At 41.0% G+C, this 144,179-nt stretch overlaps 2 protein-coding genes and 1 long non-coding RNA gene across 9 annotated transcripts; 2 read left to right on the top strand and 1 right to left on the bottom strand.

The window, feature by feature from the left end:
• The first annotated feature begins 17,260 nt into the window (after positions 1-17,260).
• TMEM215 (transmembrane protein 215) lies at positions 17,261-18,537 on the top strand. Its single transcript, XM_040541468.1, has one exon. It carries the CDS (start codon positions 17,395-17,397, stop codon positions 18,115-18,117), a length of 723 nt encoding a protein of 240 aa, XP_040397402.1. The 5' UTR covers positions 17,261-17,394; the 3' UTR covers positions 18,118-18,537.
• Positions 18,538-25,836: 7,299 nt separating this feature from the next.
• LOC121062074 (atrial natriuretic peptide receptor 1-like) lies at positions 25,837-83,832 on the bottom strand. 6 transcript variants are annotated; one of them, XM_040541670.1, is made up of 26 exons: positions 82,883-83,832; positions 82,227-82,376; positions 75,362-75,481; positions 66,242-66,417; positions 63,823-63,919; positions 60,007-60,139; positions 57,402-57,525; positions 54,511-54,615; positions 53,784-53,886; positions 52,260-52,405; positions 49,605-49,677; positions 47,073-47,220; positions 45,269-45,355; positions 44,858-45,001; positions 43,826-43,947; positions 42,051-42,192; positions 38,565-38,613; positions 37,509-37,613; positions 36,446-36,565; positions 35,419-35,512; positions 34,617-34,704; positions 33,739-33,878; positions 32,502-32,654; positions 31,471-31,569; positions 29,359-29,450; positions 25,837-28,818 (listed from the first exon to the last, which is right to left on the bottom strand). In XM_040541670.1, exons 5-26 carry the CDS (start codon positions 63,914-63,916, stop codon positions 28,654-28,656), a joined length of 2,526 nt encoding a protein of 841 aa, XP_040397604.1. In that variant the 5' UTR covers positions 63,917-63,919; positions 66,242-66,417; positions 75,362-75,481; positions 82,227-82,376; positions 82,883-83,832; the 3' UTR covers positions 25,837-28,653. The 6 variants fall into 6 exon arrangements, with proteins under 6 accessions (XP_040397604.1, XP_040397603.1, XP_040397606.1 ...); XM_040541669.1 differs by having other exon boundaries at positions 75,362-75,499; XM_040541672.1 differs by having other exon boundaries at positions 75,378-75,506.
• Positions 81,858-85,602, top strand: LOC121062075. 2 transcript variants are annotated; one of them, XR_005815397.1, is made up of 3 exons: positions 81,858-82,787; positions 84,779-84,846; positions 85,454-85,602. It is a non-coding gene; the product is annotated as an uncharacterized LOC121062075 (long non-coding RNA). The 2 variants fall into 2 exon arrangements; XR_005815396.1 differs by lacking the exon at positions 81,858-82,787 and adding an exon at positions 84,429-84,556.
• The last annotated feature ends 58,577 nt before the right edge of the window (positions 85,603-144,179 follow it).

Below are 144,179 nucleotides of genomic sequence, written 5' to 3' on the forward strand. Positions count from 1 at the left end.
GCAAACTGAGTCAGACTTGGAAAGTAAAGGCTTAGCTTCCATACCTGCTCCTTTAAGCCAGACAAGAAATTAAAGAAAAAAAAAAAAAGGAATAAAGGAGTAAGAATAAGGAAAAATAATAAAATTAAATGTTTTTTAAAGTAGAATGATTCTCCAAATTTTAAAATTATTCTTCTCTAAGCACAACCACACACATTCTGCCTCCTGGACATGAAAGAACATGTTAGATCTAAACCAGCACCATGATGAAAAAGACAAGATGTGTATGGCATGTAGTCACTCTCAGGAAGGACTGAATGCTTGCAAAATCACATGCTGGCCTTGAGGAGTCCTCTGGGTAACAGCTGGAGGGGAAGTCACAGACAAATACCGTTCAGCATGATAGTATCTGCAGAATATAATCTCTGTTCATGGAGTGGTATTCCCTGGCACATGCTGCCCTCTGCAAGCCCTTCAGGCTCTCCAAGACCCACAGCCCTCGACCAGTAAGCTGGTCATCCTCTGGTCATGCCTCGCACTACCACAGGGATGCACAGGCACCGACTCTGCAGCCTGCTGCCTCAAACAGGCTTCTGCTCAGCACCTGCCCTTTGGCTGGCTGAGGGCAAAGCAGCAAGAGAAACTGGAAAGGTCAAGTGGAAATTGCTGAGCAGAAAGAGCCATGCAGCAGGCACCCAGTAAAGCAGGCAACGAGCTCTCAAGTCCTGGAAACCCTGGGTAGAAAGTGTCAGAAACAGAGGTTGTTAAGCAAAGTGAGAAACCGAGACTGTTATTTCCAAGCTGCTCCACCAGGCAATATTGCCTGTGCTTTGCTTTTCGTGGTGCCCTGCTGAAGACAGAAGGCAGTTTTGAAACTGCAGCACAGCAGGGGTTGTATAAAGGAGGTACAAGTTGCACTGAGAGCAGCATTTGTACACAAAAACAGGCAGGTGAGGAGGAAAAAGCAAGAGCAACCATACTGATAAGGGGAAAGCATTAAATCACATGCTTTTAAAGACAGGCGAGGACAGCAGTGAAAACCTCCCACGCCTGCTAATAGGTAGAACCAGGTGTGCAGAACTTCTCACCTTCCAAATACTCCATGAAAATTGTCCTTGCAGGTCCCTCAGCTTCTATCCAAGGAATGAAAGCAGTGATGACCCCATCCTCCTCAGAGCAGGACGCTAGCAGGACAGCCCTTGCAATGCCCTTTAGAGGGCATTTCCAAGCTCACAGGGCACCACTGTGCCATCCTGAGCAGCCTCTGCATGACTGCAATGTGCCCTGAGTGCAGAGGGGAAGAGGTTTGGGATAGGATCCACGCAGCAGGCGTGAACAGTGCCGAGACACCTCTGCTTTCCATGGTGGGATGGAGGCAGAAAAAGCATCCCAGCTCCTGGGCTGCAGAAACTGGAGTAAGATGCTGAAGCAAGAGCAGAGCCTTGCACTGAAGAGCTCACCTGGACATTTGCATGGAAATACCAAGGGTACAATGATTTTACTGGAAGCTATAGCCAGAGTCATCCTAAAATTCCCCAGCGTACACAGAGCTGGGGCCCATGTGCTTGCCCCCAGACGCCTGTGGACACCCCCAGCCAGTTCAGCTGGGCTCAAACACCTCCTCAGCACTCCTGTCAAAGGGTGCTTCACCATCTCCCCTAGAAAATGCCAGCACATGCAGCTCCTGCTCCCTACTGCAAGCCAGCACAGGTTTTAACCCCATCCCATGCACTGCAGGGACAGGCCTCACCTCTTTGTTTTTTTTCCTATTAAATAAATTACGCTTTATATGTCTAAGCAGCCAATATCAAACATTCTGATTGTGGGAGCCTGCATGCTCCACAGCAGAGGCAACTTCTGAGTCAGGCTGATGCTGCAGTGCATGAACTGCATCGATCACATATTTTCCAGTTATACAAGCAACTTGTATTGGAGAATATAATAAATGTTCAAATCTGTTTTTATGCCTTATGCCTGCTTCAGGATTTGGATGCCCAAGTTTAAAACAGCTGCAAAATATTAGTTTTTCAGTCACACCAGTGCAATCCACGCAGTCTGAGTTTTAGACATTTGGGAGGCTAAGAAGGCCTTCCAACATGAAAACTGGGAACTTTGAAAAGTTCCAAAGTGCAATTTTTTATTTAATTCCAAATTTTAATTTTAGAATTCCTGTAGTTTGGAAAGCTTGGTGTCCAGATGGATCCCTCAGAGTCAAACCTTTTCTATTTTCAGGCAAAATAGCTTCTTTTTGACATCACCAGCAATGCAGCTTACAAACAACTTTAAAGCCCTCTGGAAGTGCTGGACCTTCAGTGCCTGCAATGGGCATGTGGTTAGATTCATTGCCAGTGCAATGGCAAGTAATGATTATAAAGGTTTAAAGTCAGATTGCAAGACAAAACATAAAACAAACGCTGCCCCCCCCAAAATTTATATGATAAAGTGATACATAAAAGGATATCACTACCATTGAGCAGAAAAGCAACCACATGGAATAAATGCAATAAATATTTGCTTATCCAGCCATTAAATATGGAAAAAATAACCCAGATTGAGGGTGATGAAAAATAGAGCTTTTTTTTTTATATGATTCAATCTGTTATTGGAGTCTTGCTTAAACAAACCATGTGAGCAAGAGAAACTTGCAATGCGTTGGGATGGGCGCATGTGCGCACTCTTGTTGTACCACAGCAAATCCGTGGTGTCACGGGGCAGGTGGTCTCACTCCTCGCAGTGCTTATGAAAGCAGGCGAAAACTAGATGGGGATGTGGGGGAAAGGGAATTCAAAATACAGAGCAAAACCCTATAATCCACCTTATATATTCTGTCATTCTCATTTCCATATGCACAACTGAAAATGCAAGTTTCCCATACCTTCTTTAAACACTTCATGGTTACACATTTTCAGTGTGGTCCCAGTCTGGCCGGACACAGGCTGGAGCACAAGTGAGTGATGCCTGCAGCACCGGCCGTGCAAATCCTGCACAGGGAGCTGGGGGCCAGGCTTCCACAGCTCAGTCTGAGGCGGCTGTCATTCAGAGAGGGTAAAAATAGGAAGCGGCATGCTCTGAGGAAGGCATCAGCCTTCTGTAGTGCTGCAGGTTAGCCGTAGTCTGTCAAAGCCACGCGGATCTGGGTCATGCAGGCACAAAGGAGGAAGGAGAAGGGGGCAGGCAGAGGGAGGAAAGCAAGGAGACGGGGAGGAAAAGGAAAGGAAGTGGAGCAGGGGACCCGCATCTCCGCGGGACCGCTGTGAGCACGGACATAAGGAATTATTTCAGTAGCGGTGCCCTCTCGGGCATGCAGAACACCATGTGCAGTGCGAGCACATAGTGCCACTGTGCCCATCCCCGGGGACCCATGGCACCGTTGGGACCTTGTGCCGCCTCCTCCGCTCCTCCAGGAGCAGAGCGAGGAGGAACGAGGTACAAGGGCTTCGCCACAGAGGGCTGCGGGCCCTCAGATGTGCTCGCGACAGCTGCTCAGCCACGTAGGGCAGCTGCGTGCAGCCACCGTGTGTGTGCGTGTGTGTGTGTGTGCGCGCGCTAAGGATGCCTGAATTAATTGGACCTTGGGGGCAGAGTGTAATTATGTGAGCTGGAATTTGTCCAGCCTGAAACAGACAGCTTGTTCTTGGGAGAAAATTGCTGTGGCAACTTCCATAAGGAAATTCGCTGTCCACAGGCACCAAGAATGCTGGGTTGACATTTCCTATTATAAACTATCCAATGCTGCAAAGAAACAAGCTAAAGCCACTTTTCAAAGACATGAAAATTTCAGGGGGTTAATTTCATGTGGGCGGGTCTGACCAGAGAAAGATGCAAATCAATATATACACTGACTGACTTTAGCAGAGGGATGGAGCTGCTTATACTGACCAATAAATATGGTGCTTCCAGACAAGTTTATGTTTTTTAGTTTCGTTACAGCATGAGATAGTTATTTAAAATAAATAAGCATTAATTTTTCTTTCATTGCTTTGGCTACCCTGAAGGCAGCTGTCACATTGCAGATGCTCAGAAGTCTGTTGAGAAGTGACCTAGAGCTAATGTCAGACCATGGGCTTGTGAGCAGGCCCACATCTCAATCATGCTGCAAATTTCACAACAGACGTGGTTGGTTTCTTATGTAAATCAAGTCAGTTAAAGAAATACTAAGCTTGTTGGTGAAGTTAAGCCACTATCAGACTGAAAAGTCTAAGTCATTATTAGACTGTGAAAGATGAGAATTGTACATAAATGTAACTAGAACAAGGCAGTGAAGAGAAGCAAGCCCAGTCGATCCTGCTTTTGGGACTGCCCAGAGATATACACCCAAACTCAGTCCTGAGACCTTCTTTTCAGTAGCAGGGTCTTTGGGTCTCTTTACCCTGGACCCAATGCTGTGTGAGCGGTGCAGGAGTCACCAGCGCTGGGGTCTCACCAACAAACCCCATTGCAAAGCATAATGTAGGGCATGCCCTCACTGGGGGAGGCTCCGCTGTTAGGTACAGCAGGCCATCCTCCAGGACACGGCGTCCCACATCTCCGACGAATAAGACATTGTTATTATTAGAAAGCTACAACCTACCTCTGCAAGCTTCCACCGGGCCTTTCTGTGCCCAATCTGTGAAACTAAAACCCTGGTATTACTCACACTGGTCTTTTGTGAGATGCTTTTCACGACCACAGAGCAGGACCTGATAACTGCAAGTTGAATAAAAACAATGCGAAATTTGCAAATAAAATGCTACAAAAATTATTTGCTTATTCACGGACATCCACATTAAAAAAAATAAATAAATGAAGGGGGAGGGAGATACAATCTCTCAGGATATCTTGATCTCACAGGAGCACTCAGCTTGAACCACTGAGCTGCAGTTTTGTTTGGCTAGTGGGAGCTGGGTGTGCCATTCATCACTTCAGCTCTCGGATGTACATTTAAGAATTTGATCCAGTTAATGTGTGCTTAAGCTTTGATCCAGTAAACATCTCCCTGGGACATACGGATTGACAAAGCTGATGACACTGTCCCCAAATTGGCTCTGCGGTGACAGTGGGCAGCTGTTACACAACTCCACACCGAAAGCTGATCTCGTTTCATCAGCTGTCAGCCAGGGAATTGCCTGCCCTCCAAGCATTTCAGCAGAAAGAAACAGGGATTCCAGCCAAAGGAAATGAGAAGGTGATAGGCACAAAAAGAGAAATCGGCTCAAATTCCGGGGAGGGTGATGGATGGAGGCTGAACACAGGCACAGCCCTTCCCACCTCACAGCTTTTTTTTAAGGGGCTAAGTGCGTTCTTCCCAAAGCTCTCTGAACAAGAAGTGAAGTGTTCAGAGGTGTTTCAGGAATGCTAGGACAAACTCAGTGCTGGCATGAAGGGGGAAATGGCTACCACCAGCTAAACATGTGCTCTGCTGGCGCATTCGTACTGCTGAATTCAGTTCCTTTTCCCTAACTGCACTGGAGACATATTCCAGAGATATAAATATTGGGCAAGGAAATCACCTCCATGTCCCTTCCTGTAAAAAGTCTGCTAGGAAAAACTAAAAAGGAGCGGAAGTTCAAAGCAGGGTCCTGCAGCACCAGCGGCTGCACAGATTAGAAATGTACAGACTATCACAGAGGTAACCTTAGCCCAGCTCTGCCTGGTACGAGCCATCTTCCAGACGTAGGGCTAAATATATTACAATGAGAGAAAGGGCCACAGCACGCTCCTCTGACACAAGCAGCACCATGTGTGAGAGCAGGCATCATCCAAAGGGGAAGAATAACGCATGCCAGCCCCTGTCCTCTGCAAGCAGTGACCCTGCAACAAACCATGGGACAACACAGCAGCTGGTGGCCTCCCTGGGGCAGAAGGGGGAGGAATTCAGGATAGGGTTTTACAACAGGAGCCCATAACACAGATAGAGAAATATGGCCACAGTCTCCAGCACAAGCCCCACGGCTCCATGCTCTGTTTGCAGTGAGACTGGCAGGAGACAGCTCTCCCTGGGACAGTATCACCCGTGCAGCCAGTGCAATGCAGCTGCTGGGGACCTGGAGGTACCCAGAAGTCAGAGTTGCAGGTCTAGTGAGGGTCTGAAAACATCCAAATCTGCAAAGTTGGTCAGTCAATGCATCTGCTGCGGTGGAGCAAACCTCTGCAGAGAAATACATAGTGCAGTGGGTTGTGGTCACTCGGAGTTTAAACCCAGCTCACCCTTGAGGTCTTGCCTAGACTCATGCTCCCATAACGATTTTCTGATTTGAAAAACGAGCAGCTGAGGAGGTGGCAGCATCAAAGGCTAGATGGGTTGCTGGCACTGCGGCTTGCCCAGGCAACCTGTCTACTAATGTCCTGAGGCATGCAGGGCACGTCAGCCTGCATCCTGGGGGTACTGCAGGCAGTATCCTTAGAAATCACCCAAAATTCCTGGAAACCACCATTTAAAGTTGAAAATAAATAAATAAATAAATAAATAAATGGCAAATGGTTGAAAATCCCAACTCCCATGTGAGTGTCCCAGGAGACAAATCTGCATTCACCTGGGGCAGGAGGTCGCCAGGGAAGGGTTGGCGCAGCACAGAGAAGAGGCCAGAAGAGGACAATGGTGCAAATTGCACCGACGTAGCACTGACATAAAGCTTCTTCTTGGAAAAAATGCCTTGAAGACCCAGCTTAGTAGGCTCCCCAGAGGCGTTTGGCTGTGAGCACGGGGACAGCTCCTTGTCACCCGGCTTCTGCACAAGCATTTGCTGCAGCACCTCAGAAAGCGGCCGCATCCGGCCTGCGTGTCCTCTCATCTGCCCTGGCTTTGGCTGAGCGACCTGGTGCTCCCAGACACCTCCAGACCCAGGCAACTGGGCCTGAAGACTGCAGAGACATCCCAAAAGGATGAGTGAGGGCTGGGAAGAAGCTTTCACAATGCCCAGCCTGCAGCAGGGGGCAAGGCCTGCGGTGTGTTTGGCTTGGCGGAGCCTCTGGTGTGTGGCTCTGTTGCCATGAGACAGGGAAATACTCCTGTCAGGGAAACGTTCCCTCCAGGGAAATGTTCCCATCAGGGAAATATTCCAGGCAGGGAAATGTTCCGCTCAGGGAAATATTCCTGTCAGGGAAATGTTCCCGTCTCTGCCGGTGCACAACGGCTAGGAGGGAGCGAAGCAAAGAACACGCACAGTTAGGTGCTGAGAAATGCCAGTCAGCAATCCTGCCAATGTTTTCACTTCCCGTGAGTTAATCTGCATGAGAATTGAGTTGAGGAAGAAGAGGGTGAAAATGCTCCCTGTCATCAACAAACAAAGGTGATCTGGCCAACTCTGGGCAGGTGGCTCTGAGCAGAGGACTCACAGCGATGCATCCCTTGGTTGAGCAATTTCTCCAGCAAAACTGTTTGGTACGCACACCCACAGGGGTAGTACGAGGTTTGATTCCTCAGCCTCCATCATGATGCTGGAATGGGGCACTCCATCACCCCAGGTGATGCTGACGGACACTGTGCGTATAAGGTGGGCCAGCCATTAGTCCGTCCCCAAGAAGCGGCACTTACAAGGTCACCTTCAGCTTCCAAAGCCTCTGGACTTGTGCTAAGGTAATGTCTGAGAACAAGTGACACGACACACAAAATTAGAAGGAAGCAAGTGTTTTGCCTTGATAAAATTAGAGCACTCTTCAGCAAAATTGCCTGGGCTTTTGGTGGCTGGGAACTGGAAATGTCCGATCAGGTTCCTGCTATTTGTCCCATAATTTAATCTAATGTGTCGCCTGTGAAATAAACCATTAAAGAAGCCTTTGTTAGTTTGTACCAGAGTAACCGGTTATCTAAAATAGACACCACAGGGAGGTTCTTAATTAGTCTGTTGTCAGCTGGGACTGGAAATGCCCATGGCAGCACGAAGCTAATTAATTACTCATCCCGCCACACTGCAGCTTCCCATCAGGGCAGGAGGTACTGCTCAGCGCATGCTGGTGGCTGCTTCTCCTTTTTGGGGACCACAAGAGCAGCACATGAGGGTCGAGGACTGGCCTCCGCTCACTCTCTGCAGTGGACAGGGTGGTGGGGTTGGTGCCAAGCCCAGGACAAGCATGTCCTGCAGCTGGAGGCAGCCTGCAGAACAGAAAGCAGAAATAAGTCTCGGGAAGCAGGTATCCTGGAAACTCAAAGTACAAGGATGTACGCACCTGGGGTGAGGGTATCGCTGTGGCACCCATGGCATGGTGGTCAGGGCAGGGCAGCATGACGGACCCTCCTCTGGCAGCATGCTCACCCAAAGGTCCTGGGCACAGACCTCCAGCAGCTGTCCTGCTGCTGCTGAGCTCCTGGGGAGCACGGGTGCCCAGACAGAGGGGCTCAAGATGCCTCCAGAGCCCGCAGGGAAGAGAAAAGACCCTGTAATTAAGCTGCTGTTACAGTAGTTTCTCTGCCACCACGTAAGTGACAGACCAGAGCTTTGGCAGCAGCGAGTGACAGGATTTTGTGCTCGGGCATTTCGTAGCAGGCAGCATCCTGCGCGGTGGTCCCGTCAGCCCCTGCTCGGAGGCTCGGCGCACCCAACAGACACAGCCCTCGCTCCCGGGGCGGGCTGGAGACCTGCCTGTGCTCCGCTCCTCCTCTGCAACATATGTGGCTGTTTGCACAGCATCCTTCCCCGTATCTTGAGAGAGACGGGTCTGTTCTGCAGAAAGGGAGTGAATTAGCAGCGTATTTACACCCACGCTTGCAATCAGCAGCCATTTGATATCCTCTCATATTAGCATCCAAGGTTTCTACCAGCTCTGAGTGCTGCAATCACTCCAACCGCACCACAGTGTAAACTTTAACATTACCCCCTGTGCTGAATGCTCTGAAATAAAAAAAAAAAAATGTGGTAGATTACACTGAAAGGTGTGTAACAAAGTCCTCCCCCACTGCCATCCTTCTCCCTCTGTGATTACACATCTCCTCGTCTAGTAAAGATACCATGTATTTTATTTCTCAAGCATTTGCATGACTGCACTCCCAGTACCATGTACAAATAGCCTGCCTTTAAATCCTGCTCCCCGACACCAAGCAGTGCCATGGGGGGATCACTGCCACCATCATTTCTCCATCTGCAAGGTCTTGGTTAATGGGTACAGTGGGTGAAGCTTTAGGAAAAGGCAGTGTGTCCTTTGGGAGGAGATATTGAAGTCTGTGGAGCTGTCCCCGTAACCACACCATCAGTATGGCACTAAGGTCCCTCAGGAAGATGGTTGGGCACTGCTGAAGCAATGATGGCTCTTGTGGGCAGTGCCCATTCCAGTTAGTTTGGTCTTCAGACAAACCATGGCATGCAAATCCCACAGTAAGGTTCAGGCATATTCCTTTGGGTAACAGAACTTCTCCTGATGTTATTCCACTCCATCAGAGACCTCACAGCTCCTACCCTCTCCTACCACTTCGTTGCATTACCCACGGAGGAAGACGCTGCATCTAATGACCACTCCCTCCCCTCCTTCTCCCTAAAACTCCTTACAAACCCGAACAGCATTTGCTCTGCGGGCATTTTCCAGCAGGTGGCAGTGCAGGAGGGAAGCCCAGACATTGTCTCTCCCTGGCCTCGGTGTCCGGTGCCCCCTGACAGGGGAAGTGCAGAGCACAAGCCCCGTCAGCCCCAGAGGCCTGTGGTGGTGACAATGGTGATGGCAGCAGGGGGGTCACCACTGGAGGAAGGCCTGCTGAGACACTTGGCCAGAGGGACAGCGAGGGGTGGCCAGGCGAGGTGGCAGCTATCCCCTGGGGAGCTGGGAGCCACCGTGGTGGCAGATTGTCCCAGAGGAGCGGACGGGGGAGGTTTTGACGAGGATCAGACAGGCTGCCTGCTGGAAACACAGATCTCACGTTGTTCGGCGACACAGTTGCCCTGCTCCTTGTGTCGCATCCCGCTCCTCCCCACACACAGAGCTCCTGGTGCGCCAAGCTGAATTCACCCCCTTCAAAGAGATCTGCTTGCACCCCCAATCTCTGGGAAAGCATGCCTTGCCCTCCTCCTCCATCCGCTGCCCCTTCAGCGCTTACCCTCACGCTCACCCATTCCTCTGCCATCACAGAATCAGAGGATGGCTGAGGCTGGGAGGCACCGCTGGAGGTCATCGTGTCCAGCACCCCTGCACAGGAGGACACCCAGAGCAGGCTGCCCAGAACTATGTCCAGGTGACTTCTGAGCATCTTTAAGCGGGGGGGGGGGGTGGGTGGAGACTCCACAACCCCACAACTCCACAACCCCTCTGGGCAACCCGTGCCAGTGCTTCACCACACTTCCTGATGTTCAGAGGAACCTCTGGTGTCCCGGTTTGTGCCCATTGCCTCTTGTCCTGGCACTGGGCATCACTGAAACAAGCCTATTTCCATCTTTTTTGCAGCCTCCCTTTGGAGGACACAGCACTGCCCCCTGGGGCACTCTGCTCATTACCAGCCTCCAACCAGACTTCACACCACTGACCACTGACCTCTGGGTCTGGATGTTCAGCCTCACTGCCTGCTCCTCCAGCCCATACTTCAACCACTTCTCTATGAAGAGGTTGGTGGGGACAGTGTCAAAGGCTTGATGGAGTCCAGGAAGACAATATCCACTGCCTTCTCCTCATCCATCAGGCTGGTTGTTTCATCATAGACACTTACAGAGCTGGCCAAGCATGACTTCCCCTCAGTGAGTCCATGCTGATCTCTCCTGGTGGCAGTGGTGCTTAGGGACATCGTTTAGTGGGTGACATTGGTGGTAGGGTAATGGTAGATGATCTTGGAGGTCTTTTCCAACCTTAGTGATTCTATGATTCTTCTTGTTTTCCTCGTGCCTGGAAATGTTTTCCAGGGTTACCTGGCAAAGATCCAGTGAGGCACAAAGTAGTCAGAGAGGACGCAACAGGACTGTTATGACAAAGATTTCAACTGTTCATACCTACAGTATGTGGTGATTAAAAAAAAATAAAATAAATGCATTGTTTAAATGAGCTATTGAATAGGCCATTGAGCATGCCCACCCTCTTTTTCATTGGCTTCAAGTTTAGTTGCCTTGGCAAGTTACAGACTTCCAGAGCCTGCAAATAACATGAAGTGCTAGTACTCTTTTGATTCAGCTCCCTTAGTTTGTTACCAATTTTCCCAAAAGAGACAGGAAGAGTACCAGCAAGCCTCCCAGGGAGCACTTGTAATTTCGAGTGCTCTAATATGTGGTCAGTTCTACATGATTATGCTCAAAACTGTTTTAAAGGTTTTTCTGAAAATCTGAAATCATTAGCTTCTTTTGTAGAGTTAGGTCAAAACAACCTGACATGAGCTATTTTCCCTCCCTCTCCACAGATGTGACTCCAATTAGAGACCCCTTTTAAGAAGCATAGCCTCAGTTTGCTGTGTTCTTTGGGATAAAACAAGACACCTATTATTCACCATTATTCATAACACGCAGTGCTTGTCAGTGACTCCGCTGAGATTATTGCATCTTTTGTCTGAGCAGTTTTAGACAGAAGGCATAAAGTGTGTTTAACCAGAAATATATTAAGGGGAAAAAGCACACCAGGCAGAGTGATACAGCTAAACATAATTCCCATTGAATTACATGGGCAGGGTTTTTTGCTCCTATGGAGAAAATTTACTGTCTGGTGCTGTGACTCATACAACAGCCCATACCTCTTCCAGAGCAACCCTGGTGAAGTTCCTGAGGTCACCTCAAGACTGATGCATGACTCATTATCAAGATTTCTGAGCCCTGCTCCTGGCGTGCTGGCTTGGTAGCAAAGCACGAGCCCTTCAGGCATCTGCTACTTCCTTTTTGCCACTTGTTTCTTGAGAGAACCAGCTGAGCCCTACCACATCTGACTAACGGCCAACTGGCCAGCAAGCAGCAATCAAGCACAAATGATTGCCTGCAAACACCATGACTTGGGGGTATTACTGAACAGCCACAGTCTAAAAATCATTCCTCAGGTGAACTGCTTGTAATTGAGGACATGAGGAGACAGAGAACCACCTGTGGCTTTGAAGGAGGGCAGAAGGGATGGGAGAGCTGTGAGGTCCTGCTAGACAGACCCCCACAGTGACATAAATAAGAGTATTTTGGTATGTGGCACCAGGTTACCCACAAACTCTTTCAAACGAAGAAAAACAAAATGATAAAAAAAAAGCTGTAAGTTGAAGAGCGTAAGGATTTTAGCACACTTTTGCACAGCACAGAGAAATTAGCGAGTACTTCCTTCTGCCAACATGGTTGAGAAAAGATAACGTTAAAGAGCACTTGGAGATGGACTTGGCGTTCATCATCCACCTCCAGCACTGGCTTGATGTAGATAACAGGCTGGAAGGACTTGGTGAAGCAGCTCTCGAGCGGGTTTGAAGAGCCAGTGACCTCAGCAGAATGACACCAGCATGCTCAAGCTAATGGAGAGGCTCAAGTGTGTGCACAACGGCATCAGTGTAAGAGCTTGAAACTTGAGCATCCCTGCCCACACAGAACTTGTCAGCAAAGCAAATCCTGTGTTTCATATCCAAATTACCGCTAGGACGTACATGATCCCACACTCAGAAGTGGTATCAAGTTGTATCAAGTTTTAGCATCACCACCGAGGTTAGAAGGTGGCGGGTCTCATTTTACCTGCGGTGTTACCAAGGGCTCCTGAACTCTCATTATGGGATGGTCTGGACATTATAGATAGGCCAGCTGTCAGCTGTAATGTGTTAACTTGAAACTACATCTCCCAGGTCTGTTTCCCTTTAGAATGCTAAAAAATATACACTACACACACTTTTCTCGTCAGATGGTTTTTGGTTTCACACAAGGTTCCCAACAGAAGTGGACAATCAGGTCTGCAACAGAGAAGGTTCAGAGCAGGCTCAAGAAAGGAGTGCCAAGAAAATTTGTGTGTGTCACTCAGCCAGTAGCCTTTTAATGGCATCCTTCCTGGTCCATTCTGTTCTGACTTGTACCAAAAAACCTGCATAAATACTGACACGATGTAGCATACCTAACTTGTTTGTCTAGATAGCTGTTTTGATTGTTCCATGGAAATTAAGAAATAATCTGCCATTGATCCAAAACATAAATTCAGGCTGAAACAGTAACCATCCAGAGTGGGCTATTCTTCGTATTTTTTCATCAATGCAACTAGCCAGCAAAGCAGGTTTGAGGATTTCTGCATTCCTGAGGAGGCAAGTGCTGAAAGCACCGGAGATAAAAAAAGAAGTTGGGGTCACCCCTGCCTGAGGGGTCCGACCCTTTGGAAAAATGAGTTACTCCTGTATAGATGCATGTGGCTCACAGCACTGCGTGGGATGAGAGCTGCTGAAGACTCTCAGACGTTTAACATGTTAAAGCTCCTAGTTTCCCAACATATGCTCAACTTCATTTTATTCATTTGGGATTATTGCAATTTACGTGTTTTACATGTGATGGGTCTGGTTGATGAAAAAGGGGGTTGTGCACTTCTGGGTACCCGCTACATTTAATGGCTGAAGCAACAGTAGTTAGAGCACTTCAAACTAGCTCTTGATTTTAAACCCTCACTTCCAGTTTGCAGCTAGCTGAGGCAGGTGACACTGCTGTAGTAGCTTTTAACTTGGGTAATGCTCGGATATTTTACTAACACTGGCTGTTTCTCTGAACTGCGAACAGTGAGAGAATGATGCACACTACCTGATTAGCAGCTACACCACCGTGTTATGTGGCACAGGAAAAGGATTTTGTATCTAAATGAGCATATGAGGAAATGCATGTCGAACAAGCTGAAATTACTGTCCCAGTCTGGGATGTAACATCTCACCATTTAATACCTCTGTTTACCTGTGATGTGCAAATGTGGTTACCCACGTCCAGCCTTTGAATCCTGCCGCCCTGGTAGGGAATGTGTGGTCACCAAACCCCCAGATTTCTCCAAAACTCTCTTCCAGAGAGATTAACCTAATTTGAGTCATCCTAAAAAAATGCTGGAAAATCACAGAGCAAAGAAAGAACACTGGTGTCCCTGAAGTCTGCTTCAGGTTTGCTTTGAATGAACAAAGTTTGTGGTAATAGCACTAAGAGATGGTTAATCACCACTTTGTCTATTCAATTAATCTGAAATAACACTTCGAATTTTCAGTCACGGTGTTAGTTAATCCAAAACTTTTGTGCAAGAAACCAGAAGGGATATGTGTTACACCCCACAGGAGTCAGATTTTTTTTTCTCTAGCTGTGACCAGGAAAGAAAATTCAACTGTTTTCATCGCTGCTCCCCTGTGTAAGTGGATACTTGATGACCTCTTGATATCTGGCTTGGAGAGACAATTTTCACAATTGAAGCACATTTCCCTGGAACAGGGTGATTGGTTTCCCATCTCCATCTTTCCCCAGAAAGTGTAAAATCTCCGTGCTGTTAGTCTTGGGAACTGTTTGGGACAAATTGGAGGCGTTTAGTTCCACCTTTGTCCCGACAGCTCCTGTAAGCATTTTCCTGCCTGCTAACATCCTCCCGCTCCAGAGTAGATGTTCTCTCTTCCATCTCAGTAACCCTGTCGCTTACATTTGAAGAACCATTTTTATTCCTGTTAGATCTTCTGACATGTACTGCCGTTCTTACAGTGTATTTTCCCCTCCACTGATGCCACTAATGACATTTACATTTCTGTGTCATCTACTCAGGCGGTTTTCCTTTCCCTGATGGACCCTGATGAACACACTGGCAGCTAATTGCTATTCCCAAAGAGCATAGTATATTTTTTCCGCACATCACCAATTTTCCACCCAAAAAGAAGTCTGAGAACTATTCAGACATGCGAGGGGAGGGGAGGAAAGGTTGGAGTGCAGGGAGCAATGAGTTTCAAGGCGTTTGCTACCGGCGTAACCCTGCGTGGCCTTCGCAGCTCTTCATCTCCGTGGGACAGACTGGCTGGAGGTTAATCTTTTCCCTTCATCCGGAGCTTAACACAGGGGCAGAAAAGGCATTATTCAATCTAACGTGAGGACATGAGAGCTGTGTATCCAAATAACAGCAGATGGAAACAAGCAGCAAATTCTCACTCCAGAAAATACGAGCCAAGAAGCCACAGCCGTTGCTCGCTCTGCGAAATCCTCCTCAGCGACAGGAGTCAACTTGTGCTGAAATCCGGCTGGGAGGCTTCAGGCTGAAGCCTTTTACATCAAGCACTTTTATGATGCTCTAGGAGACCACGTTACTCCTGTCCGAGCCCATCCAGGCACAGCACAGAGGCTGAACCATTTTTTTTTTTTTTTCCGGACGGCTTCCCAGAGAACTCGTTCAAAGGATGGAAGTTTGTTATGGATCATTATTATCAATTTTCATCTCAAACCCAGGCTGTTACCACCAATTCAAGCTCCCTTCCCCAGGAAGCCCACTTCCCGCTCCCTCACACTTGTGCTTCCTTCAAGTTAAGGCACCAAAGGCACCAGCACTTGACACCCTGCTTACCAGGGAAGAGGCCAGTGAGGCAGAAGCTGTGACCTTTGCAGAGAGGACATCCTCGGGCTTGCTGCCTGCGAGGCAATGTGGAAATCCACAGCGTGGGAGTGCTTTGTGCATGGTGTGCGGTGGGGAGGGTGCATGAAGATGAGGATCTGTGGTGGTGTTTTTAATGGGTTCTCTGAGCTTTGTGCATTCCTACTTTCAACAGTAAGCTGAGGAGAAGGAATCACGTTAATGGGGTAACTCGCAGAAGCCAGGGCTTTGCAGCTTGGTTCAGAATGCCCTCTTACTCCCTCGGAGGCTTTCTGGTAGCACTCCTTCCCATCTCCCAGTACCTCTGCTCCAGGTGAAAGCATTTACTCCTTTATATCACAATTAATCACAGAATCGTCTAGGTTGGAAGAGACCTCCAAGATCACCCAGTCCAACCTCTGACCTAACACTAACAAGTCCTCCACTAAACCGTATCACCAAGCTCTACATCTAAACGTCTTTTAAAGACCTCCAGGGATGGTGACTCAACCACTTCCCTGGGCAGCCCATTCCAATGCCTGACAACCCTTTCAGTAAAGAAGTTCTTCCTAATATCCAACCTAAACCGCCCCTGGCGCAACTTTAGCCCATTCCCCCTCATCCTGTCACCAGGCACGTGGGAGAACAGACCAACCCCCACCTCGCTACAGCCTCCTTTAAGGTACCTGTAGAGAGCGATAAGGTCACCCCTGAGCCTCCTCTTCTCCAGGCTGAACAAGCCCAGCTCCCTCAGCCGCTCCTCGTAAGACTTGTTCTCCAGACCCCTCACCAGCTTCGTTGCCCTTCTCTGGACTCTCTCGAGCACCTCCATGTCCTTCTTGTAGCAAGGGGCCCAAAACTGAACACAGTACTCGAGGTGCGGCCTCACCAGAGCCGAGTACAGGGGGACAATCACCTCCCTAGACCTGCTGGCCACGCTGCTTCTTATACAAGCCAGGATGCTGTTGGCCTTCTTGGCCACCTGAGCACACTGCTGGCTCATATTCGGCCGACTATCAACCAGTACTCCCAGGTCCTTCTCTGCCAGGCAGCTTTCCTTTTAAGTGTCGAACGAACCTGCCAGAAAATGCTGCCTCCCTCCTCTCCACATCCCCACATGTTTCGGGTCGTCTCCTGAATTCATTCACACGGCAGGGCTTGTTTTGGGCCCCCACCTCCCGTGTGCACCAAAACCCACAGACACCGAACACGGCCAGCAACATGGACGTACAGTGGGACTTCAGCACCACGGGACCCCCAAGGCGCACCCCAAAAGCCGGGCTGGGGTCCAGGAGGAGTGACAAAGGGGGTGGCCTTGGTCCTTGGGGTGGGAGCTCAGCATCTCCTAGGGCGCTGCCCTCTGCCTGCGCGTACCCCGGTGACATCTGGGGCAAATCCCAACCCCACAAAGCTGTGAATAGGGGGCCTTGGGGGGGGGGGGGGGGGAAGGGAGCTCAGACCCGTCTTTTGGTGCCCGTCGTGCGGGCGGGGCGGGGGGGGGTCTGAGGAGCCCCCCAGCTGCTGTGTCCACGGGGACACCCCCAACACACCTCAAACCAACCTTCCTAAAGCCCCCCGCGCCCCACTTCCCACCGACCCCGACCCCCGGAGGCAGCCCCCCGCGCCCGTGGGGGCGGTGCGCGTACTCACGGCGGGCGGGCGAGGAGGAGGAGGAGGAGGAGGAAGAAGAAAAAGGGCGGGCATCCCTCCCGGCGCCCACCCCTCGCCTTTTTGCAGGCTCCGAGCCCCCTCCCGCGGCTCGGGCTCGCACGGCCGAGCCCACCTGTGCCCGCCGTCACGCGTGGGAGGGCGCCGGGCTTCGGAGAGGGGGGGACGGGGGGGGCGCTCCCTCCTTAGCCCGGCGGCCGTCGCAGCGCGGCGCAGAGCGGCTCGGGGAGGCAGAAGGAGGAAGGCAGGAGGCAGGAGGAGGGAGGCAGGAGGCTCCCGGCCCCCGTGCCGCCGAGGAGAAGCCGTGCGAAAGCCGTCCCAGCCGTCGGGGATCCTCTGGGGTCCCCACGCACGGCAGCGAGGATGGCGAGGACCATGAGACCCGACGACATCAACCCCCGGACGGGGCTGGTGGTGGCTCTGGTCAGCGTCTTCCTGGTGTTCGGCTTCATGTTCACCGTGTCCGGTATCAAGGGGGAGACGCTGGGGGACATCCCGCTGCTGGCCATCGGGCCGGCCATCTGCCTGCCGGGCATCGCTGCCATCGCGCTCACCAGGAAGACCGACGGCTGCACCAAATGGCCCAAGAACAAGTGTCCGTGCTGCAAGCAAGGCAGGGACCGCGATGTCATGGAGCTGCTGAGGACGCCCTCGGACCTGGAGTCCGGCAAGGGGAGCTGCGACGAGCTGGCCAAGAAGGCGTACCACAAGGACCGCAGGGCACCACGCGGTGAGGACTCGGTGTCCATCTGCACCACCACCACCACCACCACCACGGCGGGAGAGTGCAAGAGCCTCATCAGGAAGGTGGACCAGGAGGAGATGCTGAGATACCTGGAGACCTGCTACCCGGAGATGCCAGGGAACGTGTTTGTGGGAGACGGCTCCACATACAGTGCCTTGGAGAAGAAGAGCTCTTCTCCCACCAGGAACAGCGATGCTTGCCCAGACGTTGAAGACAACATTTTTGTTGCTCCTAAGGACAGCATCATCGTCTGCTCCTACAAGGAGAACAGCCCTTATGACAGATACTGTTGTTACATAAACCCTACCGGAGTCGCCTCAGACCAGGAGACCATAGTGTGAACAATGCATACTTTATATATATGTACGTATTTATACAAAAACTACAGCTCCAACGTCTTGATAGGGGATAATATAGCTGACTGCACTGCATGGGACAATCCTGATACTATTACAATTTAACCCGGTATGTGACTGATACTCAAACCTTTTGTGCCTGAAATACTCTTTCTGTAAGTAAACAAGCATGTTTAAAGGTTAAAGAATTCAATTTTTCATTTTGGGGGGAAAAAAATAATCCTTTTTAATCTTACTTTCTCCCCTCCTCTCCCCTTTGTTTTCCTGCTGTCTGTCGTACACGAGCCCATAGACACGCTGGCAGGAGGTCAGCTGTGAGCAGGAGCTGAGTCAAAACTCTGGAGCTGTCTGCAGAAAACTCTGTGGTGCTCTGAGTGTGTCCTGGTAATAGTATCACCTTGCTTTGGGAGGGACTGAGGGGTGCCAGTGTGCCCTCAACAGCTGGCCGATGTTAGGGAGCCTGGAAGTGGTTTGTCTCTTCCTTCTCCTTCCTGGCAGGATTTTATTTTCCTCTGTTTCATGGTGTCGATGTGCTGACCCTGTGGGCTCTTCTGGAAGTCTTCTAGGAACTAGATGAGCTTGGGGGAGATTTCAAAGACTAAGCAATCATCAGTGGCATGAAAGGTACAGGTTTTATCTCCATTCCTTACCGGTATTGAGTTCACTGGGACGTGTATAACACATTTGGATTTTGAAGGCATACTTGACAAGGGGATTACAACATGATCATGACACAGTTCTTGCAGATGTCAGTGGACTCAGGATCTTAAAGAAATTATTCCAGTACTTCTTAGGGAATAGACTTGTATGGGTTTTGTTGAGAGCTGGATCTGACTCTTTGGAAAATGTCATTTTCATGTGCCTTTTTTAAAATGCCAGATGTTGCTCCGTGGCTCATAAATGGTTACAGTCCATGCAGGAGCTGAGGGAACAGAGGACCTGGCTGGCAGATGTTTTTGTTCACTACCTATGGATATACAGCATGAGACATATGAAGTGAATAATGAGGATTAATTCAAAATCTAAGCCTGCGGCTTATGTACAGCAATGCAAATCCTGCCTCTTCTACCCAGCAGAAAATTGCATGTTCCATGTAGTGTACAAAATTTTATCTGGCGGCTACGCAGATAATCGAGATACGACCTTGTGTGATATGTACGCTACACAGCTACTCTAAGGGTTAAGCTCTTAGGGTAATGGTTTCTAAAGCATGGAGTAATTTGCTAGCATCTCACAAAGTCTCAGTCCCTGTAACTAAACTCTCACACCTACTTCAAAAAGTTCCTCTGTGACGGCAGTCTTTATAACTGTTCTTACTTTAGCTACTTTCAATCGACCATAAGTTGCAGCAGACAAATACTTTGAAATATCAGTGTAGGAAAGAAGAAAGTCTTTCTCTTGTAGCTCGCAGAAATGTTGTATAGAAAGTGGCAAAGAACTTTCCACTGAAAGGAGCCACTCTTTGCAGCCTGTGGAACTGATTGGGAAGTGGAGGGCAACTTTACACGTCCCTTAGTTTATTTCTTTGGAAACTTGATTGTTGTTGCCAAATTCTTATAGGATGACAGCCTCTGAAGAGGTTTTCAAAATGGGGAAATAGAGTTTTTTATCAAAGGTTTCTTTCTGTCAGACCGAATGAGATGCTATGTTTGTGCTGTGGCCAAGCTTTGATGGGACATTTGGATGCTATTAGGAGAAATTAAAAAAATAATAATAATAAAAAATGTTATCTCATCTGAGCCAGGTAAAGCCTCTTAGTAGGTGGTTGCAGGGCAACTTTGCTGCTCTGGCATGTGTTAACAGTACTGTGGGAATGAAAAAAACACTCATACTCTGTGCAACCCACGTTTCGTCCACAGAGCAAAGGAATTTCACGAAAAGAGACCATCTACCAGAAGCGCCAAACTCCCATGTCCAGATAAAAGCTCTCTGTCATTGTCAGACAGGCTTTCTCCTGCAGTCTTAGTCACTGCAGGACCTTTTTCTGCAACGTGCAGAAGCAGCTCTTTGAAGGCACTGGGAAATCTTAATTTGTAACCTCTGAAGTCAACAGCTGAGCTGCTGCTCAGGTACATGATTAGGAATGGGGTCTTTAATCACTTTCTGTTCCCAGGGGACATAGGTGAGGGTCTTACCCAGCCCCTGGAGATCAGACCTGCTGAGGGGAAGTGTGCTGCCAGGTAGCTGAATGCTGCCTTTGCCAGGGCTGTGAGCAATCCTTTTGCATTGCATAATAGAGCAAAGCATCAGCCCGCTGGGAGCCTAGATTTGTACAGTTCTGCAAATATATATATAGGAAGAGGTCAAGTTTTTTTTTTTTTTTTTTTTTTCATTTTGTCTAGGATTAGATGTTCTCTGTCAAAAGTTATACGGGGTTTTGCAAGGCAAGACAGCAAACCCTAGTGACAAATGGAACAGTAAATACATAACTTGAGATGCAGCCGTGCAGATCCAAGGCATCTGCTTCATTCCTTTCCTACTCTAAAACCTAAAGAAAATTTTATTAAAGAAAAGTTTATTGGGAGCGAAATTTTCCCTCAGCATAGAAACAGGCATTTAAAAATGCACGTTTAAAGGATATTTATAGGCAATATCTTTCCTCCATTGAATTAACTGAGGTAAGACTTTATAACAAAATATAACTTTGAGCAATATTTCTAGGCTAATCCACCATAATACATTACAGGGCTTTTTTCCAAACACGTGAGAGTTTGAAGTTAAATAAATATAGTTGTACTGCCTCTGAAATCTCTATCTCTATGATTTTTTCCTTTCTTTTCTGCTAGCTAAGCAGAGAATTAAATGTCAATTGATGAATTTGGCCATTTAAAACCAAAGCTTTTTTTTTTTTTCTTTTTTTTTTTCCCCACAAAGTGAGCATTTTTCATACACTATAGTTTTGCCAGTAAAAATCCACTGCTTATTTGATCAGAGACAGCATGACAGCAGCCTCAGGGTTTTTATGCAGATAACATGTCCAGGCCTGACAATTATTGAGGATTTATTCTCATTCAGCTCATGTGCTCTCTTCTGATGGCTGCTAGAACTTGTATGGCCAGTGCTGATCCTGGAACAAGCAGCAATAATTATGTTGCTTTTCAGAGGCAGCTGCTTGTCCTGAATCTGAATTTGGCTCCAGGATACCACAGTTTTGGGTGTGATTCCAGCCATGACCTGGAGATGAGAGCTGCTTTCTCTCCTTGCTAACTTTATAATCTCTCTGGATTAAAATTCTCTCCTCAGTGCTATTCTCCAAACAAGGCACTTGTAGTGGAGCTCTGTTTGTGGTCCTGTTGAGGTCAATGGCTGCACACTGCTTGGTCCTACCATAGGGCATATGTTAGCATTTGAGGGAAGACAGTGATTTAGACACTCCTAAGATATATAAAAATGTTGTTTCTAGACTAGAATTTATCATAGTGCTACAGTGGAGTTTACCTTCTTTTAAGAAACCATTTGACAGATCAGTTGTATTCAGGAAAATTTTGTCCTGCTTTGTTTAAATATCCGTGGGCAGAAGTAGCATTTTTTTACAGCCATATGAGCTGATCATTCCAAAGCCTTTAACAGGAAACTGGGATTTTTAATCAGCATGTGGCTTGTCCCTCTTGAACAGTAAACAATGCTGGTCCTCTCCGACCAGAACCAAAAGAGTGGGAGGTAAGCATCCCTCAGGACCAGTGTTTCGTTTTTGATCTGAGTTGGGCAGAAATTGCTTTTCCACAGGCAGTTTTTCCTCTCCATCTGATGAAAACTCGCTGCAATCCCAGCTCCAGTGAGCATTTATCACATTGCAATTAGCAGAGTAACAGGCACTGCAACCCCCTCTCAGCAGATCTGATACATGACAAGACTGTTTGCAGGGAGAGCTCCTGCTCTTGACCAGAGTGGTAGAATCTCAGCCCGCAGCATCAGCCCAATGTAAGAGACATCCTACTAAATCCTAAATTCTTGCAGCACAGGCCTGGGATTTTGCATCTCGGTGTGTGAATGAATGCCTTTCATTCTAAAGGTGCTGTAGACATGGGTTAAGGAGGGGTGGCTGTCACTCCTCAAAATCACTTACAGCCTGATTTTCATGACCATTTAGGAACTGATCTATTTATTTGCAGAGCACAGCCTGCACTCAGACACTGGACTCCCAACATGTTGCCAGTAAAGACATCATGCTAGAGAATGCAGTTTGGACAAGGAGCAATTTTCTGAATCCTGTAAGGTTTCTATGTAAATACTGTTATCAATAGTATTAAAACGTGTAGGGGATTTTCCTAACATGTAGACTAGAGGAATTTTCTTGACACATTCTTGACACACAGCATGGGGCATCAGCTGCAAAGCAGCTCTGCTGAGCCTGTTTGTAATCTGCAGACAGTCCGAACGTGTGATGCCTGCTGGGACAACTAGGTATGTTTGCTACTTGTCTGGTGTTATAAGTGCTTTTATGTCTTGTGTTCTGAAACAACACAGAGACCAAATCTAGAGTTCACTTGTAATGCTTTCTGGCAAACTTTCATCAGTAAACATTGCCTCTAGTTTATCAGTCCTCTCAGTGGAGGGATATCAGACCCCGTATTTCTTTACCAGACAGGAAAGTCCAGCTATCGTTGCTTTTTAAACCATTTGCTACTTTCTGTTGAGAACAGTTGTGAGGACCTTCCATGACTATCCTATTGTTAGATGCCTGCAGAGAGGTTTATTCTTATTTCTTAGAAACAGTGCATCATGCGTAGGTGTATATATGTCAACCACTTGTTTGCAAGAGCAGGTAACAGAATGCATGGTGGTAAATTCATTTGAGATCTACACACGGGACCCCCTGTCTTTCAGACATCTCACATCAATTTTCTGCCTCAGCCCTATTGCTGCTATTCTGAAAGTTTGAAATTCATGTCCTTTACAAGAAGAGAATTTATATATATATATATATATATATATATATATATGTATATATATTGTGTCTCTTTAAGGCCATCTTTGTTCTACCAACAGGATACAGAGAGTTCAAATGTCCCAGGACCATGTTTTGTCATAGCCCCTTTGAAATCACGGCTCCATTACCAATAGCAAACTCAGATTTTCCACTCCTTTGCATTCAGTAATTCCCCAAATCCTTGGTAAAAGCCTTGAGTCCTTGGTCAGTCCTGCTAGATTCAGTACTATTACCTTTTCAACGTACAGTTTTATTACTTAGGGAATAGAAAAGGGGTGAATACTTTGAAAATCTGACTCTGTACCTTGTCCTAGGGCAGCAAGAGCAGAAAAAGACCCACTGGAGCTCATGAAAGCAGAAGAGACCAAAAAGGCTTCACAAACAGTACTGCATTACTGAGTTATATTCTAGTCTCTTAAAAATTATGTCCAGTGCATTCTTCATTATGTGTGGCTTCTGTTCGGTAGCTTACCCTGAACAGGCTCCCCAGGAAGGGACAGTGAGCGTTCTTCTGCCTGGAGGAAGAATGCAAGAGTTACAGAAAAAAAAATAGGTACGTAGCAGGGGTCTGATTCCAGGAATGCCAATTTGTCTTCAGATTTCATCAAACCTCTTATTTACACATGATTTTATTTGACCATGAAATGCATCGATAACCAGTACCAATTGTGCCCAATCAAGCACAAAAGGATGCAATGACAGTAGCTTTGTTTTTAACATTTACTGGCTAGGAAGAACCTATTCAATTGCCACAGAAATACAAAGTAAAATTCCAAAAGGTGTTAAAAGTAAAAAAAAAAAAAATAATGTAGAGCTTCAAGGTCAAACTTAGTGATATATAAAAATTGTTAAATCCAACAGTACAAGGTAGTTTCAAAAAGGGTACACATGTGCGTAAGACCTAGGGCAGTGCAAAAATGGGTAAAAATAGAGAAGATGGTTCCCTTATTCACTGTCTGAACCAGAGGGCTGTGGTTAGTATGTTATGGGACACCATATAGACTCATGTATGCTCATTTGAAGTTTCAATTATCAGGGTTCCCACACCAAAAAAAATCTCACATTTCAAAATGCTTACTTCATACCTCTATATCAGAAAGTGCATTTTTAATAGGTTTTAAATTAGGAAGAGAGGGAATTTTCCCCCACTTTCCATGGAGAGAACATTTGGTTGCAAATGATTTTATCTTTGTATTCCTTGCTAGAATGTAATAATGTTTAATCCCGTGTTTTGTACTGCCTGGTGTGAGGTAGGGCACAGTCGAGACAGGAGTTAGGAAGACAGAGTACTCACTATCTGAAAAGCAGATGTTAGCCAGCTGGAGAATAATCAGAATAAACTTGCATAGCCTTGCCTTTTTACTGGTCTGAAAGGACAGCCCCAGAAAGACACTCTTAAAAAACCAAAGACTCTTACTATGGAGGTCAGTTCAGATGGAAGGGCTATTCATTACTATTGGGGATCTAGGTGGGGTGGGAGAGAGATAACTACCTGCTCTGCGTCCTGGGGAACCTCATGCCAATCTCTTCCTCAGACCCAACCTTCAAGACACCGCACAGCCTCTGACTCCATCGTTAGGCTCAGCACTCATACTATGCCCTTGTACTGTTTTTCATTCCACCTGATTTCCTTTCATTTTCTTTAAACAAACTGATGTTTCTGATCTCACTTCATAGCTGTACGAAGAAGCAGACAGCTTTTCTGTTTACGCTAAAAGGAGCATGGAACTGGAGATATCTGCAAATATCAATAGCAAATTAAAGATATTTGCTGGGGATAAAGACTAACTTTTCATTGGCAAAATACAGTCTCTTTCCAATGCAAATGGTTTGAAAAAAGTCTAGGAAGTTTTACACCTGGAAATACATTAACCATTTTTTTTAACTTGTTGCGACTTTTTTAAATGTTGTGGTTATTCAATCTATTCCTCAACATTCAAAGTGAAAAAAAAGTGATGGTTTATCAATCCAATTAAAGACTTTCTTAAGTCATTTTTTTGTGTTATGAGATTTATTTAAAGTACATGCCTGCGTCCTCACCTGCATGTATATCGGGCTGCAATGGGCAATAATCATACAATAAACAAACAATAAAACACACAAGCTTTTCATAAGATCACCACATCATGAATACATTATCGGTATCCATTGCATTATGTTCCATAACTGTAGACACTGAAATGACTGGGATGTGAATCTCCGCAGATTTAATGCATCTCATAGATGTGCATCATGCTGCTTGTCAGACTTCACGGAGCAGACAGCAATCAGTCGACAGAGCTTTTCTGCATTGCCATGGTCACAAGGACTTTAGACAGCAGCTTCCAGGGGAGCCACAACACCTCTCTGTATTTCTCAGGCAGTGAGAAATACTGGGAGCTACAGCAGAACCTTCTGGGGAGCTGAATTTCAGTATCATTTGTCTCAAGTGAATTCCCACACAAGGATATAGATTTAGAGCAGCAGAATGGGGCAGCACTTTTGTTTTGCAGGTGATACAAAGACCACCTTGCCCTTGTATCTGAAGTTTCATGGTGGCAACCATCCTGTGTTCCCTCAGTGGGATCAAACCTGAGATGTCTGCAGTGTTCAAATCTGAGACACTTCTAATACAGCTGTCAACAGTTTTGTGACTTTATACTGGATATTGATTTGCAGTAATGTCTCCTTGTATAGTTATATTTATAACTAGAATGTTTATATATAAATATATTATATTATGCGTATTATATATATATATATATGTACATATATGCTTGTGTGGCCAAAATACAGAGAAAAAAAAAAAAAAAAAAGATCTCTGCAGTTATGTCATCCCCAGAAGGTAAAAGCAGGGCACATCTCACAGGCTTTATGCTGCAACCACCTTTGCTGAGCTAGTTGTGTAGTACAACCTCTGAAGATTGCTGCATTTTATCTAATGCCTGATAAAATCTGTGTAACTCTGTAGTGCACGTCCCTGTAACTTGCCTGTTGTTTTGGTAGGTGGAAATGAAATACGGCTGTAGGCATCGACAACAGCTTTCAAAAGTCTTGAGTTAAATCTTACATACTTGCCAGTTGGCTGAGGACACTTCAGTTTGTATCCGTAACTTTCATTACTTCTGTATTCGGGAAAATGAACAGTTGTATCACAGTCAGACGACAACTGACATTAATGAGGACTACTGTTTGAAGTCTCAGGAGAGATACCACAGATTCAACAGAACTTAGAAAATAATCTGGTTCTCATTCTGGAGATACTCTCTTCAAGGAGAGGATCAAGAGACAGTGAAAAAACTGAGAGTTAGGATGGCACTGGTGCTCCCTGAGCTGTACCTCTTTTGCAAATAGCCATACAGACTTCAAGCCGCTTGAAGTCAACAGGAGTCTGTCCATTATCATCAGCAGAATTTGAACACTACCCAAGGATATCCGTGGTGGAGGCTGACCATCCAACAAGATCGCTAATGGTCACTCAGCATTCATTTATATCTAGAAAACTTTAGACTCAGAACACATTCGATTCTAAGCTTTTAATTTTGAGAACATTAAAATAAAGCAGGTGAGTTAAAACTGCAATGCTTCTCCAGAAGAACATATAACAAAGCACATGCTTTCACATTCATATTTGATAAAAGATCCTTTGGTATGCACCTTTCTAGTAAGAACAGAAAGCATGCTAACTCATTAAAGGGATAATGTAAACTACATTATACACCATGCAGTACTATAATATGGCAGAGAGTTTCAAAATATCTATGTAGCATTGGGATAAGGGAAAAGTTTTTATTAAAGGTCAGCGCTATACTCTGGACAACTGAAAGGTTTATTTTGCTAAGATTTCAAATACGATAACTGTACTGCACCAGGTACTAATATGAAATTCAAAAATAGAGAAAGGAACTTTTCAAGTTTATAAAAAAATACGAAATTAATTTAAAATTCAACTTTTTAAAAATTAGGACAGGTTCCATGTTGGGATCTCATGTGCTAAGATAGCTCTATGCATGTTCCTTGCCAATATTGCCAGTATTCCCACAGATTTCTGAGACAGAATTTCACTCAGTATGTTCTATTTTTATTTTTTTTTAATTATTATTTCAAATAAGTCTTCTGTAACATGGAAGGATTTAGGTTTCTACTTCCATTAAGCATCTCGGAACAATCTAACGCTATTGCTGCATTTACTTCCCATAGAAGCTGAAGAAGAAACTGTAATGTCAATCTCTTCTTACTATCACATACCAAATATTCAGCATTAAAACTATGCTGACTTCATGGGAACATGGGCAACTAGTCAGCTGCTTGTTTGAGCTACACAAATTTACAGACAGAAAAACTGCTTTTATATGTATGTTTTTGTAAATGTACGTAGGATCAGGAATGGACTGGAGGGTAAGGAAGCAGAAAAAGGAGAGTAAATGCTGCTATGTCACTTACAGTCCTTCCTTTTCGCCTCCTCCCAATCATGTTTGGCCAGCCCAGATGGCGTTATGGTGGAACTGCTGTGACTCTATGCTTTCTTCAACTATTTTACATATCTAATTCTGTTGCACTTTTAATCAGTTCACCTGGACTGCCCAAACTCTTCAAAAATATGTTAGCCTTGGAAAGTAATTTACTGACATAAATTGAACCCTAAAAAGTACAGGCAGGTTTTACCATACATACACTTTGTCTTTAAAGAAAGTCAATACCAGCAATGCTTACAGACCATGTTCATCAACAGATTACTCCACTTGTAGTAATGCATCTCTCTTTACAGGAAATGCTTGTTCAGGAATGACCTTTTCTAAACCGTGTCCTAAATTACACAGTGACTCAGAGATCTGCCTGGTTTCACAGTCAGATAACTAGCCAGCAATAGGGGGTTCACAGCCACTTTAGTCAAAGCAACCACATAATACAAGCTAATGTTAAGTGTAGTTTTTCAGAGAGGTCCCAGAGCAGCTGAAGACAAGGGCAGCTGTAATGGACTCTCCTCTGTGTAACAGCTTGAAATGCTTTCCATTGCTGTCCTAAGGTTTTCAGATCTCTGGACAAACATGGAAGGTATTACTGAGTGTCGAATCTATGGAACTATCCCAGACTTTCTTCTTATTCTTTTTATGCTCCTGGCAATGGAGATGAAACTGAAGCAGGAATCCAAATTCTCATTTGGGCTTGTATTGACTACAATTGCACTGCTTCATTCCCTCTTTGACTGGGCCTTGTTTTCTATCACAATCTACATGTCATGTTTTTCCTTTCTCACCACAAAACCAATCACACCCACAAGGTTTATCATACTACTAAACAGTAACACTACTCTGTCTATTTCTTTACTGTCAGAGCAGCTACAGGCTTGAATGTCCAGCCGACCGGCTGTGAGGCGATGGTGGCTACTGGCCATTACCCAGTAACGCCCAGGTTTTTTGTTTGTTTGTTTTTGTTTGTTATATTTTTTTTTTATCTTGCCACTGGTAGAAGAGGAATACCAGTGAATAAAATCTAGGCTAATACAACCACAAGGCCAAAGGAAGGGACATGCTATCTATTTTCTTGCTTTCTAAATCAGCTGGGTCATCTAACAGGCTGAAAGTCGTATGGATGTTGAAGTCAGTCAGTGGCTAGTAAGCAGGACTTGAGAGAGGATCACCCTGAAAGACACCTGGTATCAAACTAAACGAAGTTCTGTTGGGATCTTGAAGAGTCACAGATGGGCTGGGGACTTCCTTCTGGGTGGCAGAGGTTTTCTTACCTTCAAGCCAGTAAGTTACCATGTCTCCTTTCCCCTGAGGAAGAAAATGAATCATGGGGTTAAAATACCACCCATCATTTTTGTAATAATCTTCTCATATCACCTTAAGTAAGTCCCGAAAGGAAGCTGATGTGCCTGTCAGCCATTTTACGTATAGGAAAACAGGCACAAAACCTTGCCTTGAAAGACCGTGCTCTAATGGAAGCACCATGGATTAAAGCAATTATTTGAAGTCCCATCCAAAACTGCGTCCACAAGTATACTAGTCCTCTTATGGAAGTGTTACTATTTATATTTTCTTGTAATTAACATATTTGATTTCATTAAGGAATGACTTGACAAGCAGTACTTCCAAGCTGGGCTTAGTCCTTCACTCTCTGAATTATCAGGGTTGTCCATTAACAAGCCCATGGAATTGGTCCTGATTTAAAGCCTAAGCCCCTCTTTTAAGGGTCAGGAAATAAAACCCATGGATTTTGAGATACAGAGGACTGCATGGGTTAAAATTCAGGAACTCCAGAGTACTTTCACACTCGTCTCTCTGAAAAGCTGAGTATAAATGTTGCATACACACCTTGACTTGTAAATTCCCACGGCATACTAACACATACTCTCCAATCTGCTCCAACAGCTGGTATGCACTTGAACTGCACTGTATTTTAAGAGCTGGAAAAAGAGACAATTGTCATATTGTTGTAATGATTTAACCATTCAAAACAGACATATATCCCTCTGCGTGCCAAAGACTTCAAGGCTCATTAATGAACTTCCTCTTGCTGTTTTCATGTCTTTGCTGTCATTCCTCTGTTATTTGAAATGTTCACACACAAGCTCCAATATCCTGGCCTCTTTGTGAGGGCATCTCGGGACAAATACATGGCTGTCAGCAAACTCTACTCTTCACATCCTGCATCCAATATTATTTTTCTACTCCTCATAGCCACCTGACTGAAATTACTGACAAGCACCCTTTTCATCTAGTGAAGAAAGCTCTACATGCATAGTTTTACATCATGGTTAATAAAAGCCCAGTGCTGCCATCATACAAAAAGTTTTCAGCGAAGTCTAACCATAAAGGAAAATGCCATTCTTGCTCTGTCCCCAAGCCTGTAAATAAAAACAGGGGTAAGGGATAATACTACAATACTTCTACTATTCATTTATCTATTTATCTGTTTATTTTTGACAATGTTTTTTTCCTTAGCTGAGAAACTATCTGTACCTAAACATTGGCTGTTTGCCTTTTGCAAATGAGAGAATAAAGATCAAAGAGGAGGACAGATAGTATGAGTTCAGAATACTCCTGCTTTTGAAAAAAAAAAAAAAAGCAGCAAATTTTTGCACAATGTGGAAAATTGCCCCCCAAATCTTTTATTTTCCTTTTATTTTTCTTTTCTTTTTCTTTTTTTTCTTTTTTTTCTTCTTTATGAGATACATACAGAACAAAAGATGAAATATCAAGAATGACGGAAGTAGATTTTGAAATCATCACTTTTAAAACACTTTCAATGAGACCATACAGGGAGCCTAAAAAGAGGATGAGGAGGAGAGGAGCTTTTGGGGAGAGTGACAGGAGGAAAAATGCTGCGTGTGTTCCACTCTACCTAGCATTTGCTTTGGAAAAAAATGTTTATAATGGTAAGAAGGAATGGATCTGGCTTGATTCTCAAATCCCCAGGCTAATCCTCCAAAGCCATGATGTAGGACCACTCTTCTGTCTTCCTGCTTTGTTTTTAGTGGATCATGCAAAATATTGAGTATCACTTTCTATCCTAAAATTAAATTTGACAACACCTCAGATTTTGCCTAATTCAAAAATTCATTTTAGAAAGCATCACAATATAAGCCATAAAACTACTTAGCTTCATTTCATGACTGAAAGAAACAAAAACATGGCATCCATGATGTCTGGCCTTGATTCATTCCCTCATTCTTTATTATTTTATTTTTTATTTTATTTTATTTTATTTTATTTTATTTTATTTTATTTTATTTTATTTTATTTTATTTTTTATTTATTTTATTTTATTTTATTTTATTTTATTTTTTCCAGTTCTTGTTGTTCAGGCTAAAATATTTCAGAAGCTGAGATTCAGATACTCATACTGGCTGAAAATAAAGCTTGTTAGCTATACATGGGGTCCTGTTATCCCCTGGGAAGAAGTGAAGATAACTCCGTGGTTTAATCTACAGAGATTTCTGTCTAATCTCTTTTTTTGGGAAACACATATATAACCTTCTATATTGGCTAAAGACAGACACAGCTCCCATGGCATCTTACTATCTCCTGTGTTCTTCCTGGGATGAAAGTTATTAGTTAAAAAAAGGATTCATGAAAATATTTTTCCTATAAACGCAGCTGGGTGCAAGGAAAGAATATAAACAGTTAACCTACACATTTAACTCTTTCTTTTATCTTCTCCAAAATCTGATTCTTGTACACCATTTCCTATTGTAGAGAACTGCAAAGCCATGAAAATCCCCCTCTAAGACTTGGGAAATCAAGGGGATGGTTACAAAGGTTGTAGAGAACAGCATCTGCAAATTTGGCTACAGAAATCAACACCATCCTTACAGAACTTGAAGTCATTGAAATAGGACAGGACTCGACATTTCTCAGCATAACATTTTTGCAGTACTCATTAAGGGGTGGTCAGAACTGCAGCTGCAGTTTGCAGCTTGATACCTTCACTGGTAGATTCCATCCTGGAAGCTGTGTTCACGGTATCTCCAAATAAACAATACCGTGGCATTTTGGTCCCAACAACCCCAGCTACAACTGCCCCTGTTAAGAAAATAAAATAAAATACGTTGTGTTTTTAAATCACATACTCAGCCATAGAGCCTCCTGGCTGCTTCCTACATTTCCTTATATCCCATTTATTAACAAGATAAGGAAGAAATGCCAGTACTATCTTGGATGGATTATGCATCATGTTTACATATGCCTTGCAGAGAGCCATGAAGGGAACTGCAAAAGGGCGTCAAAAGAGAATAGTGGAGGAAGTAAGGATGGGATGGAAGTATCATGCATGAGTTTCTGCACCTGCAGAAATCATTTTTCAACACTACGAAAGAATATTTTGTAGGACAGGGAGATAGGAATGCTCACAGTAGGAGCTGCCCGCAAAACATCCTCTAGTCATATGGAAAAGTGGGAATAGGAAACAACCTGCTCTTGCTGAAGGCAGAAAATGACCATGTGCTTCAAATATTAGTTTTGATTCCTGTCAGCCCCAGGGGATTTGAAATACAGAAGATCTGATCTTTGCTGAGATAACATAAGCCATTCAACTTGTAGATGCTGAGCTGCACAATACATGTCCGACTCTGTCTATCAAAAAGGAGCTGCAATCATATATCAGCTTAGATCAGGGAGCTGGGAGTCTGAGAGTGAAGGCTAGAACAAAGACTGAAGAAGCAACTCACTGTTCTGAGAACAGAACAGATGAAAAGGACAAGTAACAGACACAGAATGCAGTCCCCACTTAGATCAGTACCTTAAAGTACAGGGACCATACTGTGTTTCCAGTGTTGGATTCCAAACTGTTTTCCCAAAGTTACACGTACCCAATAACCTATTCTGCTGGGATGACCTCTATAAGGTGCTCCATCCCATGTCAGGAAATTTGCTTCATTTTTAAATGGAGAGGAAATGACAGTACGGAAACATTTGTTAAACCAGAGGGGGATTCTTTCACAGCCCTCTCAACATACCTGAATGTATTCCTGCTCTTATCTTTAGGAGGGTGTTGGGCTTGTGTGGGATCTTAAACGTCTTGCAGACGGCCACAAGGTCTAAAGCCATGCTTGCGATCTCACCGGCATGAAGGATCCCATTCTCTCTGGGTACTCCCGACACTACCATATCTTTAAATAACAATGCAACTGTGTTAACCTTTGAATTACACACGATTACCAGATGCTGCTAAGTTAGAAAAACATAAAAGCACTATTTCCTCATATCCTGAGGCACAGCTATACCTGCTGTGCAGAGACAGACAGAAACAAGAGAAGTACAGAGCAACAGCTCATGTATGTAATTACACTGCCTCTGAAAAACATTGGATTTCCTTCTTACTTTTCATAAGGCATATCCCTCCCTCCCTCTCCTGAGGATCTTTGGATCTTTCAAATGGGACAGATAGTGGGCAGGTGGCTGCTTAATACCTTTTGTCTTTGGGTATATGATTCCCACCAGACCCTGTCCTATACTTACTGGCAGCGACTCTTACTGTGTGGGTGAAGAAACACGTCTCTTCGGGATTTCTCAGGTGCATTTTTTCAAGAATTCTGTGCTCTATAAAGTGTTCAATCAAAAACCTAGCTTGTTTTATTTTGTTTTGTTTTAATTCTCTACTAGCTAAAGAATTCCTGTTTGTCTCATCCAAAACTGCTGGATTCTGCTGGGTTTTGGATGAAACTCAGCTATAATGATAGTCAGGTGCCAGAAGGTTTCTACAATGGCAGTTAAAATGTTGTTTTCCTAAAAATCCAAAAGGAATAGGCAGCCAAACCTATACAGACTGGGGCAGAAGGCTGTCGCTGTCTTTGAACAAAGACAGAGATAGTATAGCTTAGAGAATGTCATTTATGTTCCCATGCAGAAGGTAAATTTTTCAGTTTTGTTGCTGTGAAACAAAAGTTTCCAATTGGGATTAGTCAGTTGCCAAGGTTTAAATTCAGATCTTGCAGGTCATAGGAACTAAATAAACATCAGGGATTGTTCACTCAGCCCAAACATCCCATCCACAACATTCACCAACTGCAGAACTGATGAAATGTACATAGGAAAATGTTGCTAAAAATTGCTAAGGGTGTGCTAGGACTTCTGCCCCAATTGTTTTGTGTCTTCCCAGTGGTAATAAGCTTTGCAAATCTCCTTCACCTGTTCTTAATTGTCATCAGTCTCTACCCTGATGTCCCATCATTGCCCACAATTCAAGGAACTTACAGGCATCTCCTATTGTCTCCACCTTATAGACATCATAGTTATCTATGATTTCATCAAAAGCTGTATAAAGCTTGTTCAAGAGATCTACCACTTGGTAAGGTGTGCTGCTGCTGGAAAGCTGAGTGAAGCCAACTATGTCACTGTAAAACACAAAAAGAACATAGGCATTGTCTTAGCCACAGCAAACTGGTAATCCCAGACACACAATAATAATTTCTCAGTTGAATTTGCTCAATATTAATTTTTTTTCAGTATTTCCTTGGCTGAGTATCTTACAGAATAGTTCTATCTTCAAACATTTGCTTAAAATGAAAATAAATGCCTCCCATTTAAAAGGACTGACTGACCTAAGTCTTTCTGCTTACGAATGGCATAAACTTTTTTTTTTTTTTTACGGCTACACTTCAATCTCTCAAAGACTATTTAGTCTTCAATTTTTGATTATGTACAAATGAAGAAAGAGAACTTAATAGCTATCCACTTATGACAGGTGAAGATGTAATACAGTTGTTGCTTCAAGCACACATAACCACACCAAGTGTCAAAACCTGTAAAGGTATGTGGACTCTAAGCAGATATCCTTCCTCTACACAGCTAAATACTGGAACCTTTACTTAGGCCTATCCTGTGTAATACATACATAGAGTGATTTTAGAGCTCCGCAGTAGTTTCATTTCTTATCTGCATTATTTTAATGAAAAAAATAAGAATGTGAGAATTTTGAAAGACATTCATTTGCAGAGTCAAATGTTGCCACCTGGTACAAGCAGTGGCAGTTTTGATAGAGATTTGGTGCTCTGCTAGGAGCTTCACCTCTGCTAAGAGTCTAGATGTTTCTTCAGGAGTCATTTCTATTACTATATTTCATTTTTATTTACCTGAAAAAGATGGTGGCACTTAAGTAACTTTGAGCTTGTGCACGTTTCCCCTGCCTGAGATCATCTGCTACTTGCTTTGGCAACATACCTGTTATAGAAGGTAGCATACTGTTACTATTTTGACATGGATAAAAGAACACAGCAATCATAACATGCTTGTTTAAAGGTATAAAAACAATGTTCATAAAGGTGAAATATTTTTAAGGAGAAAACAGTCCAGCAACAAAATCTATTCTTTTTTAAGGTGAGAATTCACAGTAAATCTCACTGATAACAAATCCAGATTTTTCAGATGACCCACGATTTTTAGTTAAGATAAATCAATATCTATACATTCCAAGCTTGTTTATTATCTCTTAGATTTTCTTGATCTTCATTATTTCTGATCTTGCACTTTCATGTCCTTTTCCTTTTCCTCTCCTAAGAGTTATGCCTATTCCACATTTCTTTTATCCTGAGGAATTCCAGAATATGTGCTTCCATCAAAAGTAACATCAATCCAAAATTCCCCAATATTTACAACTATACAGAAGGACTGCTAAACAGGATAAAAATAAGCCAGAGCATTGCAGATTATCCAGTCAAAGTCTCCCAATATTAGAGCATTGACTTTTACTGGGGGGAATATAAAAAGCAGTTCAACATCTTTTCAAATTTGCAAGGAACATATGCATCAATTAATCACCAACTAAACATTATTTTTTAAATAATCACCTATTAAGGCATTTCTCTGTTTGTAATCAGAAATTTAAAATCAAATATTATTGAGAAGAATATCCAGCTTTTTTGCTACAGAACTTACTGTACAACAGACGATCAGTCTTCTGTTTTTCATGCATTAAATCCTGAGTTCTCTCAGAAACCAGTATCTCCAGGTGTTTACTATATTTCTCCATCTAAATAACATGGAGAAATGCACAAAATAATCCATTTACTGAAACAGATTCACAGTTGGATAGGATTTAAGCATTTGAATGATTTTGCTTTGAAAATATTTAGATAAGCAAAGGCCCAGGTCTGAGATAACTAAATTTTCCTTAAAAAATCCAAAGACAAGATTTCTCCATAGGTAAATTAATGATTCCAGATTTTAAATTGTTGCTTACACCTAAGAAGGCGGACATCAATCCTAGAGATTTCAGAGTCTATGTAAAAATTAGAGGACAAATCCAATACAGAGATCAAGCTACAGATGCATATTAAAATACGTTACCAAAACCGAAGAAGAATGTAATTCTCAACCTTTTGTCAAAATCTTACAAAGCTCTCTCATAAACTTTCCTGCTATGCTATGCTATGCTATGCTATGCTATGTTTTTTGCATCCTTGCTCTGTGGGAGGCAACAAGCTGTGGAGACAAGAGTCTCTTTTCTCCTGGTGGGCTTAAGATGCTCAAAATGCATCTGTAAACATACTTGTGGTATGCAGGGATTCTATACCCCCAGTTCTGTAAAACCACCCCCTAGCCACAGGGGAGGCTGTAATTTCCTGCAAGTACATAAAAAAAACAATGGCATTTGAATGAAGAAACAAAAGTGTTCCCCTGTAAAGAAGTTGAAAAATTTAAGAACTGACAGAAATGGGATGAGAAGGAAAAATGGGCCTCAACAGAACTGCAGCTTCTTTTTTTTTTGCAGTTTAAATTACAATTAATCTGCTGGAGGTGAGTGAATGACTGAGTGTTTTTATTAAATATAAATGAGATCAAACAAAAAACAAAACAAAAAACAACACATACACAAAACCCCACACCAAACAAAACCACAAGTAGAGATGTGAAGGCCATTGTAACCAGATTAATTTGAATTGGATTAAAAATCTAAAATTACCAGAGTCATCATCATGTCAACAGGGCTAACTTTATTAGGATTCATCTTGTATAACATTTTCTTGACTTGTTCAAACGTAGGCCTTTGGACTGGATTATTTTTTCTGCACTTTCTGATTAGCTGTGACACAGAAAGAGAATGAGAGAAACAAACAGCCTTTTGTCATTTCATGCACAGGTAGTGTTTCCAATTAATATTATTTTTTTCTCGGTGCTAAAAATGTGTGTGAAGCCCTATCTACAGCTTGTGAAAAATAGTAGGACTATACTGAGGTCTCCTGAACTATACAGATCTATACTGTATAATTGAATGAAGAATTTAAGTTCATGAAAATTCAGCTAGGGGAAATCATGAAGTAGATGTTCACATTAGTCCTGCCAAACTCTGTATAAGCTCTTGTCTTGTGTTTTAAGTTATTGTTATGCAATTGGAGTCACATGAAGACTTGTCTGTACAAAATATTCACAAGCATTTAAAAACTCAAATACATCTTTAAAACATTAACTTCCCACTGAAATCCAATACTGCTTATGAGAAGCTTGATACATTTCGGTTGCTACAAGCCACAGAAGATTAATTATTTAGCTCTTAAACTGAAATAAGGATGCCACAATTTTGTTCAGATTTAATTGAACAGAGATGGAGTGAGGTTTCATTTTAGTCAGTTTGAGGCTACAAAAAACATAGATCTTTTGCATGAGAATCAAATTGAACTCATACTTTGCCTGAAACATATACTTCAACATTTGAAAGCACTTCATCTGTAAGCTAAACAGATATAACTAATATAAATTATGCATGGAACCAACACATAGAATAAACTGAAATTGCACATAAATCATAACTGAATATTAAGAAAAAAAAAAAAAGATTATTACACTCAAAATTTGAGGGGACAAATTGACTGTTTTTTTTTTAAAGGATATTAAAGAAATTTCATTGTGCTTTGTTTGAGATGTGCTTCTTGATTTCTGAGTTGCTTACATTCATTGCCATGAAAGTTCAGTCACATTTCTTAAGTCTACATCAATAAAGAATTTTTGTATGTAATATTATATCTCACCTCTATGTAATCTGTGGGACACGGGCAAGAATTCTCAGCCTTCCCTGAAATTAATTCTGCCAAAGGTGGACACCAAGAATATTCAGCTGAATGCACATCATCTTTCTAGAGAAAAAGGGATTGAACAAAGCTGAAAAGGTAGTGTGTTTTTATATATCCTTTTGACAATACATTACTGTGATCATCATTACTTTTATGACAACTTCCCATCAGCAGAAGATCACTTCTGTTTTTAAATAAGAGGACAGAAGGAGAAAGAAAATAACAATAATAATAATTATATATATATATATACACATATATGAAGTTCAGTCTAATCTGAGCAGCCTTGCTTATAAGCTTTTTCATAGCTGGAAGGGTTCAGTCTCAGTATTTGCACCAAGTAAACTAAAAATTAATACCTGGCAAGACATTTGGTGACTTTTGAGAATCAACAAGACCTTTGTTGGTCTGTTGTCACAAACCCTTAGAAGTGGAAGAATGTCAGCTTTGAGTTTTAGTTTTCAGAACTATTGTTGTGCAAATTATTTCAGACAGTACATTGTTATGTATTCAGAACCTCTAGTCTCACTTTCAAGGTGCATGTTTTTGTTTGCCACCTAGCACTGATCATGAGACACATGCAAACAAGACATTTTCCTTATAAAGAGGTCAGGTGCTCTTTTAAGATATTCTTACCAGTGCAATACTCCACTGAAAGTGTCTATGGATGGCAGGAAGGGCAAGGAACAACTGCATACAAAAGAAAGATGCTAAGGCATACCTTTGTCCTCACATTTAATGTCAGAGAGCTGACACAAAAGCAATTTTGGAAGTACAATTATTTTCTTCATACACTCTTCTCTAAAGTCCTGAAGGGGAGACTGTTAGGTTTATGTGGAAACCCTAGTTGCATGTTCCATTGGAACTGAATTTGCACCGAAAAATCCAGAGGAAAATGAGTGCTTAAACAAACAAACACGAAAAAAAGATACAGGTGCTCAGCATTTGATTTGTATCTTCAGCAGAAACAGAATTAAAATTACCAGGCAGACTTCAAAGTTCACCTTTACTTACTGGCATAGGGTCACTTCTTGTGGCAATTTCTAGTAAAATGATGGCATAACTGCAGAATAAAAGGAAACCAAAATATTAATGAAGTAACAGCTGATGGAGACAGTGATTTTAACTTTTGGGGATTTCTCATTCTTCCCCACTTTATGACTGAAAGCTCAGTATCCCAAAAGAGAGGATGGCAACTTTTCTGCTGTTACTTCTCTGTGTTTTTGGGGATATGTCACTGACAATTTAACTGTAACCTACTTGCACAGTTACCATTCTGAGAGATGAAGCATTTGAGTTTGATGGACAGCAAAGCAATTTTCTCTGGAATTTAATAGAACCCAGAAGGGATATGTGCAGGGACTACATGACACCCACCTATACAGAACAGGTCTGTGCTCTAATAAATGGGCAGGAGCAGGTTCATCAGAATCATCATCAAGAAGAGTGGTCCCTTTTTCAGCATAGATCACTGTTCTGGAAAATCGCCGTAAAGTTAACAATGAGACACAGTGTGCAGAGCAGATTGTATACAGAACGAATTTTTTCTGCTTCTTTCTGAATGATATTTTCATCATTGACATCTTCCTTAGATGAACCACGGTTAAACACATTCATCAAGGGTGAAGAATGGAAAAAATGGGTTAATGACTTTGTGTTCAGTCTTGTTGCTGAACTCGCAAGAGATCTTTTGGAACAGTGATCTCTGAGAAGCCAACAACTCCTCCAGCCAGCAATACTGATAAAGCTGTTCTTGCCTCTCTGTATATTCAAACTGCGTAACAAATAACACACTATATGCATCTTTTCCTGAATACATTTATTCTTATGGGGAAAACTGCTTTGCAATCTGTTGTACTGCTAATGGTTGGTCTGCTCAGCATGGCATCCTAGCCATACAATGGGAATAGCTATCTATCTTCTGTACTACTGGTAGGACACCACTACCAAACAGAATAGTGTGTATAAACCATACTGAATAATGTAGAATTAATCTGATGAGATTTTTATGTTCTTTTGGGGGGTGATTTGGTAGCAGAAAGGATTACCAGTCCTGGTGAGACAGCAAAGCTCAGATTTTTCATGGAGAATGATTAAATGATGGTAACTCCAAGAAAGCAGTATCGATTTCATTCATCTTTAGCAGCAGTGTTCAAGAAAGGTCCTAACAGAGCGGAAAGTGAGATTCACATAACCGTTACAAATCACGAGAAGCCAATCTAGGAGAAACTGTGACTTGAAACAGCCTCTTCAGCTTGATTAGGAGGTTCTTTCATGTTCCTGTTCTCATTTCCATTTTAACTTTCCCATCTGACCAACACATTCCCTGGAGAACTTTAAAAGCATATGATTCATCTGTAAAAATTACAAAATTACAAAACCTGCAGTCTTTGCTCTTTCTTTATTTGGGCCATATCTTCAGGAATGTTAATGGAATTTTTGCACAGTAATTTCTGACACTGAGGATTTCAAGGCTAGGTCACTACTTCCTGGTTGGTGATACCACACATTTATCAGGAAGGCTTACCACTTGCTCGTATCAATGAACACAAACTGTGATAAAACGCAGAGTTTGAAGACTACCTCAGTTAAATAGAAAAACCTGTTAATACTAGAGAATACTTTTTCTTCAGTCTCTTTTTCTTCGTCTTTCTTCCCTGACTTTATATTTCATCTCGTCTTTTTTTTTTTTTACCAAGCAAGGATTATCTGCAGTACAGCAAAAAGAGACCTGGATTTTTCAGACACAAGAACTGACAGCAAGATAGGTTCAGAAGGCATTCACTAAACCTGTCAAAAGTTCATTGTGTATTCATCAATGATATGAGAAAATCAGCTGTTAACACTATTTTAAGAGGAGTCCTTGGCAAGAAATGGTTTCCGGAGGCCAGGTTGTCTGCAAAGTCAAGTAATGTCATCTAATCTGAATATGGGCAAAGAGTAAACCAGGCAAGCTGCAAGGAAATAACAGTTCCTGGAAAATAGAATGCTTTCTGAATGTGGAGCAATGATAAATTGCAATGCGTAAGATGACTTTAAAATTACTGCTTAGTTGGAGCACAGTACTTTCGAAGACCAGTCAATACTGAAAAGTAAGGACCTCCACAGGACAGAACGACAATAACCAAATATATTAACATAGTGACAAACTGCTTTTCTGAAGCAAATTAAAATGCCATATTTGGACCACCCATAGATTTAAAAAAAAAAAAAAAAAAAAACAAACAAAAAAAAAACCTACAGAGACCTCAAATTCTTATTTACACAATCTGACCTGATAGAATAGATTAAAATAATAATGTCCTAGCAGGTATCATTATTGTATATGCACACCAGGGAATAACATACATGAATCCAGTAAATCTTGTGTGTATATACAAAATCACATCTTCACACTACATAATTTTTAATGTATCCTAATTGAAAAAAAAAAAAAAGAAAGATTTAAACAACATTTTCTGTTTCTAGAACTAAATTTTCAGTAAAAGCCCTGCAACAGTCACTTAAGCCCATAAGCATTTATTGTGGCCCAGTGTAGGACTCAGACTTTTTGATAAAAGACGGTAATATCTACCCTTTGGTAAATGTTGTTAATAAACAGTGCTAATAACTATGCCCTTGTCTACTCAATCTGCATTTCAATCTTTATTTGAATTCCAGTAGTTTATGTTCTGCTAGCTACTAAATTTGCCAGATTTTGCAGATTTGCCAATCTGCTGTACTGGGAAAAGGGAAAAAAAAGGGGGGGGGGGGGGGGGGAACAAAAATCTTGTAGTCCCATCTGTCCTACAACTTCTCCTTTGAACTGCTTTTACCTAACTACTGGAAATAAGCACAGAGGAAGAACACATTGAAAGAAGACACATTGGAAGACACCAAGACAACACATTGGAAGAACGCCAAGAACACATTGATGCTTAATAGAGAAAATATGTGGGAAAAGGAAAAAATATTGATGATTTTTTTTAAACGCAGTACGATACCTTTTTTATTAGATTACTGTTCTCCGAAATTTCAACAGTAATCCTTTTTATCTGAAAAGTGGTTGGATCTCCTTTATAGGAGATCACTTTGCAATAGCTTGTTTGGCTGACAGGTTTAGCCTTCCACCACTGGCAAGGCAAAACTCGATAGCCAAATAAGTGATTGCAATGATCTCCCACGAAGATTTTCAGAAGGAGAGGGATTGACCAATTCACTTGTACATTCATTCTTCTTCCTAACTCTAATTGTTCTCTGCAAACAAAACATTGTCACTGTGTGCATGCAGCAAAACTATGTGTTTACACAAATTATAGAATGATGGAATGCATAAATATGTTATGACTCCTGGAAAATTGATGCCATTAACTCTTTTTAATATTCCCATTACTGAAAATCCTTTTTAAAATGCAATCAAATGTACCCCTGGGATGACCACAGAATTACACTGAGACTAATAGTGATGAAAGAATATTTGACTTGAGATGGGATTATTAAGTGAGAGAAACAGGAAATTACCTGTAGACGTCTGTCATAGAATTGGGTTCAAAGTCTGAAAGGGAATGGATTTCAGGAGCTACGTAAACCTGTATAAAATGCTGCTGGTATGAGCTCGCCCCTTCAGGAGAATCTTCTCTTCTGTATGACTGCAAACCATAATCTTACATGGAAGAAAACAAGAAATAAAACTGTTCAGCATTTCTCTGAACACACATGAATTGGTATATAGTGACACAACTTGACAAAGGAATTATTTTTCCCTCTTTGAAATACTCATCTCTATCTAAAAATGATGTGTGCCTGGTGGCCTTTTGTCTCTAAAACAAATGTAAGATCTGGACAGCAAATATTTGGATGAGATTGTTTAACAGCCTTTTGAGTAGGACAGTTAAACTAAATGGCCCCTTCCAAGCGGAATTATTCTGATTTCACAAAACTACATTCAGACACAGTAGGCTCCCTTCAGTGCAAGACTTAGTATGCAAATGTAGATTTCTGTTCTACTCATCCCCCGATCCTCATCTGTGGCAGGTTGTTAGAGTAATTACAAGTTAGACAGACTAAAGCTACTAGAAATCAGATGGTGAGCTTTACTTTCACACCACTAGCTTGAGAACAAAGGCAGATAAACGTGAGCAGCTACACTTTCAGCTTAACACAGAAGAGGCTCTCAACATCTGACTGCATTGTAGAGGAGAAAAAAAAAAAAACTGACATCTGTTTTCTTAGACTCAGCTGTCTGCTGAGTGTAGGGTGGGCAGGATGAAGATCTCTGGCTCTTTTATGGAGTGACCTCTAATTAAGATGGTCCTAAAACTTCATTCTTTATATTGGTGCTTATTGGAGTTTTTCTATTAGTCACCGTATCAGTTATTTGTGAGGTTTGTTTTGCATTATGAAATCTGAATAAGCCAAGAGTATTCAAATTCTCTACAGTGTTACCAGTTAACTTCTCAACAATCTCACAGGGACCTCATCTAATTCAGAGAAGCAGTGCTAATATGATGCAGTTGATGTAGTCTAGCTATCTCCATTTTTTATGTTTTTCCTCAGGAAAGGAGCAAAGCAAATATTCCTGCAGGCAGAAGGATAATAACAGAGGTAGAGAAGCAGCCATGGCCTTGTGTAGGGACTGTACTCTTAGGATGAACCTTTGAAAGATAAATCAGTTGCTGTTGTTTTTAAGATAGCTGCAGGTTATGGAGTGTAATAACTAGTTCGGGAAGTGAGTAGGAGAGATGAACATCGCTTCCATTCCCTTTGGCAGCTGCAGAATAAAACACATTCTCCCCTGGTTTTTGTGCCCCCATAGACTGCCCTCCTGTACCAGGAGCAGGACAGATCTGAAGCTCCATATGTGGGAGAATAAAATTCAGCTTTGTTTACAGGACTGCAAAGCTCTGTGTCGAGTCTGCTTCTCTCCATAAACTATCTTGTGTTCACCAAACAGCATTATTCCATATCTTCACAGTGAAGTCCATGGTTAAGGTTTTCTCTCTGCATCAAAACTGAGAATGAGACAGAGTTTCTGCTCAGACTGATGTTGATAGACTCCAACATTTAAGGGATCTGATGTGTGCATCAGTAACACGTCACAGGAGAGACTTGACATGGTAATGTAACATGAAGTTTGCATCAGCACAGGGAACTTTTAGTGAAGGCTGTTAAAGTCAGCACTTCCACCAAAACTTCACATCATCATGAATGTGCTTGTGAACAGTGTTCAGTGTGAAATCTACATGCATTAGTAGGTTATCTGGACAGTTTTGAAATTTCATTTATCTTCTCTTTACCTGCAATTTTACAAACCCATCTGTCATCTATCACACAGTTATTAGACTTCAACCGTCCATGATAAATTTTGTGGTGGTGAAGATAGGCCATTCCTTGGGCAATGTCAGTAGCAAAAGAAAACCTGAAAGACAAAACCCAATGAGCTAGCATTTCCACTAAGCCAGATCTTCACTCAAGAGTGGATACAAAGCCTACTGAAGCTGACCAAAAGGCTCCTCATGAAAGGCTCCTCATGACTGAAATAGCTCTGAAATCTGTCACTGCATGCCTGTTTTCAGAACACTTGAAGTGGGTGGCTGAAAGCCCTCAACTCTCAATTGTCTGGATTCACGGCCTTCAGCCTTTATTAAGACAGTTCAGTTTACTCTAGAACTTCTAGAACTTCCCAGTATGTTTGTATTCTTGCAACTTCTTTTCAAATGTTTACAAAAGAAACACATTTTTATTAACTTTCTCACTTTTTTGGAGGGCTTCCTCCCTTATCCTCTTTTTCTTTGCTGAAGGCAAACAATAGGCAGAAGTATAAAGAGCATGCCATAAAGATTATTCTTAAAAAAATGATAGAAGTGCCTTTGTGGAAGTTTCATTAGGATGCTGTGCTCATTTTCTGTATCGGTAAATAAAATAAAGCATTTGGAGGTATGTTAATCATTTCACTTATGTGCCTTTACAGTGCTTTTTAATTAATTGCAGATACCTAAGATATTTGGGAAAAGGATGAATGGAAAAGGGGGCTTGAGAACAGTTTTGCAGAATAAACAGGGTTGGGTCGAAAAGTCATTGGCTTAGCATGACCAGCACTCAACGTATGATTGCTCAAAAATCCAGAAGACATGTTAGGCTAGATATTTGAATTCGCTCTTTTTTCTTTATTCTCACCACATTACAGTGTAGGTATATCTCTCCAAGTACTTCGTTTACAATTAGAATATTGTCCCAAACAGCACATAGCATCTATCAGCATAGTTTGTATCTTTTAGGTTTACAATTTATTTATTTATTTATTTGTTTGTTTATGTATTTATTTTTACCTGAATCCCCAGTTCAATGGGATGTCTTCATTGAGCAGAACATCACTTAGGCTGCCTTTGGGGCAGTATTCTGTCACTATGGCAACATTGGGCACTTCTATACAACCACCAATGAATTTGCAGAGATTGGGATGGTCAAGTTCCCTGTAAAAATTAACATAAAACACAGCACATGAACAATTTTCGTGGATGTCCCTCCTAGTTTTTGCACAGTAATGGGAAAGCCAAATGCTTTGTATTGAAATATATAAAGAAAAGTAAAACAGTCCTAAGGAGATTTTGATCTAGTATCAAAGCAAAGTTTGAAGGAAAGAAGAATATGAATTTATAGTAACCTTTGGACAGATTGTAACCTCTGAAGAACTAGTATAAAAATCAAATAGCATATGGTTCTCAGCTTTCCCTTCTTACCTTACTTGCTTTACTTCCTTACGTATGGATTTGGTCAGGGTGAATGCCTTCTTCATTATTTTCTTTATGGCCACTGTTCTACCATCACTGAAACAGAATGAAATGCTGTTCAGAGAGTTTTAGGCCAACTTCATAACTTCATAAGGCTAGGAAAATGGACTGGATATTTTTTCCAGAGTGGGCAGCTTCATATGTCTAGAGATGAAGCAGGGAATTTGAACATGTCCATATGCAGGTGTGAATCTGAGTCTGAGTGCATGACAAGGTTCTGCTTCCATGATAAGGGAGGCATTAGTGCTTATACTCAAGCATACTTGATCTATGTATGCCATTTGAAACATGAGAGTATTAGAATCTAGGCAGCTGGATGATAGAGTAGCAGCAAAGGAAATGTCAGAGTAATAACCCTGCTATCCTTTATTTCTCTGTCTACTGTTTTGGAGATCCACCATTGATATTTAACATCCTTCTGCTCTCATGGGATGAAGCATTCTCCACAATGAAGCATCTGAGCTTGACAGGTAGCAAAACAATTTTCCCTTATAAGAATCCACTGCAGATGTATGCAGGAACTTAACTGATACCCACCATATAAATGCACTGACAAACTTCAGTTCATATAACCTAGCTGTGCTCTACCTCCATTTTAGAAAAAGGGCTGCATCAAAACCTTGATTCCAAATATATTTTAACAGTAGCCATCATTCATTAACATCATTCATTAATGTGCAAGACACATTATGCAGTCATACCCACATAACAAGTCCAAAAAAGAAAAGGAGAAATGATAATAAAAACAAAACCCATCAAGTTACACTTTCTACAGCCAGTAAGCAGTACAGAGGTCAAATGATGATATTAGCTTTCTGGATTTCACAGACACAGACACAGACACAGATTTCTAGGTTGGAAGAGACCTCAAGATCATCGAGTCCAACCTCCGACCTAACACTAAGTACTCCACTAAACCATATCGCTAAGCTCTACATCTAAACGTCATTTAAAGACCTCCAAGGATGGTGACTCCACCACCTCCCTGGGCAGCCCGTTCCAATGCTTAATAACCCTTTCGGTAAAGAAGTACTTCCTAACATCCAACCTAAAACTCCCCTGTCGCAACTTTCGCCCATTCCCCCTCGTCCTGTCACCAGGCACGTGGGAGAACAGACCAACCCCCACCTCTCTACAGCCTCCTTTAAGGTAACTGTAGAGAGCGATAAGGTCGCCCCTGAGCCTCCTCTTCTCCAGGCTGAACAAGCCCAGCTCCCTCAGCCGCTCCTCGTAAGACTTGTTCTCCAGACCCCTCACCAGCTTGGTCGCCCTTCTCTGGACTCGCTCGAGCACGTCCATGTCCTTCCTGTAGCGAGGGGCCCAAAACTGAACACGGTACTCAAGGTGCGGCCTCACCAGAGCCGAGTACAGGGGCACAATCACTTCCCTAGACCTGCTGGCCACACTGCTTCTTATACAGGCCAGGATGCTGTTGGCCTTCTTGGCCACCTGAGCACACTGCTGGCTCATATTCGGCCGACTATCAACCAATACTCCCAGGTCCTTCTTGGCCAGGCAGCTTTCCAGCCACTCATCTCCCAGCCTGTAGCGCTGCTTGGGGTTGTTGCGCCCCAGGTGCAGGACCCGGCACTTGGCCTTGTTGAACTTCATACAGTTGACCTCAGCCTTCACGTAACAAGAGAAGCACAAGCTTTTTGGAATACCTGTTGACAGCAAAGTTGCATGAACCAGAAAGCGTGGTGAAACAATAGGATAATAGATATTGCAGAAAAAGAGTAATATGTTGACTTACTATCTCCCAGTCTGGGTGAAGTACTGTTTCTTGGACGCATTAGCAGCTGCTGTGCAGGAGCTCAAAGCAGTGATAGAGCTGGTATTGGATTCACTAGGTGCTGGGGGAGCACTCATCATGCTTCCTGTTGCTGCCCCTGCTATGGAATCTAAATGAGAAGTGGGATTAGTAAAGGCAGCTGAAGATGAATATTATTACGAAGGTAGAGACTCCAGAGGCAGACAAATATAAGGAAATTTCCAAATATTTGCATGCAGAACTGGTCTTGTTAATGTGTAAGACAGAAAACCATTTTTTTTCAGAATGTGACTACGGCATAAAAAGTCAAAACACCTCCAGAGGTGGTGCACTGCCAGAGATCTTTCCAACCAAACCTCAGGATTCTATGCAAGTTTCTCTGCTTTCAGTGCTATCAGCCCTTGCTGTTATGGAGATGTAGAGGACAGAACCCAGGGAAGCAGAGCAAGCTCTGTGCCAGATTTTAACAAGTCTATTTGGAGCTCCTAGAGGACTGTAAAGTACAGGGGTGTGGGAAGTGATTCTGACACCAGAAGGAAGTCAGTGAAGAGCAATAATACAGTTAGATGAAAAAATCGGTAATCTCAACATCTTTATTTTTTTTTTTTTAAATCTGTTGACCAGCTCAAGGTAACAAAATGTATTTCAAAGAAGATTTAATGAATTACATATCATTTCACCATCTCCACCAGGTCTGGCCAATTACTCTCAGCATTGACAAAATCTCCCAACTTTCCCTGGTATCATCAGCATGCAATAAAGTGCTGCTGAGGAAGTTCAGCATCAGGACTGTCATGTTCCCACACCACAGTATTATCCACATGCAGTTCAAAACTGCATTGACATTTGGAGTCTTTCTATGGCATTCCACTTAAAAATATATTAGAGATCCCTAAGATAACTCTGATAATATATATATATAGGTGCAATGGACCTTAAGAGGAGTAATTTTTCATAGCACAGGCTACATACCCTGTCTGCAACACTGCTGATGTATTTCCATCTAAATAACTGTACATTTCAGGCCACTGTGGCTATGGCTGGGTAACTCTGTTTGGAGGAGATATACGGTCTATTTCAAAGACTCTTCACATTATCAGTGCTCATTAGTCTAAGTTGTTAGTTATTTTCCTAACTAGGTCTTAAACAAGGAGGTATTAAAAAGATGTTTAGATACAGAGCTTAGTGATATGATCTAGTGGAGGAATTGTTAGTGTTAGGTCATAGGTTGGACGAGATGATCTTGGAGGTCTCTTCCAACCTAGATGATTCTGTGATTCTATGATTCTGTGAATATTGTTGTTTTGCAGATTATTCCCCAATTAAAAAAAAAAAAAAAGTTTTTCATCTTGGATTTTTAAAATTAATTGCCAAGCACTATTTTTTAATCATGTCTCTCATTTCCCTTAGTTTCTTTCTATTGTTTCTCCTCCTTTGTGGTGTTTATGACCTCTTATAATTGACTAACAGCTGGAAATCTACTCATGTTCCTTTTTTATGTATCGAAAGACACTTGTCCTTGAAAGTTCTACTTCCATTTTTACAAAATTGTATTGAAATTCATTTTATGTACTCAAATTAATTTCTAAGCCAAAGTCTGTTCTTGACTGCAACAAAGATATCATATTAAAACTACACAGAAATTAATGTTCAAGTCCAAGGCTGAAGGTATCTCTACTACATTAGTGCAATAATGTTTTGATATTTCTACTAGCAGCATGATGACATAACACAGCTAAAGCTGATATCTTTCTAGCAATTCCCTGTAGAGACAGAAAACAAGAGAGTATATACAGACCTACCAACTTCAGCAAACTACAGATTTACCTCTTCTGAGGGTCTAGGCACTGCTTTCCTTCTCTCTGAGGGTCTAGGCACTGCTCTCCTCCTCAGTGCTAAAGCACTGAACAGCAAAGTGAATTGTATAATCTATATTTATTTTAAGTGCAGCATACTAAAAGATAAACAACATCTGATTTTATTCTTAACATGCTTAGTTACAACAAATTTAAAATTTATTTTATATCCTGAAGGTAAAATGAAAAACAAAACAAAACAAACCACCTCAGGTCTCAATGAATTACTTTTTGCAACAAATGTGCCAGAGTTCTCAGTATTCACTGAGAAAAATGAAGATCTTTCATTTGATTTGTGCAAATACAGAGCAAACTAGTGAGGCTAATTATACAAAACCATGTATCCACTGAAGCAAGTATAATTTATTTTATCCAAGTCCAGAGGTTATCTGTTTATTTTGGGATAAATCTGTCTTTTTAAATTGACAAATCACCATAAATAACAAAGAAACTAAAATAGCTTAGATAACTAAGGTTTCAGTAAAGAAAAATGCCAGTAATCAGCTCAGAGAACTTACAGGAACGAATCTTTGGATATGTCTTTCACAAATTTGTACATCTTTTGCAAGACCATTAAAACATGATGTAATTATGATTTAGATTATTTCTTAAAATTATTAATGAAACTGATAAAGTAACAAAACGACAAGTTACTAACCTTGTTTGATGCATTTGAAGTCTATAATCCAGCTCTCATCCCAAAACAACTTTTGTTTCTGATATTGAAACCACTACAAAAATAAATAACATTCATTCCAGATGTAGCTCTACTGATTTTGAAAGAATTCATCCAGAGGTTTATTTTTTTTATATGAAAATTTATAAGTATCCCCCAAAATTATGATGTTTAAGCATATAATATACATCATACGAGTAACATTAGAACTAATATTCCCAGAGGAAAACAGAATCTAACATATTTGAAACAGCGTATTCCATACTCCAGAATCTAATGACATGTAATATTTTGCATTGGCTATAAACTCTTTCCATTATTGTCAATACATCTTATGCAGTGCATTTAGATCTCAGACTGGATGTCAAATGAGTTGTGTACATCGCCTCATGCCATGGAAAACTTCTGTGCTGCCTAAACGCATGGCAAAAATACTCTAGTGCCCAGCCTCAAGAAAAGCATCAGTACATGTTATACCCTGTAACAAAATTACACCCTCACCAACAAATAAGACCATGTTATGTCAAATACTCTAGCATAAAGAATATTAGATAGGGAATACTAATAATCGGCTATTGCTTAAAGAAGACATAGGTCTTATAAATAGCTGATTTACTGTATTTGCAAAACAGATATAAAAAGTGTAAAAAGTACTTTCAAAAGATGAGCAGCAGATTAAATTACACAGCTGCATACATGCAATACATGCAATCAGTAGCAAAATAGCAAACCAACGCCACATTTCACCATCACTATTCCATTTTATATACTGTAGAATTGAACATTAGAAATTATGAATTCACTGAAACGGGTAGCAAAAGTCTAGATAATACTCAAGAAACATGGTGTGGAGACTGTGCCCATATTCTGGCAGAAATTTATGACTGCTATTGAGTTCATTAAATAAAAATGAAGTTATCCCATTTATTTCAAAGGGTTTCTGAGAAAAGATATCTACATTTTATCTTGTAAAGGTATGACTGAACAAAGATACATCAGCTAGAAGTGACCATTATGCTTGCTACAGACACTTAGATCAAAGGAATCCTCTCCTTTGCTTGAATGATTAAAGAAGATATTAGATTCCCACGTGGTTCTTCTTATGTGACATTAATAACTGAATTGGTTAAAAAGATCCTTCCTATATTGTTTATTCATCACCTCAATAATTAAAAAAAAAAAAAGCTATTACAGAAGTTAGCAGAATGAATAAGTATATAGCAAAGAAATAAAAATAAAAATCCCCTCCCCCCCAAAAAACACACTCAAACCCTACAGAAAAATAGCAAAAATAATAGGTAACTTTTGCTATATAAAGTAACTTTTGATTTAGATAAATCTATGCAAGGTCAGACTCCATTTTCCCTTTGTACAATGCAAGTTGTCTAAAACTGTCTGAACTTCTCATCTGTTCAACCACACATTTCTATCAGAGCATATTGTTTTATAGGACAGTTCCTATAAGCACATTGTCACAGTGTCCATGTGGATTACAAATGCTCAAATAAGAAACAGAGACACAGGGAGATTAAGGCTTGTTTTTCAGAAGTGCTTCAGTTCCTAACTTGCAAAGCCAAACAAAGGAACAAAACAGAAAAAAAAAAAGTAAATTGCTATTGAGGCTTCCTTCTCCTCCCATTCCTTTTCAGCACATTCAACTACCTCAGATGCTCAGTGCAAATGCAGCATGCAATGAAAACAGACAAAACAAGAGTCTATTGATTTACAGGATCTATAGGCCAGACCCCAAATAAATGATTTTGTAATTACAAAGCCACCATAATGACTCTACCACTGCACATATTCACCTGCTATGTCTTTGTTTTGAAATTCAGATTTTTTTTCAAGGTGTGAATACATGAGGAATACAGATCCTCTTCACTGTGAATCAGTAAGTCATAATAATTTGCTGTCATCTCTTTATTCCATCCAAAGGGATGCAAAAGTACTTCTCCTATATTCATACACTACTCTCTCATTATTCTTTTTTTTCCATCATAATTCTGTTAAAATTGATAAATTTTAAGCAAAATGAATCACTTTCAACTGAACCAAACTAGTTCAGTTACACTAAGAAAATAACTGAATTAAAAAAAAAAAAGAGAAAAAGATAGATCTCCTTATTCCTTTTGAACGTCTAGCTATCAGTACGTTAAAAATATAGTTGAAGGTGCTCTATTACATGTTGTATTTGAACTCTTAGACTTAATGACCTATGGTGGACCTGATGCCTTTATGAATTTATCTGATTTGTTTTTGAATTCATTTATACTTCTTGTCTCCACAGGGTTCTGGAGCAGTTATCATAATATAATTTTATTCTGAATGAAAAGCACTCTCACTTCACTGGCAATCCCTCCTTCCAATGTTGTGAAAGACTGTTAATAATTACTGCTTCTTCCTTCACCATTATATATCCCTCTGTTACATTCCTCTTTAGTCTTTTCTCTTAGGGGAAGAAATTTCCTAGAACAATTATCCTCCCCTCATAAAGAAGCCAAAAATGGTTTATTTTCTAGCATGCAGGTTCAGGATGCGGAAGAAAATCTATACCTCTCCTAAGAGAACACTCATTCAAATCAGTGAAATAATGGGAGTAAGAGAGAAGAAATAAAAGAGGAGAGAAAGCTTACTTACCAGGACTGTCATAATGAAGGCAGTGCAGACTAAACCTACTGGTAAGGCGATTGCTATCCTAGCATCAGCTGATAGCGGGCATTCCCCACAATCTGCTGGACAAATAGAGCAGCCTTCTTCTTCCTCACAAAAGCCATCTCCACAAACTGATTAGAAAAGGAAACCCATATCAGGATATTTTATGGCAGTTTCATCCATCAACATGGTTGAATTCAGATTTAAACACATGGTTCCTGAGGTAACCTCAGAGTACCAGAAAGAATACATTTTGAAGATTCCAGAGATAGTACTACAGCAGCTGAGTTTATTATTTTGGTTTTCAAAGTGATGTAGGATCTCTTTGATCAGATCAAATTGTTAATGACATGAGAATCTTTGACTTTTTTGTGTGTATAAATAATTTAATTACTACTCTGTTTCTCATTGTCCATCTGATTTGTTTGTTTGCTTGTTTTTCTGAGACAAGAAGTTCCTCAAGGCAGACATTGTCTTTTGAGTTTTTTGCACATAAGTCAGCCCTTGAGACCTCCAGAAGTAGGTGATTCTTTCTCAGAACCAGCAGACTATGGGTACTTCAGATTGAAACCTTGCTACCCATGCTTCAAGGATTTCTTTTCCTCCAAGGTCTTAAGAAAATTATCAGCAGCATCAGCTGTGATTTAAAACAAAAGCCCTAGAGGACAAAACTCCTTCTCCCATGTTCCGAGTGCTGTTTCAATTTTACCTCTGTGCCTGAACTAATACAGTTCTTCACTTCAGCCTCCTGAGACAAGCTCAAGATATTATTCTGTCACTACAAAATATTTTAAAAAAAAAATCCTCAGCAAAACAAAATCCACTGTTTTCATCCACTCTGCAGTTTCTTTGGTTCTGTTTGTTTGGTTTTGTGTTTGTTTTTGATTTTAATAACATTGAGGAATATAAACTTCCAGAAGAGTAACTAACAAGAAAACTTTGATGACGTTTCTGTTTAACCAATATTCTTCTTCAAGTTGTGTGTTTAATTTACTAAATAATACCCACTTTTATATTTTGCTTTGCTAAGAGAATTGTTACTATTATTTCTGCTTCCCTGGATATTGTTATACTAAGTTGCATAGAAGTCTGATGCCTTTGGGAGCAACTGGATTTTAATGTGAACAATGGAACCAAGCTGGGTTTCTACCTTTCCAACATGCTTAAGGCTAATCTGTTCCCCCTCAGATTAAGAATGTCCACATCTTCACAACGTACTGGCTGGAAGAATATTTTCATATCTCTGTCAACTGAACCCATTGGTCATGATATTTGACTTTACATGTTTGGCAAGAATGGCTTCCTACTATTCTAGCTTCTTTCACAGGTAAGAAGAAGCTCAAACAATTTTTTAGATTTTCAGCATTAGAAGAATTTTAGGAAGATCTTTGTTTATATATAATTGTAAGGAAGGGTAGGAGTCACTCTTGCTCTTGGTATCCATACATGAATTATAAAAGCATTTGCATTTAATAAGCAATTCCCTCACGTCTTCACTCTATATCATACCTACTGCAGGAAGGACTGTGGTTTTTGCTTCCAGAGCAACTTGCATTCTCCCAACTCTGATGTGTGCGATGAGAGAAGTCACACCCACATGAACCAAAACAACCTGCCAAATAAGTGAACAAAGCTGCAAGGATCAAAACTTCACGTGCATACAGTAAGTCAGTTTAACAAGAATGATCCAATTATGGTGTCTTCCAAAAGAACATGTGCATTTTTTTTCAGAATCAGGAAGGTCAGGGGTGCTTGTTTGGCAAAACAAACAGTAGCAGGAGAGGCAAGCCATGTTGGAAAGCCAGGTCTGATTCCTCTCACTGGTGATTGTTCTTTCAATCAGGCAAGGCTTTCAGCCTATGCATCCCTGCCACATTTGCTTCCCTGTTACTTCTGCTTGGTAGAAACCCCTAGAGGTCATGCTAACCTGTAACACAGTCTAGTCAGTAGCGCAGTATTTTGTTAGCACAGGCCTTAAACAAAAAGGTTAGGCTATTTTCTTCTTTCCCATCCCCATTATTTCCACTAACTACATAAGGAGTAGCAGTATGAAAAGCTATTGCTTCCAATCGAGTCAGTTTTGAATTGGTGATACTCAGCCATATGCACTGCTTACATATATAATACTGACATCAGTTAACAAGACAGGGAACATACACATGAACTGTATCAAACTACTAGCAAGTAAGCTTTAAAAAGAGCAAACCATTTGTTGTATACAACAAATATACCTTACCTTGGCAGTCCAGTTTCTTTGGCTCATTTTGCCAGCTGTAGATAAAGTGTGAGTAAATATCTGGCCATCATCGGGAATCCACGGACCACATATTCCTCCTCTACCCTTTATCAGACAGATTGGTTATGTCACTAAATGATGACACAATGAAAATCCTAGGTCTTCCTTTTTTACCTTCGTAAAATGTCTTGTATTCTTTTTCAGAAAATAACAAATTCTATTAAAATGCCAAAGTACAAACAACATTGTTTTGTGATAAAATAAAAGTAAGAGAGAAATGTGCTTAAATTAAGTCAAAATCTCACAAAATCGCAATATTGTTTAAAATACATGAACCAAAACCTGGTCCCATATTTTAGCTCCAGTAATTCCATGCAGCTAATATTTTTTTTTTTCAGGTTTTGCTGCACTAGAACCAGAAACAGAATCATATCTCATATTTTATATTTTTTCTAAAGGTATTTTATTGCAGCTTGACTTTTAGTATGACAGGGCTTTTGTCTTTAACAAATCAGGAAGGGATCTGTTATGTGTCAATGTCTGTTTGCAAAGCATTTCGCACTAAAGCTCTGAAAAAGCAAACTTCTCGGCAATTGCAACCATTTAGGCTTATTTTGGCCGTTTGGAGATCGTGCATTGTTTTGATGTTTCAAAAGACTTAAGGTTTCTACTAACCCCAGATATTTCCTCAGGAACTTCTTTCAATGCAGTGTAAAGCACAGACTTAATCCAAAGAAACAGTTCATGCAAACCAAAAAAAAAATGCTTTAAAGGTCACAACATTAAAAAAAAAAAAAAAACACCCTCACACACACACAAAAAAAGCAAACAAACAAAACAAAACAAAAAAACATCCATACAACCCCCTTCTGGAACAACGGAAAACACTCACTTTGAAATGTATGTTTAGTCTTACACAATGACACTTATCTGGCCTTCTTGCTGTATGACAGCCAACTAGTTTAGACTTCTAAGAAGGAATTGCAATATTTGCAATATTACAAGGAAGCCAGATGATGCATGTTGGATACGTGCTTTTATGTTTCACACACAGTAATATCAAGCAGAATTGTGAAAGTAAGAAATAATAGGCAGATGTTTAAGTTCTTCAGTATGATTCTAGCCAAAAGCTTTGATGTGATGGTTCCAGCAGGGATTCCTCTGTCAAATAAAAGTCCTGGTATCAGCTAAGGTCCTCAGGGAGTCATTGATAAAACAGCTCCATACAAAGAGGGCAGCCATGAAGTAAACTAGAGTTCTTAGGAGGCATTAAGCCTTCACACAGAATGGTGCATGAAATAGCCACAAGACATGTAAGGCTATGTTTGTGTTTGATCATGAAGAATGTGTAAAGTTGCCACAAGGGAGATCAACTTGAAAAACTGGGCAACTGCATGAAGGTTATTTTTCTGGGTAAGGCTTTCCTCAGAGGAAAAGGAAAAGGAAAAGGAAAAGGAAAAGGAAAAGGAAAAGGAAAAGGAAAAGGAAGAGGAAGAGGAAGAGGAAGAGGAAGAGGAAGAGGAAGAGGAAGAGGAAGAGGAAGAGGAAGAGGAAGAGGAAGAGGAAAAGGAAGAGGGGAAAAAAGAAAAAGGGAAAAAAGAAAAGGGAGAAAAAGAAAAGGGAGAAAAAGAAAAAGAAAAGGGAGAAAAAGAAAAAGAAAAGGGACAAAAGAAAAAGAAAAAGAAAAAGAAAAAGAAAAAGAAAAAGAAAAAGAAAAAGAAAAAGAAAAAGAAAAAGAAAAAGAAAAAGAAAAAGAAAAAGAAAAGGAAAAAGAGAAAAAGAAGAACAAGAAGAAGAAGAACAAGAAGAAGAAGAAGAAGAAAAAGAAAAAGAAAAAGAAAAAGAAAAAGAAAAAGAAAAAGAAAAAGAAAAAGAAAAAGAAAAAGAAAAAGAAAAAGAAAAAGAAAAAGAAAAAGAAAAAAAAAGAAAGAACAGAAAAAGAAAGAAAGAAAGTGAAAGAAGAGAAAAAGAGAAAGAGAAAGAAAGAGAAAGAAAAAGAAATAAAAGAAAAAGAAAAAGAAAAAGAAAAAGAAAAAGAAAAAGAAAAAGAAAAAGAAAAAGAAAAAGAAAAAGAAAAAGAAAAAAAGAAAAAAAAGAAAAAAAAAGAGAAAGAACAGAAAAAGAAAGAAAGTGAAAGAAGAGAAAGAAAGAGAAAGAGAAAGGGAAAGGGAGAGAAAGAGAAAGAGAAAGAGAAAGAGAAAGAGAAAGAGAAAAAGAAAGAAAAGAAAAGAAAAAGAAAAAGAAAAAGAAAAAGAAAAAGAAAAAGAAAAAGAAAAAGAAAAAGAAAAAGAAAGAAGAAAGAGAAAAAGGAAGGAAAAGAAAAGGAAATTTGTAATTGTGTATTTACATTCCTTTTTTTTTTTATTCTAATCTAATATAGAAAAATCAGTTCATCTTAGCACCTGTGTATACAGGCTTCTATTCTACATGTCACAGACAGTGTGACTCACACCAGTCAATTTTAGTAATTCAGGCAAATCATTCAGGTTCCCACTATAAGATGCAGAGAGATACTGATACTTGCAGCTGACAATTAATCCTACTTGTTTTAGAATGAAATGACCTATCTTTCTTTCTCTACTGACTGTAAAGAGATTTGAGTCAAGTAAACTTGAAGAGATGTAACTAGACACATTAAGAATAATGAGTACTTCTGAATACCATCTTGTACAAAAATACAGCTATTTGCTTTGCAGCTTCAGAATCAAGTGCAAAACTTTCTGAAACTGACAAATTCTCACAATTTTTTCAGTAAACTATAGATTTGGTCTAATTGTAATAACAAAAAGACCTCACAAAAGTCATTGCAAAAAGTTTTTACAAAAGTTATTGCAATAGTGTTTCATCCAATACCACAAACAGAGCACATGAAGTCATACCCTTATACTAACCATGAAGGCCAAAGGACAGGAGTGAATGTTGGCATGGTGGACACAGCAGTTCTCGCTATTTGCATCTTTCCAGCTGGCAGGGCACTCATGCTCCTCACAGAATTCCCTTGCAGCAGTAGCATTGCTAGCCAAGGAGCAGAGAAAAAGACATCATTTTATATTCATTACTTATTCCTCAAAACTGTAACAGCACAGAAAATCCTGTATAGAGAAATGAGTAACATAAACACATGCAGTGAGAAAAACACTGTAATGCCATTTCTTTCTCTTTTGTTTTACTTCTGGTTGAAGCACTCCTAGAGCAATGAAGATTGCTGTCAACTCTGGCAGATACTATACCTCAAGCAGCTACCAGCCTCCACTTATGTCTTGAGACTGACTGCATGACCAGATTACTTGGCATTGCTACAACTGCATTAGAAGAACATACCGTAAGAAGTACAGTAAGTGTACTTCCACTATCAGAAATATGTGTCCCTGGTTACTTTCATTCTCGGTGTTTTCAATTGTATACATGAATCTATGCATGTGATTCCTATTTGGCTTCAGTCTTTGCTCCACAACCTGAAGAACCAATGATTAGTACGTTGGACAACAATATCAGACACAAATCCTAAAACCAAAAACTTAGAGGAAATAATGGTCTATATGTTTAGACTGTTCTGCAAAACAAACACAGAATCACAGAACAGCTCAGGTTGGAAGGGGCCTCAAAAGACCATCAGGTCTGACCATTCGCGGGAAAAAGGAGACTAGATGAAATTACTTTGGACGCTGTCCAACTGCATCTTAATAACCTCCAGTGATAGGAACTTGACCTTGTGAAAGTTGTTCCTGTGACTGGTTGTCCTCATTGTAAAAAATATATATATATATATATTTCTCGTATCAAGATTAAATGTCTACCAGTGCAACTTTTATCCTTTGTGTTTTTGCCCCTTGTCTTCCCATGTGACTCCTTGTTAGGAGGCCTCCATCCTCTTTGTAGCCACCCTTGGAATACTGTGATGAGGTCCTCCCCTAAGCTTTCTTATCTCAAGGGTGTAAAGACCTAACTCCTTCAGTCTTTCGTCATAGTGGAAGGCTTTCTTCAGTGCTTTGATTATCTTTGTGGCTCTTCTTTGGACCCTGAACAGCCTTTTTTGAATTGCAGGGACCAGAACTGGACATAGTACTCTAGGCCTGACAAGTGCTGAGTAGAACTAGTCGTAGGAGATTAGATTTAAAAGAGAAGAGTACATTACAAGAAATATATATAAGCTAGGATTTTTGAAAGTTCATCACAGAAAGATGAATGTAGTTCCCTGGATACGTGTCACAATGCTTCTTTCCAATGTGTTTTCTGATTTACACTTTCAGTTGAGCAACAACTTCCGTGAAGTTGGTTATGACCATAATAAACTGATTCGGCTTTAAAATAAAATCATTTTCTCCAAATATGGCTTACTCAGCAGATACAGCCAGATTTAGTTCTACAGTTTAGTTTGTATGTTATGCACAATAGCTCTCTACACTGAAAGTGACGCCAGGATTTTTATATATACTTATTTATTTTTAATGTGAGAACAACTAGCCCATACTGAGTAGATTTAAGAGAGAAGACTATATCAGAAGAAACAAATATGTGTACGTACTCAAAGAGCAGGATTTTCTAAATTCCTTAGTGATTTAAGAGAGTGGTTCTCCTTGGAAAGACCAGGAAAACTGATTCACTCCAAGCAGTTAAAAAAAATGCTTTTTGTGCAAGTTTTTGGATTATTTATTTATTTATTTATTTATTATTGCAAATGGATTATATGTCATCTTTCAATCTTAAATGAAATCACCCTGGATAACAGCTTTTACATGAACTTCACCAAGTGAACACTCACATAGACAAAGAAGAACGTGAGTTTTTTTCATAAACATCTCTTATAGTAGCCAAATACAGAACAGAATATGGGGAATTGTGGCTGCAGCCTCTGTCCCAGACATTGCTTTATACGGTTGGAGAACTGGTGTGTACAGTCCACAACTGTAAGATCACAGTGTACTAGCATTTTAGTGATCTAAAGTTGTACATAGACACATGCTGTACTTAATCTATGTTGTCTAGTTACTAACAGTCTCTGAAGTAACTGAACTGGACTCCTTTTGGACTGATTTCAATGCCATAGAAATTGAAATAAATTCTTCACTGAAATCACTGGATTCAAGGTTGGGCCAACCCCTTTGTTATATTTACGTTGTGCACTTTGAATATGCTTATTATTAAACAGACATAGAACACAGTGAGTTTGGGACTCCTGCTAGAATTTCATTAATTTCCTCATGTAGAGAAGCTAACAAGTGACATTTACAGTTGCACTGAGACTGTTATACAGATGCAGGATGACATGTGCTGTCCTTGACATGCAAGTGAGTGTGCCGTGATGGGTGTTGTGAAAGCAAAGCCATTCCAGAGGGGCAAATATCAGTGCAAACACTGCTAGAAGAGAACTCAAGAGGTGCAAGGAATTAGCTAAGAGCACAAGAACATGTGTTCCAATTATGTTATAGAAAATGTCTGTGCGTACAGAATCCCCACATACCCATAACTATGAAAACATTTTATAGGAGGTAATACCTGTGAGAAAGGATTCCATTTTGCACTGCATATTGATAAAAGCCATCTGAAGCAAAGACTGCATAGGTCACATTGAAGAATTCCCCACTCACAGCCTTTTCTGGAGGCCTTTTCACCCATGCCATCTCCAGACCTAGAAAAAATAAAATTATGAGCCAATATATTTGCCGTACTTTTCTACTTTACAGTTGTATACAAATGTAAATCTTCCTCTGTGGTAGGGAACATTGTGTACTGAAAGGGAAGTACGTGTAATTTTCATCCATTGTTCCTTTTGCTTTTTCCAAGCCCAAAATACTCATCCATTTTAGTGGCTGTATAAGTAAGCACAAATGCTCATTACTACAATTCTGACATTCACTTAGAAAAGATCAAGCAATTGGAGAAATATGATAAAAAGTCTGTTCATCTTATCTATAATAAATTTACTCTCAGCACAATGCAGTGCTACTTGTCCTGATACGTTTGCTTTGATTGGAATGGGTTGCCCAGGGAGGTGGTGGAGTCACTGTCCCTTGGGGTGCTTAAGGAAAGTGGATGTGGTGCTTAGGGATGTGGTTTAGTGGGTGATACCGGTGGTAGGGGGACGGTTGGACCAGATGATCTTGGAGGGCTTTTCCAACCTTGATAATGTGATTCTATGATTCCTGTTAGAGCAGGTAATAAGCACTGTTCATCATTCCCGGCTGCTTTCACTGAGGCACACCTCCTTATTGAAGAAGAACAGACAATTCTAGGACACGTGAAATTCAGTCAGAAACTTTAACCTCACTAGATACTACTTATGCTAATTAAATACTTAAGAAAGCTTACTCTTTTTATAAAACTGTATAACTTATAGAGCAGAGGACAGTGGGAGTACTGCTGCTCAGACATCTGTCATTTTCCATTTTTACACCCTTACCAGGAAAAATAATTTAACTTGGTCATCTCTCTTGTCCCTAGGACACCTTATTACCTGCTCTGAGCCTGTGAGTGAAGTGAGATTAGAGGTGAGAGCTGTTTTTAATTCATATTCTCAAACAACGCTATGTAGTGGTTTGGGCTGAGATGGAGTTAATTTTCTTCATAGTGGCTAGTATGATGCCATGTTTTGGATTTAGGATGAGAACAATGCTGACAGCACACCGATGTTTAGTTGTTGCAGAGCAGTGCTCCCACTGAGCCAAGGCCTTTCCAGCTCCTCGGGCTGCACCACCAGCGAGGAGGCTGCGGGTGCACAAGGAGCTGGGAGGGGACACAGCCAGGAACAGCTGACCCCAGCTGGCTAAAGGGATGTCCCATACCATGAGGCATTGTATGAGACAATAAAATACAGTGGGGGGGTGGGGGAGTGTGGGGGGTAGTTACTGCTGCTCAAGAACTGGCTGGGCATCAGTTGGTGGATGGTGAGCAATTGCACTGTACATCACTTCCTTTGTATATTTTATTTATGTTTATATTTATATATATTATCCCTTTCTTTTTTGTCTTATTAAACTGTCGTTATTTCAATCCACAAGTTTTTACCATTTTTTTTCTGATTTTCTCCCCCATCCCACTGGTGAGGAGTGAGCAAATAGCTATGTGGTGCTTAGCTCTCTGCCAGGTTAAACCACAACAACTATAAAAATCTTTTCACTCCTTTCACCAGCCTCTCTGCATGTTGTTGGATGAAGGTTTAAATTTTTGGCATGTCAAATAACATATGCAGGCATGCAGTTTGTCAGGAAATATTAAATCCATTCTGCAGAGGATGGGTAAGAGTGTTCCCATCCTGCTGTTCAAGAGATCCTCACTTTTTTGTTGTTGTTGTTCAGTTATAAATTCTCTTAATACTCCGGAGTTGTTTTTACAAGTGTATTATTGACTTGCACTGTTAGTGAAATAAGACATTATTTTTTCCCTTAAACATAATTCCCTTTCAGATATAAAGAAGCAAATTCTAAAAGAACGTCTAGGCATCACCTCTCCCTTGCAAAGTAGTTTTGTAAAAAGTAAACAAAGGTTAAAAAAAAAAAAAAGGTAAAAAAAGCTCTCGCTACTAAGAGCAATTTGCACTAAAAGGTAAGAGAGCTGAAGTTCAGAGAATGTAAGAGAATGAATGTAGAAGGTCAGCATAAACTTCAGAAAAATTACTTTCTACTCACCTTTAAAGGTCTCACAAAAATAAACAAAACTCTTATTTCAATGATAGATACTCCCACATCTAAGTGTTTTGAAGATCTTGTGTTAAGTCAAATTGACAGCAATGAAGCTGCAGTAGATGCCTTTCACTTTGCTTTCCTAAGTGCCCAGGGATTGCAAGGAAGAATCACAGAGAAAGGCAGGATAAAGGTTGGAGTTCATTCTAAAACTGGTTGTAAAGGGTATATGTTAATCAAAAAACCTACACATATTTGTTTCCTTTTACTCAGTTCACACTGATTTATTACTCAGAATAGCTTCAAACAAGTTATATGTTCTGATAAGTAGTGGTTCCAATGTTAAAACAATAATAAATTCATACAGGAATAAAATCCTTGGTTGACAGCCAACTAGATAGTCTTTCAATTCCTCTGTTCAGTCTGAACTCTTCAGAAAATGTTTGACTATAGTATTGAGTTCAGAGTAGGACCCAGTAATTTATTTCCTGGAGTGTTATATCACTACTAGAATTTCTCAGGTAAACTTGTTTTTTTCTCAAAAAAAGAAAAAAAAAAGGAAGGGAAGGGAAGGGAAGGGAAGGGAAGGGAAGGGAAGGGAAGGGAAGGGACGGGAAGGGAAGGGAAGGGAAGGGAAGGGAAGGGAAGGGAAGGGAAGGGAAGGGAAGGGAAGGGAAGGGAAGGGAAGGGAAGGGAAGGGAAGGGAAGGGAAGGGAAGGGAAGGGAAGGGAAGGGAAGGGAAGGGAAGGGAAAAGGTCTCTGATCTAATCTTTTCTAACATAAACAGAAGTGTTCCTTTACACCAGTTATTTAGCCCTTTATTCCCAGTTACAGAGTCACAGAATCACAGTACAGTTGAAAATGGAAAGCATCTCTGGAAATCATCCAGTCCAGCCTGATCTTGTTCAAGGCAGAGTCACCTGTTGCAAGGCAGAGTCACATGTTGCTCAGTCCTTTGCAAAGTTGGCTTTTGAATATCCCCAAGGATGGAGAAACCAGATCTCTGGGTAACCTCTTCCAGTATTTGATGACCCATAGAGAATAAAAGCTTTTTTTACATTTAAATTGAATTTCCCATATTTCAATTATTCTTTAATTATTTTTAAATCTCAAGCAATTTCAAATATTAAAAAAAAAATATTTTTTATTATATCATCATGTAAATTCAATTTTGAAACTGATTGGAATAAGTGGTTAAAGATCTCAGATTTTAAGTACTCACGGAACAGTGTTGAGCAAGGAGAAGCACTATGTGTAGAAATGGTGATTTTATTTACTGGCTGGAGTGTTTAAACAGTCCACTTTTGAAATGACACTATAAAATTTCAGGAATGACTCAATAGATTTTGCTGCAATGCAGAGCTGCTGCCTGCTTTGTTTGGATTAAGTTGCATTTGGTTTTCTAATGAGAAATGAAATGTTTTCAGTTATTTTCTGGGGGAAGGGATTCAGCTGTTGCTATTCCCTTTTCTTTTGGAATCAATGAATATTGGACAAATAATTACTCAAAACTTTCCTTTGGCTATTTTCTTTCACTTTTTTCTCTAGAAGAAAACGTTGTTACTGACTCAGATGCCTTCCACCACGTGAAACATTCGTTATGAGTTAGGTATTATTCTGAGTACTTCAATTTGGGTTTCTCAATCTTTCCTCAAGCAAGATATGATCTTCTATGAGCAGCTTTAGAACTCACCTCCGCAGTCCAGCATGTTATACTCATCTGGTTTTTCCAGGGGCCAACAGTCATAGTCTTTGTTGTCTAAATCATGCCATCCCCCCACTAACATCACCTGCCAGAAAAAAAGCATACAAATTGACCCCATAAAACACACTATAGGAACAGGGGAAGGATGAGTTTCGTTTGTAAAGTTTGTATTTCTTCTAAAGAAAATAAAACAAGCATAGAAACAGAACCTGGCATGTTTTGATTTGTTTCTGCAACTTCTGAAGCAAAAAGTGACAACTTTTTAGGGATCAGTTTATTACTTTGATCTAGCCAGAAATTAGACCTGAGATAATGTAGTGACTTAACTAAACTGTCTCTTGCAGAAGTTTTCCTCTATAAAAAAATGGGCAGTTCTAGGACCATATGCAGAGAAACATTTTATTTAAAGAGTTTTTCTCCTTGCTTTTAAAATGCCATCTTCCTACACTGAAATTCTTTCCATGATTATTTTTCATTATAGATTTAATAACAAAATATAATTAATTATACAAATGTTACAATATGTAATTATAGACAATATTAAGATTGCGTATGCCTATTACATGTAGAACACAGCATCATAATAGCATACAGAGTGAATTCAAACAGTTGCCATGATTATGCCTGTATATATATTATACATTTTATACATATTTATACTAATCAGGTATTAAAATAGACATTCTAGGCTATATATGAACAGATGATAATACACCCTGGGTTTAGTCCTCAATTAGTAAAAGAATTATTTTTCTCTATATATTATTGGAAAATAATCATCTACTGGATTTTGCAATTACTAATCCAGTTATTTAAGGAATAAGATAGAATTATATAATTTATTTTTTTTCCAACGTATTCTGCTATTATCCTTGTATAGATGTAAATTAATAAAATAGCCATCTCACTGCAATAAGCCATCTACCATTCCTACAGTATGCATGGACCAGAGGAATACATTACAGTAAGAGGATCTACATAGTTTACCTACCAATAAACTGAAGAGGCTTCGGAGCCCTAAGGCAAGTGTTTTGATAGCTCTCATACTCCCTAACATGCATCCAGCTCACCAAGTGTCTGGGCTGCTTCTGTTGTTGCTGTTGCTGCTGAATTAGATGCCCCTGCCTAAGAAGGGGGGTTGCTAGGCAAGCCGATCCTAGCAACTCCAGCTGCTGCAGATGTTCTGCCTCCTCCTCCTCTTTTACCCTATCCTACATCTGCTCAGTTCAGGGTGGAAACACTCCACCACACTTTTGCTGAACCTCTCCGAAAAATCAGCACTTGCCTTAGGGGCAGCCCCGCTTTCAGACTGTTGATGTTTGTGCCCCTGTCAGCTCCAACCTGGAAGAGCAATGGGAGGATTTTATTTCACTGCCTTATTGAGCTTGGGTAGCATCTGACCCTTAGACAGCATCCTATAGTTGATGAATCAATATTGTGGAAATAAACACAGACACATAGTTGGGCCTGGGCAAAGAGATCTGTACAAGCAACGATCACCTGTCTAAGACAAACTGTAAGACTACAGACTGAACTAGGTGATCTCCTGAGGTTCCTTCCAACCTGAGTTATCTTAAGTCCGATGACTCCAATTTCACAGTCCCTGGAGGTGACGGACAACTTTTGTTTGAGACATGACCTGCTACACAGGTGAAATAGACCTCTGCCTAGCCATGCTGAAAAGATGTGTCTAGTGCTATTTCTGTTTTCTGAAGTCACGGTCAACACTGAATGTCAGTTATGATTCAGCTCTTCCGGATATTTTCCCTGGAATTCCGGCTCAGCCCAAATTCACCTTAAGAACCTTAGTTGACATGCTTGAACTTCACAATCTGTCGCATCATAAATGCATGAAAAAGTTACTTTGATGCAACGTGTGCCCTACTCATCTTGAAAGTGGTTGTAGGTCAATTAAAAAAATCTGCTTGGATGCACTCATAAAAGCTTGAATGAACCAAGAGTGAATAAACGTATGAACTAACACGAAGTTTCAGGTTGGAATTTTGTGTTGGTAATGAAATCGTAAACCTCAGTTGTGTCGTGCTTCCCTGTGCTTCACTATGAGCATTTAACCCAAATCATACATTGCAATATATGGAAACCTTTAGACTATTTCAGCTTAGCTAAATGACAGAAAGGGTAGAAAAAAATACAATTTTTGGCTAGAATTATCTGCTTAGAAGAACTCTACATATATTAACACCAGGAGAAGTTTTACTAGTGATTTGTTTCAGGATATCTTGTGCTTAATGAGGAATTTGTTGGCAGGAAAGCTAAAGATTACAACTTGTTAGATCCCACAGCAGCCAACAGATTACCAGACTGATCCTATTTTCTTTAATAGGGATGCCAAATATTCACATGGCATTAATATCATGATTCAAGGACTGTAAGGATCATACATTACCTTTATAGCTACTTGTCTGTCACAAAGTTCAGAATTCCTGGAAAGTGGCCAAGAACAAGAAGCTGGTCTAGGAATCCTGAATTAAAGATGGATGGAAATGAATGGTTGTTGATTATCTGACTTAACAATCTATGCCAGATATTTGGGAAGCACACTGCTGCTTCTGCATTTAAGTCCTAAAAAATTTAAAAAGAAAACCAGTGGTGACTGTTTTGCAATATAAATATAGGCACCGTGCTAAAAAGAAGTGAGAGATTAGTAAGTAAGACATTATTCAGGTCTGTCAACAATTCTATGTATATGAAGGAAATCAGAAATGGATTTGAATAAAGTGAGATGGTCATCTTGAACTTAATATTTTTTCCATTTGCTTTTTTGTTGTTGTCGTTTGCACATTATCTGCAGCCCCATAATTGGCATTAACGTTGTACTATGAGTTATTTTATTAACAGTCAGACTCAGTCCAGTATAAATTATTCTGCCTACTGCTACTTGTTTTGCTCAATGCATTAACACATCTCTTTGGCTTCCCCTTTCAGAAGGATTTTGCATCTGAAAAAAAAAGGGGGGGGGGGGGGGGGGGGGGGGGGGGGGGATTTCTCCTGATTTAAATAAAGTGTCTCTAATAACTTCATGTTTACAGATTTATTTCTATTGGCTGTGCTCAGATGCTCACTTAAGAAACATGGTTTCCATTTAATTCCTTAACTTAATAATAACTTCTAGCACCAAATAGAAGGAAAATACAGATATTTCAAAGTGCTATGAGCAATATCACTGTTGCTATTGATAAAGACGTACATTTTCATTAAAGTTTGTAAAAATGAACAATTCTATACCTAAAATATCCATATGCTGTATACATAGAAAAAAATAGTAGTTAAAATATTGCTGAATAAAACTTGTTAAATATGTACTTTGAGATATTTTAGAAAAGTAATTTCCAGCAATATACCAGAACAAAACGTTCTATGATGAAACCTTCAAATATCTTTGAAGATATTTATTTAGTAACTCAAGCTTTCCAGACAGTTCTTGTCTTGATAACAAGCTGCAGTCAAAATAAAGATGTTTATACTATTTATTTTTTAGTTGGATTAAATTTTCTAGCAAGACAATTATTTGCCACATAAAACAGTCTCAAAAATCAATACTAGGCCTTGTTTGTAATTTCAAAATGATGGAATTTGAAAGACATCTTTTTTTCAGAATTGTTTTTTCTTTGAAAAATTAGCATTTTAAACACAATTCCTTAAAATATGAAACTCTACTATGTAGATTATGTTATGAGCCAGATGTTATCAGATCATTTTATGTGTATACAGGAAAAGACAGATTTAGAAACGGAAAAAAAAAAAAATCTTTATAAATATTTTGATGGAGTACAAAAATGTATTCTGGATGGAATCAAGAGGGACAATTGAGGGAAAAATGTGAAAAATTGGGCAAGTATTAAGTAAAAGTGAATTGATAGGGTTGGTGAAAAATTTGCATACACATTTATGTTTCCTAAAGAGAGGTCTTTTAATATAAACAGGTGGTTTAAACCTTCTATGCTATATTCATGTATTCACACACAGGGATATTATAACTGTTTTTGTTACAGAATTTGTTATGGAATATGTTTTTGTTTGGAATTTGTTATAAAATAAATTCCAGACCGAAGTCAAGCATTCCTGACCAGAACACCACTGTACATTGAGGACCCAGTGAACCTGTGCCATGCTGGGCTGCGTTGGGCTGCCCGTCCAGCGTGGCTGCCAGTCCAGTGTTATGCTGCACACACACCTTGGAGCCAGTGATTATTCCACTTGTGTGTCCATGCTGTTATCTTTGCACAGAAAGAAGATCTCATGAGCAAGGTGTTTCTGTTTTCACTGTAGAAATTATAAGTAGAGTTGTTTCCTTGAAAGAAAATCGTATAATGTTGTGAATGACCACGGGAGGACACGCTGTGCTACGTACAAGGTCTGCACGACACACTGCATCTTGGTTGGATTCCCGTTCAATGCTTCAGGGCTTGGGGCTCCCAGCTTCTAAAGGGACTTAAGATTATTTTTGGTATTCTCTTTTTACAATCTTAGCTCTAATAAAAAGCATTCTAAATGATACCTTACACGGTCTGATTCCATTTTTTACTGCGACGTACCAGCCCAGCACCACGGGGCACAAAACACAGGCTTCACACAGTCATCATGTTTGCAAAAAGGCCAGAGCACTCTGAGACTTCCCTCTAGTGGTTTAACAGCAGAACAACGGGAGACCAATTCCCCTGTGTGCGCAGATTGGTTTAAGTATGGCTTCCTTTTGATGCAAAAGGTGCCACAAATGGGATACCTTCAGTGTCACCTGTCTACGAGCAGCACAGAACTGGCTTTATCTCAGGTTCTCACCTGGGAATGAGGTGAGGCAGCAGCTGGTGGCCTTGTACCCCTTCCCTTCATAACAGCAGAGTGATGCAGTGGACAGAGCCACAAGAAATTGCCAGGTTTTGGCATATTACCTCACATTACCACACATTACCTCAGCATAGCAAGTTATTACACACCCACTGGATCATGGTAACCATTTGTTCACATGTGATTTGCCTGCAGAAAGTGCTTTGCTGTTCTACCTAGCAGCCCACAAAAAGTGTTGATCCTGTATAGTAGTTCCACATTGACATAAAGAAGTGTACATGTCAAAAGAGACCTTCCAGCATGGACTTCTTGCACACTCTCCTTATGGTGCTGGTACTCCAGGCTTTCTGCTGGTTATTATTATTATTATTATTTAATTTCCCTTGTTCTGCTGCATTAGTTTTAACTGGCTCAGTGTTTTTTCCTCCCACCCCCTGTTTTTCCTCATCTTTTCTGTCTGCCAACCAACTCATGTTCAAGTAAAGTAAAAACTGGATGTGAGCTCATGATGTGGTTCAGTGAAACTCAGATCATAGATGAGCCTGGATTAGCAAGATCAAGAAACAACATCTGATCCTCTCCAGAATTCTTGGTAGTTTAATTAAAAGACTAAATATTGTCATACATTTTGTATTGTACATTATTGATTGTCCTCAATTTGTTGGAAATGTTGAACTGGCACCAGATTAGGGTATGGTGAAATTCTGGAGTACAGGAAGCAAGCTTCTAAGCCTTGCATAAAGCACACCATCACATATCTTTGTAGTGTCTTTACATTTCTCTCACTCTCCCAAATACTGGAAGTTTGAAAGAACTCCAAAGAAAGAGGCCTTAGGCTAAAAGAATGATAATCATAAAATAGAAAAGACGTAATGGCATACTTGTTCCTAACAATCTGAAAGCTTAATGTTAGATGATTAATCTTTGATGACAGTTTAACTCAACTGCAGCAGAAGGAACAAACAGTTACATAGTTTACACAAAGGAATGGAGCTGGGAGGCACTATGAAAGCATGACAGATTAGAGAAAGATTTTTGTGAAAAGGTAATTACAGGACATTAAAAATTACAACTAAGAAACTGCTTCTTTTGACTGCCATCTAGGATGTTATACATACCTCACAACACACACAAACCTTAAAAATGCAAATAACATTCATTGGTAGGGTGACAAGTAGTTTGCACTGGACTCTCAAGTTGCTGTGAATACTGAACAAATTTACACTTTTATAAATGCATTCGTTAGGTCCACTCTAATTGATACAGCATCTTAGGAAGGCTTGTTCTGCTGTTGCAGCAGAGTTTGGTCTGCAGCACTACATAAGATTAAATATGTAATTAATCTCAAAAATGATTTAAAAAAAATAACAAAACTTCAAGTATGAAGTAGCAGGTACGTGAAGCATGAAATAGCACATAACCTGCAGGTTGTATGAAGACGGTTGTCTTGGATGTATAGCAAACTCGAAGTAGTATTTCCCTTTAAGAGAATACACTGCTGTTTAGAGAATTGACCAGTACATGAGCTGTTGTGGAAGGCATGTAACACGCTAAGATTTTCACTGTGTAAAGCAATCTGTATTTTTTCTTTGTCTAAAGAGAAGGTGGAAGCACTGATGACATCTGGAATTTCACAGAGTACTCATAATGAGAAATCTAGCAAGTAATAGTGATTCTCTAGCTGAAAATTCTGTTGGTCTTCATAATGTGATAAAACACATGATGGAAAACCCTTAAAAAGATTGGAAAAGAAAAAAAGAACTTGCAGTTCTCAGAGAATCCAACAGGAATTTCATTTTCAAAGTGATTAACCGTTAGAAAATCTTAGTCTAAGTATATAACTTAAAAGAGATTTCTGCACCAAGGGATTTGCTTGAATTAATCATTGGATTTCTGATACTGTAATGCAGCATGTCAAGGCTGTAGTTGTTGAAGGGGCATTCCGTAAGACGGAGAACGTGAGGATGTATTTCAGTTTGACAGGACGACTGTCTAAGAGGCTTAAGGAGAGTTGGTCCCAGTTCAGCACAGAACAATTCTGTTTGGAAAGAAATTGAGTGGAACATCACTGATGTTCTCAAATGCCTCCCATCTTTCAGTCCTCCTACACAGGCAGAAATGTTATGGATGTCTGCGGTTCTTAAAAACAGCAATCTTGGCTGTTATTAAGACCTACTAGAGAGGATCTACTAGTCGGTGAGTGACAGCAGCTGAGGGATATTTCTGTTCTTACATGCATCATGCTCCATAGATGCACTGGTCACTCCACCGGTTGCAGTGACATTTGACTGAAATCTACAATTTGCCTTAATGGGGTTTTCCTTTCTTCCTCCTTTCTCACTGCATGACTCATTTCTGTTTACAGAATTCTTGAATGATTTTCTGCCCATATTTTTATCTACATTAGTATTGCACATTTATTGACGTTTCAACCCTTCCTCCACCCCAAATAAAAAGACATCCTTATAAGCCACAATAGTCTATGTATTTCTAGGGACTCATGAGACCAGTAATTCCTAAAAGATGTTGAGAGGTCACTGAGATGGGCATCTTTTGGCCTTTTTTAACTGAAAGATCATTTAATCTTTTGGATGATCTCTTTGGAAGAACCCAGAAATGAAACAGGGGTCCTAAACTATTTCCTCAAGTTATGGCCATTTCTATATGTCAGACTAGACAGATGTTTGTTTGACCTGTTTTTAATGACCTTTAGTATGACCTTTATCCATTCCTTGGTAGTCTAGTCCAAGATGCCTTACACAAAGTTTTTCTCACATTTCTTCACAAGGAGAAAGGGTTATCCCAGTTTCAGCAACATAATACTGAAATACAGAGTGATTAAAGAAAACATATAATGGTAAGCAGAATAGATGTGTTGACTGTAGGAATGAGTACATTCCCTATGGACAGAGACTGATGATCCCAAATGCAGACCAGGATCTTAATCACAAGACCTCTTTCATATTGTAATTAAAATAAATGTCACATTTCCAGAAAGAAGTAGGAAACATTCTTTGTTTATCATCCCAGTCTATCTGCTGATGGAAGCTTCATCTCAATTAACTTTGTAAATCTGTGCCTCAAGTGGAGTGAACTTGGTAAATGTCCAGTTTGGCATAAAGCCATCTTGCAGACTGTTTAGCAACTGACTAGTTGTCAGATCTAGTCCAGTGAGAGAAGGGAGGGTTTTCAAACACTATTGAATGTGAAAAGATTTCCATGCCATTCAGGATTCTCTGCTTCTTTGGGTACACTGCTTCCTCTGCTAAAGTCAGACATGCTCTCCTTCTAACAGAAAACACTGGAGAGCCAGCAACTTCTATTTCTGTCATGTTAGCACCCAAATGGAGATTAATCTACTATTTACACAGTACCTTTGACATAAGGAACAGTGTCTGAAGTGCTGACAGAAGACACGGGAAAGAAAATTGACTTGAATTTACCTAAATACCCAAGGTAATCTACCTGTAGGGATAACCTAAGATAGGCTTTTGTAAAGTCACATACAATTATCATCTGATGTAGCACTTAGCCTCAATTTGACTGAAATGGCTGGCACGTATCTTTGCTTATTGCAACGATATGCTAGCCTCAGACTGAAGAACTTGAGAACACACTGCGAGGAAAAATGTAGGCATACCAAATCAGTATTATAAAGAGGATTTGTGTTTTCCATGATTTTACCTTCATATTGCTTAGGGCTACTAGCCAATTAGCTTTATCTACTGCCTCTGGTAGTAGAACCTTTTGGTATGTCTCCCTTCAGACAGCACACTCCAGAGTGCTGTCATAAATGGTTTCCAGTACAGGCAGGCTAACAAGATACATAGGGTGTCAGTATGATTCTGCCATCATGTGTTTTCTTTGCTCTGCTCTGACAACAATCAGATGGGAATTTAACTGTGTCTTCTCACTTACACCTCCCTTGCTTCCTTTATAATTTGTATAATTCCTTGGCTAGTAAGCTTCTCAAAACAGCCACCTTGTAGGAGATTCTCAAAGCCACCAATAGCAGCCAGAGGCCTGATGCCCACTGAAACTCCCTATGGTTTACTGTCACTTATTTTTTGGAATAATCTCCTCTCTCTTTATGGAAGTACATGTACAGTGAGTAATAAACAAGGCACTAACAATCCTGACAGAGGCTATCAGGACACTGGGCATAGCCCTCCCTCCTGGAAGCTATGCTGCCTGGGCTCAGAGCCAACACTGATAGTTCAGCTATCCGGCTTTGAAGTTATGTGAGGGAGAGCTGCTTGAGAAGCCCTAGCAAGGGCTCTCCACCTTTCTCCTATGAGCTGCTTTTAGGATGGGCTCTCATGCTTTGAAAATGAACAAGTAATTGTTTTCATTGTAATTAGGTAATTATCAGCACAGAATTCTATGTATATTTTACTTCAAAAATGGGCATTATCAGAACTTTGGGATTTTCTCAGGTTTCTTTAGTATTTTTAAATGAACAATACCATCACTGATTTATTTTGATTTCCAAGCATACTCCTATCCTAGAATATCTGCTTGAGACTGTCTGTGGAGTTAGAGATTTTTACTAAATTTACACAGGCATTTTATTTTCTTAACAATGATAGCTCTACACTAATGTGTGACCACTATCAATTGTCACATTGGTTCATAATATCACTCTTTCCCCAGTCATAAAAACCATCAAGGGGTGTCCTCACCTCATGACAACAGGGAATTAAAGAGCCAGGCTACCTGCAGAAAGGGTAGGAAAATGATGTACACTGTATAGACAAAAAAAAATAAAGGAAAAATAGTGCTCTTGTAACAACTCCTAGAGAAAGCACTGCTTTCGAGCGATCATCAGGCTTGTTCACTTTTATTTTGGAGAACAAACACCTGGGACATGCAGACTGGGAGTAAGGAGACCCTGAAATCAGCCTGATGTTAGTACATTCTGCATTTAAAGAAAGAAGAGGTGCATGAAAACCTGAATGCCCAGGGAACTGGTTTATTATTTCTTCTTCTGTGCTGATGAGAAAGGTATGCCATTTTAAATGCTGGCTTGTGATGAACTCATTAGCACATTGAGCGTGACTCATAAAAACTATTATAGAATATCTTAAGAGATTTTTTCCCTTTACATTTGAGCAAAAGGATGCTTTTCATCTCTGGCTTGGCTATTTCTGATACTAGCTAGGGCATGTTTCAAGGCATTCTTCGTGTTCCATGCAGGGCTTATGAAAAGGCTATTTTTACCACATGACTATTAGCAAGTATCTCCAGCCCTCCTGCCTCCCTCAGGGTCAAATTCTCCCCTGAAAGTGTGCTCTGATTATGTAAGAGATATAAATTGAAATTCCACTGAGGAACTGTGGCTAGGGTAAAGCTGAAGACAAGATTACTTATGTGGTTTTGGTTAAGCACAAGTGGCTCATTCTTTTAAATAACAGGGGTTATTTTTGTTACTTCTGATGTACCAGTGGTTCAATAAATACCCTGCTCATAAGTTCAGTTCTTAAACAAACTTACACCTGGTTCTTCAGGTAAAAAAAGAAAATGTGGGGGAGGGGAAGAAGAAGATGCAAATCTAACTGAATTAGTTATCTCGTGATAGAGCTACATCTTTTTGTATTGTAACTAGAATGTATTTAAACCCTGATCTTTCTAGAGAATTCTTTTCTGTCTGAAAAGCAGTCTGAGATCACTTTCACTTCCAGTCATGGAATGAACATGACCTATCATCACTCTGTGTTCACAGCAGGCAGCCAGTAGGCCAGACTCTGACTTTCTCAAGAAGCAACACTTCTCACTCCGTTCCTGTGTGCTTGGGAGGCACTTCTGTTTAAAAATAAGTCATGTTATGCAAGATAATCATATTATATATAATATATGGTGCATTGTAGTGTACATATTGTAACTGTGCACAGAAACCTGGGTTAACCGATGTTGGTAAGTGTGTCCAATAAATGGGGTATAAATGTTAAAACCTGGGAAGATGAAAAAGGTAAAGAAAATATGTTTCATAGTTGCCTAGACATGAATGAACAATAGGACTGTATGAAGTCCTACAGGCTATATGTATTCTAACAAAATCTAAAGAGCTCAAATGTTTGTGGTTAAACGAGCAAGGAACAGAGCAAGAAATACCCAGGAGAGCAGGTGAAGAGTAGCAGGCAGGATCAAAAACCAAAGTTGCAAGGACAATGATTTACATGTACCTGGCATCACACAGTGAGGAAGTACTTTTACTTCTGTGTTGAACAAATGTGTTTCACTGGATTTCTGAGCTGAAAGTGACCTTGATGGAATGCAGACATACTCCAACTGCTCTGTTATGCTGTCCTCTTTTTCCTGACTGTAAACTCTGACTACTAGATGAAACAAGCTGACAGTAACAGATTTCCTGAGTGCTGGCCACTGGCACTGCAGAAGACTGGAACACCACCCTGTGATTTCATAAAAGCTAGATACTGGGAGGTGGCAATGGGAATTCATGCAGAATGATACTTGACAGGCAAGCAAGGAAGTAGGTAGAGGTGCAGGGCTTACTGATCATCTCTGACGAACTGTGGTTCCTTCCACAGGGTTCAACACTAGTTTGGTCTGATTTAGCTAAGGACAAAAGGACTTTAAAGGAAGAATGAGTTGCTAGGGAGGGATGGGGAAGTGCTATTCAGAACTCTGAGATATGTATTTACTACTCAGGAGATACATGAAATGAACCAGAGTGACATGAGCCAGGGATGTCTGGACTTACCTCATGATGTCATTACCTCATGATTGTCATCTTCCTTGTCTCTTGTGAGAACTGGCATCAGTGTTTGTTACTGCTGCCTGCTATTCTGAAAACATGGTCTCCATTCTTCTTTGGGGTTTGCTGAAAGAATTGGCTTGTCTGAGATCTACAAGAAAAAAAGACACCTGTTGATGCAACAGAAGTCTCAGATCTTAGGGCAAATTGCCAGAATCCAAGCAATTTAAACAACTTTTAAGAAATGCCATGCAAATTATGTTTTCATGTCGGCAAAAGAAATTCTAGTCACATTCCTAATATAGATTTTTCACCTATGTTTGCAAATCCATGGCTCTGCCTGTGCTTTCTACTCTTACTAAGGGATTTGCTTTTAGAATGAAAGAGAAAGATCCATATTCACAGCAGGGACATTTAGACACAACCAAAGAGCAAGGCAAGTTTCTACCTGGTCTGCCATGCAAAATCAAAACTATAATTAAAGATCATAAAGGATCATGTATGATTAATGTGTCATAGTAGGTAACTCTGGTAATAAGGCCTTCTTATACGTAAGTCTTCTGTAATAATTCTTTGAAAGCTCACTGTCTTGGATTTAGCTAGGGTAAATGTTATTATTCCTAACATGATCATTTTTTTTAGTGATTTCACTAGTCAGGATGTTGCTCTTCTATTAACACTTACTGTTTCTTACTTAAAAAAACAACAACAAAAAACAAACAAACAAACAAAAACAACAACAACAACAAAAAACTTCTTTTAACTCCTATGGTCCTAGGATGAGAAAAATCACAAACATAATTCTGTAGACATAACATTCATTCATTGTTACAGGAGACTTGCAGTTCTGGATAAGTGGCAAATTGTGTCTCATTTGTTCGAGGTAAAAATACTGATGGTTAGAACCACACAAAGAAATGACAGCAAGGAAGTGATTTCTTTAGAAATAAGTTTTTTATTCTAGCTTTGTCACAATGTAAAATGAAAGCATAAAATGAATGTGTATTACAGCAGTGCATTTATAAGATGTAGATAAATAAGAACAGAATAACCTTTATATTTTCTTATCCTACTCTAAATTCACAAACCTTGAGTTAGTGTTGGCTGCAGAACTGCGAGCCAAATTTCTCCCTCCCTAGATTGCATCAGGCATTCAGCACACCAGGAAATATTTCAAACAATTTCGTTTAAAATTGTTTCCCCCTAGGTGTGCTGTCCCAGAATGAATAATTGTGTGACACTGATTGTGTCACACTGATTTTACTTGTTTCAGGACTTTCTAACTTTTTTATTATTATTAGCAGTTGGCCTTTATTACTCTGCTAAATTATGGGGAAAATATAGGTTATATCAATTGCCAGAATTAACTCAATTTTCCTGTCAGCAATTTTCACCTTCATTTAACAATTGGTAGAGTAATGGTAACAAAATGCTTGTACAATAATTCATTTACCACTATTTTTCTATCTCTAACTTCAATGCCTTTTCTTTGGAGGACAGTCATATTTCTAATGACCTCCATCTTCAACTTAGGTCTTAAGGATTTCACTTAAATCTTGCTTTTTCACTGTTTCGTTTAAAGATATATTTTTTTAACCTGTTTAAAAGACTGTTAGCAACACTTACTCTAAGAGTTATTTTCTGCAGAAAAGAGGAAAATGAGTTCTAGGAGATGGGGAAGGGATATATTCTAGTGGTGGAAAGAAGCAACAATTTTCTTTCTAATGGAAAATGAACTTCAGAGGACTTAGGAAGTCCAAAAGTACAGTTGTTCAAGGACACCTCAAAAACTAAATGCACTCGAAGTAGATAGAGGCAGGGCAACACTGACTTTACATCTGCTTTGAAGTTCCTAGGGTATAACAGAATAAACAAACAAACAAACAAAACCCTAGATCACAGAGGTTAAAAAATAAAAATAAAAGACTCATCACTTCTTTTACTTACAGAACAACAACAATACTACAGTGCTAAGATGTCAGAGGGGCTGATGATTTGGCTGCTACTGAAATTGTGTTAAAGCATGTTCCACCTTTCTCTCTGTAAGCACAGCTGAGTGACAGCAGTACAATTTTAGTAAATCACTCCTGAGACAATGCCAAAGAGGCAGGTAAAAGCACTTGTGCAGACACTTAACATAAACTTACTTATGATGGTTGCTTAAAATAGGACTCCTAAATGCCTGGTCATTATCAATGTGGTCCTGATTTGCCATAAGTGAGAGAGCTAGTCAGTGGTTTTGCAAAGCAAGCTATTTTTAACCCCTGTATACACCCTTAGAAGACTAAAATCACAGAATCATAGTGTATACCACATTGGAAAGGACCAACAAGGGTCACTGAGTCCAACTCCTGGCTTCACCCAGGAACATCCAAAAACCAAACTCTATGTCTGACAGTGCTGTTCAAATGCTTCTTGAACTCCGGCAGGCTTGGTGCTGTGAGCACTGCCCGGGGGAGCCTGTTCCAGTGCCTGACACCCTCTTGATGAAGACTAATTTAAGATATCTTGCAAGTGTTTTACAAGTTACTTGTAAAACCTTACTGGTTTTACAAGTCTCTACTTTTCCTTTCTAACCAAATGATCTGGGTAATTCAAACCCTAAAGCTTCCATTTCAAAAGATCTAGTCTAAAAATTTCTTATCCAGGTGTAAGCTGAAGGGTCTGTCAGTTTATAAGTAAGAGAAGTCCTTAATGGTGGACAGACCAAAACTCCTTCAAGGAAAGAAAAAGAGGTGGGGAACGACCTGTCAGTAAATAGGCTGATACCACTAACTCAGGTGATTTAAATTAAAATGCTCTTAGGATGCCACTGACGTCAAAAACCTAAAGGAAATAGATATCCTTATGTGAACAGATTTTGAATGGTCTGGTGATTTATTTCCAGTGACTTTATCTATCTCCAAAATGTAGATGGCATTGTGCTCATATGATGTTATAGGCCAGCAGACATGAGGCATATAACTCTGCCATATACCTGCCCTCTACCAGTGTAATTTGCCTAATTTCACTTATTTTCATCTTTCCAATTTTTGAAACAAGGCTGGAAGTAACTGACTAAATAAGAACCTGGAGATTTAAAAAAAAAAAAAATTTATAAGGTGAAAGTATGGTTGTTGCTGGGCAACCAATAAAAGTAAATAGCACTCCTTAAATCTGTGTGCGTGTTTGTCTCTAGACAGTGGTTGCATGTTGACATTAAGTAAAATTCAGAAACCTGAATATCCTTTTAGCCTCTTTCATAAAAATGTGCTGAAATACCAGAGATTCTGAACACAATTTTCAAATTCTAATATCCCAATATTGTTATCAATGCTGGTGTTTCTGCTTCCAGTTAGACTGTGATAAATGTAGATCTAAGTGTTCATCCTCATCTATTTCCACTTCTGTTTACGAGACAGTTTCTAGTACCTGTGAAATATCTTTTTTTTTTCTTTTTTTTTTTTCTTCAATACAACCAGTCAAGTGGCAGCCCTAAACATTGCCAAAGAACCCAGTTCAAAACTCTATAATGCATTGGCCTGCCTGCCTCAAGGTATTGTATAATCTTGGGAATTTACATCAGTTCTGATTCTTTCTTTTTAAAAAGAGATGGTGCATTGTGAGCAGTGTTGAATTAAGAAAAAGCCCTCTTTTTTTGTATGTTATAGGAGTTTACCTATAACCTTTTTTGGTCTTCTAATCATGGATCTAGTGTCACTGCCTCCTCTGAAGATACCAGATACTGAGGCCCCAGATATTTATTTTGGAAGAAAGTAGAAGTTCCTTCATAAACAATTGAAGATATCAGTTAAGGGCAATTGATCCTACTTTTCAAATCCTTGGCTACTGTGACTGCTTTGATAATTCCTTCTAATTTAAATCATAGAATCATAGACCGTTTGGGTCAGAAAGGATCTTTAAAGATCATCAAGTTCCAAACCCCCTGCAATGGGCCTTGACCTTGAACACTTCCAGGGATGGGGCATCCACAGCCTCTCTGGGCAACCTCTTCCTGTGCTTCACTGCCCTCACAGTAAAGAATTTCTTCGTTATATCTAATCTAAACCCACTCCCTCTTAGTTTAAAATTGTTACTCTTTGTTCTTTCACTATATAACTTGGTAAATAGTCTCTCCCTATCTTTCTTGTAAGCCTTCTTTATGTATTAGAATGCTGCAAGGATGTCTCCCTGCAGCTTTCTCTTCTGCAGTCCAAACAACCCCAACTCCCTCAGCCTGTCTTTGTAGGAGAGGTGCTTCAACCTGCTGATCATCTTCAAGACCTTCCTCTGGAGCCACTCTAACAGGTCCCTGTCCTTCTTGTGCTGGGGGCCCCAGAAATGAACACAGTGCTCCAGGTAGAGAATGAGAATCACCTCCCTCACCCTGCTGGCCATGCTTCTTTTGACGCAGCCCAGGATACAGTTGGCTTTCTGGAATGCAAGTGCACACTGCCGGCTCACGTCAAGCTTTTCATCTACCAGTATCCCCAAGTCCTTCTCCACAGGAAAGCTCTGAATTCACTTGTCACCCAGTCTGTACTGACATTTTGGATCGCCACAACGCAGGTGGCTCCAGACCATAACTCTAGTCTGGAATATACAGTTGCTGTTACTGTGCTGACTTAGCAGTGCACAAGACAGCTTGTCCTTCAGGCAGGCACTTTACTCTTTATAAGACAATATCACCAGATTATGCTATGCCTGCTAACTCCTGCTCAGCAACTGTAGTACCTGGATGATGCCTCTGTCCATCCTAAGATGCTTGTTAATGATGTGCACATCTATACATGAGCTAACATGTTGAGCAGTCTTTTTGAAAATTGGCTCCTTGATATGATTCAAAATAGTCTAGCATGCATTGAAGGTCAATGCTTAATAAAACTTGCCTTTCTTTATGGTCTGTGCTAGCAGATAAGAAATTAAGGCATGGAAACGTTCTGTGACTCACTAGAGATCACAATGCAGGCTAAGGATACATTGTGAGTGCCATCATTCATTCCTTGGTAAGCAAGACAATTGCCTATGCTGAAAGACACTGGAATTCTGCATAGCTTCAGCGCTTGAAAACTGGAACACTTGAAAGTTTGGTCTTCCAATCTAGTCAAAAGAAGTCTTTTGAACTTCTTGGCATTCCTAGATTTTGTATCTATTAGAGCTTCACTTTCTTTCTTGCCATTCTATTTTTCAATATTAACTGACACAGTAAGGAATCATGTTCACAGAGTATATGGTATTCTGAATCAACAGCACACTTTCAGGTCTCACTAATATGTTTAAAATATGAATGCACTATTCCAATCCATTGAAGTTGCATTGTTTCTCAATTCACTACGGTGCCTGTGAGACTGAAAGTAGGAACATCTCAAATGAGTAATGAAAATGTTATCCCATTCATACAATGTCCCTACATACTTAAGAACACAGAGCTTCTTAAATATTTGGTAGCAGGTTAAATTAAACGACTAAAAGAAAATATGTTACATAACCTTTTGACAATTTAGCTACAGTACTGGGTTGAAGGAAATGCATTGTGCCTACAAAAATAAACAGATGTGTCAATCAGATATTAAAGAATAAAGAAAGCAAATTACTTGTCTAACCAAAACCAAGCCAAACAAATCAGACAGTTTTCCAAAGTACTGCATAAAGTTTCTTGCAAAGATGTTCCTTGAAAACTAGTTCAAAACTTTATACTTCCTTACGTCTTGGAAGATGAATAACAGCAAAGGAAAAATGTTCAAAATCATGTAAGACATTGAACCAGTTACTTGGCACTAGTCAGAATTTCCGGAGAACAACTAAGGACTGCATTCAAAAATCTAGAAACACCTGTCAGGAATTTACCAGTCTTGCTGCAATCAGCTGATTTCCAGAACTGGTCTCTTGGTGTCCTGGTGTACTGGGTCTGGTTGGGTCAGAGTTAACTTTCCCCACAGCATCCCATATAGTTTGTGCTCTGCACTTGTACCTAGAATAGCACTGATAGCACACCAGTGTTTTGTCTGTTGCTGAGCAGTGCTGACACAGCATCCAAACTCTCTCAAGGGTCCCCCAGAGCCAGCAAGCTGGGGTTGGGCAAGAGCTGGGGAAGGGCCATCACCAGGGCAGCTGACCTAAACTGACCAAAGGGATATTCTATACCACATGGTGTCACACTCAGCAACAAAAGGTGGGAAGGGGAAGAAAAAAGGGGGTGGGACTCTCATCATGGAGCTGTCTGTCCTCCCAAACATCCACTACATGTATTGAGGCCCTGCTTCCCAAGATGTCATCTCTTGTTGATGGGAAGTAGAGAATAATCATTTTATCACTTTCTTTGCTTCCACACAACATTTGCTTGTCTTTTTTGTTTGTTTTGTTGTTGTTGTTTTCCTCTTTCTTTTCCCTTTAATTAAATTATCCTTATCGCAACCTGTGACCCTGAAGGGAAAGAAAAGAAAATTTTCTTTTCCATCATACTTTCTTCCCCCCTCTCCCTTTGAAGATGGGGAATGAGAGAGCAGTTGTGGTGAGAGAGCTGTCCATCAGGGTGAAACCACCACATCTAGGCAGCATTTTTGCTGACAGAATGATAGCTAAAACAGTCAAATGTAAATAATGACATCTATATCTGATAAGAGACCCATAACCTGCAGTTACTCAGTTACCAGGAGTAAATGGAAGCTGTAACAATCTGTAACTGCCACCTGCTGGTTACAAACAAAAGTCTACTCTTTGTCATAAAACATTTAATTTAAATCCATCTATAATCATAGGTGATGTCACTTTTTTCAGATATTGGATTTAGTTCAGTAAAAATTAATATGCAACTATTTGAAATAAAAAATAGACTATTTATTACTGATGAAGTTGGTTTTGTAGACAAATATCTGCATCACAACCAGCATACCTGCAGCTAAAGGGTTGTGGAGAAGAGCTCCAACAGAAATGCGGAAATATGATCAATACACTTCCTTTCTGTCCCAGAGCTACAGCATCACTTCAGGTTAAAAATGAGGAAGGGTTGTGAAAAATGCTTCCATCTCAACATTGTTACCTCCTGGAAAAAGAGAGAGGGAGAGAGAGAGAGAGAGAGTTACCAGTCAGCAAACATTTCTCAGCTCATTTTACTAGGCTTGAAAATGTATTTCATCTTCAGTTTCGACAAGCTGTTCTGTGATTGAGGGTAAGGATCTTGCCCAGATTCCTAGGTTATGCTCTTCACTTTCACGTTTCTCATTCTTACAGCACGGTGGCAGCCAGAGAAGACAGGGTGTGCAGTGGAAGCCCCAGAGCTCAGGGTTATGTATCTATGGGGGCACAGAAGCCTTCAAACTGCACCAGAACCTGCAGCCTGATCGGGCAGAGATCAAACTAAAGGGCTGCAGGGTAGCTCATCTCCCAGCTGCATGTCCGAAATGCCAAATCCAGAGGATTTGTAAGAAGTCTGCTGTGAGAGAAAGAGCGTGTGGTATGCTATGTGCACCTCCAAATCTCCACCGCACTTTTTTTTTTTTTTTTTTTTTTATTCTGGGGGGGTGGGGGAAGGGGAAGGCTGCTCTTTACTAATTTGCTCAGGCCGGCTCTTCTAAGCATCCGTTTAACACGTTTAACATCGGTGTAACACCAGCAGATGGCAGATTTGCATAACACGTTGGCTGCCCCGAGCTCCCTGGTGCCCGAAGGAAGATGGCGGCCTAGGGCCACCGGGGAAGATGGCGGCAGGTAGCCTGAGGGGATGGCCCGGCGGGTAGTGTGTGCTGTCAGGGCTGCCTCCTGCCAGGGGGGAAGGCTAGAGGAGGCAGGCAGACCGGCAGACCAGGTCAGGGGGCAGCTGCCTGCTGGAGCCTGGGGAGGAAGACACATGTAGTTGGAACTTGGCACACTTGGGGGACAGCTACAGGGTTGACCTTCACGTTGTCCGCAGCATGGCTGCTGCGGGCTCTCCAAAACGGGTCCCCCCACTCCACCATCCTGATGGCCTCATTGCATAGACAGCACTTGCGTTTCTGGGGATTTTCAGCTGTTGGGTGGTGGTGTCTCCACCTGTCCTCCATCCTGCTTTCCCCTTCTGGCCTCTGGGGTGCAGACAGCTGCTCCTGCTGCTTTCCCCACCTACCCCATATGACAGAGAACTGCTGTTTGCTTCAGTGTATAAAGATCTGGATGATGTGCAGGGAAGAAAAAAGAAAAACAAAACAAAACAAAACAAAAAACAACAAGCAAGCAAGCAAACAAAAACAAGCATTTTAGACACTCAGGTGTCCCCAGTTTCTACTTATTAATACCAGTGCTCAGTGCTGTGCCTCATGGTTGCCTCCTCCATTCACTGTGGAAGCGTCTGGGTGATCACTGTGGCCAAAACTGTTCAAGTATTGACCACGGGATCAAGGTTAACACTAGAAAACCCATAGCCCTGTTGTGATTTCCTTGCTACTTTCTACTTTGGTGCTTTGCAGCTTAATTCACAGCATGAAAGCAAAATTCAGCCAGTACTCAGGTAGGTCTGTAAGCTGTATGGCCATAACTCATGGAAAAGGGAAAATCACATCTTCCCCCCCCCCCCCCCCCCCCCCCCCCTATTTGATCTCTATTGAAAGACAAGCTGATAGAGCTTACATGAGCCAAATGCTTACTGGTTATTATCACACAGTAAAATGTCTTCATGCAAAAATGCATACTGTGTGATGTGGTCTAGCTTGCTGAGAGCTTTCTCAGAAAAAAACAAAAGCCATAGGTTCAGAAGTTTTCTTTTTTCCTGGAATTTCTGGAGTATTAGCAGCTGTGACAGTTCCAGTAGACTAAACCAAGTAGAAACAAATACTAAACCGGGAACATGCACTTCACAGGATACAAATATAGGTCCAGTACCAAACATAAGTAACTTATCCCAGATGGCGTTGCTGAACTGAAGTAACACAACATGACAAAAACAACAGTGTCTTCTATCCAGTTCTATTATAAACACATATTTTAACTAGCACACCCATTAGAGAGTCTTTTGGCCCTCTTTTCTGGCCTTTTTCCAGAGAAACGTCCCCAAAGAGAGGTAGAATTGCTCAGTAAAGCAAAGATCTCAAACGCAATTCTTAACTTTATCTGGTTTTGTCATGCAGCATATTGGTAATGTCACCTGCATAGGTGGCCCATGCTCGTCCTGTGGTGAAACAGGCTCCTTCGGTGGCATAGTTCCCTTAAACTAAGCTAGTGTTTTCCTGTTGATGCCATGAGGATAAATTGGTGAGTTGGGTTTCATAATTAAGAAGACTATCATACTGAAATGGTGTGAATATATGGCCCTGGAAAACTCAGGGGAAAAAAATGTTATTAAAGTGAATGGTTTCTAACTGGCAGTACTGATCTATTTAACACTGTTTACTAGTCAGTAACGTGATTGCTCAGGATGGTTAAAGGCTGCTAATTGTCTTTAGATGGTTCTACTCACTCTGATTTCTGTTGCAGTGTAACCTGGAAGGTCTCAAGGCAGGTCTGCAGGCTGTAGTACAGGTTGAAGAAGATCAGTGCATGAGGTATATTGGGGTCCTTCACAGATGTACACAGCTATGGAGTCTGTTAAGTAATGGCTGCATGTCCCTGCTGATTGTGTGGTACAAGGAAAACTCTCCAAAAGCAAGTGCAGGAGGGTCCTGGGGCTTGACATGAAACTGCAGAGCTTTTCTAGCACCTTGAAAATACTTAATTAGACTTACGTTTTGCAGCTTTCAATACTCCTTTCTGAATTTGCAATCATTACATTTTCATTTTCTGTATTTCCAGTGCTATATTGATAATGTACATTACTTCTTAAATTTGTAGGAATTGCTAAGCTATATGTTGTACATATGTGCACTGGAAGGTATTAATGCTTAGAGAAATACTAAGAAAATAATATCTTTCTTATTTGGTAGTAGGTGGTATAAAGTCCTTATACATGTCAAATCAAACTTGTTCAATATAATGAGTTTTTTTGGGTGTGAGCATTTTGACAATTTTGTCACGCTAAACAATGTGTTGGGATTGATCCTGTGAGATTCTGCAGGCAGAACTGTTACACATAGCAAAGGGGAGTCATACGTGGTCATGCCCTTTTAGATGTGTGCATAAAAATTAGCATGTGCAGTCTCTTTCCTTCTGCAGTTAGTCCATTGTTTGCTCTTCAGCTTCCCACCCTTTGCCAAGAAGGACAGGAGAGAAGAAAAGTCTTGAACTGATAGGCATTTGGAGCATGCTCTGAGTCATGACCTTTTGAAGGGTGTTTGAAGTAGCAGACAGGAATACATGGCAGATAGAACAAAGGTTTTGGATTTTTTCCTGGGTACTGAGCTGAGCACTTCAGGAAAAATACATATACACTGTTCTTATGAGCTTTGCACTGAATAGCAGCTACCAGCAAGTTATTCTGAAACCATTCTGAAGATTCATGGCTTATTTTAAAAGAGGTATTAGAGTATTCAGGGATGTTCTTTACACATCCATGAGTATTATAAAACTAGCAGTCAGTAAGTTACTTGAGTAGTGAATTGCTGTATCTTGCATGTTACATGAATTCTGTTTTTCTCCAGGATGTGGCAGCCTTGGAAACTCTGATTTTGATTTTGAACTGTAAAATGTAAACAGGTTTTTGATTTCAGCTTGGTAGTATATTTGACAGAACCACATAATTTTGTTTAATTCAAATTCATGGCACAGTGCTTGGCTGAGATAATTCTGACATAGCAAGTCTCCCTAAATTACCAGAATGTTGCCTTTCCTTCTGGGTTGCATGGGGAGCACAGAAGTGACTCTGGGGACAGATTTGTTTTCCTCCTGCCTGCAGGAAACATGGGCTGCAAGCTATCTGGCCTCCTCGAGGCAGTCAGGGTGAAGAAACACAGCTATAAAGATGAGAACAGCCAGGAGATGAGCAGGGCTGAACACAACCTTTCTGCTAGACCATGTAGCGCAGAACTATTGTAACCATGCCTGCCCTCAGATCAGGCTGCCATTCAGTTTAGAAAAGTGAGTAATTTCTCATTTCTGGCTAAATGTGTGATGCCCTGTCTCTGCACCTGCCATAGTGGCACGCAGCTGTACCGCACTGTGAAGATATTCTAAGAAAATATTCTGTCTCTGAGCTGTTCCCATGAGTCTCCCATCTGTACCTCCTGACAGGCTGTCACTTTGACAGAGAGCACAGAACACGGAATGACTACATTTTGACCTTACCCAGCTAAGGCAAGACTTGCATTTAGTATGTTAAACAGTTTTCAGGAAAAAGGGACTGGATTTCATAGTGATCCAGTTTGGAGGTCCAGTACGTGGGGGACAAAAGATGGATTGTGCTCTGGCACAGAATCCTGCCATGTCACTGAGTGGCTTCTCAAGCTCAGTTTGTCAGTTGCATCACTTTGCTGATAACGCACAGTGATCTCCTGCAACTTCCATGGTTTTCTAAGCTGCAGCCTTCTGAATTGTAACCTTACAAGCCTCAGTAATACAGTAAAATTTCAAATAGTGGACAAGCAAGACATGTATTCATCATAAAATGAATAACAGAACCAACCCTTACGTTACAAAATAGGTAGTTTCTGGAAAACTGTATTTAAAAAAAAAAGGCACTGTTCTCAGTAGCCACGAGAAATCTGTCCAGTATTGTCTCAAAAATACAAACTCTCAGATTTACTTGCTTGAAATTACAAATTTAAGAGGCAAAAACAAACAAACAAACAAGTTCTTTACTAAGTTTTGTTGTTGTTGTTGTTGTTTTTTCTTCAGGACTAGCTAAGTCCTGAAGTAGGTCCCACAGCTCTAAAAAGATACAACCTGGGTTTTAACTTTAATATAGGTTTTTATTTGCTTTTGATTTTAAGGAAGAGTTCAGACAATATAAAGCAAAGCCATGCTCACCTGTAACAAGAGACAGAGTTAAGGGAATGGCAATGGAAGAAAAGAAGAAAAAAGAAAAGTATTGCAAAACAAAACCTTGCTTTGCTCTTATCAACAACTGTATGCCCCCCTGATGAATTCAGGGTACAAATTCTGAATCTGTGTAGCATGAAGAGTTTGCTACAAGAGCAGGACTCATTCTTTCTGTGTTGATAATTTCTGTAACTCTGCCTGGAAATATATATTAAAGTTGAAGATATCTTTCAGAAAGAACTTAAGCTGTATAAATAATAGGGGCTGCAGCATCTGGCATGAATAACAGAGACTTCAGAACTCATGGCATCTGTTTAATTGCCTGCTTTATGTAGAAGTCTAAATACTCCAGAAAGATTACAGGTTGTCTGTTAAATTCAGTTGCATGACAGCTCTCCATTCCACTAATCCTTGCAAATTTATCTCAGGAATACACATTTTAGATATTAATTAACACCACTTCAGACAACAGTAAAATATGTTCCCTTGAAAACACTGGTTTCTTGAATCCTTGTGTTGACCTACATCTTTCTAACAAAACACAGAAGACAATATATTATAGAAGACAATACATTTTGACAAATGTATTTGACATTTGACATTTTGACAAGATGAAGCTGTATTTCAATGTTTGAATCTATGAAACAAAATCCTATATTTATAAATATAATATCTTCTTAAGCCACTGAACACATCCTGTTAAAATCTACTTTTGTCACCCCATGCTTTCTGGTTTGGGATGAGGGGAGATACCGGAACGTGAAGGAGACATGCTGTTTAGTGTTTCTTTGCCTTCTGAGCTAAGGAACATTTCTTTGCCTGTCAGTGTTATGTACTTTTGAATTCACTGCAAAGCTCATCTGGAGGAAGTTGGAACTTGCTGATCTTTAAGGTCCCTTCTAACCCAAGCCATTCCATGATTCTGTAAGAGGGCACAAACCCTTCATAGGTGCCTGCTTGATCAGGCAATGAGATAAGGAACCTCAAACTGTCAAAGGAATGAGAGAGAGAAGCTAAACTAGCATCTAAATTAAAGAGTGTATCATGATATTGTGTTCAGAAGGATCAGAGCACACTTGGGCACTTGATGTAAAACTACATGGTTTTAAACTGCCAGGGCTGACAAAGACACTGGAGGCCACTTGCATGAAAGCACTCGCATCCAAATTTTCCAAGACTGACTTTGTTTTGACAAGCTATGCCAAAAGAATGTGTTGTAAACATGAAGACATCTGGTCTCATGTTTGAATGATATCTAATACAGTGGAATTTATAATCCTGAAAACTGTTCAAATGTGAAAAAAAAAAAATAAAACAGAATAACATTTACTCTGTTCTGTTGTTTTTCTAATTAAATAAAAAATTAATCTCTGTCTGAAGGAGGTGTGAGTGCTTGAGCAAAAACAGGAAGAGATAAAACATAACAGATGAAGTGGGCCTTGTAACCTTCTGCCCACTGGCAACTGCATTATCTGCTATAATATAGTTTGAGTCTAAGCCATTTTCCTGGAATGTACTCGGGGCTATTGCGTTCTTTCTTTTCTTATGGAAATAAATGGGAACACTGTATATTACTGAGCTGAATCAGGTGTGAGCCACTGTGCAAGTGCTTCTTAAAAAAAAAAATAAAAAAAGGTAGACATATAGAGGGGGATGTTTCAAGCTGTGGCAAGTCTCATCTTGTAAACTGTGCTCTCCCATCATTCTCTAGCTCAACAGAACCATCCAGTTTTACACTGTTTTGCAAGCCGGATAAAGTGATAATTATTTCTCTGTATTGGTTTAAGGCTGGGGTATTTTAGGATTTGACAACTGTTGTAAAGACAGGAATGCCAATGAGGTTTACAGTGTTTATTTTTGTGAGTTATGTAATTTTATTTGCATTGCTCCTTCAGTAAAGATCCCAGTTGAGCAATGCGTTTACATTTGTGAATAAATGTACAAGCATTGAGGGATCAGAATTTCAAATCTATACACTGTTGGGAGGTTTACTTTAAGACATACACCTAAAAAGTCACAATCTGGGGACAAAGTTGTTAAAAATAAAAGAAAACAAACACACTGCTAAGTCCATATTGCAGGTAATGGTCTGCAGAAGCTTTTACACTCATGTTGTTGATAGGTGGAGCCTGGCTGAGTTCTGCAGCGTCCGAAAGATGACACTGTGGTTGGATGGAGAAGTCCCTACCACAAAACCTGCTGATCCTCTGCTTCAGGCACCCACCATCTCCGAGAGGATGAAAGCATTGCCTTGAATGAACTGCTTTCCTACAGTCCCAGGTCAGAGTGGCAGGACAGACAGCAGAGGAAGTTCAGTCTGACACAGAGCACGTGTGTGCACATCCGAGCACGTTCAGCCTGTATTCAGTATGGAGCAAAGGAAAGCTATCCCCAGAGCTTTCTTGAGAGGCTGCTTCTTTTGCCCACTGCACACAATATTTGTCTGACTGCTTGAATTCAACTGCAAAGCCATGTGCTTTGGCCAGCTGCGTTCCCTGCTTAATACTGCTACCATTTGCAATTAAGTCCTGCATAAACAAGGCTATGCCTGTGCCTTTCTTTCCTGTGAGTACCCTCACAAGATCTTATTTCCTAGTCCTCTTGGCTGCTCATTTTTTCTGAGGGAAAGTAGGCTTTGGATTGTATCTTGCAATGCAAAGAAGCTACTGCATGCCAAACATGTTCTTGACTGCTCCCTTTTGTCTCTGTCAGTGCAGGGTTTTTTGAGTGACATCTACTGGCTCAAGGAGCTTCAAAGAAGTTAAAAAAAAATGGCTTCCATGTTCCCATGGCCACAAAAGCACTGAGAGTATAGAGCTTTCTTCTTCAGTCTTCTCTACAGTTGTGACGGTGAGTCCCTGAGTCCTTGGACTCTTTTTGAGAGTAGTGGAGGATGGCTTCCCTCTTTATTTACTCTGTTTTGCCCTTGCAATGTAGATCTCTTCTTCAGTTTATTTCACTGACTAACTGGTCCTCTGCAACTGTGACGGTGTTGTTTGCATAAGTCAGCCGCTGAAATTTAGAATTCCTTCTCTGCAACATTGTGTATTCTGTCACAAATAATGGGCTAAAAGTATTTTTCCAATTGTCCCTCATACTCAAAAACTTTCCTTGGAATATTAATAGGACATATGCATAACTCAAAGGTAATCCACTCCTCTTAGCATAGCACAAAGAAGAAAGCTCAGGGGACTTTATTGTCTTGTGCTGAACACTTTTACAGGCAAACAACAAAATAGAACATGGCATAAGTGTGATTTAAGGACAGGACTACCAGCTCAAGGAATCTTCTCACACGGAAGGAGATTACTGCAGAAAACCAGATGTCCTGGTATGGGAACCTGTACAGAACCTGAGGGGACTGGAGGTCCTTGGTCTACCTGTTATGAACTCTATTGGACATATATACTGCTGCGCCTTCCTACTTCTTCTGCAGCAAATGGCATTGTCAAGTGCCAAAACTGAATCACAACTAGCTGAAAAGAAACTTCATGCATTCTTCTTAGGAACAAGTCACAGTCTTTAATCTAGTCTTAGCTGGCAAAGTGTGTCTAAGTTTCTTAACCAAGGAGATGCATCAGGAATCTGTTTCACACAACATTTCTAAGAAAACACAGAATATAAACGTGCCCTCTTTGTAAAACCACTGGGTGCCAGTGTTGTATTATTATGGCAGTATCATTTCACTTCATTTCTCTCCTGTATGAATTGTTGCTGTCTGCCTTTAGCAATGGCAATGACATCAAGTCCTTCCAGGTAGTGTTTTGTCCCTTGCATATGAAAAATCTCTGTAATACTAAATAGGGAGTCCCTTCATGTTTGCTTTGCCTGAACATCTGGAGTTCTCAGGAGCTTCCCTTTTTAACCCCACTGTTTCTGTAAAGTCTTCTTAATAACTAGTGTATGAGAGGACCACTAATAAATGCAAGCACTGCTTTCCCACACTGCACACCCTGAGGGAGGTGCTCCCACCAGGTAGAGGGGATTCCTGCAGCCAAATAGGGTAGGATAGCTAGGGTGGCCCTATGCCACCTTATTTTCCAAGGCAAAGTGCCCAGCTGGGTGCACCCAGGCTGCCACTCATCTCAAGGGATTGCTGTTCACTGTGAGGTACTTGAGAGACAGCCTCTCATTACTTGCCATTGCCTACTGTTTGTTTTCTTCACCACCTACTACAGCTTTCTGCTTCAATGCTTGTACTACATAATCTTACAAGACCTTCTTACAATTAAATGTTGATGTTTTTTTTTAAACACATGCCAGAGTGCCTGTAAAATGGTACCACAACTGAAGTTTCTGTGACATGAAGCTGATACCATCTCTTTGGCTCTGGCTTTGAGAATGATGTTTAAAGGTTGCAGTGTTTATATTCAGGGTTGTATTTTTTCCATATGTCATCAGTCGGGCCAGGAAAGAGTTCTGCTAGTTTATTAACATGGGGAGTGGATTCGGTTCAAGAGCTCTGTGGTCTCACACTTTAGCTGGTCTGTGTGTCATTCTTTTGGATGCTGTTCCATTAAATTGTTGCCTAACTATATTGCTGATGTTGAACACTCTGAAGTTTTTATGAAAGTGGTGGAAATAGATAATAAAAGAAGTTCCACTGGTACAGCATACCTGAATGTGTAGTTGGCAATTAAGTTTGATTTTAAGGGACAGCAATGTTTTTTTGTTTGTTTGTTTGTTTTTTTTTGTTTTGTTTTGTTTTGTTTTGTTTTGTTTTGTTTTTTGCTAATGGACAGCAAGCAGTAACTAATGTATTCAATGACACCAAGAATGTGAGAAGGCTATTTCTTAATATTTAATAGCTCAACAAAAATCTAGATCTAGATCTATTTATTATTTCCTGGTCTTGCCCAAATTCCTAGGTGCCAGATCTCTTCTGCAAGGCAGTTTAGTATGTAGGATGAGAAAATAAGTAGAACACCCTAAAAACACGATGTTTAATTAAAACAGATATTCTCCTGGGCATCATGCAAGGCAGTGCAACACACAGCATGTCACTAAATTTTTAGAACCATAGCTTTTCTTGTTGTAAGTGTAAATAATGAATTTATGCCCCTCTTCTGTTGAATCCTTCTATTTCGGAAATATATGCAGCCTCATTCCTATTCATCTAGAAATTTTAGCTCATAAACTTTCCACTCTGAGTATTTACTATTTGGTATGCAGTTATATTAAGCACATAATCTTATTTTTGGATAAAATATAAGATGAAAATTCCCATGGTGAGTCAAGTCAGGCCATTGCAGAAGAAAGTCCCCATATTTAGAAGGAAATCAGTGAACAGTGAGGAGAGAGAGAAACACCTAGTTGAACTGAAGCAAACCTGAGGATGCAACTTAGCTATAGCATGCACTCTTATTGTAAAAGAGTTCATGAAGAAATCTGGCACTTTTATTTTTTTTTTAATTTCTGGACAAAATATTTAATCAATTCCATCTTTTGTGTATGTATATGTGTGTGTGTGTTATCTATTTATTTATTTCCTTGAAATTCTTTATTCAAGCTTGCCTGCGATCATGGCTGTTTCAGGGACATATACCCTCACGTTCACACAGACTGCCTCCTGTGAGCTTAGCTGAAAGGACAAAAAGTGTGTTCATGGGGGATTCCTGCAGACACGACTAACCACAGACTTTTGAATGCTTGCTCTCATTTCCCTCCTCTTCAGCCACCTCTAGTGCATGATGTGCTGCCAGACCCACACTGGTGATCATTCTGTTCCTAGTTTTATGCCACCCTTGCCTCCCTCATCTTGGAAGTTAGAGTTCAACCTACCTTGCCCACAACCAGTGGCATGCCATGTAGGAGTCTCATTTTCCCCTGCCACCAGTAGCGACGTGCTTTAATCTCCTCCCAGACAGCAGCCTACGTGCCAAACGTATCTCACAGCAGTGGCTCCATGCCCAGGGCCCCATATGGCTGAACACTTGCTTTCCAAGCTGTTGCCCAGGAGCACCTGCAGGAATAGCATGACTTCTTTAAGCAGTGGTGAGGATGCCTGGAAGCTCAGCTGCATGCCGGGGATGGTCAGACTAGCTGGCTGCGATGCTCCTGCCAAGGCACCGGCACTTCCTGCAGAAATGTGCCACCTGCTTCCCCCCGCGGCCTTGGGTTTGTGTTATGTCAGAGGCATGACAGATAACTCGCCCAGCTGCTGCTGCCCGGCACTGCAGGACGTGGCAGGGGGAAGGATTCTCTGGGGTCATTGTCAAGTCCTGCCGCAGAGCTGCCAGGAGAGGGACAGCCATGGTGAGCTGTTACAGGGCAGTGATCCCAAACTCCCTGGTTATGGGTGCATGCTCAAGTCTACCCAGAGAACATTTAAAATTGAATGTGTGGATGACAGTGAGAGCAAGAGAGGAACAGCGGCTCAGCAAAGACCTGAAGACCGCTTTTGGAGATGATCTTAAAGAGCCTGCATGGTTGTGCATCAGAAGTGACAGCAATCTTTAGTTCTATCTGCAGTACTTGTTGCTGAAATGCAAAAGCAGAAGCAGTTGTGAAATAGGATCAATGAACACCTTTATAGTCAAGAAACAGATATTGACTTTTTTTTTTCCCTCCTGCATAAACTCCTGCATAAACAGAATCATCCCCAAACTATATTTGCAGAAATCTTAACCATACTGAAATTCCTCTGGATACTATGAAAATGTGCCATGCTGCTTTTCGCATTGTGATCAGAGAACACCCTGAGGTCCAAAATGGCAATCCTATGACCATAAGGCGAGAAGATACCAGTAACATGAGTGGCAAACAGAGGAAGGAAATCCATTCCAGTTCCTACAAAAAAATCCAGTGGTTTGTTTCCAAGTTGGTAGTGGGAATAGGTTGGGTAAAGAATGTGATCTGGTGAAAAGTATGGATGCAAATGCAGTTGTAATATTAAGCTATTTACTTTATGCTATTGACTCTTTAAGTATTGTTCTCACTGATGACCTAAACCAGTATGTCTTTTTTTTTCTTTTTTCCCCACTCTAGATGATTCATTCCCTGGTTGAAGAGTGTGTTGCTGTGGGACGGGTGATACTGGATCAAACTGTTAGGAGATAATTTGGTTGCTGACGCAGCAGGACTTGCCCTTGAGCCTGTGTTGTGCTGAAGACCAGCTTGCTGGAGAGCAGCATCTTTGGACTGACTCCACTAGAAAGTTCTGGTAGTGGGTGAAGGTGTTGTGGCCCATGCAACCTGTTGTGCAGAGAACCTCAAAGACAGAGCCAGTTAGGCCAGGAAAATGGGCAAGACATAGGTAAAAAATAAAAGCCCCTACGCTTGTAGGTCTCTTTGCCCATACCTATTTCTGAGCTCTGTCAGGAGCAGCAGAGGATACTTGGTGCATTCAAAACATAGCGCACAGAGAGAAGCAGATGACATTTAAAAGCTGCATTGCCCGTAACTTTTCTGAACTTGAAAAGGGCCTGCCGGTTATATTCTGAGATGTGCCCACATGCCAAAGAACAGCATCTGTAAAACTGCAAACCATAATCACTTCTGGGTAGTTCATGGCTGTCCTCCACATCTCATTGCATTTATTGCTGAGACCATTGAGGATCAGAGCCTGGAAATTTTAATTTCCTCTTGCATGTGTATAGGTAGCGCAGGCACATGATAACCTCAGGATAAAAAGTCATCTCCTGGGTCTCCACAGCAGTGTACACTGTGGCTGATTTCTGCCTTGTCCTCTGCAGTTTGACCCTTAGGCCAGGCTTGTAGGTTGGTCTTCAGAAGAAAACCAGTTCTGGTTTCTGCTGTGCTCTTAGAAAAAGAATTCTTCTTCTCATCAGATACAGAGGAACTACTGTGAAACGCATGCCATATGTTGTAGGCATGTGTTTACATACATATTCATTTCTGTGCCTGCTGGAATCTCTGTTAAACAGCAGCTTTGGTTCTTTAGGGCTCTGACTATTCCACACTGTAAGTATTATACACTGGACTGTGCAGATCAGTTCTGTTTATCCCAATATTGCTCTAAATTGAGCTGCTTGTTCTTTCAGAAGTGAGGAGAGTGTCTCTTGAAGGGATTTTTCTTTTGTCTCATAAAACCCACAGACAGTAGAATAGAAGTTGTGATAGCTACAACTGTGTGAGCTTTAGGTTGCTTCATTTTCTGAAAACATTTACTCCCACTGACACAGCTGATATAGCTGTGTTATGGGTTATTCTGTTAGTAATCCACAGGATCTGTGAATGTCTTAAAGATCCTCCAAGAATTTTCATTTGTTTTCTTCTGTGCAATTTATGGTTTATAATTTCCTGTTTTCCTACTATTTCCAAAATACATCCTTGAAGTTTCCTTTCAAATGATAAAAAATGTAAGTAACTCACTTAGAGAGAAACTCGCAGTTAATTTGCTTTCTGGCACCTAAAGGTCAAAGAGCAACAGGACCTCATTGCAAGACCATATGGGAAAACTCTTGGCTTGCCTTTTTACCTCTTTCTCAGTAATCCCTGCACTCACGGAGAAGCAAGACACTAAAAAGTGCTCACAGCTTGCAAAATAACGGAGCCAATATATTGAGGAGCAAATTGTTCCATCCTTATATCCATGGCGTGATTCACATGACTCGAGTGTTGATGAAGTTTCCTCTGTGTTCTTCCCTGCTGGACCACAAATCTGAAAGACTGCTCTAATTTACAGGGTGTTGAAACAGTCCAAGACAAACCCCAGGCTTAAACTTTGTTAAAGGAACAAAGGAGGTGTTAGGAAGTCCTCTTCAGATTTTGGAGGAAGGAGAAAGAAGAGGTGGACTTGTTCTGAGAGGGAAGTGTCTTTTCTGTGTCTTCAGCTGTAGCGCAACAAGTTCGTGAGGTAAAGGGAGAAAATACTAAGGCCTACCCATGTTAAAAAGCAGACATTCATCTGGCTTATTTTTTTCTTTGGAATAATTCTACTGTCACCTTGAAAAGCAACTTAACTTTTATAGAATGAAGGTCTTAGTGTTGAGATAAACTTTCTTGCTAAAATTCTGGTGGGTTTGTCCAGTCCCTATTACTATATCTTTGGCCAAGCCTAATAATGTCCTCAACAGCCTCAGCAACAAGTGCAGCTGCAGCTGCAGCTGTGGGAGGTATGTTCAGGGAGTTTCTCTTGGCTCCCACTGACCCTACTATTGAGACCACGTTATTAGAGAGGAAAGGAAGATGCTTTAAATACCAAGGCTACAGGAGCTAAACATCTGTGTGTGTATGGAGACTGTTTAGGACTAGATGCTGAGAGTGAAGGAGACTGTTGGAAAATAGTGGTAAGAGGGTGGCAAGATACATATTTGAAGTTTTGGAGTGGAGACACTAGAGTCAGAGATGGGGCTTTGCATTTGAAATGACTTTTCAGGATGACAAGGAACAAGGGGAGATTTGATGGCTGGAGGACTTTGACTTGTCAGGAGAAGAAACTGGAAGTGACCCAAGGAGAGAAGATTAACCTGGATAGGTGAGAGCAGAAGTCCAGGCTCAGTAGAGGTAGATTGGCATGTTGTGCCAAATGCTGATACACTCTGATGGTGTGCTCAGTTAGTGAGTGGGCTATGTGTGATAAGATATCTAACATTTTCTGATGTTCTAGATGTGCAGAGGACAGGTTCTTGCTGAAAGTAGTGATTTTCAGGAAACCCAGTCCTGCTTTCTCCCTTCTGCCTCTCCATCTCCATGTATGCTCTTCTTAGAAGATTCCTTGCATTGACTTGGATTTGGGAGGATGACACCACCAGGACATCTTTTACTACAAGAGAAATTGCTTCTCGATAAAATAGTACAGTACAATTCCAACCCACAGACCTGTCACCAGTTTATTTTGGAGCCATGTAGACCTTCCTACTTCTTACAGTATGCGACATATGCATCCTATTTCACATGAACTGCCAAGACTTAATATCTTGGGCAGCAGTGTGAAAACCTGGTCTCTTATTAAGGAAAATATAGTCCAGAAAACAAGGAGCAAATAATTTTCTTGCAGTTGATGGCGTTAAGCCACGTGTTGAGGAAACCGTAGCTTCAAGCATGTGCATATGTTAAGCAGAAATAGTTTTGGTTACCTGAATCATATCAAGGATGCACCAAAGCTTTGTGTTGAATAGGAGTCACATACCTTGTAGTGGTGCTTGTTACTTGAGCTGATGATTACTGAGAACAATATTTCCAGTGAACACCATGCAAAGTAATTTTGAAATAGTATACAGTAAAAGCTTGTAAGGTGAGATAGAGAGAATTATCCTGCTTGGTTTTATTAAAGCTTACTGCCTGGGTACTTAGTCTGTTGCCACAGTACTTTTCAGATTATTTTCTTTTATCCTGTTGTTTTTCTGTGCATATGTCTGCAACTAAATGTATAATGGAGTGCCTTGTGAGTGACACTTACCATAGCAAGTTATTTTTAGATCTCACTTATTGACCTTTGTGCTCCTCTCACCTGCTTTTAGCTGTCCTGCTTTCTGAACACGAGAGGCAAAGTCACATCGCTCAGTTCACGTGCATGTTACAGTGTGGGTAACACATTCTCCTGTTCTGGCTGGGGAATGATGGAGCAGAAAGGCTCAAAGGACTTTTTCCACTGTTCCGTTGTCTGCTTAATTTCCTTATCCTGCATAGAGGTACAGTGAGGCTGTTAGGAAACACTCTTTGTGAGACAAAGGGGTATTCCAAGTGTGAAGAATACAAGCAGGCTTAGAAATGGACACTAAATAGTGATGCAATTTTGAGCTTAGGGGTCATAGCCCTTTTAAAAGAAGAAGCGATCAACTCACAATAACTTTAAGCTCAATGCATTCATCTGGTAACATTCAGTCTGTTCACCAACCCATTTCAGTGCATAATTTAAAGGGATGCTTGATTTTAAGTTTTTGAAGAATTTCTCATATTTTCATGCTTGAAATTAAGTGAAGACTTTTTGTTTTCCCTTAAGGCATCTGAAGCTGAAGGTTTCACCAGAGCTGAGTGATACTTCTAATTTTTCTACAGGTACAAATTTTTGTCTAGTAACTATAAAACTGCCTTGTCTTTCCTTCTTTCATTGTTCCTTCATTTTGGGAATGTAAATAGCTGTACATGAAGGAGGTGAATGGGAAGTACAACTAGACTCAGTATAATATTTTTCCTCTGTAACACACTGTTTCTTGAATATTGGCTGGGGAGGTATCTATATATGAATACACTTTTTTCAGTGGAAAACACCATAATAATCTGACATTCTTTAAGCACATGTCTGTGAACACTGCTGTACAGGCTCACCTGTCCATGTCCTCCTGAGGGTATGCATCATCCTGAGCTGTTTCTCTGCATAAAGAAGATGGACCTGAGCCATCCTGTCTTTAAAGATAACAGTAGGAAGGAAAGCTTCATACTGTGTAATGTGGGTGCTGTCAGTGAAGGACTGATATCACTGGCTCTTCAACTCTTTATCAAATGTCCTAATGCCTCACAAATGCCCTGTTGCACCTCCAGTCACAAGCAACCTAGAAAACATTTAGAAACATAGAATCATAGAATCATTAATCATTTTGATTAAGAATCAAAAGACCTTCAAGATCATCTGGTCCAACCATCCCCCTACCACCAATGTCACCCACTAAGCCATGTCCCTAAGCACAACGTCCAACCTTTCCGTGAACACCCCAGGGACAGTGACTCCACCACCTCGCTGGGCAACCCGTTCCAATGCCTGACCACTCTTTCTGAGAAGAAATGTCTGCTCATTTCCAACCTGAACCTCCCCTGGCACAATTTGAGGCCATTCCCTCTAGTCCTATCCCTAGTTACCTGTGAGAAGAGGCCGACCCCCAGCTCCTCACACCTTCCTTTCAGGTAGCTGTAGAAGCAATAAGGTGTCCCCTGAGCCTCCTCTTCTCCAGACTAAACAACCCCAGTTCCCTCAGCTGCCCCTCACAGGACTTGTGTTCCAGGCCCTTCACCAGCTTTGTAGCCCTTCTCTGGACATGCAGGCCTTTTCCAGGGCCTCGATGTCCTTCTTGTAGTGAGGGGCCCAAAACTGAGTACGGTACTCAAGGTGCAGCCCCACCAGAGCAGAGTCAGGGGAACGAGGTCTCATAGGTGGGGGTTGGTCTGTTCTCCCACGTGCCTGGTGACAGGACGAGGGGGAATGGGCTAAAGTTGCGCCAGGGGAGGTTTAGGTTGGATATTAGGAAGAACTTCTTTACTGAAAGGGTTGTTAGGCATTGGAATGGACTGCCCAGGGAAGTGGTTGAGTCACCATCCCTGGAGGTCTTTAAAAGACGTTTAGATGTAGAGCTTGGTGATATGGTTTAGTGGAGGACTTGTTAGTGTTAGGTCAGAGGTTGGACTAGGTGATCTTGGAGGTCTCTTCAAACCTAGATGATTCTGTGATTCTGTATTTATGTGAGTAATGGTGGTTGGAATGATCCAGTGCTGCTGCAGAAGTCATGAGTTAAAGCTTCATCCTTCAGGATCTTGATTTCTAGTAGGCCCAGCAATTACACCATAGGCTACTGTTAGGTTGCAGACAACCTTATTGTCATCTCTCTTGTGTTAGCATTCTTCAAAACCTCCATTTTATTGTGTCAAAGGATGAAGAAAGAAAAGGACTATATCAAGTGTAAGTTTAGAAAGCAATCTGTTGTATTTTGGAGGACACAGTGTTCCATCCTTGCTCCTGTGGGGTTGCAAAGCTCTCTGTTGATACTGACACCAAAAGAGCACAGATGGGCAGGGCTGCTGTAGTACTGGCACAAGCTCCATCAGTGAGTGGACTCTTCACCTACCAGAAATTAAATCCCTTAAGATACAGCGTGTTTTCCTTGTTGTAGATATTGTGTTTGAGCCAGGTTAGCAATCCAGAGGAAGAGAAATCTATAGAAAAGACAAGTCTTTGTAATTTGTATCAGGGCTATTCTAAAGTTAAAAGCTTCCAAATCTGTCATTTTATCCCTCAGCAAGATATTTTTCCTGGCACTTGTGTGACACTATGTTGACTGATCAATTCATAGGGCTGGGTCTCAATCAAATTACTCAAAAACTTTCTTCTTCATGCAAGACGTCAATGAAAATTGTATTCAACTGAAATTGCTTTTTATGTGGTTTATGGACAGTGGTAAGGAATTAGTAGAATAAATTTAACTTTAGTCTATAAAACAAGTATATGATTTTCTAGGAAAAGGGCTTGATTCTAAGCTAGCTTTCTCTAAGTGCGAGCTATTTTGCTGAAAATAATATAATTGCTTTTTTTTTTTTGATAGCTATCACATCCTTTTTGATACGGCTGTGAACTTCAGTGTTTCAGAATTCTTGAGGCTGATGGAAAATTTCCTATGGATATTTACTGTAGAATAATAGAATAACAACAATTGTACTGTGATTAGCTTAATGTGCAGTGATTCTTAGCATTGATCAATACCAAGTCAATATTAATTTTTTTATAATGGAATAACCTTCCTCTGCAATAAGTTTTTCCTGACCATTGTAGTAAATGATTGTCCTTGTAGTAAATGATACTTCCAGAAGCTGACAATTCCAAAGTTCTCTGTATTTTACTTAATTTTTACAAATTTACTATTAGAATTCTGAATATGCTCCCCAGTGTAAACATTTTAGTACTTTGGGGAAATTAGCCTTACAAAACTTCAGATCAATCCTTTTGGAGTTCTCTCTGGCTGCTAGCTTAACGTTATTTTGGCTGTTCTGGAGAAGTGTACCCCAGTTAATAAGGGATTTTTATGAGTGTGCTCCGGCTAATGGAATACAGTGATTTTTGTACTGAACTTTACTACTCAGACAAAGGTTCTCTTTGAGCAGAAATGCTTGGAAATATCAGCAAACACTGCTGTCCCTGTCTTCCAGATAATGAGATCTTATGTCATCTTAAATAGGATGGATTTTTTTTCCTGCATGGAAGCATCAATTTTGCTGCTTACAGAAAATTAATTTTCAGCTAAGGGTTAAACATGGAGAGCTGACACATATTACTGAATCTTGGCCCTAATAAAGCTGATAAAATTCTTATTGGCTTAGTAGGACCAGGGTTTTGTTTTAGCAAGGTTATTCTGAGAGATTGTACCAGGGAGAAACCCTATCCTCTCACCTGATGGAGCCATTCTTAATCAGAGCCAGCTGAGGACTTTCAAGCCTTGGCAGCAAAGCTTTGCTAACCAAAGATGAAAAACAGGTCTACTTTTGCCTCAGGGAGAAAACACAAGGATGAGAAAAGTTAGGACATAAACAGGAAGCAGGGCAGATGTCTGAAGGCTCAGGCTTACCACTTTTTCAGGCTTTAGGGGCTGTAACAGATGCCTGAAAGGGCAAATCATCCCTTAGCTTGACTTTCCAGGTCTCAGTTACCAGCAAATCAGGTAGCAGCACCTTGGCTTCTTTGAATTTTCCAGCACCCTTAACTTCAACCTTGCTTTCTCTGTGTTTAAAGCTGCCATTGTTTGGGCCAACTCATCAGATAGTGGAAGTAAAACTCTGTTCTGAAGTCAGTGCAGCGACCATGGCTTCCTCTACATGAATATCTGGCTCCATTAGTATGAGCTTGGGCCCAAAGTATATTATGTTATTACATGACATATAATGTTATCCTTGAAATTTAAGATTACCTATGTAGGTGGCAACTCTGGCTCTCCTCGGGTAGAGCTGGCTCCATTAAAATGCAAATAAGAACAGTTTGGCTCTGCTGCAGAATTTCAAGTCATGAGAGTGCTTGTAAAAGCCAGACATTTACCCCATGGCATGAAGAATAATTGTTTATTCGTACCTGCAGTAACATGGTTGTAGACTGACGCTTGACCCTCGATGTACAAAGAAAAATAGTTTTTGTCCGTAATGGAAATACACTGAAGATAGTACTGTGCTTGCAGAAGGGAAACACAGGTGGCTGATATGATTTAATACTTATTGTTAAAGCTGGGGGCATTTTTCTGTTGTTGATAGCATTCGGTATTGTAGGTCAGACCCTCACAGAGATGCACAGAAACAGAATTTTTCAAATGAGCCACAACTGTTACAAGGAACAGGCATGTCTGGTCTCTTCCAGAAATGTGTCTGAACCACTCACAGGAACAAATAGCCAAGATTATTTAGCAGTGCTTCCAGTCACTGAAGGAAAACTCTTTCAGGAAAGTGTGGCTCATAAAGTGCCCCACGGCTTAAGTGATAATGCACTTAGGATCTAGACCCAGGGAGATATTGCATGCCTTTTCTGAATATACGTAATTTATTCAACCTGCTGCCAGTACTGAGGCAGATTTAAAAGGCATTCCTTTTACCTCATAATTTGTTTTCTGCTTACTCATCCAGAAACATTCTTGAGGTCATGTTATGAAGATAATTTATTTGTTGTGAATTTGGACTTTACAGAAATTGTGTTCTTTTTTCTTCTTTTCATGAATGTGTTTAGGGAAGGCTCATAAATGGCTACAGAGAATTGTGCAGTGTGTCTGATAGTAAATTAGCTGTTTGTAAACAAAAGCAACATTTTTAAAAAAGATTGGATATCAGCTTATTTGACAAGGAGCAGTCTGGGGTTTTTAAAAATAAATAAAAACAGAGAGATGAGTAGATTTAAAGGGAGGAAGGAGAGGGGACAATGTAGGAACAATTTCGGAGTGTCTTCACCTCCTTGGCTGAGAGGAGGATTCAGTCCCAATGCTCTCTCCCTTCCTGTCCTTTTCTGTCTTTTTACCATACCACTGAAGACCAGATTATGTCATTACAGAAGGAAATTAATGCTAGAAAACTCTAGAGGAGTTCTTAATGTTTATAGTCATGACTGTGTACATACAGCTACCCTTTCTGGATGCTGAATAACATTCAACAGAAGTGTTTTTTAAGAGAAAAAGGAAAAGACATATGTCTGTTTGTTTTGTCCTTTTGCAGGATTTTATTAGTTGAAGTGGTTGTGATACCCTTCAGGGTATCACAGGTATTTGCTGAGGTAGTAAACTTTATTCATTATAAAGGGCATTTTCTTTTCTTCAGTGTGGAAAATATTGATTTGACCTGAAAACAAACAGATTTACTACTATTGACAAAGACAAGCATTTTTGCTAGAATTTGTACAAATTTGTGTAATGTCTTTGTTCCTAGGTAATGGCTTCAATTTGAGAGGTCTTGCCTGAAAATGTTTCTTGCTTTCTCAGAAAAATAGTCATATTGCCTTATCTTCCAGTTCTCCATCCAATGCAGTATTTCTAGAAAGTCATGTGGCAACTTCCTATGTGAATCTGAGTTATTCTGAGGAGTCAAAGAGAAATGCATTTATGGTGGAGTGTAATGATTAACAGTTCTCACTGCACACTGAGGCACGCCTTCTGCTTTGTACTGAATACCATAATTTTGTCTTTTTGAGGGGCCCCTTTTGTCTTAATTTAAAATGTCCCCTTGAACAATGATAGTAAATGTCCCTTAACCTTATAGCTTGTTGCTCATGCACCTTTAAGTAATAACCTTTAAGTAGGAGTTGGACTCGATGATCCTTGCGGGTCCCTTCATTGTGTGATTCAATAAATCTGATTGCGGTGTGGATAGTAGTCTTCAGTACTTGTTTAACTGTGTCCACAGCCCTCCAATTATTTTTATGAGGGAGAGGAGACAAGCAGTACTATTCCCATTATATGAGAAGGGAATCTCCTCTCAGAAGGTTTTTGGGTTTGTATCTGGAAGCATCAAATGCATTTGCACCCAAGGTCTCTACAATTAGCATGAGAATAAAACTGCTAGAAATGTGTGTTTTAGTAGCTAAATGTGTTAAGTTTAGTTGTTAAATGTGTTTATGAAGATAGCTGTTTACCTTTTAGGTGTTAAAAGAGTTTCTGTATTGAATCGCCAATACTGGTTGGTTATATGAATCACTATGCTACCTAGCAGTTCAAGGACTTAAAATGCTAGAATCCTATAGAATGCCAGCCACCCTCTAATTAGTTGTGATGCAATAGAGAAAACATAAATCTACAAAGTTTTTTTTAATATATATTTTATATTAAATTTTATATATTACATTATATTAAGTTATAGTGTTCTATGTCATCAAAAACTGGCAGAAACACCAGTGGGTTGTGGTGCCATCCAGAGGAACCTGCGCAGGTTGGTAAAATGGAAACCTCATGAAGTTCAACAAGGAGAAATGCAAAGTCCATCTCGTGGGGAGGAACAACCCCAGGCACCAGGATGTGCTGGGGGCAACCCAGCTGGGAAGCAGCCTGGCAGAAAAGGTCTGTAAATACCTGAAGGGATGGTGCAAGGAAGACAGAGTCAGGCTCTTTTCAGTGGTGTCCAGTGCCAAGACAAGAGGCAATGGGAACAAACTGGAGGAAACACAGGACTTTTCTGCTGAACATCAGGAGACAACTCTTTGCTGTGAAGGTGATGCAGCACTGGTGCAGGTTGCCCAGAGGCTGCAGCGTCTCTCTCCTTGGAGATCTTCAAAAGCCATGGTCAACCTGCAACATGCTTTAGGTGGCCCTGCTTGAACAGGGGATTGGACCAGATGGACCCAGAGATCCCTTCCAGCCTCAACTATCCTGTGATTCTGTGGAGTGCCATAAGGGAAACTGTAAGCCAAAAAAGCAGGGGAGGATAATACAGTATTCCTTTTTCTGACTTAATGCTGACTTCAGACTACAAAACCAGAGGAATCCACCACCACCAAAGTCCTGTTATTCAGAGAGCAGGGTAGGCAGTAACCTATAGGACTGAAAGTACTCTGGTAAAACTTTTATTCAGCAGTTGTTCCTGTTCTTCCGTTTCATGTTCAAGGACTTACATATGTGTAGCACAAGGTGAAAATTCTGCTGCTGTTAGGTTTCCTACATGAATTATGAGGATCCAAGGTTACACTTTCTAGTGTGTCAGGCAAACTGTGTCATCTGGGGCAGTGAAACAGCAGCACTGTATAGAATGTCATGGAAGTCTGATCTTCCGAGTAACTTGATCACAAACTGAGGTCTATTAAACACATTAAATTCTGTTTTGCTTTGTTATTTAATCTTTCTGCTTTAATAATGTGTTCATGATTAGTTAGTGTTTATTGCCCTTCAGGAGGCTATTTGCCTCTAGAAATACGACTTACTTTAATAGGTAAGAAACAGCAAGTTTGTTGTGCATTCATGCTGCAATATTTGGGAGACACTGCGCACTCTGAAGAACCCAATTTCTCTCTCAGAACTGAGTCTCCATGTTACATGTTCATGGTCTCAGTTTCATCCAAGGACAGTAGCTTTTTAATCATTTCTCTGAGTGCGGTTAGAGAGAACTGATATAAATTCATATAACGGGAAATCACTTTTTTGTGTTCTTCAGAGTGAACTCACAGTTTTTTCCTATTCCCTCTCCTCATTTCCAGGAACAGGCCAAAGAGTTGGGGCTTTCTTTGCTCTGTGCTGGTGTCCTTCCTGTTGTGGGCAAGCATTTTGCTTATGCTACTCTCACTTGCCTAGGTGTCCATTACATCTAGTGCATGCACAGGGCAACATCTTGCAAAACTGTTCTGTAGATCTGTGCAACCATCTATTTTTGAAAGCAGCTTTGAGATAAACTTCTCACAGAATAATGATACTGAGGACTCTGAGAGGAGAGTAGGTCAGTTTCTTAAGCAGACAGACTCCTCCCAGATGCTGATTTACAAATAATGAAAAACAGGATTCTTATTTCTCCATTTCCTTTGTTTCAAAGACTGGTAAGCAGCCCATTTTCTTGTCACGTTTGTAGCTTTTTAACCTTTTCAGACAAAATATGACATGGTACTTGCATGGCACTTCTGGGTTGGAAGCACCTTGTTTTCATTAGGAAATTACATGAGAAGCTCTGATTCTGTGTTTAATTCCAAATGAAATCCGTGTGGCAGTAATGCAGAGCAGCACTGTGCTGGATACTGGTTACCCTGAGCACCTCTAATTGAATTGACGAAAACACTCCCCTCTCTTCCCTTTTCCTCCAGTTCCCCCAAATGAAAAGTATTAACACAAATAAAGAATTGGCATAAAGCAAGGCATGCTCCAGAGCTCCTGGATAAAGAAAACTTATGGCTTTAGCTAATGCTGCAATACAGATCAAGCAGGAATCAACTCCACTGCAGAAGAAGCAAAGAGCTGGGCTACTAAAAAAAACAAAACAAAACAAAACAAAAACAACAAAAAACAAAACAAAACAACAACAACAAAAAACAACACACCATAAAATAAGTGAACATTGGAGAGAGTGGCACTAGAAAGACCACAAAATGAAATGTTGGTAAGTGCAAAAAGAATGGAAGTACAGCTGCTGGGACAAACCATGTAGACTGGGTTATTCTAGAGTGTACACCAGCCAGGAGGTGCGCCCAGGAGAAGACTGGCAAAGGCAGAAAGCAGGAAGCAAACCTCTTATTTTGTCTCCATTTTCTCTAGCTGGTACTTTCAGGCTGAGTTATCTGGCTTCTTGGGGATATACAGTAAATCCAAGCTGTTTCTGATGGCAACTTGCCCATTTAGATGTAGATAAAATCATCCCAGTTCTGACTGCTCTAGTGCCTTCTCAGTATTTCCCTTTACTTGTAAAATGACACACACGTTGGTCCTGGGAAGGAATGGTAGTGCAGCTCACTTTTTGCAAGTGAGGACTCATAGTGCACACTCCCAGAAACAACTGCAATACAGAAAGGAGAATGGGAGAATAATGGGAATATCTTGAAGCTGTTGAACGTTTTCAGGTCCCTGTGAGACATCTGGACTGTGGTCTTGCTGAAGCTGCAGAATTTAAGTACCTTGGGTTTTGTTTCTACTGACAAAACCAATGTCGTCATTGTCCTTAAATTATTGTATCCAAACCCACTGGACTAAGTCTGGAAAAAGCATTCCTAGAAACTTTCAACCAATGAGGTATTAAGTTGGTCAGATACAAAAGTGCTGCATCTTGACCCATCCAGCAGTGGTACATGCAACACAAGATGACTTCCAAGCAAGCTCCACCTTTGGTTCTTTTTGTAGCATGGGCTGTATCTCCTAGGGGTCAGGCACAGCCCCCATACTGCGGGTTGGCGAAGCTGTGCTCTCTGCAGATAATCAAAAAATTCTGGTGGGGAGAAATCGGTAAGTGAAACACTCTGCTGCATGTGAGTCCTCCTGACTTCTAATCACTGTCTCATCGCTATCAGTATTAATGGGGTAGTAGTTCGGTAAGAATTGCTCAAATAAGATTTCTTCACAAGTCCTGTGAAAGGCTCCAACTTCCCTCTGACACTGCCACTCACCTAATGAGAGCGTTCTTCTACTTGTCTGCATGACTGGCATTGTGCTGCCATAACATCTGTGTAGCTGTTGGTGTTACACCTGTGTATCTGGCATGCCGTAAAGAACAGAGACAATCCCACCGTCTGACCATTTAAACCTGGACTGGGCACAGCTCTGGAAATATGCTGCCAGGATATATGCTGCTGGACATAATGAGACAGCCTAGCTGGTCTTTTCCATCTTGCAACTTCTGCAATCTGTTGAAAATCCCTTTGCTTTTAATTACTAACCTCTTGCTTTGCATAATTTTCAGAAATTAGTGGTTTTAGCAAACTCTACATCCATTTGAACTTGGAGTCTTTTACAGTTTTGGTTTTTATCAGTGAGAAGTGGAAGTCCTCTCTTCAGAGATTTTCTCTTCCTTTCTGCTTCCCGTTACCTACTCATCTTCACGGGAGTGCAGTGACCACTGCTGTTGAGCACATACAACAATTTCAGACAAGGCTGCCCTCTTGTAACCTTCCATGAGAGTACCGGAGGTGCATGAAGGGCAAATCAGCCTGTGAATGAACTGAAGAGCACACACTGCAGTGTGTGTTGCATTTCTCTCTTCTCATTACTCCCTTTCCCTCTTGTACTGTGTACATAACATTTTCATTCAATTACTCATGACATTTTATCATGAAAGAAAGCATGGAGCTGGAAGATCTTTAGCCTCTGTAACTATACAAAATAAGTAAATTTGTACTTAAAGACAAAACAAAGTTGCACGCTTATAGTCTTTATATTGTATGCTTTTGGGGGTAGGAAATATAGACCCTGGTATTTGAGAAAACGTGTTAGCAGCTGGTTATAGAAACTCGCTCCCTGTCAGAGGAAAATGGCTTCCGTATTTTAGGTGTGATTTGGTTCTGTAACATAATGGAGCTGTTAAACTTGTTAGTGTTCTCCTGGCAGGTGGATAGGTGCCGTGTGAATCTGAATAAATCTTAGCTGCTTAGAAGAAATCGAAATAATTGTGAACTGTAGGTCCCAGCTGCATATGCAATTGAGAATTTCAGTACACAGGAACACCATAAACCTTTCTGTGCACACATAAGCCCGCTCTTTAAGCACTGTGTCTTGGTGTCAGAGGCCTTCTGAGGAAACCCAGATTTCTGAAAGGCAAGAGGTGAGCTACTCTTCAGCAAAACTGTGGTTTCATAGACTTTCCCAAAATCACATAAAGAGAAATGGTTTGTTTTTCTGGAAGTAACACAGTTATTTTTCTTTCATGCTAAGAAATTCCAGATATCTGCAAGGAAATTATTTTTCCCCTAACCCCGATTTCTGATTTCATATGAAACGTTCTTTAAACTCTTTTCAGAGCCAAAATAGATTCACAGATTTAAGCCCCTCTGTGTTCCTTACTTTGACAGCAGACAACCCAACCTGCCCGCCAGCCTGAGGCTGCATCCTGCAGTGAGTGCTGCATGGGTGGAGCCACGCAGCACTCTCCCAGACTCCCTGCACATGCACGAGACCACCCAGGAGCAGATTCCAGCACGAGCAAGGCTTCTGGTTGCAAGAGACAGCTCCTGGTAGGGCTTTCCAGTGCTGGTACACAAAGACATGCAAACCTGCCCAAGGGCAAAATAGAAGATATGCACCTTACCCAAGCCACAGAAATGCAGTCACTAGAACAGTTTCACCTGAAACCTCTTCCTCTGAAAACTTCGTCTGTTGACCCAGTTGAAGGCTGACATCCACTTAACACCGAAGGATCGTCTGCAGGATGTCCCTGCAGAATGGACACAAGCAGCATGTGAATGCAGACATAAAATGATAGAGACCTGGACATATTGGAGAGCTGGGCAATCACCAACCGCATGAAGTTTAACAAGAGTAAGTGCCGGGTCCTGCACCTGGGACAGGGCAACCCTGGCTACACGTACAGACTGGGCGATGAGATGCTGGAGAGCAGCCCCGCAGAGAGGGATCTGGGGGTTGTGGTTGACAGCAAGTTGAATATGAGCCAGCAGTGTGCCCTGGCAGCCAGGAGGGCCAACCCTATCCTGGGGTGCATCAAGCACGGCATTGCTAGTCGGTCGAGGGAGGTGATTGTCCCGCTCTACTCTGCGCTGGTGCGGCCTCGCCTCGAGTACTGTGTGCAGTTCTGGGCACCACAGTACAAAAAGGACATTAAACTGTTGGAGAATGTCCAGAGGAGGGCGACGAAGATGGTGAAGGGCCTAGAGGGGAAGACATATGAGGAGCAGCTGAGGTCACTTGGCCTGTTCAGCCTGGAGAAGAGGAGGCTGAGGGGAGACCTCATCGCAGTCTACAGCTTCTTCAGCAGGGGGAGTGGAGGAGCAGGCACCAACCTATTCTCTTTAATCACCAGTGATAGGACCTGCGGTAATGGTGTCAAGCTGAGGCAGGGGAGGTTTAGGCGAGACATCAGGAAGAGGTTCGTCACCAAGAGGGTGGTCACACACTGGAACAGGCTCCCCAGGGAAGTAGTCACTGCACCGAGCTTGTCTGAATTTAAGAAGTGTTTGGACTGTGCACTTAGTCACATGGTCTAAAATTTTGGGTAGACCTGTGTGGTGCCAGGAGTTGGACTCTATGATCTTTATGGGTCCCTTCCAGCTCAGGATATTCTATGATTCTATGATTCTATGAGATATTTAGGCAGGGACAAGCTGTCAGATTGCAGCCCCCTCCATCCATCCATCCATGTTTATAATTGTCCTTTTTTTTCCTTTCATTTTCATGTTAATTTGACTGGGAAAGGTTTAATCCAATAGTGTTTCTGTGCACAAATTGGGTGATGACCTGTGCTGGTTCTTTTCACTCCTAGCACTCGGCCTCCTAACCTACCTGAATTGACTGTCCCCAGTCTGCTCCAGCCCTCTTTTTACACACCTGCAGTTCTCAACAGGATTATCTACCCCTCCAGAAAAGGTAAAAAACTCTAAAATCAAAATGGATTGTGTCCATGCTGACAGATATATGTTGGGAAGCTTGAAACACTATAGAAATAACAGCAAAAGGTATGTGCTATCATTTTTAACTTCCCACTTATATTTTTAAGCTGTATTGACTAATACATCATACATCAAGGGCATAATGCAGAGTCCACCAGAGTTACCTTCATGTGATCTCTAAGTCCTGGAAACGATGAAGGTACCTGTAGCATTCATTAGTTATTGCTGAAGTGAAAGCTGGAGATACCTTTGCAGTCTGTGTCCTGGCCCCGTCCTACTCCCTGCAAATGGGCAGCTTTGCCATATCGCAGACATTCAGTCTCTGTAGCATCACTTTTAACAGAGCTCTGCTTTCCATCATTGGCCCAGATGTTTCCCTAACACATCCAGAGAATTTTCAAGTATTCAATTTCTTGTCCTTTTGAAGGAAGGCTCTGAAGTAGTTTCTAAGTCACTGTGCCATTAATCTGACCCTAGACATTGACTCAGGGCATGCATTTGGTGACTCCACCTGAACCTAGAACCTTTCAGGTAAATGAGGAATCCTCAGAAGAGCAAGGTAGGTTTTGTATGTGAAATAACAGTGTTAAGGCTGTGTATTTGACTCATGCAGTTGTGTACGTGACGGTCAGGAGAGACATTTCAGCCTCTGTGTGCCACTGTGCTTAGCAGCGTCAGCCAAAGAAGGCATGTAAGCGACTTACTATCTAAATGCGACTTCTTGGAAAGCAGAGCAATCGGGGCAAGGCTGGCTGGGCTCCACCGGGCAAAACACAATGTAGCCAGTGTATTTTTCCAGGAACTCTGGAAACTCACTCTCAATGCCCTGCTGTTTGCCTGCATTGCTCCTGGTGACCCTGTGCTAACACTTGCACGGCTGCGTGGCTGGGAACTCAGCGCTGCTCTGTGTTTCGGGTGGGACACTGCAGGGAAATTGAGAGGCAGGGGGAAGTAAGTAGGGCAAAAGGGCTTTAGGAATTGCTTGCTCAGCGTACCCATATCATAGTGAGGATTTTCACTGTAGGTATAATGAATTGCATCCTGCCTTCTCCACAACATCTTTTTAACATCTTACTCCCTTTCTCTTTTTTCTTTTTTTTTTTTTTCTTTTTCCTTTCTTCTTCTTTTGTTTATTTTTTTGTTTGTTTGTTTCATTTTGTTTTCTTAAATTAGGGGGTAGACTCCACAAAAACTGGGTTGAGGTACCTTGGGATGGAGCCTTTGAAAGAGGAAGGAACTATACTATCCAAAAAATGGCTGACCATTTCAACACAGTTTTTCCTCTGCCCTGAGAAGTCATTTGCTAATGATCTACATAAAAACAAACCCTGCACTACCTTAGAATTATAGAATCATAGAATATCCTGAGTTGGAAGGGACCCACACAGATCCTCAAGTCCAGCCCCTGTCTCCACACAGGACCACCCAAAAATCAGACCATATGTGTGAGAGCAATATCCAAATACTCCTTCAACTCCAGCAGGCTGGATGCCATGACCACTGCCCTGGAGAGCCTATTCCAGTGCCCAGCTACCCTCTCAGTGGGGGTCCTCGCATCCCAGGAACCCATAAATTATTCTTTCTCCAACCACTTGCTCAGAAAGAAGAGTGCCCTAATCATAGATGTCCAGATTTGGTACCAGAGGTAATGAAATATAGTGGAGGAGCTGTAATACAAGTCACACCTAGCACTAAGCAGTCAGAGCACAAATTTACTGTTATGCAAAATATTGCCTTATTCTAGGAAAAGACACCTTAATATTGTTTGTTTGCACACATCTGGTAGAGAGGTGAAGCACTAATTACAGTGACAGGGTCATAAGTATTTTCCCTGCTTTCACAGAGTATTTTTTTTTCTAACAAGCTAGTGTTGTGTCTGGCAGATGAGGTGCTCCAGTTTTAGACCTCTTTTTCCCTCAAGAGGTGACCCTTAGGAAGCTACATAATCCGGAGGCCCAGATTCACTTAGGCTTGTGTGGTGTCTGGCTCCTGCAGGTCTCAGGATACCAACAGCAGCTCTGTGGTGGCCATCCAAATACATACAAACTTGTACTCAGTGCTGTTTTTTGAACACCTTTTGGGTGATTTCTAAAATTTGACAATTAACCCAGGTAGGAGAAAATAATCTGCAGGGATGCCTGTGAAAGTGTTTTCTGTTCTGAGCTAATTCCAAAAATCGGTAAGCCAGACAGTCCTCGTGGTTGGGTTTTGAAAGTTAACTAATCTAAACTGTGTGTAATGGGATTTTGGTTTTGGATGGAAGATCCTTCAGAAAAATACATTATTATTTGATTCATATCTGATTAATTTATACCATTATTATTGATACATAATGCTATGCATGGAAATAATTCAATGAAAGTCTCATTTAGTCTCCAGACCAGTGAAGCACTTACGTATGGTAGTTAGTTATCAGTGACTGTGGTGCTTGAAACTTTTCTTTCAAAATGTGTCTTGATAGGAAATAACTTTGAGAAAATAGAAGTCATTGCTGTTGTATGAGAAGGCCTTCTCTCTTTCTCAATCTCTCTCTGAGGGAAATGGATGTCCCCCAGGCAAAAATATTTTTCTTTAAAAATGCTCTTCTGGTGCTTCACCAGTCCTGTATTTGTGAACCGTATTATTTGCAGCTGGCTGGCACTTGCTGTTGCTTACATCTAGATACCTGGGCACCAAACTCTCTCTCCTGTAGCTGTAATGTGGTATCTAAGGGGATAATCATCTATCAACAAAATTTTCAGCCCATCCTTCTGCTCAGGGTACTTTTGCATAAAGGTTCAGTGTTCAAAATTAAGCATATTCAAGTAATCAGACCTGGAATTCTGCAGTCTGATGAGCAGACTGTCAGCCCCAGAGTGAATTGATTTGTTTTCTTCAGTGGTGTAGTTTAGACTTTAAATGCTAACCATGACCTGCAGGGATTACAGAATGCTTAACCCCAAAGCAGTAAAATTTTCCATTTCTTTCTGTCTCAGGTAGTGCATACCAACAATGCCTGTGTACTCCAGCTGAGCATATGGAGACTATCATAAAATGAAATGATGGATATTTAGTGATCCTTTTGCTGATACCACGTCCCTGTAGTTAAGTCATGGTAGGCATTATTCTATTGCTCTACTCTGGTTTTCTGTAACTGTGAAGATTTGCCAGTCAACTTCTAAACTTGTTAGATGAAGTTGCTCCTTGCTGGCCCTGTGCTTCACATTGCCACCCAAGCAAATCGTGCACTAATCTGCCTGCAATGCAATTCTGATTATTTTTCATCCCCTCTTCAAAACTTTTATGGTAGAGTAAACTTCAAAGGAATATTGCTGTCAGCATGCTCCAAAATGAAGCATAACTTCTACATAACATGGGATGATTATATTCTTGGTCTAAACACCTGGCTTCAGAGGGTGTTTGCTTCTGACACCCACAACGTCACAAGTGGGTGCCAAAATATGTTTTAAATTAAAAACTTTGTAATTACGTAAATTAAGAACTAGGTAATTAGTATATCCTGTCATATAACTGGCACTGGTTCACAGAAATTACTCAGATCAGTGGGCCATCCAGTCTGGTATCCTGTCCTTGGCACTGGCAGCTGCTTTAGGGGAAGTTAATAAATCTAGAGAATTTCTAGAATGGTTGAAGATTACAATTGTAATGTGATATAGCAACATTAAAAATTAATAATTTTAAATAATAGAATTTCCTTCTTCCAAGTCTTGCATTCTTTTAGTGAGGATTTGATTTCTGTGCTCTCCACATCTTCATTTTGTATCTACAAATTTTCAAATATGTCACCAAAAGTGTACTGAAAGCTAAGCAAGTAAGACCAGACTCCCCCTCAGTAACTTAAAAGCTCTCCAGAAAGCCCATTCTGTCAAACCAGTACTTTTATTTCCTTATCTGCCATGTTTGTATCTGGAAAAGCTTACATGAAATTTGCTACCTATCTGGCTTCCTACAGAGAAAAGGGTGGAAAAATAATTCCTTGAAAAAATACCAGTAATAGGTATTTTTCCCTTTATTTTCCTCATTTTGTTTTCAGTTAAGGTTTTGGAAGAGGTTCTTGTTCAGTAGCATGCTAGTGTCTGTAACACAGAATGAAGGTAATCATAATCTACAGCTTTTCTGAGGGACTGGATTTTGCTTTTGCTTCCCAGATTGCTTTACTCATTAAATAAATAAAGTGTAGTTACCTATCTGCACAAAGATTTTTTTTTCTTTTATTTGAATATAGCTGGAAAGGACAATGTTTGGAGAGCCACTAAAGATATATCATAGGTTGCAGAATGAAAAACAAATCATATCACAACTATAAAAAGTCCAAAAAGTAGAAAATAACTTAGGGGACATATGGAGGAGTCTGAAGAACTGTGGGCAAGGTCAGAAATGTTGCTAATTAGCCCCTTAATAAATTAAAAATGAAAAATAAATAAAAATAAAATAAATAAAAATAAATAAAAATAAAATAAAAAATAAAGCCCCTTAATAAAATACCATTTACCAGACTGTTTCTGGTCAGAGGCAGAGTCTCTCTTCAAGTTGGTGTTGCCATGAAGGTTGTGCAGTGGGCTCTAAAGCTAATGGGACAGCAGTGGGGTGGCCGTTGCAGGGTGGAGGAAATCCCATGGGGACCTGGAACTTTCAGACAACTTCACCTGCAACCTAAGTAGGGGTCTGAATGAAGTAAATAGGCTATTGTATGCATTAATGAACTATCACAATAAAGTGAGTCTAGAGAATTGCGAGGCCAACCTTCTGTGCCTCCTTGGCCAAGACTAATGAAAGCTTGCTTTACTTTAGTCATATTCCAGAAGAAGAATATTACCCAAGAAGATGGGCTTTCTCCCCCTCATCTCTAGGTTTATGTGTCAATAAGTTCGCAAAACTGGGGAGCAGCAAAAATGCTCACTGCCAGGGCTTATTCAGCCAAACTACAGGAGAAAGAAGCCCTCTTCCAAAATTCCTGTTGAGCATGAACTTATCACTGGGAAGGCTGATCTCACACTGAGAAGCTAACCAAGAGATAACGTTATTCACAAGCCAGACATAGCTGGGTTCCTAATTCTGCATGCAAAACAGAAGCTTTGCAATGGCCCATCGGATATAAAGGACACCTCTGCTGTCTAGAGCTTCATTGCAGGACACTGAATAGGAGCTGTCTGACAAAATTCTAGCTTGGTTCTGCTCCTGGAGTCTGACATGAATTTTCACACTTACATTCCCCCAAAAACTATCACAGAATTTATCATCTATTTTGCACATGCACCATGTTAGTCCTGTTGTAGTGGAACACATTTGTCCATGGCCTGTCACTTTAAGTTGTACTGGCATTTGCCTCTTTGGAAGTTAAAAATGCAGGTTACCTTGAAATGGTCTTCTTCACTGAATGAATGGTTGAAGGCAGAAGTTGGCAGTCCTTGTCGTGCTTGATAGCCACTATGAAAGACCTTTGGTATTCCAGTCTGTGAGAAAGCTAGATGAGCTAGTCAAGAGAGAACTGCAACTGCTTGTCATCTTTAGACCATATGACTTCGACACTGCAGTTGTCTGTCTGTAGTACTACACACTTTGGATGACAAGCCTGACAGAAGCATTGACACAATAGACATGTGGCAGTAAATGTATACATGACAGGACACCAGAGCTTTGTGAGGTTTTCTGTGGCTGCTGCTCAGTTTCTCAGGCACCTGGGCACTGTATCTCATTTCCTTGGTCTTAAACCATATATAAGATTTAGTCAGAAAAGGGTATTCCCTCAGGTCAAAACAGTAGCAACGGTTGTTTGGGATGAGGTAAATAATTGCTTTCCTCTGCAATGTGGACAGCAGCTCATTTTCTAGGCACGTTCAGCTTATTTGTTCTCTGGTCCTGTAGGGTTCCAAGGTTTTGCTCTTGCTCTAATCCACTGATACTGTATGATTTGAGGCTATTGCTTCTGTATTACAGTCTTTAGCCTAATTTGGAAGTATGTCATTTGTGACTTGTTAGAACAAAGGAAGTATGGGGAAGTTCTCCTGTGACTCTTTGCAGAAGGAATCATAGAATAATAGAATCATTAAGATTGGAAGAGATCTCCAAGATCATCTGGTCCAACCATCCCCCTACCACCAATGTCACCCACTAAACCATGTCCCTAAGCACAACGTCCAACCTTTCCGTGAACACCCCCAGGGACAGTGACTCCACCACCTCCCTGGGCAACCCGTTCCAATGCCTGACCACTCTTTCTGAGAAGAAATGTCTCCTCATTTCCAACCTGAACCTCCCCTGGCACAACTTGAGGCCATTCCCTCTAGTCCTATCACTAGTTACCCGTGAGAAGAGGCCAACCCCCAGCTCCTCACACCTTCCTTTCAGGCAGCTGTAGAGAGCAATAAGGTGTCCCCTGAGCCTCCTCTTCTCCAGACTAAACAACCCCAGTTCCCTCAGCCGCTCCTCACAGGACTTGTGTTCCAGGCCCTTCACCAGCTTCATAGCCCTTCTCTGGACTCGCTCAAGCACCTCGATGTCCTTCTTGTAGTGAGGGGCCCAAAACTGAACACAGTACTCGAGGTGTGGCCTCACCAGAGCTGAGTACAGGGGGACGATCCCCTCCCTGATCCTACTGGCTGCACTATTCCTGACATAAGCCAGGATGCCATTGGCCTTCTTGGCCACCTGGACACACTGCCGGCTCATGTTCATGCAAACATTGACCAGCACCCCCAGATCCTTTTCCTCTGCACAGCTTTCCAGACACTCTGCCCCAAGCCTGTAGCGCTGCATGGGGTTGTTGTGGCCAAAGTGCAGGACACGGCACTTAGCCGTGTTGAACCTCATCCCATTGGCCTCTGCCCATCGACCCATCCTGTCCAGGTCCCTCTGCAGGGCCTTTCTACACTCTGACAGAATAACACTTCATCTGGTGTCATCTGCAAACTTACTGAGGGTGCACTTGTGAGAAACAAAGTTGTGTTTTTGCAGTAGAGAATTACTTTTCTGTATTCCAAGGTAGTTGTGTAGTCATAATAAGGAGAAATGCTAAGTAGATAAGTGGACAGTAGAAGGCCTCACTGTTCCAAAATAAGATAGAAGCTTGAGAAAAACAGGATGAGCAGTGTGAGAACAGTAAAACAAAGATCACAAGTTCTCAAAACATAAGAAAGGAGAAATTAAAGGGTTGAAAAAAAGAAAAATTGTACGTATATGGTATAGAGGAGCATCGAGTAGTTTGAGAACCTGTAGTACTCAGCCAATGAGGAAACAGGGGAGGTGATCAGGCGCCAGGTAATAGGGAATAAACGGTTATGATTTGTTTACTAAAATGCGTCCTGATTGATGCCCGCCATTGCAATCACAAATAAAATAGCTTCACAGAAGATCCTGTCTGAAGAAAATTATTTGAGATTTTTCTCACACACTCAATTCCCTCATCCAAGTCATCAATAAAGATATGAAAGAGGACGGGCCCCAGCACTGACCCCAGTGGAACACCACTGGTGACTGGTCGCCAGCTAGATTTCACTCCATTCACCACCACCCTCTGGGCCCAGCTGTCCAGCCAGTTTTTAACCCAGCACACAGTGTACCTGTGCAAGCCGTGGGCTGCCAGCTTCTCCAGGAGAATACTGTGGGAGACCATGTCAAAGGCCTTGCTGAAGTCTAGGTAGACTACATCAACAGGCTTTCCCTCATCCACCAGGTGTGCCACCCAGTCATAGAAGGAGATGAGGTTGGTCAGGCAGGACTTGCCTTTCACGAACGCATGCTGGCTGGGCCTGATTCCCTGGTTGTCCCACATATGCTGTGTGATTGTATTCAAGATGACCTGTTCCATCACCTTTCCTGGCACCAAGGTCAGGCTGACAGGCCTGCAGTACTTGGAGTACTGCATCCAAGTCTGGGGCCCCCAGCACAAGAAGGACAGGGACCTGTTAGAGCAAGTCCAGAGGAGGGCCATGAGGATGATCAGAGGGCTGGAGCACCTCTCCTGTTAAGACAGGCTGAGAGAGCTGGGGTGAGCTCTCTCTGGAGCCTGGAGAAGAGAAGGCTCCAGGGAGACCTCATTGCAGCTTTTCAATACTTAAAGGGGACTTACAAAAAAAGACTGAGAACAACTTTTTGCTCAGGCAGGTAGTGATAGGATAAGGGGGAATGGTTTTAAACTAAAAGAGGGGAGATTTAGATTAGATGTTAGGAAGAAGTTCTTCACTCAGAGGGTGGTGAGGCCCTGGCACAGGTTGCCCAGAGAAGCTGTGGATGCCCCATCCCTGGAGGTGTTCAAGGCCAGGCTGGATGGGGCTCTGGGCAACCTGGTCTGGTGGGAGGGGTCCCTGCCCATGGCAGGGGGGTTGGAACTGGGTGGTCTTTAAGATCTCTTCCAAACCAAGCCATTCTATGACTCTGATTCTTTGAATTGAAGTCCTCCATGAGAACAAGTGCTGGTGATTGTGCGACTTCTGCCAGGAGGGAACATCTAATACACGGTTCCTTGTTGGCTTCATGAAACAAAACTTGTCCAAGCAGGCCTGCTTTTCACTCCTGTGTTTCTACACTGCTGAGTCTATCCATCATTAAAAGTTCCTCATGATATATGTTCTGAACCTCTTGTGAAATCCCTTTTGCAGCTGTAGAGAATGGCTTACTCCTCTCCAGTTTTGCAGGTCATTCTGAGAAAACAGAGGGTTTGAGATGGTGTTTCTACCCAGTAACTGCAAATATCACATTCTGAGGCTGGAGCCCTGTGGGAGAGGGACAGAATTCACCAAGTTGTCAATTCTGTTACAGAGGCTTATAAAATAATTAGTGAGCATGAATTCAGATTATTCTGCAGGCTGGTTAGGAACACTATTCATATGAACAAGTGTTTGGATTATATATTTTTTTCTTTGAAATCCAATTAATTGGGTTTCATGGCTACCCAACAGAGTAATTACTAGTCATGTCAGTTGTGAAGCCTAATTAGGATTATAACTGAGGTGCTGTAGTATAGCACTGAATCAGAAAGAAAAACCCCAAACCTGGCTGAAAGGAAGGGGTTTCTTTGAAATAAGGGAAGCTCATTAAAACCCTGTGCTCTTTAACTGCAAATTTGTTATTGTATGTGACCAGCCTCCCAGCAAGGTCTAGCATGTAATGTTCCTTCCATCCGTCAGGTTTATGTCTCCTCCTGTGTAAATATATTTGGGCAGTAGTGTTCTCCTCATGACCTTCAGATACCCTTCCTGTGTGACAGTGATGTGGTGGAGCCCAGCACAAGCAAGCTATTGTCCTTGCTTGCTGGATGAGTCCTTCCCGTTAGCACATGGGGCTGTGCTTTGCTGACTGACAGAATGCCCCTGGCCCCCAAGCCTCCCTTCCCCCTGTTAAAAAATGAAAAGCACCGTGATTCAATATTTTCATAACTTTTGAGACCTCTTGCATGGCGAGGAAGGGGGAGGGATGGGGAGCAGCTGAATGTGATGTGGAGCAGCTGAATCAGGCTGATCCATCCTGCTCAGTTTGTCCCTTGGAGTTTCTTTCAGTGGGTAGACCTTCACCACCATGCAAACTTCTCCCCAACAGGCAAAGTACCTCCTCTGCTCTGTATGGCAGGCACAAAAGGGTCAGGGTGAGCGGGTGAGGTTGCCAGAAGACTGCTGGGGTCACAGCCTGTCTGGAAAGCAAGAAGCGAGTCTGGTGCTCACTTTTGTAACGTTTCTGTGTTCAAAGACTGAAAACCCAGGGGACTGCAAGCTTCCTGGTCCTTTGAACTTGCAGAGCAGTGGGGTGGAAAATGTCCTAAAAGGGGTGGGGATATTGGGGGAACTCTTAGTTCTTCCAGCTTCAGTGGTGTCAACATTTTTATTTTTTTAGGGGTGAATAAAAACAAGGAAATAGGTCTGGTTTTATGACAACTGAAAGAGTACTCATCCTTTGATTTAGAATACTTCCTAAGTTTGTAAAAGTGTGACAGCAGAACCTTTGCTCATACACCCTCGAACAGCTAGCTCACATGATTGAGAAATGCTTGCGACAGAAATTGTATGCACCTGATATATTCTTCCTGTCCTGTGGATTGCCATTTTTTTCTTCCAATAGTTATTTTAGTTCTCACATTGCATGCTCAGTGCTTCTCTTCTCCAGATATTTTACCATATCAAGTGACCCCTTACCATATCAAGTGTCCCCTGTGGAACACCGTAGGAAAGACGTGTACTACCTCATTTCCTGCTCTGCATATGAAGATCCAGCATATTTAGAATAACCATTGCTGTTAGGAAAAAACAGGGCAAGTAAACATCATAGGATTCAAAACCCTTGTATTTGAACAATTATTATTTTTTTTTTCTCAGGCTACCAAAAATTGCTTTTGTTACCTGTAATTAGTTCCTTGAAATAGAAGTTTATCTTTCTCTGAAATGTGGAGATGTTTAAGAAATTCATCACACAAGTATACTGCTTCTTATGATATATATCACAACTGCACTCAGTACTTTTTTTTTTTCTTGTAGAATGGATGAAAAAAGCTTGAAGTTCTTCAACGAAGAAATTGTCGCTCTGTTTTCTTCACAATTGATATAACTGATGTCTTGGTGAATGACATTTTGGATCCCTTTGTGCACCTTGTGCTGAATTACAAATAGGTATTTTCTAAAAGCTATATGTATTTTTATGGAAACTTTTGTGCCACTGGAGAGGTTAATGGATAGTTATCTACTGTGGCTCTCATACTAAAATTATCATTAACCATAGCACATTTCATGCAATCTTATCCTAAGGATGAAGGCCCAGTATTTTGTCTTTCTGGAAAAGAACAGATCAAGGTTTAACTAAAATTACCCTGAAATTGAAGCAATGCTTTAAAAAGGGATTTACACCAGTATAATTTGAGAGCAAGTTTGGAGCAATTAAATTTTTGCCATTCATCCATTGCACAGTACCTGCTTGGTGTAAGAAAAGAAAATAATGAAATCGTAAGAAAACCCTAAGGTTGTGAGCCTAACATTGAGGTTATGAACCTAATTCCTTTGAAAGCCACTGGAAAAAAAAAAATGGAACCGTGTAGTTTGTTTCCTTTAGCTTTATGAGACTTGTACTTCTAATTCATCTCTCTCTTTGCTGAAGGTGAAATCTGGGAAACAGGTAGGTGCAGTTGTGGTACATTGTGGTTTGCCTGATTTCAGAAGTCATACTGGTTCACTCATCCAGTGAGTATTAACCTGTGAGAATATATTTAACTAGTACATGGAGTTGTCCAAATTGTAGGAAACCAACAAAATCATATAAAAGAATTAGCTGTCTAAATAGTCCATTTGTAGTGCACCAATAGCCTTTTGTAAAACAAAACCACATTTTTAATCCCATGTTTTTTCTGTTTCTCTCAAATAATTACTGGACAGTGTCCTTAATTTAATGTGTTCCTATTAAATAGGAAACAGATTCCATTGAAAAAGTTCCTCTTCTCCCTCTCCTACTGTTGAAAATATAGAATGTAACTATACGGTTGAAATAAAAATAGCAGCATACTGAGTGCCATGAATGCGGTCATTCTCTGTGAATGAATATAACTGTGTTTTCTTTAGGGCACAAGAGCAAGTGAGCAGTGTTTAGCTAGCTATGGCAATAAAGGATATATTTATTCCCTGTGCTGCAGGCTGTGTTACATCAGGTGTTTGCAGGGGGAAAAAAAAGTCTTCCTTTCTTTAAAGGAAGGAAACTACAAATAAAAATGGCAAGTGTTGGCATAATGCAAAAAGAGGAAAAGACAACTTTTTGCTCTGGTATTTTACAGCTCAGCAAGGAGCATTTTGTAAGTTTGTTCTGCAGCCAGAGTTTTAATTAAAAACCAGAAAATCCACATATTCTCTCCTTTGTCTCCTCAGTGCGTAACCAGAACGATCACATTGTCAATGGAGTCCCTGAAACACTGGCACTAAAATAAATTACTTGTAGCCTCCAACATGCTAGCAGGCACATTAAATTTCAAACAACCCATGCAGTTCCATTGGGATTGCAAGTGGATCTTGCCAAAGTCTGTGCCTGTCTTTGTTTATTATGGCCAAGTCCTGGGAGTTGTCCCTTCCCTTGTGTCACGCTGGCCATCAGAGTTACGGAGGGGTGGCAGGCAGGGTGTCAGTGCCAGGCCACTCCTGGGTCGGTTGCCTCACAAAGCTCACAAGTGCTCCACCAACTTTTGGCAGATGTTTCCAGGGACATTTTGAGGTTTGATCATGCCCCTGCTCTTCTGGGGCTACTTCCCTTAGAGCTGATGTTTCTTCTTTAATTGAGCAAAGATAGAAAATGATGAAAGACTGTGGGTGACTGTATTAGAGGAGGGGGCTTGTCAGGGCTAAGGCTGCCTCTAACATTCAGTTTGAAGACCTTGCCAGGCATCTCAGCTATCTCCTGTAGAATATCTTTGTGACTTAGATGGCCTGCAAGGTCACCCAGATGTGCTAGACTCTGGATTTGCAGGCAAGTTGGTTGCTTGAAATAGTATTACGCCAGAGATTGAAATCTCTTGCCAAGGAAGTTTCCTGGAAGGAGGTGACTGCTGTGCTTTCATCTCTGTCAGGCACAGCTCTAGGTGTGTGGACAAATAGGAGGACTTGCACTCGCAGTCACCCTGACACCAGCAACAGCAAGTCCTGTTCTTCAGCGCAGCTTTATGTACCTTCTAGTGCTTCAAGACAAGTTTTTATGCTCAAAAGCCACACAGTCCTTGTACTGCAGCTGGGCATACTGAACTGTAAGGTCTCCATGTTGTCAGAAAGGCTGAGCTGTGATTAAAATGTCTGTTCGATGCATCTTAATAAAATATTAAAGATAGCAACATAGAGAACAGGTCATAAAATGAGTGTGAAATTAATTGTAGTGTTATCACTCAAGCTTGCAGAATGTTGCCATCATGCCTGGACAGTCAATGGCTTATTTTTGAAGATAACAAGATGTTTTTTTATGAAAAGATGAAAAAGAATGAACTTACTAGGTCAGAGGGAGAGAAGAGGGATGTTATAAAATTAAAAATGAACATGGAAAAGTGGGTTGTTGGGGTGTCTTATTTAAATAATTTTGTAATGTTGGGGTCAATTAAATTGAAGGGTAGAGAAATAAGAAAATTACATGCAAGTTTGAAAGAGTACCGTGAAGTTAGCCTTTGAATCTCATCGCCACAAGCATCACTGTGTATACAAGCAGAGCAGAACTGAGAAGGGTCTGATGCTGTCATTAAGAAAGGAAACACCTACTATCATGAGAAATGGGATAACAACTCCATGATAACATTCTTCCTGCTTTAGCATGCAAAATCCCAGGTGTGGTACGGGTTAAGAAAGCAGCTGCTGGGGGCAAGGTATCCCATAGTGTTACAGGAATTGTTGGAACGTCTGGTACAGTCAGTGCAGGGTCCCAGACCAGAGGAATGCTGGTCTGATAAGGACACTGATATTACTAAGCTTAATAAGACATTTTTTATTGTTTCCCAAAGACCTGATTATAACATTTGCCCATATTTACAGGCTGTGTGCTGTGTGCATGAGCTGCTGATGTGATTTGGTCTGAGGTCAGGCATGCTTTCTGGGCTCCTCAGGGATCTCAGGAACTAATTTCTGCCGCCACATCTATGCCTTCAAAGGGCAAGATCGCACCTTAATGCAGGCCTGTATTCTGCCCTGAGGTTCTAGCCTCAGCTTGTGCTCTTCAGTTAAGTCAGCTATGGCAGGTTGGATTCGCTGGTTGAGACAGCATGGAATTTTTATTCCTAGTGAATATCACATTCAAGCCTTTGAATCTCACTGGTGTGTTGGAATCCAGAGATTAGTTGGGTTTTTTGTTTGCTTGTTTTGTAGTGTGTTTTTTTTGTTTGTTTTTTTGTTTTTTTCCCCCTCCCTTGAAGTTCTCAGACTTCCAGCTGCTCAACTTTTCTTTAAAAAAAGAGAGCTTATCTGGCAACAGTGCAATGAGTCTCGACCCATCCAATCTGAAGGTGGTGGGATGTGGGGAAAAAGTGCTGAAGAGGACAGTTTGCAGCGCTCCGTCTCTCTGTGCATGTTCCACGTCTGCCTGTTCTGCCCTTCCCTCCTCTTTTCCCTCCCCAGTACTGACTCACATCTGTCTGCCCTCTGGCTCACCTCTCCTGCTCGCCTCCTTTCAGGATGAGGAGAGGCGGTGATCTCATTTGGAGCCCAGCAGTCCGTGTGCTGCACAAGCTCTGCTTGCAGGGCTTCAGTGCCCAATGTTTGTGTTCCTGCAGGACCTAAAAATCCAACTTCCCTTTCTGCATTTTCTAATAGTGTAAGGTATTAATAATAATGTAAGGTATTAATAATATTCTGTAAGGTAAATTCCTGACACGAAGAAAGTTACTTGTTATTTATGTTACCATACAGGCAGGAGAAGGTTTTTGTATGTTGCTTTGCCCTTTGCCCTTCTGGAATTACTTTTTCCTTCTACTTTTCAGCACAAAGTGGTGCCTCCTTTTATTTTTTCATAAATACATGCAGAGGAGACCACAGTTACCTCGCTTGTCCAAATCAGTGTCAGACCAGTGGCTTTCTCCTCATATTTGAAGGATCAGGTCATAAATCAAATGAATATATTTTGGGGTTTAGTTTTGTTTTGTTTTCTGTGGTACCCAGCAAACAAGGCTTTGTTTGGCTTGCTTACATGAGTATGCAGAATTAAAATCCAAACTCAGAAGCAATGAGATATCTTGGTCAGTATTAGGATTTGCATTATAGATATCATTCGTTTTTAGCAAACTGTTGAATTTTTTGTTGGTTGTCTTCCTAGAGACAAATCTTACCCTTGTTGCTTTTTGAATACTGCCTTTTAGGGACCATTTTCCCTGTACTAAAATAAGAGTCTGTAGCCTTTGTTTCACAGCATGCATAGTAATAACTTCTGGCCACAAATTTTTGGAGGATAGAAGCTGAGCACTGGTTCTTTACATAGTAAAATCTAAAGATTTATTTCTAAGATATAGTTGAGATAATGTATTTCTAATAGAGAATGCATTCCTAGAAACAGAGCTTTCTAGTCTAAGTGCTACAGCTGTTTCATCCTGGCTTTGCTGCATGAACTTGTCAATGGACAGAGATATGCCTAAATCTAGTTATGACAGCCTTGACATTTTTTGTTATTGTTGGCTCGAAGCACTGGAATAGTATGATGTAGGAACGAGAAGCAAGCATGAGACCACAATGAAGACCCAATCACTGAGTCACTTTTTCCGAATCTCTAATTCAAGTTTTGAACTTTTGGGTTCTTTTATTTCTCTTTCCCTCAGTCAGCAGAGGGCTGTGATCAAGTGCTGCCGTACATGGGACCATTGGGGTGTCCGTTCACTGGGCCAGACCTTGAGTCCTCGTGTGGCGCCACCAGAGAACCAACTGGCACTGTTCAGAGTCCAGCCTGTCCTGAAGGCAGGTCATCTGAGATCCATGCTGTAACAGGGGACAGACCTCATTAAGTACTGAGCCCTCCTCTAGCTCTCCTGAGTGTCAGAGGAACTATGGATGCTCGCCTTTTCTGTTACCTCCTGGAGGATTTCTGTGGCAGTCCGTCCCTGTCCCAGTAGCCTATGCTGAACATGAGTATTTGACATTTCAGGGACTGAAACACACAGACTGCATCCCAGGTCTTTCATTCATGTACATGATCCTGCCAATGCAGAGTTCGGAGTGTGTTCAGGGCCTGGTAAGTCAGCAGGAAAACTTTGGATTCTCTAAAATTTTGGCCTAGTGCCACCTCTTCCCTGTGATTATGCCAAATTTAATGGAAAGCAACACCTCCCTCTCTCCCCTCCCTCGCTCACACCCCAGCTACCCCACATCCCAAAAAAAACCTAGCCTGTAAGTATCTTAAACCACATGCTGGCTCTTTAATGTGGCGTATTTGTCTGAAAGCTACTTTCCTCTCTGTGTGATACGGCGAGGTACCGGGAGCAGCAATGATTAGAAACTGCTGTTTTCCCCAGAGCAGTTTTACTGTGTTGTTTTCATTTAGTGTTCTTTTAATAAAGAGTAAGAAAACAATGAAATTGATAAGGCTGCACAGAAATAAAGATTTCTTCTATGTATGGAAATTACTGCAACAGAAAGGAATTTCAACAGTCTTAGGAAACCAACTATTAAGCCAGACCAAAGAATTCCCTCTAATAGCCTTTTATTAAATTATACTGTTGAATTCTGACAGTTTTTTTTTTATCCTTTCATAATGTCATAGGATTTCATGATAGAGGGCTGGACTCATTTTTGATTTTTTTTTTCCAGGTGCATCTTCAGCTCAAGTGAATGAAATCTGAAGCATTGTGATGTGCGCATTCGCTGTCGTTTTTCTCAGTAAAACGTTTCTTGGTTGATAGAAGAGCTTGATTATTTTTATTCCTCCCCTTCCCCCAATGGCTGAAAACTTTGTGTAACAAACCTTTTACGTAGAAAAATAAGTCTGGTCAGGACATCTTGAAGGAAATATTTTAGCTGGGCATTATGACTGTGGACGTCTCCTTGATCTTACAACAAGCTGGTGTTTTGCTTCCTTTGTGTCAGTCTTGCAGAACTTGGCTCTCCTGATTGTCTTGGGTTCCCAGTGCTCGAGCCTGCCTCCATGGAAGGGGGCTGCCTACTGCATCTGGATTGCAATCACCCTTTCCTCCTCAAACCACAAGGGAGCTGCGGACTTCTGCAAACCATTTAATGTATTTGTTGCTCGAGTGGTCTCTCACTTGTGCCCTGTGTGTGTCCCACTGCAGGCTGCCTGTAGCAGCAGGCACTCAGCCACATCTTGTCAATACACGAAGGTCAGGGGATGCTAATGTGACATTTCACAGCGCACATTGCTGAATGTGGCATTTTATTGGTGAAGGTCTCATAAAGAGGGCAGTTTAATGAGAATCAGGAAGTAAGCGTGCAGTTATAATTTTAAAAATGAGTACACATCCAATTTTTCATAGTTCTCAGTAAGTCGCTTCTGCGGAGACTCCAGTACTAGTTAATTTGTAATGGTTATATAGAAAAAGGGTAAAAAGGCAAAAAAATCTCCAGCTTTTATGGAAGACCACTGCAATTCTGAAATTTAGGACTAGTTTCATCTGGAGAGACAAATATATTATATTCTGCTTTTCGCTATTGTATAAAATTAATATGGCCCCTAAGAGAGAAAATGGTCAGGCAATGCTGCTGCTTTAGCTTTTAAACAGAAGCCTGCTAGACTTGATAGATATTTTTGTTTTCAGGAGGGAACATTATACACTACTAGAGACTGCAGTGCCATTATCCCAGTCCCAAGTCTGATCTGTGTAAGTTTTGAATTGACCTGAGTTTTCCTTGCAGCTGTGCCCACTTTTTCTTTTGTCTTTTACATATTATGAGATTTAAGTGGAAGATTTCTGTGAATAAATGACCATTCATACCTCACTTTCTAGTCAAAATGACCCACCTATGGAGAAAAGAAAAACAGGCTTTGTTAAATAACCTGTGTAAACAGGCTGCCTCATTTCTTGCCTCTGCTTTTCAGCGCCTCACTGAGGAAGGTTGATTTGCTGAAGTGTTTTTGAAGCATGGCATTCATCAAACCACACCATACCAGCAGGCAGAGCAGCTACACTCCACAAGAACACGGAGATGGGGACTGGTAACAGAAGGAAAGATCGTGGCTGGTACATCGTCAAAGGACAAATCATCTCCCCCATCCCTTTAAATGGACATTACACATGTAAAAGACAATTCCAGGGGAAAAAAAAATGCCAATTAAAATCACTGGATCTAATTTACTCAGCAGAAACATGTTTTCAGGAAGGATTAGGAGGGAAAAAGTGGAGAGGAAATGAGAAACACCCTTGTCAAGGTCAGATGTAAAGCAGAAAGGCTTTGCTTGTTTCATATCAGAGCGTGGGGGAGAATGGCAGGCCCTAGAAAATGGTATCACTTTCTAATCATGCTTGTGGCCCCCCAGACCACAACCCACAATCAGAGAGGGAAAGTAGCTGTCAGACAAATCTGCCTCATTGAAAAGTCAGCGCGTGACAGCAAGACACCCACAGCTGGTAGGTTATGAGAGGGTTTTTGTTTGTGCTAGTTTTTATTATTATTATTATTTCTCTTAGAAGTCACCAGCTGTGCGCATCTTTGGGCAGGTGACAGGAGGTGCAGTCCGTCTGTTCAGTGAAACACACCATTTTCACTCAGCTCATGTGCTGTGACTCTGAAGAGTCCACCTCATCATGTGTGCTCCATCACTGGAATAAACTGTGATGGAAACTGCTTTCTGATAGTGTTCCCACCAACAGCACCACCCCTGCCATTTTAGCCGTTAGTCCTGTAGGTGTTGCTGGTCACAAGCTTTTAGGGAGAAACTCCTGTGCAGAACTGCGAAAGCAGACTTGGGTCCGATGGTACCCATCAACTTTTGGGGACTGGAGATCCTTGGAAAGACAGACATGAGCTTCTCACACTTGTACCTGAGCTTCTGTCTGTCCAGCTCATACCTCTGTGCAATGGGCACGGAGAATGGCCAACAGTACCCATGGGCTGGGGTTAGAGAGGTATTTATTACTCAAGTGTAGCTTCAGCCATCCCTCTGAACGTTTAATGATTCCCAGGTCTTTCACTGGCTTTTCTGAATGGAGTGAACTTCATGGTCTGCGAGCTGAAAGAGATTTCCTTGTGGGAGTCGGTATTAGTGTATAATTACGCTAATTGGTGCTGGCAGGAAAAGTAGTTAGGGAAGGGAAAAGTTAGCTTTGTGATCAGTCTTTTTCACAGCAAACAATGTATCCTGTTCTCCTTAAAGAGTAAGTGGAGAAGACCTGGGCAGTGTATGAGTTTTACATTCCTGAAATGCTGGAGTCACGTGCACAGTAAGCAGAGGGAAAAATTGGAAGCATTAGAAGTTTAATAACCCGTATCTCATGAAAAATTAAAAAAAAAAATAGGGGAGATAGATCCACCTAATAAATGAAAGTAAACCCAGTTGATGGGTATCTGTAGTAGGAGGGAAGCAGTGGATAAAATCCTTATTACTTAAATTGGAAGTCGGTAAATCTTGTTTCCTCATTTATTCCCAGTAAGACTACTGCCTTGTTTGTAGTTTGGCCAGCCCCAGCAGGTTTCAGGCCCTGCACAAATCTGACACTGGCTTAAAATCATAATGCTGATCATAATAATATGTTCTGATTGTTTCTATTTGTTTTGTGAACCACTGGACTACAAACAGGTCATGTTTTCCAGCTTGAGCTATCGAGACAGGACAGACATACACATTGCTTTCATGCATAAAAGTGGAAGTTGGAATATCTTTTGTTATTGCTTTAGTCCACTTGTTCAGGCTATGAGGAAATATACTAAAACTCCGTAATAAATCAAGGAAATAACAAGCCAGCACCTGGTATGAGACAGACACAAGATAAGACTGTTCAACAGTATTGTCATAGCAGGAATTGTTCAGTGTCTCGTTTGTCTTCATCCTAAGACTCAGACCCATTTCCTGGTGTGGTAGCCACACCGAGTATCTACAGTCTGCCAGGGGGCAACTACCTCTGAACTGCTGCATCGACCAAATCAAAGCTCTGTGACTTGTTCTCTAAAGGGGCTCTCAGGCCAAAACACAGTCAGGCTACAGATTCTGCTTTACACCCATGTGTGTTTCTGTGACAAAAAAATGGAATGCTGGAATCATTTTTCACTGTCCAAAATCTGATTATTTTGTTTATGCATGGTGTTGTATACTTCAACAGGAATTTGTTTACTTTCATAGGAATATACATTTGCAGTTTCTTTCTTGCTGGAAAAAAAGAGAAGTGATTCAGAGATTAGTAACATAAAAATTCAGTCCTCTTTTGTTTTTCCAGGATATTTCCTTTATTTTTCCTGCCTATATCCTCAACTGTGAAATCTATTTAAAATATTACATGTCCTAAGGATACTGCAGAAACTTATATGCCAGCCAAATAGCTATCCATTCCAAGAAATGTCAAATAAGCCCACCTAGTCTAAATCTGAGGTACGTTCATTTCTTAACATTTTTGAAGTCTAAAAAGAGTTATGAGATTACAAAAATGTGTTTCTCAGAAGTAAAAGTTTGAGACATTTGTTTTTGACAGTACTTCTGTAACATTTACCTCAATTATTTTTAAATGTCAATGTAATAAGCCCCCAGTTTTCAGGAAGAAAATACCATTGTCTTTAGCTAGTGGTAAATCTTGTTAAATAAAATACTGTGCACATAAAGGACACATGGTAATATTAAAAAAATAAAACACAGCAAATAGAAGAATTGAGAAAGGGTGGACTTTAAGTATTAATATCTGAAGCAGTCGGAATGTTTTCTTCAGAGTGGGCTTTGCTTTTTGTTTGAGTGGCCATGTACTAGTGCTAGTTCTATAAATGGTCTACAAGGACATTTCTGTGGAAAGTCTAACTGTATTTTACGAGGCTGATACTCCAGAGTGCTGCTTAGCATCCTAACATGATGACTAATGATGCTCATGTTAATAGCCCTACAAAGGAGCACATCACCTGCCCATGAGCTGATGGAACAAGGCAATCACTCCACTATACAGCCTCCATTTCCAGCTTGTTCAACCTAACCCCATGCTAAAAGGTCCATGACCAACAGTGCACTGAGGAATAGTGTTGGGAAGAACTGGAGAGGCTGTGTCAAGTTACAAAGAGCAAAGTTGCCTAACCCCGGTCCTGTTTGTAAGTACTGTGGAGGAGGACATTAATTTCACCACTGGCTACTCCTACCATGCTGAGTTAAGTAAGATCCATTATCTGAAATGACAGTGTGTCAAAATTTCTATTGGCATCACTCGGTGCAGTTCTGCTGCAGCATGGAATTAAATAAAGTGAGTACAAGCCATTTCCTACGGCACATTTCACTGCCTAAGTTATATGGCCCAGAAAAAAAAATTACAATCTAAACAAAGTAAAATCCATGGGGCTGTCACTTGGCTTTATATTTCTGCTTAGACAGGAAAAAAAAAAACTCTGGAAACTAAGTTGACACTGTTTTATTATTTGATCTTTAACAGCTTGCCCTCCATATGGAAAAGCTTTAAAATTTAACTGGAAAATTTAACCCTTCTTCAAGGCCCTTAAAAATTTTAACAGAAAACATGCCTTGGTTAGTATTTTTTGTACTGCAAATTTAAAAAATAAATAAATAAATAAATAAATAAATAAGAAAGAAAAGGAAAGAAAAAAGTTGTTGTTAAATTCCAAAATTTGGATCAATTGTTATTGAAAATAGCACAGCTGTGTTAAAGTTAACAGAGCAGTCTGGATTTACACCGTGTAAGAATACGACCTGAAGAAATTTGACAGGGGCCAGTATATTCAGTATTCCACTATTTTCATCCCTGTTAAAGGCTGATAGGTTTTCCCTGAGTGCTATCTTGCATTTTTCCCATTATGGCTATGTATCTACAAGCCAGTCTTTGTACAGAGCTTCTTTTTTAGCTTTGCTTCCGAAGGAAATAAGACTTATGAAATTGCTCTGTCTATCTATTTTGGAAAGAGGATGAAAGGGGAGAGGCAGACGAACAGCATATTAGCTTGGAGGGTGATTTCAGCCAGGCTTGAGAGAGAAGGTAGAGGCACGCAGCCTGTGCAAAACCAGCAGCTGGCTGAGGAGGTGCCCAGCAATGGTGAGATGGGCTGGCAGGTAGAAACGTTCAGCAGCAGCTGGAGTTGGCGCCAAGCACACATGCAGAGATCCTCATCATCCTCACCATCTGCACAGCTCTGCAATCTTGTGGGTGTAAGAACTTCAGAAGGAAAAAAAAAAAAAAAAAAAGGAAAATCAGGATTTCATGGTTTCTGCTGCCAATGGGACACCTTGCAGCATCTGGGGGCAGGAGGGATGTTGTCTGTTTTGTTTTTATTTTTGAAGAACTAAGCACTTCTGTCAAGTAGTGAACAGGGCTTGCTTCTCTCCTACACGGATGCCTTATCCTTGTACTGTTGCTTTCTGGAGCCAAGGCAGGACCAAGCTAAAAAAAGCTGACTCAAATATGTTTGATGTACTATTGTTTAACCTGCAAGCCACAGACTTCTGACTTCAGTCCACCATAAAACAAATGGGGAAAAAAAATGAAACAAAAGGAAGTCTTTAGCTATCTTTCAGATCAGGACAAAAGCCACCCCTAAATGACTTCTGAGCCTTCCCAGCTTTTGTTAGTTTACACTGATCTGCTTTGAATGCTTCATTTTCTTAAACGTTTTGAAGCCATTATATCGTTCTCTATTTGCATTTTACTCCAGACACTCCTAAATCTGTTCCAATTAAGCCAAGTATATATGTCCAAAGCAAACACATATTTAAGACAGAATATGGCAGTGATCCTATTTAGATACATACTTCAGTTTTCAAATACAAGCAGTCCCACTGAGTTCAAGTCTTTTGCAAAATTAAGTGTCTTTAACAACTCTTTGCACAATTAGGGCCAAGAAGAGAGGGACCTCTGCACTTTGTGCTCTGTCTTGTGCTCTGTATGTAACCTTCATCGGGTCACTTCACCTCTGTTGTGCTCCATTCCCAAACACTAAAATATCAGCTACTTAACATGCCTGATATTAGCAACACGAAAATTGCTAGCCTTATTCTAACACCTAAAAATTCAGTCATCAGGACTGCGATAGGGAAAAGGTTACGAATGCACAGACGTGTTGTAACTGAGAAAACACAAGGAGAGAAGACAGCCAGCAGTGAAAGAGAAGAACCAGGAGAACAGTAAAACTGAGCAAAAGATATTGAAAAGAACAGAGCAAGAAATGTAAAATTATGGGGGAAGAGGGGGGGAATGGAAGGATGAAGGAGAGTTTTTTCATCTTGGAGATAGATTTTTGAAAGGTGGGGTATAACCCTTTATTTACTTCCAAATGTTTACTGACATGTAAAATTTAATTAATCATATAAGATGATGGAGTAGACACAAAAGTTATATGCACAATGACTAACAGCAGAAGTATCATTTTTCTCAGAAGTTTATCTATTACTTTAGAAAAAAAAAAAAAAAAAGACAAAGATTTTGGGGAAGCTAACGTACACTTTCTCATTGTATTTGAATATTAACCAAGTCCAGTTATACTCACAATTTGGAGAATTACTGGTGCATAAAGCAGAAAATGGTAATATATTTATATGAAATACTGGTCCCAGGTTTTTTCTACCTGCCTCATTATATTTCTCTAATGCAGTTATTCTTTCATCTTTGATTTATTATTTTTTCTAATAAAAAGTAAAGTCAAGAGTCCTCATGTAGTGTTGTCCTGACCCTATTCCCCTATCACCACCCAAATTATCTCTGGAAGTATCCAAGCACGCAGAGCCCAGTGGTATAAACTGGAACAGCTATTCTATTCTTTTGAGAAGAAAAAAAAATAATAATAATAAATCACTTGCTTTCCATGTAGCAAAATGTAGGTTTTACCTACTACTGTAATTTATTTCCTTTTCAGAGTCAGGTACACTGGCCAGACTGCAGATTTTTTTTTTTTTCCTTCAGCACCATTATTGTGATGTCTGGACTCATGCTCAAGGTGTAGGTTAGCTTTTAAACTAAGCTGAAATCCTTGATCTTTTTTTACCCATCTTGGATAGAGACATTTTGCTAAATGAGCAAATCCACAGAAGCTCCCTGTTTGACAGAAGAGTGGGAAGACTGCCAGCACAAAGATAGATGACAATTCTGACAACGTGTATTTTCAGTTCTCTTAGGAGCCCTTTCTAGTTAGTCTTTCCAGAAGAAAAAAAAATAAAAAAATAAAAAATAAAAAATAAAAAATCCCAAACCACCCACTAATTACACATGTGTAGTAATAAACATTGAACTGTTCAAAGAAATAATGCACATTCCACAGTTAAAATTTTAGGTCAATTTACAGATATGCTCAAGCTTCCTACAGCAAGTTAATTTTGCATGAGATGTCTACTAAATGACAAGAGAGGAGAGATGGAGAAGAAAGAGAAAAACAACGACCTTCTTTACTTAAATGTCCTTGGGACAGTTATTAGGTCAGTTGGGGTACATTGCCAATAATATTTGTAGATGCTCATCAGAAAAACACACACTTGGGTTTCATTTATTTCTTTTACATTTGAATATTTCACGGGCATGAGCTAACTAAAGTGCCAGATTCTTTCTGTGGTAAAGCAGACCCACTCATAGCGAGGAGAGCACTACAGCTAGCCTGCTCTTTCATTTCCATGTAGAAGGAGAGTCCATGTTCATGTAACATGCACCAAGAAATAAGAAATGCTTTTAAATATTAAAAATAGTTAAAACTAGAGTGAATAGTGCTGTTATAATCCTTCACATGCACATCCTTTCATCAATCCTTCTGTTAAATTCTGATGAATGAATTAGAGCATTTAAGACTTTCTCAGTTTATTCAGTCAAAGTCAACCCACTATGCATGAGAAGGCAGATATTGTGGATAAGGATCACTTATGCAACTAGTCCCTAAAAATGCACTGCTTTTTTCATGACAAGCCCTTGTGGTTTCAGTGAAATAAAGCGTAAAGTAGGATACGGGTTGGTACAAGTGGAAGGGATGTATGGCAGTCTGTCCTGTGTTATAAGTCTGGACTGTGGCAAGGACATGATTTCTCCAGCATGGAGTTAATGTTGGCAGAGCTACTTCAATAGGCAGCGTGTTCACCTCAGGGGTGCTAATGCAGAGCCTACCTGAAGTCTGACATGAAATATTCAGTGCTGGTCTTTCAGACCTGTGGAAAGAGAAATTTCTAATTAAGAACAATTGGTGAGATTTCTGCTCCCCTGGGCTTCATGATGCCAGGGGAAGAGAATAAGCCATGTGAGTAGGGACCAAGTGTCTCCAGAGCTTCCACGTTATGGAAATAATTCTCTGAGCTGTAAGGGGCATCATTCCTGTTTTCCTCATGATGCCTGTTTCATGAAAGCCTACACCTACTGACACTCTCCAGCTGTGGACTGTGGAAAATGCGTGGCATTACAGGAGCTTCCAACAACTCTGATTTTTAGGAAAAAGTTAGAGAGAGAGAAAGAAATAAGTCATCTGTGCTAAATGACTAATACTCTCTAAAAGACGTGTGTGTGTGTGAAAGGAGAGGGTAGCCCAGAGATCATATTGTGATTTATTAGAAAGACATATTGAAAAATCTTCGTCTCATAGAGAAATTGCTACCATATACTTTCCTGTGTGTCATCTTGTCCATATTATAGGTTTAATGGTATAACACCCTAGTAACTTGGATTTCCTCCTAGGTTAAATTCACATTTGCAGGTGAGTTCTAAAATCCTTCACAGAGAACTTGAATAATGTCCGCACTCTGTTTAAACATCACCTATTTTCTAGGACTGAGCTGAATATAAACCTTCTCTGTGTCTTGTGTTGACTCTTTGCAAAGCTATGTTTTAGACCATTTAAAAGAACCGTAACACATGTTAAAAACAGGGCTGTCCAACCAAGGGCCTGTGCAGTAAAGTAATAAGCTAAGTTTAAGATTAATGAAAACTGGTCTGGCAACAGATTTTTCTGGTATGGAAAAAAAAGTGACAGCTATATTAATTTACTAATATACACCTTTTGCATAAAAAGGGGAGATGGTTAAGCTTTCAGAGAGGGTCCTAAAACACTCAGCATATTTTCTCTCTCTATATATGTACATAAGTGTTGTTCATTTAAGCAGTGGAAAGACAGAAAAGCACACATATTTCCAGTCCACAGAGAAGAAAAGGGTCAGGATCTGGCTTGACAATGCAGAGGTAACTGAAAACAACGTTTCCCCCTCTTCAAACACCAAGTGTTGCAAAAAGCTGCCTGAAATTCCAGATGTTCCAGTCCCTCCCTCACCAACTCCAGTGAAACATGACATGTAAACAATACAGTACACTCTCTACAGAAATAAAATAAATGAGGAATGTCCAAGTGTGTGGCTGAAGATTTTTGTCAGAGCATAAGAGGGATAGATGGAAACAGGCTAGCCAAAGTATCCGCTCCTTTTCCCTTTTCTCCCTCTCCATCTGCCAATTTGTATTTCATAAGATGATGAGTTACAGAAGGTTGTGAACCAGCACGGTGTGGCCTTACCTCATACCCCTGTGAGAAGGCTGAATGCAAAGGCTGTATGCCTAATTCCCCAAGTACAGCATGGGTCATAACCTGTTATTGTTGTTTGGTTGTAGTGGTGCCAGAACAGACATTTTTCTTGTCCAGATTCCAGTAATATATCTCACAGCTTGCTTTTTTTTTCATTAGTTGGCTAGTCTGTCTTCTCAGCTTACATTTTCCCCAGTACCGTCCGTCACTCCATTGGCTACTAGACTGTTGAAATCTGTTGCAGTCATTCCCCCCATGATGATGTGGGAGAATAAAACACTGTCGCTGGAGAATTACTGTATGTGAATAGTAGAGGGAAAGAATGACACATCTTTGTGCAAAGCTGGCCACTGGCTCACATGCAGTTGTTATTTCTCCAGAACTTTTCCCTTGCTGTCCCTGCACCCTCCTGAAAAATAAAAATTAAAAAAAAAAAAGCAAAACAAAGTAAAAATAAAACAACCAAAAAACAAAAAAAAATCAAAAAAAACAAACCACAGAGTGTTCGAGGATTCTTTCCTAGGGAAATCACCCTAAATCAACACTAAATGGAAAAGTAGGAGGGTGGGAAAGTAAGTCCACGTGTGGACTGATCAGATGTGAGGACTTGTCCTCACTTTGTTGCAACAGCAGACCTAGGCCCGTTCTGGTTCTTCTCAGAGTCTGGATTTGTTTCAAGGAGGTGGTGGGGAAGCTGAGAAGGGGTAAGTAACAGTACATTTTTCCAGGTGATTGCACATCCATTAACCCACTTTGTCTGATAGTCAGTGCCCATTGCTAGGAAGAGATGTGGTGAAAGACGTGAAACCTTGCAAGAAAACAGACATCTTATGCCCAAAGAATGGTTGATAGTTTCCTTCTCTTAATATTAGATAGTCCCCCTGTTTTTGTGCTATACATTAGGAGCATTAGGGGTTTTTCTTGCCTGTGACGCCAAACAATATCAATCTGTGAGAAAATGAGAAAGGACTGGATCCCTTTTAAAGAAAATCTCATTTAATGTTGTTATTGACCCTTTTAGAGGAGTAGAATTCAGTTGCTAAACGAAAGAAACGTTCACAATGTCTGAGTTTGGTCAAGTCTCACCAGATGTGTAGATCTCTTTCCAGTCAACCCTGCAGATGTAAACTGCACCCCAAATTGTAGGCATGGCACGAAACACATAAACTTGTCTGTTCCATGTCTTTTCAGTGAGACAAAAGTGAAGTCATGTCTTGATGAAATACAGCTTGATTTCATTTTGAAGTATGGCCTTTGGTTGTTGGAATAACAAATGAAGTTTCCACTAGTCCATCATAGATCCTAAAGTTTTTAATTTGTTTCTTACAGTCTCAACTACTGGGTTCAGCAGAGTGAAAGAGAAACTCATCTTCATTGACTTAACACCCCCACAAATATTTGTAATGTCTTAACTGTGGATAAAACCTTGAACTACAAGGCAAGTATACCACAGAGACTCAGAAAGCATTGAGACTATTTTTAAAGTATTCAGAGATATTTAAGCTAGCTCCCTCACATCCTGGAGTCCAAGACTGGAGTCCAAGTCACCTCAGCCTGGAAGCTGAGCGGGGCTTGGATGCTGTGCCAGCCATACAAGCTCACAGGAACAGGAGAGGAGCAGGCCTAAACAAAAGTGGCTGTACTATAACAGTCCCAGGGACCTCCAAGGGAGACAAGAGCAGCTGCTTTTTCAACGCAGAGGGTAGAATTGTGCCACGGGGCTTCCTGAAGGAGTAGAGTGAAGGAGGACGAACAAAAGAGCTCGTGGTGAGAGAGACAAAATGGTTTATCCACCCTCAAAGCAGCAGCATTACCTGTAGGTAACATGTTTGTGCGGTAGCCTATCTGTCCACTTGAGTCTAGGAGGCAAGTGCAAATGCAGTTCCCATTCTCAAAGGAAAACATGAAATTTCAGCCTGCATAGTTATTCTGTTACAAACTGAATGGGTAATGGAACAGATTAGGACTGCCTGCCTGCATATTTTCTCCTGTCTTTATTTGAAGATAGAGATCTCAGTTGTGAAAACAAAATTTAAGAGAGCTTACCAGAGCCTGAAAATAACATTATTTATGGATAAGAATGATTTAAATTGATCTGAGAGACACAGTTTTGAAGATTCTGGCCTAGATATTCATTTCTGGGAAAGCTGGAAAAATAAAGAGTATCATGTCCAATTCTCTTTATAAATGATTTTAAAGATGCTTAAGCCAAGATTTGGAAGGCACTGTACAGACACAGAACCCCTCTCCAGGAAAGTTACAAATCTAAATAAATTAGACATACAGTCAGCTGTAGATGCCCAGTGGAGGAGCAATTTGTTTAAGAATGGAATACATCAGTAGTAATGCTCAGAGGAGAAAATCTAGTGTCTTAATTGCCTTAGGTAAAATATAACACTGACTGCCTTGCTCCAAGGTCAAAATAGCGTATTTTTATCTTCTGATGTCACATCGTTGGAAGAGTCTAGGAAAGGATGTTATCATTTGGAAACAGTTTGGTGGAGGCCAGTGAGAACAAACTGTGAAACGTGGCTGGTGAGGGACAGCTACACAAAGGTATATAGTTTGCAGGGATTTGTAAAGGGGGAATAGAGCTACCCCAAGCATATGAAAGCCCACTGCAAAAAGGAGGGAAATTATCTATGGTTCCTTCGGCTACAGATGTTGAGGATAAGAAGGAGGAAATAAGAGTCAGGTTCAGCATCAGAAAGGACATTTTCGTGGTAAGGATGGAGAGAGGATCTACGGACTGAATGGATAGGGAATCATGCAGTCTTGACCCATGGGAAATACATAAAAACCACTCAGGCTGGCAGGAATGACACAGGAATAATTGGACTTTCTTTGATGTAAACAGATAAGCTAGATGTCCTCTTGAGGATGTCTCATCTCATTTCTTATATACCGAAATTCCAAGGTAAGAAAAGTTTTGTCTGTGGCATTTTAAAAACTTTTGAGATTCCTTCATAGAATATGCCACAGAGAAACAACACAGTAGTGATTATTAGTGTGTATTTGTGTATACATAACACTGTGTATATTTATGACCAGGACACAAGAGAGTGAAATCTTCTAGCAACACTGCAACAAAGAAAGAGCTGATCATATTTTCTTCCCCTGTTGCCTGTCTGTGGAAGTCAGCTGGTGTCACACCTGACAGTATTCAGAGGGAAATAAAGGGGGAGAAAGAGGGTGCAGCGTTCATAGGCACACAGGCAGGGGTTACCCTGTGCTCAGCTAATTATTTCAAACATATATATGTGAAGTGTTGAAAACACAGACTCTCTAACTGCCAATTCTTTCCTTCATGTATATAATGTCAGAAGCCATTTTGTCTTATCTTCCTCTCACTACTGCTACATTTCCCCCCCTGCAAAGACATCTTGTAACTTCAGTTACTTTCCTGCTTGTGTATTTGGCTTCGAGTGTCAACAAAAGCTTGCCAGCAGCTCAGGCCTGCTGTTTCACTAGGCTGTTATTACTGTCCATTCATCATAACCGATCTGCCCATGTTATGCCTTTTGGTCCCTGACCACCTCGTTATTTGCAAGCAGACTTTCTCCTCCACACTAAGGGGGGAGTAATTGCAAGGGGTTCTCTGCTTCTTCCAGAAAGGTTAATCAGACATCAGAACAAGATCAGACTTACAGAGGATCTCTTCAAAAACTTCCAGCACTCCTCATTTCTTTGCCTGTGTGACAGCCCATCCCTTCACCTCCTCAAGTTGCACAGGGCTAAAGACACACAGCTTCATCTCAGTTTCCACGCCTTCTTTCACCAAGAGGTCAGGGCCAGGGAAAAATCCACAAGCTAATAGCAGGAATATTTTCAAAGCATCACACACACTAGGGACAGCAAACAAGGGAAAATGATGTTTAGTAACGGCTTCTATCCTATTGCTGAACATAGGTATGGTTTATTCCTCGGCTATGGAATTTGCTCATTAAAACAGATTCATTATTCCTTGTGGACAGCTACTCTGCACGCACAAAACTGCCTTGCTCCATTCACTTCAGAGGACTTACACTGATTTATGCTTGCAAGAGGTTCATCCTACATATAATAAGAAAGAATGAATAGATAACACCACCTTATTTTACTCCTTGCATTCATGGATCAGGAGATTGAACACAGATGTCCAGATGTAGAAGACTTCATGGTGAAAAAAAAAAAAAAACAAACCTCAATTTGCAGATGAACTGAACTCAAGCTTCACAGCAAGGTATTGTACTAAAGAAGGGGAATGTTGCTGCAGGTGTCTAGTACAAAGAACAAATAAAAGCTTGCACTCCATGTTGTATGGACAAAAGCTTGTGAAATATTATACCATTAGGGAGAGATTTTCCTGCTTTTATTCATTAATTTCCCTTGAAGGCGCTTCATTTCCCCTCCCAATATTCTGTCAGTTATTTTTTTGCCACAACACCCCTTGAAGTGTGGAAGTGCTTCAGCTCCAGGTCTGGCTCTTGCCCTCTCTTCTCCTCTGTCTGTGACCTTAGGACTTCAACACTATTTTCTTTCCTGAGTCAGGAAGAAAGGGGCAGCTGGCTAGGACCTTGCACTCATCACTGTTTTTCCAACTACAATATGTTTGCTTTTCTTTTCCAGCTGCAGTTTTATCTTGCCTTCTTCAGTCACTCATTCTTTGGCATGTATGTTGTGGGCTCAGTTCTCCACTTAATTTGCAAATGTACAACATTGTTGGCTTTAGGGAGGTTTATGGTTTTAATTGAGAAGGCAGCTTGACTCAGTTCTTGTGCTGTGGACATGCGTTCCACCAACCTTAGCAGGAATGAGTTGCCACAGGTCACGAAAATCCTGTAGAAATGTAAGAAGTTTACTGATGTCATGTAAAAATTAAAAAAGAAAAAGAAGGACTGAACAAATCTGTCATTGTGGTTGCTGGAAGAAGGAAGGGAGGAAGGGAGTGAACAGCTGCAGTCCTCTTCTTTTGCATCGCAAGCAGACTGTGACAGTATAATTCTTTTAGCACTTCTCTTATTGTGTACTTTTCCTCATCTTCCTGGGGCTAGATTTAGATTCCTGTCTGGCAAGATGGCAATTAGGCCAGATGAAATCTAGACGTGACACCTAGATTATGCCAAGGCTTTCTAAAATGAAAAAGAAGATTCTGCCATGTGTGGCATTGAATTTCTTTCTTAGGTGCTCTGCTTCAAAGGTAGGTCAGGTAGGTGAATAGGACAGTGCCATTAATCAATTTTGATCTGCAGACAGTTCTCCTAATTAAGCACAATTTCTTTACCAAATGGAACATTAAAAAAAATAATAATCTTAATATGTCTGGGAACGTACTGCAGTTTCAGCTAGGTGTCCATCACGGACAGTTGTTTTCGGACACAGGCACTTAAATTCCCGTAGAACTTCATCCTGCAAGTTGCGACGCACTCTGACCTTAGTCCAGTAAAGCACTTAAACACATGCCTAACGCAGACATGTTGATCTTACTGTGTTTCCTCACATGCTTAATATGAAGCACATGCTTAATAGCTTTGCTGGAGCGGGCTCAGGATGCTTTGCAGCTTGCACAATGGGACCCATCACTCACACAGATAATCATAAGGGTTTGAAAGCCTTCATAAATTAGTAACCAGTGATTTACTACAACAGCTAATAGCTATTGTTTTCTTGAAACCAATGAAAAGAAATCCATTTTTGAACAGAGTCCTCTTTGTAAGGTCACTTTATTGGCTCCAGTTTGTCAAAGCATTTGCTGTTAGCCTCCGTCTAAAAAAAGATAGCATTAGTCAGTGGCACAGCAAGGCCAAAGCCATGGAACAGACCATTGCCTGGATGGCAAACAGGGACATCTTTGCTATGGGTTGTGCAGGTTGACCTGTCTCTCTAGTTTACTTTTGGACTGGTCCCACTAATTCCTTGGTTTAGAATCCAGTGCCTGGGTGATATTTCCACATACGTAGAAGTTATTAAACTATAGCTAGCAAGAATCTGCAGGGGAACCTCACCGATTCTGATCCCTATACTGCTGCTCCCCTGCGTGTGGCCACAAGCGGGCACATGCACACTTACACAGCTAGACATCTCATTACATTGGATTCTTTCTACTTAATTAATGGAAAGGGGTGTGTGCATCTAACTTGGATCAACATGTCTGAACACTCTGGCCCTCAGGCCCATGTTCTGGACAGAACCTGCTGCTGCCGTTGTGGTTGCTCTCTTGCCTGGTCAGATGTGTTGTGAAGTGAAGAAAGACATGTCACAGAAGTCTCTGGCTAGCTTAGGGCAAAGTCAGTGTAAGTGTGATTTAGCAATACTGAACTGGAGTCCTGGGCTTCATCTTCTCTTAAACTATCACTTTTCCATATAGATTCTTTAAATGTTTATTTCATAGTACAGATATGTCTTTGCCACATTTTTTCTGTTATTGAGCTACTCAGCCAACACTGACTGTGTATTACCTGGGATTTTCTTTTTCACTCCATCCTCAAATCCTTGGCTCACACCTGGAAATCTACAATGGCTAGACACAGATTAGTTCAACAGAAATTCTCAATGATCATGACAGCTATAGCATCTGTGTTTTCAACACTTCACATATATATATATATATACTTGAAATACTAAATATATTTTATACATATATAAATTTGTAGACAAAAAAAAAAAAACAGAGGTCATTCTGGATCAGTAAACTTAGAAGTGGGAAACTGCAATGGCAAGTCCTTACTGTGGCATTTAAAATGCATTATGAAAACTGAAATCTGCATGCTTTTTAGTTATGTCTGTATATGAGCAAGAACCTATCATTTCATATTTCTAGTTTTCCTCCTTATTAGCCATTATTAGAGAGGCTGCATCAGCTCTGTATGCTTTTTCTGATGTTTCCAGTGGACATGTGTGGTGTTCTCTGAGGAAGGCTGCAGCAGCCAGCAGAAGTGCTGGGCATTTCCCTTCCACCTGAGGGGCTCTATTTGCCTCTATTCAGAAGTGAGCTCTTTGGCTTCAGCTTTCTAGTTTTATGCTTGGGACTAGAACCATAGTCCATTGGTTGTTTTTCACCAGATTATTCAGATTATTGTACTGAACAAGCAATTGAATTACTTTTAACTCCTGACAATGTGGTGAAGAAGCTGACAGAAGTAGCTGCTTCAGTGTGACATATAAACAGACAAAGCACATCAAATAATATCATGAAATTAACGACAAACACTCTGAGGTCATTGACAGGAGTCCCTTGTTGTTAGTGTTTGTAGGATTGCTTACAATTATGTTTCTGTTTCACCAGCTTTTAATTAGGAAGACAGCGTGAGGCCTTCATGTCCTGCAGGCAGGGTCTTCCGAGCTCAGTGCAGAGTGGGGAAGGATGGTGGCCTGCCTGCCTAGGCCATCAGCAAAGTGCTAGTGGTCCAGGAAAAGACAATGTGTGGTTTGCATCTTTCACCTGGTGCCATGGAGCCTGTGAAGGGATAGATAAAGTCCTCCAGCAAAAAGAGCAGCTTCCTGGATGTGGGGCTTTAAGGCAAGATGGATGTGCCTCATAAAATGCCCAGATGACAGCCAGGAGCAGGAGGCCCACGAGTGTCCTGGCTTCAGTGTGAACACAGCTAGACTCCTCATGCACCAGCAGTGAGCTGCGGAACAGGGGCAGGGGATCACCAGTTCCCAATCAAGTTGCAAAGCGCCCTTTTAGGACTGGTAGAGCAACCCCACAAGGGCACGTATCAGCTGTATCATGGTGATCATGGGGCCTCAGGTCCCTCTTCCCCACTGTCTTCCCTTGCTCTGATAAGAAAACTCTGTAAGT

Source organism: Cygnus olor, chromosome Z, assembly GCF_009769625.2.
Source record: "Cygnus olor isolate bCygOlo1 chromosome Z, bCygOlo1.pri.v2, whole genome shotgun sequence".
Classification (NCBI taxonomy): Eukaryota; Metazoa; Chordata; class Aves; order Anseriformes; family Anatidae; genus Cygnus; species Cygnus olor.

What these genes read in the sequence shown, in the direction of transcription:
- TMEM215 (XM_040541468.1), top strand. Translation starts at nt 17,395, where the DNA reads ATGGCGAGGACCATGAGACCCGACGACATCAACCCCCGGACGGGGCTG.
- LOC121062074 (XM_040541667.1), bottom strand. Translation starts at nt 64,891, where the DNA reads ATGTTAGGGAGTATGAGAGCTATCAAAACACTTGCCTTAGGGCTCCGA. An exon ending in TAACATGCTGGACTGCGGAG is followed by an intron (nt 60,140 to 63,822) that starts GTGAGTTCTAAA and finishes TATTTTTTCTAG; the next exon opens with GTCTGGAGATGGCATGGGTG. An exon ending in CACAGTCCTTCCTGCAGTAG is followed by an intron (nt 52,406 to 53,783) that starts GTATGATATAGA and finishes TTTTCTAATCAG; the next exon opens with TTTGTGGAGATGGCTTTTGT.